At 41.4% G+C, this 105,505-nt stretch overlaps 5 protein-coding genes across 7 annotated transcripts in view; 3 read left to right on the forward strand and 2 right to left on the reverse strand.

Annotated features, from left to right (window-relative positions):
• The first annotated feature begins 3,649 nt into the window (after positions 1–3,649).
• ctxn2 (cortexin 2) lies at positions 3,650–6,592 on the forward strand. Its single transcript, XM_006793920.2, has 2 exons — positions 3,650–3,959; positions 4,848–6,592. The coding sequence occupies exon 2, from the start codon at positions 4,917–4,919 to the stop codon at positions 5,160–5,162; it is 246 nt and encodes an 81-aa protein (XP_006793983.1). The 5' UTR covers positions 3,650–3,959; positions 4,848–4,916; the 3' UTR covers positions 5,163–6,592.
• A 3,982-nt stretch (positions 6,593–10,574) lies between these two features.
• slc12a1 (solute carrier family 12 member 1) lies at positions 10,575–21,755 on the forward strand. Its single transcript, XM_006793919.3, has 26 exons — positions 10,575–11,377; positions 12,041–12,181; positions 12,521–12,596; positions 13,208–13,303; positions 13,508–13,647; positions 13,807–13,917; positions 14,006–14,117; positions 14,226–14,353; positions 14,561–14,645; positions 14,760–14,923; positions 15,013–15,120; positions 15,244–15,367; positions 15,715–15,816; positions 16,080–16,235; positions 16,321–16,420; positions 16,577–16,688; positions 16,986–17,126; positions 17,689–17,795; positions 18,633–18,715; positions 19,079–19,204; positions 20,139–20,267; positions 20,458–20,569; positions 20,761–20,847; positions 21,008–21,143; positions 21,275–21,342; positions 21,437–21,755. The coding sequence occupies exons 1-26, from the start codon at positions 11,129–11,131 to the stop codon at positions 21,570–21,572; spliced, it is 3,129 nt and encodes a 1,042-aa protein (XP_006793982.1). The 5' UTR covers positions 10,575–11,128; the 3' UTR covers positions 21,573–21,755.
• A 2,359-nt stretch (positions 21,756–24,114) lies between these two features.
• dut (deoxyuridine triphosphatase) lies at positions 24,115–26,693 on the forward strand. The gene is made up of 7 exons (XM_006793917.3): positions 24,115–24,304; positions 24,799–24,955; positions 25,112–25,203; positions 25,346–25,390; positions 25,491–25,565; positions 26,054–26,124; positions 26,562–26,693. Exons 1-7 carry the CDS (start codon positions 24,196–24,198, stop codon positions 26,616–26,618), a joined length of 606 nt encoding a protein of 201 aa, XP_006793980.1. The 5' UTR covers positions 24,115–24,195; the 3' UTR covers positions 26,619–26,693.
• On the reverse strand, positions 25,967–88,067 carry fbn1 (fibrillin 1). Its single transcript, XM_006793915.3, has 66 exons — positions 87,780–88,067; positions 87,319–87,594; positions 85,384–85,466; positions 84,502–84,600; positions 83,575–83,670; positions 82,240–82,335; positions 72,408–72,605; positions 71,259–71,384; positions 70,060–70,185; positions 68,888–69,040; positions 68,430–68,630; positions 67,837–67,989; positions 67,639–67,758; positions 67,428–67,553; positions 67,087–67,209; positions 66,077–66,199; positions 63,862–64,014; positions 63,304–63,357; positions 63,083–63,208; positions 62,872–62,997; positions 62,664–62,783; positions 62,165–62,302; positions 62,008–62,058; positions 61,782–61,907; positions 61,466–61,693; positions 61,246–61,371; positions 59,906–60,034; positions 58,753–58,878; positions 58,366–58,491; positions 58,153–58,275; positions 57,469–57,594; positions 56,777–56,902; positions 51,421–51,543; positions 51,079–51,201; positions 50,851–50,976; positions 48,200–48,322; positions 47,873–47,995; positions 47,581–47,748; positions 45,570–45,638; positions 45,332–45,457; positions 44,064–44,186; positions 43,815–43,973; positions 43,649–43,720; positions 43,434–43,559; positions 43,214–43,336; positions 42,319–42,444; positions 42,122–42,238; positions 41,905–42,030; positions 41,691–41,810; positions 41,016–41,141; positions 37,399–37,551; positions 37,214–37,276; positions 37,000–37,119; positions 36,792–36,911; positions 36,587–36,709; positions 35,931–36,062; positions 35,719–35,844; positions 34,870–35,076; positions 32,995–33,120; positions 32,656–32,778; positions 32,051–32,167; positions 30,140–30,268; positions 29,926–30,045; positions 29,236–29,467; positions 28,987–29,158; positions 25,967–28,577 (listed from the first exon to the last, which is right to left on the reverse strand). Exons 2-66 carry the CDS (start codon positions 87,504–87,506, stop codon positions 28,191–28,193), a joined length of 8,664 nt encoding a protein of 2,887 aa, XP_006793978.2. The 5' UTR covers positions 87,507–87,594; positions 87,780–88,067; the 3' UTR covers positions 25,967–28,190.
• Positions 88,068–104,462: 16,395 nt separating this feature from the next.
• Positions 104,463–105,505, reverse strand: part of LOC102778980 (SHC-transforming protein 1-like) — a 13,903-nt gene continuing 12,860 nt past the window's right edge. For all 3 annotated transcript variants that reach the window (XM_087844642.1, XM_087844640.1, XM_087844651.1), the window contains 2 exons: positions 105,317–105,464; positions 104,463–105,230 (listed from right to left, as the gene is read on the reverse strand). In XM_087844642.1, the coding sequence (XP_087700768.1) occupies positions 105,066–105,230; positions 105,317–105,464 (313 nt within the window). In that variant the 3' untranslated portion in view covers positions 104,463–105,065. The remainder of the gene's footprint in view (positions 105,231–105,316; positions 105,465–105,505) is intronic.

The following is a 105,505-nucleotide window of genomic DNA, read 5'->3' on the forward strand; positions in this document are numbered from 1 at the left end:
CTGGTTAGAAAGGCCAGTGCTATAATACATTTGTTTTCCTGTTTCAGAAATTGTAATTCATAAAGCAATACCAGTATTACCTAAAAACTACAATATTCCAGGCAGCACACTCACAGTGTCAGACTAAAATGTCCCATCTTATTGATTATCATGCAGAGCCAAGTCTATTCATCATTCCTGAAACTATTGATTAATGCACTTTTACTCCACTGCAGGAATACTTTCAATTTCGTCACACAATCAGCTTTAACATTTGAAGAGAATCTGCTCAGCGAGCCCTGAGGAGATTCCACCAGTGGAGAAATACTTTGAAAGCTAATTTTTAACATCACACTTTAAAGTTGCTCAGTTGTACAGAACTCTTTGCCCAGCAGGTTTGTAGTCCTATAGAAACAGCAAGGTGCTGTTAATCGAATGCACTTGATTAACTGATCATCAGTAAGTGTGAGCACCTGGGTAAAAGCAAACATTTTCACAGTTTGCTTTTGTGTAACTGTCAGATATGTGACAATCTTCCCAGGAGTGAATGACCCAGTAAATTCACCCCAAAGTCAGACGATGCAATACACAGTAATAGCATCTCAGAGTCTACATGTCTTTTGTCATGTCCAGACAGTGGAGATGTCTGAACATAATGTAGAGCACAATTTTTGGTGAAAACCAAGCGCACCAAATCACCACAGCACTGTGGTGGAGGGGTGGTGATCTGGCCTATTTTGCAGCAACAGAACCTGCACCTCACAGTCATTAAGTTTACCATGAACTCTTCTATAAGCCAAAGTATTTTAGGGTCAAATGTGAGGCTGTCTGTCTGACAGATGAAGCTGAAATTGGGCAATGATTCCAAGCAAAACAGCAAATCTACAAGAGCATGACAAAAAAAGAAAAGAATCACAGTGCTGCAATATATATATGTGTGCAAAATATGCACATATATATATATACACCTCACTGCTTTGGTTTTGGCATACTAAACGCTAACTCAAAAACTGACTTGTAAAAAAAAAAAAAACACTTTCACTTCATTCAGGAAGAGCTACACGTAGGAGTGACAGAGTACAAGTTGCAAACAACCGTATGTCTGGTTGACCTGTAACTGAGCACATAGGTTAAAATTTAACATACAGTGAATTGCATGCATCACTCTGTAAATGAAAAATCAGATCAGTAAACTGATCCTTCATTTCCTTGATGGCATAACATCCATTTCACAAATGATTGGTGTACAATTCATACCATGCCTGCTGAACAATCACTAATCGATAAAGTATCACATTTACTTTTACTATTATTGGAGCAAGACCTACAAATTAAAGCTGGAGTGTGAGTACCGAATGAAAGTAACAACGACGACAAAGTATTTCATGTGTAGTGGTTTACACTAACAAGCAAAAGATCTCTGGTTCAGTTTTGCCAAATCAAACATGTGAAGTGACCCCTTGTGAATAAGGAAGCAGCGAAAAGTCACATCTGCACATCCTAAAATGAAAGACCTTTTACTAGTGTCTCCCTCTAAAATAATTCTATAATAGTATTTCATCCATTTTCTGCTGCTTATCCAGGTTGCAGGAGCAGCAGTCTATGTTCAGACCTCCTTTCTCCCAAGCCATCTCCTGCAGCTCTTCCAGGGAAATACCAAGGCATTCCCAATCCATCTAAGAGACACAGTCTCTCCAGTGTGTCCTGGGTCTGCTCCAGGGCCTCTTCCCGGTAGCAGTGCCCTCCTAGATACACCTAGAAGGCAGCCTAGTCAGATGACCGAACCACCTCAACACAACAAATATATTATTTATAATAATAATGGATTGCATTTTCGAGACCCTCAAAGCGCTTTACAATTCCACTATTCAGTCACTCTCACATTCACACACTGGTGGAGGCAAGCTACAGTCGTAGCCGCAGCTGCCCTGGGGCGCACTGACAGAAGCGAGGCTGCCATATCGCGCCATCGGCCCCTCTGGCTAACACCAGTAGGCAGTCGGTGAAGTGTCTTGCCCAAGGACACAACGACCAGGACTGTCCGAGCCGGGGCTCAAACCGGCAACCTTCCGATTACAAGACGAACTGCCAACTCTTGAGCCACGATCACCCTGTGTATTTGTGCAAAAATGTACCAGACCTCTTTTTTTTAAAATTTTAAATAAAATTTTCAGTGTCATTTTGATTAACTTGCAGCTCCCTGGAGAAATAGTATTTGCAGCAGTTTTGGTTCACGGGAAAGCCAACTGGAGTAATTACAATCCTTGCAAATCAGTCTTTGTACTGAGACTGTGAGACTGTATAACCCCCCAAAAAGACATTCATTAAAGTTTCTCTTAGAACAGTTTAGAATTATTGTTTTACAGTTCTCAGTATCAGCCTTTCCCCTGATCGCTTGTCTGACTGAGATAAACATCCAACAGCCGTTATCCATATGTACAACCAACACTGGATAATATTCTAATATGCTTTATGCAACAAGTTAATGTCTTAGTAGTTCCTCTTTCATCTTGACGCACAGGTAAAGATGCATTTAATGATATGACAAAGGCAAGTAATTGAACTTCTGATAATTTTGACATGAATGGACTTGTGAAATCCTCTCTGCAAATTTGTTATCAATCAATGGATTGATAATAACATGCAGTTTACATGCGTTTCATCACCGATAGCCACACACCACTCCACTGTATCTTCACAATAGCACCTCTTAAGAGACTTTCATTTTAACCTTTGGGCTTTAAGTTGATAAGAACAACGAGGTAAAAAGACTAATGATGAAACTGCCCGTGCAGTGTGGCATCTAAATTGGAAACCCTGTCTGAAATACTGAAACAGGCTGTCTATTTCTACCTGAATACAGCAAAGTATTAACAATAAGTCTAAAAACTAGCTGCTGATCCAAGAAAAGCAATACTAAAATTTACACTGCAGAGGCACGAAACCAATATGAAGAAATTATTCCGATCTAAGGTTGCATCGGTGATGATAATCTCCCTCATGACATGCCTTATCCATGCGAGCCACTGCACCACTGTGACAACAAACAACATTGTTCATCTGAATTTCTACTGAATAACAATGAAACAGATGGCCAGATGCTTCACTGCTGCATTCCTTTATAGTTAATAATCGAGTACTTGCTGTTTGGTCTGTTTTTTGTTGTCTGTGCAATACTGCTTTTCATTCACTACATTAATATCTCTTAAAATGACAGGCTTTTCTCCTTCGCCGTGTCAGGGCAGCTTGCATTCGGATAAGCCTTTAAGGAGAGGGGGCTAATTCGATTTGGCCACAGCCAACTGCACCAATTAAAGACACATCATCAAACTCGGCTTGAAGGATAGTGCTGTGCTGTACCAAAAATACCTTTGCAGCAGCATTTACAGCCCAGAGGCAGTCAGAGGGAGCACTCCCCCTGCCTGCTAAAGCAGGAGATCCCTGTTTGATTTTTGCTGGAGACGTTTTGTTTTTTGGAGAAAGCCCCCAAATAAGCCCCGAGAAGGAACAGTGAAGAGAGAAGAAGCAGATTAGGCAGATTGCTTGTTTATGCTGCTGCATTCATCCTGGTGCTGCTGAGGTTGGGGTGGGAGGGAATGTTGTGAATGACTGAGGCAGCAGAGCAGCTGAGTGAGACTAACAAGTGGTTGCCATGCAGCAGGAGCAAGCGCGCGTGCTTCTGGAGAGAGAGCTAGAGAAACAGAATGATAATGAGCAGCGGGCGGCAAGTAAAGGAGCATGAGGACAGGAGCTCTATCTCTCAGAATAGACATATAATAGCTAGATCCAGCCTTCCGCTTCCCTTCCTCTGTTTTAATCTCTTCACCTCTGGCTTTTTGGTTAGATGAGCAGTTAGCCTAGCACATCCAGAATGCCAGCAATGGATGAATTAATGGATATACATCTGAGGGCTTCAAGAAGGAGGAGTTGTTCGGAAGAGACAGCAGCAACAGGTCTGTAAGGATGGCACGATAATGAGGGTGAGACGCCTGTTTTTTCTCCCTAAGACATCCTCACTAGAGAATCTGTCAATGCAGTCCCTCTCTCTTTTACCTTACCTCACTGCCTCGCTCTCTCTTCTCTCACTCTCTCTCACCATCCACACTTGTGCAGTGTCCTCCTCATCATTCTGCTTCCTTCCTCCTCGTCTGTCTTTCCCTGTCCTCCCTGTTCATTTTCCTATCTGTATGTATCCCCCTTCTCTTTTACCCCCTCACCCCCTTCCTGTCCTCTCACTCTGGCCACCTGCTGCTTGTGTTCATGTGAAAGATTTTGGGGTTGGGAGATTGGGAAAGTGCAGACTTCCACTTGGGTGACCACACCAATTTTTTTGATTATGTTTGGTCATTTACGGTTTCCCTCTCACCGTCTAATGGAATTGCACTGTCGCGCAGGCATCTGCTTACATGCAACAGGTAGAGATTCCATTCCTGTGAGCTGAACATATATAGCGTCACATCTTCGCAAGATGCGATGTAGTCATTCATTCCTCACTGCTTTGCTTATGTGTAACGGCTGGCTATGCACTGCGACACACTGTAATTCTAACCTGACTTAAAGACATGTAGTGATGCCTCGCTTTCAGTGAGTCGAGCCTGTCTCTCTCCTCGGTTCACGTATGCTCTTTGGGTTTTGGGGTTTTTTTTAATTTCTTTGCAAAATTTACAGGGAGGGGGGGGTGATCTGTAGAATGAGAGAGATCAATCTTCGAATGTTCAAAAGAGGCATTTATGTAGATACAGGAAACCTTGAATGAATTTCTCTACAGTCTATGCATTAGCTGTTGCACTTAAACAGGCTGATTGAAATGGATCTGCTCACAAGACATGATGGCCGATAGCTGACACCATCATTTAAACTCTGTCCAGGTAACATGCAGGCTTCTAAACGCCTGACCCTATCAGAGGAGAGATGAGGCACCTAGATGTTGGTTTACCATGAGCAGCGTCCACTACAACCACTCCCTTGCTGCCATGAGCGGAAACGACATGATGGCGCACTCTCTGACTCTGGAGCAGAAGACAGCCTTTGCCTTCGTGGGGATGCTACTGGTGTTTTTGGGGCTGCTAATAGTAAGGTGTTTCAGGATCCTGCTGGACCCCTACAGCAGTATGCCCTCCTCCAACTGGGCTGATGGCATTGAGGGGCTGGAGAAAGGGACGTTTGAGTACGCCCTTACTTAACACAGGGACACACGCATCAGTAGATGTCCTGGCAAACAAGAAGTGTCCATGGAAATCCATATGCATATTCACACACACACTTGCAAACATGAACGCACACAAGCTCCGCACAACCATTGCACGCTGAAACGCCATTAAGACATTACTGTGGCATACCAAACTCCAACAGCAAAGCCGCGTGTGTTGTTTAATGTGTGTGAATTGTTCAGTGTCCGTGTGCGACTACATGTTTGTTGTGTGCGTGCGAGTGTGCGAGGTGGTCATATTGTCCGCCCTTCTGCCAGGGGGTGTGTATTTCAAATCATCGATTTACACAGAACTTGGCTGAAGCTCCCTTTAACCCATACCTGCGAGATGAATGAATGTCTGTAGATAATAAGAGATGGATGTTCATGGAAGTGGGTGGGAGATTAGGATGCAATGGATCTTTTCAGATATAGTTTGAAGACTCAGGGACAAGATTCCTCATGTGAACTTAGAATGGAAGAGAGAGAGTGTTTGAAACTCTGCACAGCTAAATTGTTCTGCACAGGAATGTATACGAGTGGATACAGGGTAATATGTCTAACTAGTGCTTTGTAGACTAATCAAATCCAATCTGTGGATGATCCAAATGGATGCTGCTGCTGCTGCTGTGTGTGTGCCCTTCGGTCCCTTTCTGTGGTGTCTTGTTCTCTGAAGTCATGCAATGAAAGGCAACACGACAAACTGTGATTTACATTATGGTGTTACTGTTTCTAAATGATGCAAAATCAACTCTCAAGAGTTTGTACTGCTGCTTTTTTTTTGAATGATGGTATACTGTATCCTGCCACAATCACGTGTCAGAGTGAAAGGAACAAAAAAATCAACCCCAACTGTTTACTTTGATACATGTGGCAGTGTTGCTCTATTGTCAAGCATTACTTCCATTGTTTAGCTTTCAAGCGAAATGAGGACGAAAATAAATTGGAAGGACTTCCTCATTCTCAGCACTGCTAGTTTTATGACGACAAGGAGAAACTCTCACTGCTCGCCTGCCTGCATAGGAAAAGGTCACATGGAAAACAGGTGTGGGATGTGCGTCCCGCTGCACCTGAACATCTTTTTCCTGTAGTTTCGGTCTCACCTCCAGTCTTTCTTCCAGACAGAGGAAGAGAGAACAGTCCTAAACAGAGATTCTGTAATTCGGCCCACTGCTCAAAGTCTGGAGTGTTCCTTTGCTAATTTCTATGGTCTACGGTTTCTCCTTAGCGCTGTGACTCTGCCTTACTGTGACCTTCAATGGGTTTATGTGCCTTCATCTAGAAAACATTAGAGCACCTGTTTGTGCGTGCGTGCCCGCGTACGCGTGCGTGTGTGTGCTTGAGTGTCATATCATGACGACAGGCCTGTTGCTTGCTCAGCTGGTGGTGGAGGTTTCTCATTGATTTTCGTTGGATCCAATGATGTAAAAATAAATAGAATTTTCTTCACTTTAAAATATTGCTTGCAAAGTCTCTGTGTTTTGTGCCTCTTGCTTCTTATGCGGGGAGATCTGTTTTACATGTGAGCACGCTACAAAATTTCAAGCCTTTTTACATGGCCCGCTTGTAAGCTAGGAGAGCAGTTTTGCAACATTGCTGCAGCAACAGAGGGAAGGGGAGCAAGAGAGCGCCACAGGCTAATATTGGAGATTGTGAGGGACCAAGCAGCCAAAGCAAAGAGGACACAGGCAAAAAAGTATCTTCAAAAAGGGTTTTCTTTATTTTAACCCTCAAAAAGTCCAAAATTAACAAAATTCAAAAACATACTTAGCAGGCCCATAAAAGAGGTCAACTAAATATAACTCTACAAAAAGTAATTTCCAGAAACTTAAATAAAACAAAGTGAGACACAATGTAACTCACAAACTGACCTAATTACAAAGACACGTGAGGGTAGCTTTTATAATGATTTGGCCAAACCATTTACACACAATAGGGGGGAAACAAAAACACACACTAATATTAACTAAGCACAGAATAACCTAAGTAAACCTAAAACACCCCTGCTGCTGGTAAGCCCATGGTTGGTCCTTCTGAGCAGGCATTTTGTTCCCAGAGTCCTCAGCCACGCCCCTGTATGGCTGATGCCATCACAGTGATTTAGAAGATGTTAGACTTTTATGTTTTTTTAAATAAAACATTTACAAATAGGTCCTCATGCAGAAATTGATGATATGCATGTGCATGTATGGTACGGTCTAAAGAGAAATGGGGGCTAATGCAACAGCAGATCTGCAGAACCCACATGCAGTTTACAATGAAAGGCCACCCTGTTCATCCCCTCTGACACGCATCATTTGTCAGGAATGCAATCATTATTGCGCCATTATCTCTGTCACCTACGTGACATCCTTATCTGAAATCTATTCTTAGCAGGAAAAGGCCCAATTTGCCCTCAATCCTACAAGACCACTTAAAAGAAAAATGAACCCGACATTGTAAAAAAGGTTACCCAGGAAGTGTTTCGAAACGTTTCTGCGTCGCACTGTCTTGTAATATGTCACTCTGCTGTCAGCTCGGACGGTGTCCGTTATTCGTTTAAACACCGTAATCGCTATCCCTTCATTGACTGGAATAAAACAAGGAGACAGATCTTTGGATCTTTGGCTCCTGGGTTTGATGGAAATAGGAGATGAGTGATTACAAAATTATTATTGCACAGATCACGTGTTGATGGCATCGCTGAATAACGTACCTTAGCGTTGCTGATTATCGATCATTAGTTTTAGAACTTGCGATCTTCAGACTTCACAGCTATGACCTTGATGTCGCAATAAGGCCAGAAGATCCAAAAGTTACATTTTTGTTTAAACCAAAAGCAATTTAACACAATCTGCTGCTTTTAGTACAAGAGCTTTAGGAAATCATTTTAGTGAGGTGAATACTGTAGCTTAAATACCTTATTTTAACACGGCACTGGTTATTGTCAGTGCACTTGGGGTCAGGTCTAATGCTTTATCTAAGACTATTTAATTTTAGACTCGTGACTTGAGTTACATAATTTGACAAGCCTCCCCATAATTGCATTTGCTTCTGATAAAGAGCAGTGGTGCTAAAATGGCGCGTTGTATAGAAAACTCAAAATCATAAAAGTTTTCAAGGTGTTTATTTATTTTTTCACAGTTCACGCTGGGTTTGCTGGGTTGCTTTTGCATGTATAATCTTGACAGGCTTGAAATAAGCGCTTTGAACAACTGTGGAAGCCTGTATAAATGAACATATCAATGATTACCTACCTCGATATATATCATTGTTTGATAATGGTTATTAATGATTAAAAGGTTCTTTAATAATTTACTTTTAAATGATTAAAAAAAACTGATTCTTGGATACCCCTTTCTTAGTTATTTGCAAATTAATGTTAATGCTAACACTGAAATCAATTCAAACCAGGATGGTTTGAATTGATTTGATTCAATAGGCATACAAGATAATATATATACAGAAAGTTTATTTTACCTGAATATTTATCATTATTATTAATGATAATGAAATGGTATATATTACCTGAGTTTAATATTGCAAGAAAACACTTCTATGTGTAGTAGTTATGTAAAAAAGTGCTACTACTCTCAGATCAAATGCTACATTACAACCATCAAAGCCAGAAGTTGCAAGTTATTTTGCGTTTGACTTTTTCTCCTTTTCATTTTAAGGATCACGTTTGGTCTTTTAGATTATAGAAAAGAGAGACCATTTATCCAGCACTTAAAATTTTCTAGTCTTTTTTTTTTTTTTTTTTTTAAATAGGCCATATTTGAGTCCAGGTCACTTATTTTGTTTCTGAATGCCATAATGCCGTACAATTAGTACAATAGATGAGTGGAGCTAAAAGGTTTGACCACTCTTTCATTTGCAGTCTATTGCTTCCTGTTTAAGATGTAATGCCGAGAATCTTGTCTGCTAATATTTTCACATTGCAGGCTTGATAGATTATGCAAAGGGATTTTCTGCCTTTTTCAAGCGATTTGGATGTTAACGAAAGTGCAGACTCCCTTGTTCTCTGTACAAATTGGTGCATATGCACCTGCTACCACAGGCTCACAGTGTCCGCTCAACAGCTCTCTGAGGAAAGCTGTATACTGTGAATTTACTAAAGCAGATCTGGCAAAAGTCAAGCAGCCTGGATAATAAAAAAGAATCGCAGCAATTTCATGTCCCGGCTGCGGGAGAGTCAGCAAGGCCTGAGGATCACTGACTCTAATAAGAAAGCCGCAGTGTAAAATGAGACAAGGCCTGGGTCTGTTTAACCACAAAAAACACTGTAAACCTGGGAATAAACATGTGTCTCAAAGCTAAAGACTAATATCTGTATTAGTTGGATCGATTACTGCAACTCTCTTCTTTTTGGTCTTAGTCAAAAATCTATCCATAAGCTTCAAAGTGTCCAGGGCTTTCTGCTGCTCTGCCCCCGTCTTTGGAACTCCCTTCCTCCTGAGATAAGAAACCTCACTTCCCTCCCTCTTTTTAACTCCAGACTCAAAACTCACCTGTTCACAATAGCCTAATCCACATAAACTTTTCCATCCTGCTAGTTTATTTTATTTATTTGCTCTACGTTTTATCTTTACTATTTTGTAAGTTATTATGTTTGTTGTTGTTATTGCTTGTGTACAGTGTCCTTGAGTGTTTTGAAAGGCGCTCTCTTAAATAAAATGTATTATTATTATTATTTATTAGGTGTACAAGCCTTTTGGAGTCTGATTAAGAAAAAAAACGAGATGGGGAGGCAGAAGGGAAGAGGAGAGATCTAGTGTGCAGATTTTTACACTCCACATGGAAATTTTTCTCCAGCATGACTCAGTCAGTATCATTCATGTGTTAAACCATAAAAACTTTGAAACACTGATTTGATAGGCAATGAACAATTGATTGTCTCCTTTCAACTTAGATATAGAAACACATGCTGGAGTATCTTTGTCAGCCCGCAATACAGCCAAGGTCAGATCTCAAGTCGTTAGCCACCCTTTCACTGGGTGCATAAATCACTGTGGTGTATCAGTAATAAGGAAGTTTACCTGTTAAAAGGTCTTTTAAAGGCACTTCAGAAGTCATGTGGCTCTGGTGAAAGGCCTCCGGCATGTTCCTGTAATTCATGGTCTTATATTAACTCCCATTTTCCCCATTAATATGGCCATTTCTTCTGAGCTCGCCAATTCACTAACATTCCCCCATAACAATTTGCAGCAAAGAGAATCATTAGAGACATTTATTTAATCCGTTATACAACTCTGGGCCCAGTATACTAGTCACACGTAGATTCTCCCGTTATCACACCGTTCCTCGGGATTATATCTTATTGCAAACATATGTTATGAAATGTATATTTTTCTATTGGCCTACACTAGCCTTATCTTTTTCAGACTCTTTACAATATACACATCATAATGGGTCTGAAACCTGTTTAGTGAGAACTTCCATGTGGATGTTTCCAAATGATTCATCCATAGGTCTGAGGAAATACTATACTTAAACTTCAACCACAGAACAGCATGTGCTGCTACCCTGCTCTTCAGACAATAATATTAGTAATCAATTCTCCAGCACTCAGGCAATGAGCACCTTTATCTCTCGTTTGGTGTTTATGACTTGGTTAATAGTTAAGCAATGTCTTTGTGTCCCTTACGATGGAGCAAGGACATATCTGACACCCCTTGTTCGGATTTCTGAGGGTTGATCCAGTAAGTTAGCCAATAGCTGACAGCCAGTGTATGACCCTGGGATACATGGTATAAAGGTAAGCCATCTGAAAGAAACCAAGCTCATTTGCAAGGAGTTGAGAGTATCAGAAGAGTTCTCTGCAAGTCTGATCATAGCTCATAGCCTAGTCATCAGTAAACAAGGACAACCACACCAAGTTGATCCAGCTCTCTGCGCTTTTGAAACTTTTGGATGTCTGAAGACTAGACTGTTCTTTTATCCTTGACGGTTTAAATCTGAGAGTCTCCTTCAGCATTCTTGATGGAGAGATTCAATTCTAACAAGGGGGGGCACATCAACTCTGCCTATGATTCCAACCTGGATGAACCTCCAGTTTATGAGGAGACCAACGATGACCACAGGACAGTGCGACCCTCCGTGATCAGCGCCTTCGGTCATGACACTCTGGACCGCGTGCCCCACATTGACTTCTACCGCAATGCAGGCAGCATGAGTGGCCACAGAGCTGTGCGACCCTCCCTGCAGGAGCTCCATGATGTGTTTCAGAAGGTGAGTGAATGTAGATGTGTGAGATCTCTCTGTTTTTCCTCTATGGTCGGCACCCAATCTCCTCCTCTGTTAAGCCTGTTTTGTCCACAACCCGCCATTCTGCAGAAAATAGCTTGCACCCATTTTTCTCCAAATTCAAGTCAGTGACGTGTTAACTGCAGGGTTTTTTTTTCCTCCTGTGCTACACACTTCATTAGAAAGTGAAGTGATATATTTTACAGATGTTTATTCTTTCACACAACCGTGCAGTAGCCACCGTCCAATTATTAGAGCCTTATCTTAAAACGTGTGAAACTAAAAAGGACAACAAAAGTTATTCTTACAACTGAATGACAACCAGCACTCTTGACACACTTAAGTTTTATTGTTTTTTAATTATTATAAGGCTACATTGTCAAAGAAATGTGTAGGATTATTTAGGTTTATTGGCTGCATTAGGTTTGCACCACTGGATGGTTTAAAAAAAAAAAGATATTTTAGTACCCTTGCCAGCAGAGAATGGAAAAAAACTACCACCTATTTATTGCCATAAGAAAACAAAAACCACAACTTTTTATAATGCTGCCCCTTTTCTTGCAGCGGATTATGCATATAAACACCAAAAATGCCATCTAGTTACTGTGAAAATGTATGTTTCCCTTTGTGTTTTCATTCTTCCTACAGAACGGGGCGATCTCTGTCCCAGACACATTGGAGGACGATGGCGAGAGGAGCAGTGGAACCCCCTCTGACGATTTAGAGTCTGCTGCTCCCACTGACGATATGAAGGGCATGGTAAAGTTTGGCTGGATAAGAGGAGTCCTGGTAAGTTATTTTAGGTCATGGTAAGCTACTTCTTTTTTATTTAACCATGCTCACTCAACCAAAGATGACGCTCTGTGGGTCTCGATAACACAATGAGGCCCAGTGGCGCTTTCGAGATCAGAATCTGGGAATGATTTGCACTTGCTCAGGACATGATTTTGATCTTGCTTTTGTGTTTCAAGGGCACAAAGGTCAGAAAAGGCCCCCAACATATTTTTATTGGATTGTTTTGTAATTAAAAGCCAAATTATGCTCAGTGACATTTACTCCATAAATTGAAATAACAATAAATCATGAAACACAGTGAGAAAAATAGACTTACACGGCTCTCTTCCACAGGTGAGATGCATGCTCAACATCTGGGGTGTCATGTTGTTCATCCGTCTGTCCTGGGTTTTTGGTCAAGCAGGCTGGGGTGAGTGGGGCAACGATACACACATACGCACACATAAATAGCCACTAAGCCCACAGTAATGGTTTTTTTTGTGTGTGAGCACTTTTGCTGAAAATGAGTCCGCCTGTAACTCCAGCCCTTATCAAACAGTGAACGCAATAAAAAATAATCCATTTACCTGGTGAAAATGTATAATCTGGGGCAAAAACAGACCGATCCCAGAGGTCTGTGTTCTCAAGGCCAGTGCCGATGCTGTTCCGTGTAATTGCAGGGATTGGAGATAATTAAAGGACAATTAATGAGCTCCCTTAATGATCTATACCTGCTCAAGGTCTGTTGGGAGAGGTAGAGGTAGATAATAGTGTTTGTGTGTGTGGATAAGAGAGAAAGTGAGAGAAATAAAAAAAAGGGGTGGGGCTTTGAGTATGACTTCATTAATTTATTCATTGCTTCAGAACCTATAGATCAGCTGGGGTAACCCATGGGGTTCCCATGAGACGTTAAAGTTTAGCACTTTTAAAGCTAACTGTGGGGAGGAAGCTTTCATGTCACACACAGAGTGTTTTACACCTAACTAAGCAGTGCTGTAGCTGGACTTTACAAAAGTGATTATTTGCATATTTGCATTTCAGGTCTGGGAATTGTGATCATCGCGCTCAGCTGTGTGGTCACCACCATCACTGGCATTTCCATGTCTGCTATTTGTACTAATGGTGTGGTGAGAGGAGGTAAGGCAGCGAAATTTCAAGATAAAGATAAAGGCACAAAGTTCCAAACAACACCTGAATATGATCTCCTGAAGTGCTTTTTATTTGTTTTGTTTTTTTTACAGCTGTATTTAACTTATCCTGACATTAAATCAATCAGTCACTAAATTTTCTATTAATCATTCACTACTGTATGTGTCTGTGTGCGTTACATTGCCATTTCAGGAGGTGCCTACTACATGATATCTCGCAGTTTGGGACCAGAGTTCGGTGGTTCTATTGGTCTTATTTTCGCATTTGCCAATGCAGTGGGTGTATCCATGTATGTGGTGGGATTTGCTGAGACAGTGGTCGACTTGCTCAAGGTGAGACATGTTATATTGATTAGGCTGTTGTAGAAGGATATATATATATATATATATATATATATATATATATATACACTATAGATATAGATATTTATATTATATTATAGATATAGATATAGATATATTGTTTTTTGGGGGTTTTTTTGTCGTACACAGGAGAACTCTGCTATCATGGTGGATGAAATGAACGACATCAGGATCATTGGCTGTATTACTATTGTGCTGCTCTTGGGTATATCAGTTGCTGGGATGGAATGGGAGGCAAAGGTTAGAGAAAAAAAACGGTGCTGTTTGTTCACCAGTCTCATTTACTTGTACAAAAGCTTAAACTGTTTGCATTTGTTTCTCACCGCAGGCGCAAATTCTTCTTCTGGTTATCCTGCTGGTGGCCATAGTGAATGTTTTTGTAGGCACAGTCATTCCTGCAACCAACGAAAAGAAAGCCCAAGGGTTTTTCAATTACAGATGTGAGACATCCGCTCCAAACCGATACACATTTTTCATTACAAATAATCCTACTCACTCACAAAGTGCTGCTAACCCCTGCCATTTCTCCTCACTCTCTCTTTTCACAGCCAAAATCTTCTTAGAGAATTTTACTCCAGAATTTAGGGACGGTGAGACATTTTTTTCAGTATTTGCCATCTTTTTCCCCGCGGCAACTGGGATCCTGGCTGGAGCTAACATCTCTGGAGACTTGCGGGTAACTTTTTCATACAGAGAAGAGTAATACATGAGGGTCATTAACTGCTACGTAACATAGGCTTGAATAAAGAGTTTTTAACTGTCTTGATATTTTTTTTTAATTCAAACCTATTTGTTTTACATAAATACATTTCTTTAAAGCCATTGTATTTAACTGTCAAGCACAGATCTGCATAATTTAACACAAATCTTTATTATTTCACAGGATGCCCAAGCTGCACTACCCAAAGGTACCTTGTTAGCCATCCTGATCACTGGTCTCACCTATCTGGCAATGGCTCTTTGTGTCGGTAAGTGACATGTTTGATTAAATGTAGCTCCAGTGAAAGAAATGTGTCCTGAAAGCACAAATTTTATCTAAAAAATGCTTATCAATCCATCTGTTCTTTTCTTCGACTGGTCAGCTGCTACTGTTGTCCGTGATGCCACAGGCAACTCATCCAGCATCATAAATCACACAACACCAGTAATTTGCAACGGTTCAACAGCGGTTGCTTGTGAACTCGGCTACGATTTTTCTTCCTGTGAAGTAGAGAAATGCAAGTTTGGCTTGATGAATAACTTCCAGGTACACAACTTTCTAAATAAAGAAACTTTTAAGAAGAATTCAATTTCTTCATCTGTAATGCTCTCATCTTCTCATCACCTCTGATTCAGGTCATGACCTTGGTGTCTGGGTTTGGTCCTCTCATTATTGCTGGAACATTTTCAGCCACCCTGTCATCAGCCCTGGCTTCCCTTGTCAGTGCGCCTAAAGTCTTCCAGGTCAGTAGATTGCCACAGTTTTTTTGAAATGTACTACAATAAAATGCAAAGTCATAGAGAAGCAAACCTGTTGCTCTTAACCTCTGAAAATATTTTCCTTCACATCATTTCTTTTCTCCTCAGGCGCTGTGTAAAGACAACATCTACAGGGCCCTGCACTTCTTTGCCAAAGGACACGGCAAAAACAACGAGCCAATCCGTGGTTATGTCCTCACATTCATCATTTCTGTTGCTTTCATTCTCATCGGTGAGCCCGCTGCTGCTGTACCATACCACCCGAACAACCTTAAACCAACATTTCATGCTTTGTCTCAAACCACATAGCTAACAAAGTCTTCCAATTTGAATGAATCAGAAAACACGTTCACACATCAACAGATCACTGACATAAACTAAACAAGCCAAACAACTAAAGGAAGATTTCATCTGACAAGTGGCGTCCATGCAAAGTGATACAGTTAAAACTCCTTCTTAGCAATCTGCTTATTGTGTATATTCACAAACCTGTTTCAGATACATATTGGTTCATGTTTAAGTTTGATATTCCCGCTCTGTGAAAGAATTTAATGTGACAGAGATTTTCTGTCTGTGCAGGTGACCTCAACACAATCGCTCCTATCATCTCAAACTTCTTCCTCGCATCTTATGCCCTCATCAATTTCTCCTGCTTCCATGCATCTTATGCCAAATCTCCAGGTGGGTGTCTAAAAAGTAGCTTATAAAGGAAAAATTCTGTTAGTAAAATCAGGTAGTTCTGCTTGTCCCTATCCTCATTTACCGTTTTTTGTTGCTGTTAGTGTTTTAATCCATTACTTTGTATAAGTGACTTCAAATATTTAGAAAATAAAGCACTACCTGACAAACCGAGCTGTTTCAGCAGTGGATTATGTTTAATGGAGTTTGTTATATATTATCTGTTTTCCATCACTTTTCTCATATTGCTCTTTGTTTTAATGCAGGTTGGAGACCGGCATATAAATACTATAACATGTGGCTGTCCCTGATGGGAGCATTGCTCTGTTGCGTTGTTATGTTTGTTATCAACTGGTGGGCTGCTCTGCTCACATATGGCATTGAATTCCTCCTCTACATATATGTCACAGTAAAGAAGCCCGGTGAGCTTATTTGATTGCTTGGAAGGATTTTTGCTGTGCAACAGGAGAAGTAGAGCTAACCTGTCCGGACTGATTTTATCTTCAGATGTGAACTGGGGTTCGTCCACGCAAGCGGTGACGTTTGTGAGTGCAGTCAGCAATGCTCTATCTCTGTCAGGCGTGGAGGATCACGTCAAGAACTTCAGGTAAAATCCTGCACTCAATTCCTGCAAGTACACATGAGAAACATTATTATCATAATTGTTTCAAAGATAATTTACATTAGGTAAAACTTTTCAATCAAGGGGATTTTCAGAAACCTAAAAACAAAAGGAGATAATGTTCTTATTTCCCATCTTCAGGCCTCAGATCTTAGTTCTGACGGGTTCAACACGAAGCAGGCCGGCTCTCCTTGACCTGGCTCACTCCTTCTCTAAGAACTATGGACTATGCATCACCTGCGAAGTGTTTGTGGTATGTAATATTGCAATCTCAGACAGTCTTAAAATCTTGATTTAAAAAAATCAACCTCACATTTATATTAAGATTTGCAAAATCAAGAAAATGTAATTCATCAGAGTGCAGACTTAGCATGCAGTGGGTGTTCAAAAGAATGTGAAGTAGGGATGAGGGAAATGCCAACTGTCTGGGCGCCTGAGACTAAAGTTTAGGGTCAGGTGCACTTTCTGAATATAAAAAAAGATGGACGCGGGACCGCTTTTCCCTTTCACAAAAACACTTACATTTAGCCGTATGGTGTGATCTCCTCAGGGCCCCAGATCAGAGACCGTTGAAGAGATGAACAATGCAATGGAGAAGAACCAGTTGTGGCTTAAGAAGCAAAAACGCAAGGCATTTTACGCTGCCGTGGCCTGTGACAACTTCAGAGAAGGGGCTGAGAGTCTGCTGCAGGTCAGTATGGTCATAATTTATTTAAGAGGTAAATAAAAAAATCTAGTTAACGCACAATAATCCAGTGTATTAATGTGTAACGTGAGTTTTGATGAGAATATGATAGGAGATTCACAGAAGCAGGTTTTATTGGCCCATGTCTTCCAAACAACACCCTACATCTGTTGATCTAGAGCTGTCTTAAAAATCTGGCCAGGACATATGTGCAGTAGAAAAGTTCGGAGGGGAAAAACAGTGGTATGGCTCAGACTATTGCACCGTCGAGATAAGGCCTCTTATGATTGTCTGGATAGCTTACTTCAAACAACACAGCAGATTAAAAGCTATAACTGATTAACACTGCATTTGGATGAGATAAAGTGAGGTCTGCTGAGTGATCTGACAGTAAAACAGCCTTACAGTCTATTTCGCTTGGAAATTTTTAAGCTTTCTAGAAATCATTCCCCCCTCCCTCTCTTAATCAAGGTTTTACACTCGGTTTTATAACCCCAGGGTAACATGGTGTCTGTATTGCTTCACTTAACAGCTCATTGTGATTTGGGATTTTATATCTTCCTCATAGGCTTCTGGTCTTGGCCGTATGAAGCCTAACACATTAATGATAGGCTTCAAGAAAAACTGGAGGACTGCCGGGGCAGAAGCAGTTCAGAGTTACGTGGGAATACTTCAGTAAGTGCCGAATAAACACACACACATACATTTTTATAACAATAACACACTCGGTAATGAGAAGCACATTGAGAGTTATCATTTCATTTATTTTGTTTTCTCTGTGCTTTTTAAACGTACTTTATGAAGTTTGCAGTGCAGTAAAAAACCAGTGCAAAGTGTAGGCTTCTGTTATTTGATCATTTGAAATCTATTTTAAAATGTCATTATAATACATGTGTAGTATTTATTTCACAGTAAATTCCATTTAAATCTTTAGGAACATACAAATAAACATTGTGGATGTATTCACATTGTTATGTACTTAAACATTTATAACCTGTTCCTATAATGTACATTACAAAGCCATAATAATGTGATATTTCAAATGCCCATATATCCCGATATGCTTACACATTGTTAATGCAAATGGCAATTAGAAACTTAGCATTTAATAACTCTATATAGCATTATTCTCACTTTGACCTTCAGATCAATCTAATGACCTTAAAGGGGAGGTCATAGGTCAAATGTGACATATTTTAAATTATGCATTTCACACACACCAACTGTACACACCAAATGTAAGTGTCATAGTTTCTGGGTTATAAGGGTTTTTGTCAATTTTCAGCGAATTAATCATGAAGTTGACCTTGAAGTTCTTAGTGGATGTAAGCCAAAATTTTTATTTTTTTCATTAGAATTAATTCAAAAGTTTTTGAGCTATTGTATTTGTATATGACACACATGTTCACCACAGACTACCGAAAGCACAACCTCCTTAATTAAGCATAAAGGTAATTAAGCATAAACAGGAGATCTGTGTTTGAACTAGCATCCTTATTCTCTTGTTGACAGCGATGCATTTGACTTTGAATATGGGACCGCAATGCTGAGGGTGAACCAGGGACTGGATGTGTCTCACATTGTCGAGGCAGAAGGTCTGTATGATATTGTCTTTAGGCTTTAAATTATTTAACCCGCAAGAGCTCCAGCATCAACATACCCATGGTAGAGAAAATAAACCACCAAGAAATTAAGAAAAACTGTTGTAAGAAACTGCTGTGTCACAACAACCCACAAGAACCCTTTATAATAATAAAAACACTGATAAACCAAGATACTTTGTTCTGTAGATTAGAAGCTTTTAATAAAGGTTTACAACGGTCAGGTAGTTCACAGATAAGATATTAAAAAAAATGCAATTTATAGCTGTGTCTCTGCAGATTTGTTTTCCAATAAGAAAAGGGATCCTACCTTGTTTAACACATATTCACAGCCATGTTTCCCATTCTGTTTTTCAGAGGAGATGTTAAGGGCAGCAAAGGAGCAAGAGGCTCTGGATAATGAGATGATGCCAAATGGAGGGAAGGGAAAAGGACTATTCAGGAAATCCAGGAAGTCATCTCAGCAAGTGCTCACGACCAGAGGTACCCATCTTACGACTGTCTCTAGCTCCTATTTAACCCTTTCATGCACGAATGATCACAACCTCACATTTACATTCATCTTTAGGCATGAAAAGATGAATAAAAATACTTAATTAAAAAAATCCAGATTGAGATTGTCATAATTTGTGCATGACAGAGTTAAATAACAATAATTACAATGAAACACGTCATATATCTACAGTAACGTTAAACGACCAGTGGGTGGCAGGGGATGGAGTGACACATCAGTGTCTAATGTAGTGGTTTATGTGCAAGTAAACCATCAACACTGACACACAAATACAAGAAAACAGCCCTTGAATAGCCTGAAATGCCTGAAAGGGTTAAAGAAAAAGTTGCATCGAAAGATGAATGTGATCTCTTAATATGTGGAAGCACGTTTCTCTTTTTCAGTCTCCTCCACACACAGACTCAAATAGCTTACATTTAGTAAATGAAACCAATGACTCTCTCTTTTTTTCTTTTTTTTTGAGGGGGGGGGGGGGGGGGGTCATGCTCACATTGAGACATAATTGAATCCGCCATTCCCACTAAAGAGGCCCCTGACACTGTAATCCAATAATACACTCCTTTTCGTCCACTTTGAAGAGCATCTTTTAAGAATGTTCCTTTAACCCAGACAGCAGAGGGTGCTTGCAGCCTGTAGCTCAATCTTTCTCTGTTTCACATGCACACGCCAACACACACTCATCCCTGAGCTGCATCTTGGCAAGACAGCGAGACAAGGCAGTCATTAGTATACAAAATGCACACTACTCATTGGAGCATTAAACTTGAGAGACGGCCATTTCTGGTGATGTAGAGTCATCTCTTAATGTTGGTTTGTGATAGTTCTCATATCCGACTTTACAGTCAATCATATTCCCTCCTGCTGTTGCTCTCATATCTTTCTCCCTTTCTTTCTCTCTCCCAGTGTCGGTGTGTGGCTCTCCACCGCCACAGGTTGCCAAAATGAATGAGAAGCTGGTGGAAGCCAGTCTTCAGTTCAAGAAGAAACAGCCCAAAGGCACCATTGATGTGTGGTGGCTGTTTGATGACGGAGGTAATTCTTGGATCATTTTTATGAACACTGCCTGAAGTTCGTAACAGATAGGTGCACACAAATCCATAACATTCTCCTCGATGTCACTGGAGACAAAAATATATGAAACAAGCCAAATCTTTAAAATGTAGAAGTCTCTGAAAGATGCAACACGGAGCAATAAATAAAAAATGTGCTTCTCTTCTCTCAGGTCTTACACTGCTCCTCCCCTACATCCTCACTACCAGGAAGAAGTGGAAAGACTGCAAAATGAGGATCTTCATCGCAGGACAGCCTGGACGCAGTGATCTGGATAAGGAGGAGTGAGTAAACTAATTAATATTTCAATATCAATTACAGTTTAATATGTGGAAGTTAGACTGGATACATTAATTGGCAAGATATGAAAATTCATGTGCTGCTAACGTTACTGGAATGCTATTTAGCATTAACACCAAAATAATGAAGTACATGTATAGGAAAGCTAATCAGTGCGTGGTGATTTGACTTGCAGGATGAAGGGCTTGCTGAAGAAGTTTAGAATCAACTGCAGTGACATTAATGTCTTTGATGACCTACATATCAAGCCCAGGTCTGAAAGGTAACTGCCATTTCTTTTCACATGCACAAGTAACAGCGAACCAGATGCTGAAGTAGTAATAGTAAAATTAAAACACATTGTAATATCAGCATGCTACAAGTTTAGGGGAGAAAAAGAACATTTATAGAGAAAGCTCATGTTCTTATTTGCATTTCTCCAGCTTGAAGGAGTTACAGGAGATGATTGAGCCTTTCCGTCTGCATGAAGGGTCCAAAGACGCTGATCAGATTAGAGCCTTGCAGAAACAGCAGCCCTGGAAGGTCACCGACAAAGAGCTAAGCGAGTTTGAGGAGAAGGTAAAAACCACTGACGCTAAGTAATAACCTTACACAGGCTACAGTGAAGATATCATGTATTATCTTCATATCAATATAAACAAAATAAAAAAATTTATTGTTAAAAAAAAATAACTGTCGCTTGGTTACAGACACACCTCCAGGTACGACTGAATGAGCTCCTCAAGGAACACTCCAGATCAGCCAATTTAATCGTTGTGTAAGTATATATTGTCTGAATAACACTACCAAGCTTAATCCAGTGTTGAAAGAACAATGTCTAACATATTTGTTTCCACTGCTGACCCCTGTAGGAGCATGCCCATAGCTCGGAAAGAAACGATCTCTGATTTCCTCTACATGGCCTGGCTGGACATCCTGACAAAGGACCTTCCACCCACCCTGCTCATTAGAGGCAACCACAAGAGCGTGCTAACTTTCTACTCTTGAGCACTTTCCATGCCTACAATCCGAGTGTGATATAGCTAGAAAGGAAAAGGAATGGTGTTGCCATAATGACAAGCCATGTTTAAATAAAATGTACAAGAATATTTAGTCTTCCAGGCCAGCAGAAAAGTGTAACAGAATCAAGCATTTGTGGATAACTCCAGTTGAAAGCATATATAGAGAGAGATATAAATAGATATATATATATATATATATATATATATATATATATATATATATATATATATATGTGCCCTATAAGAAAGGACACACACACAAGTCTGTATTTCCGAAATTGAATTTGTAAATGTGAAATGTGTCCAAATATGAATGTAGCAGCTTACACGTAGTAGAACACATAGTCAAATCAATTCAAATCAGTTCATAAACAAAGGCAGAGACACAACCACGGCTGTGCAATGGTCAGACTGTAAAATAATTGTATATAGTAGATGTGTGTATTCTAGAAATGATCAACATCTTGTTATTGGCAACTTTATTATCAGTTCTTTTTTAAACACTTGTTATATTCACTGTGTAAAATACACTGCTGCCATTATACAGATGTTTACCTTTCACGTGACATTTTTTCAATATTTTTCATGTTCCTTTCATAGTACACTTTTTAAGGGCAACAGAATAAGGTAAAACATTATAAATCAGATTATTCTGTAAATTTTACCCTTCCTATTTTAGTATCTATTTAAGCACATAATGTTAATCAGCTGAAATAAAGATTAAAAACATTTGTGATGTCTCCTTATCTGAATATATTATATTTATTTATAGTGTCAGATGTTCTTTGAACAGAGAAATGTGTCAGTGGAGGGGGAAATGGGGTATTTGCTGTAGTATATAAATTATATGTCTATTCATTTTAAATGTATAGTATCTTACTTGGTACCTTACAGACATCATTTGGGTATTTTCTCATTTTATGATGATTATTCTATACAGTTTGGCACACTGGGAATAAAAAGTATGCACACTTTGAAAGTAGTCAGCAGAACCTAAGGTTTAATAACAATGATGCTTACCCTTCATCAGACATATTATTCATTGCAAACCATAAAAGATCTTTTGAGTTAAAAGTAAAGCTGCACATGCCACCTACATATCAGCCAAATCAAGATCAGCCTTCGCTATCAGCAAATAAGACGACCTTTACCGTTGGCAGTAGCCATAATCTGCTGTGTCACATCAACGATACAGAGTTCAAACATAATTTAGCACACTTTAAAACTATTATTTTAATTGATGTAGTTGAAATTTTGCAGTTTAAAGAAACAAGAAAAAAAAACAAAAACCCACACCTATACAGTTGACGAATTAAGGTGATCATACCAAATAGTGAATTTCAAGGTTGCTAGAACTGTACAAAACCTGTTTTACAGATATAAATATATATCTATATCGCTCTCTGTCTCTCAGTATATAAATTACTGCATCTGTAAGTCCCATTTTGCAAGTAAAATATAAAGAATGAGGGTTGGCTCGAGACTTTAACACAATTAAGACAGATCTGCACTGTGATGGAGAAAAGAGCTAGCTGCCATGTCATGAAGACCCTGGAAAGACTCATCCTTGACCAACTCTGACCTATTGTCAGGCCACATCAGGATCCCCTTCAGTTTGCTTACCAGCCCCGCCTACAGGAAGGGCCAGAGTTGTCTCTATTTTCTGAGGTGCTGAGGTCATTTAAAATCTGTCAGACAATGCTCAGGATTTTTTACGAGTCTGTTGTGGTCAATACCACCCTGCTATTGTGGTCAGTCGCAGATGCCAATTGACTCAATAAAACTGATCTGCAACGCCAGTAATGTTGTGGGGATGGAGCTGGACTCCCTTAAGGTGGTGTCAGAGAGGCGGATGTTGTCCAAGATAAGGACAATGCTGGATAATACCTCCCACCTTCTCCATGACGTGCTGGCCAGTCACAGGAGAATATTCAGTGAAAAACTGAAATTACCCAAATGCACCAAAGAACGATGCAAGAAATCAATCCTGTACGGTGGCCCCTAGAGACAAAGCATATACAAACTCTCTAGGGGCCACCGTAATCCTACCCATCTAATGCACACTACACAGTGCAATAGTTAGACTCTTTTGCACATGCTCTTTTTACATTATTAAATTTAGTTCAGTTTGTTACTGTTGTCTTACAGCAACTGTAACCACATTATTTCCTTGGCGATTAATAAAATATTTTGATTCTGATTTAAATCGTAATACCAGTACGTTCAGATGCTATGACGGCATGTAGGGGTCATGCTGTGGCATATGGAGTCGGAGATGTTGTCCTGCTATTTGGAGATGACTGCACAGCATTTTGGGTATGATGCAGCAGCGTTTGGGGATAATGCCAAATATCGGTGCTGATGCCACGATTTAAACTAGCCCAGCTGCTGTGACAGCAAATTAAATTTATATTTAAAAACATACCCTATCAACCAGAACTGGGTTGCGAGTCGATACGACGAAGAGTATATCAATCGTGTTTCGTTCCTTGGTTCTAGCCTATAAAATCGTTTGCGTACTTTATACGCTGCTGAAGCTGCTCCGAGACACGGGGGGGAGTGCGGCGTTCGTGAACCCGAGAAACCTGCCAAACGAAATTATTAACAGTATGGCCCGAATACTGCTAAAGGACTTTCAACTATGCTCGCGGGTTTTTAACGCCGCTCCACGTTTCTTGAGGAAAGAACTGCACTTTCAAATGACAACTAAAAATAAAGGCAAGCAAGAAATTACAAGCGATAACACCACCATGACCGACACGCCAGGAAGTGCTTAATGGCATTAGCTTTGCTAGCCTGCCTAGCGTTTTGTAACTGTCCGCTTTGGTTTGGTCATGTTCTTTTCTTTCTTGTTTGTCGTGTTCGAACCACGTAAGCGAAACAGTCCTTCTGCTTTGTTCGGATATATAATGTATAAGGCTTATGTCAACGATTTCCTTTTTGTTTTTGTAGGCTGATATATTTTTCCACCGGAAGTTAGAAATGTTTATATTAGTAACTCTCGCGAGAAAACTCACGTTAACTACTTTGACTGAACGCGGGAATCTCATACAAATGATCTCGCAGACCCGGGAACACACTGAAGCAGATTGTTAGTGGAAGTTTGTAGTGTCGTCCTTTAATTATCAATTACTTAGTTTTTAGTAGGTTTTAATTTTTTATTGTACTGTAGGTTTTTAATTGTGCATACTTTGCCAACATGCCCGTCCTAGAAGTCACAGATGCTTCTGCAGTTTCTCCATCAAAGAGAACAAAGACAGAAAAAAACCCTGCACAGGAAAGACCTGTCCTCAAATTTGCAAAACTTTCTGAGCATGCTACGACCCCGACCAGAGGCTCAGCTAAAGCAGCAGGTTATGACCTCTACAGGTTAGTAACTCTTTAAACTGAAATTGTGTTAGGTTCACTAGATGCCTAATTTGTGACTGTTGATGTGTGTGCATGTATATTTAAGTCTGGTTGTACCTTTGGTTGTATTATTTTAAAAATGCAGATAAGCTTACCTTTACTGTCTTTACTTAACAGTGCGTATGATTACTCCATTTCTCCTATGGATAAGGCCATTGTAAAGACAGACATTCAGATAGCAGTTCCACATGGCTGCTATGGGAGAGTGGGTGAGTGTCTCTCTGCTATTCAATTTTTATTTGAGTTACCTGTCGTGTGAACTCGTGTTAGTCTTTCCTGTTTATGCACCAGTTGTAAAACACCAGGTCATCTGTAACTGTCTTTTTGTGTTTTTTTTTTTCCCCTCCCCAGCACCAAGATCTGGACTGGCAGCAAAACACTTCATTGATGTTGGTGGTGAGCTAGCTAGCTATCTGACCTAATCATTGCAAGTTAACCCCAGTAGTGTACAGACATGACATTTTAATTTGTGTTATGTGTCGCATGTTCTCCTCAGCTGGAGTTGTAGATGAGGACTACAGAGGAAATGTGGGTGTTGTGCTGTTCAACTTTGGCAAAGAGACGTTTGAAGGTGAGTTATGGTGACAATAATGTATATTGTCAGTCTTTCATAACCACAGTAACCAATGAAAGTAATCAGATTAGGGGATGACATCCATGCGCTCCACTTAATATAGATGCAGTATGGTACAAAAGTAGACTTGGATACTTTAAAAGATTGATGCAATTATCAGCTTTTATTTATCAGTAAAATTTGTGATTTAAAAAAAAAAAAAGAATTGGTATTTGTGTGAAAGACTATTTAAGCTATTGGCTTCACTTTGAAGACCAAAAAAAGGTCTAAAAGTGATCTGAGAATGATAAATTGAGCTACACATATATTGCTTATATTTCATTTAAGCCAAAAATAAATAATATATTTACTGTTGACACTTTTCAGCCTATTGGAGCTCATTGGAGCTTAATAATGAAAGTATACACATAAACGCTTGATATGAAGACTTTTATCGATCAGTCAGATTTAAAGGTTATCTCATCTGCTTCCTTTTAATCTTACAGTGAAAAAGGGCGACAGAGTTGCTCAGCTGGTGTGTGAGAGGATCTGCTACCCAGATCTGGTGCAGCAAGAGGTAAATTCAAAGTTGAGTTTATTGGGTAGATCTAATTAAAACCGGTGCAACATAAATGGTCATGAAAAGATGCGAAGCTTCAGCTTTGTGGCTATTAGAAGCTGCCGTTTTTTGTTGCTCTTGAATTATTATAGGCTACTCTACTTAAAGATGTCTAGGCTTATGTCTGTGAAACAAAATGAACTTGAACAGCACTACAAGTGACACAGAAATTGTCATAAAGCTGAATCTCATCCTCTGAGTTTCAGAACCAGAAAATTAGTCTTCTTTAAGGTTGCTTAAAGAAGTCGCTTTGAGTGTTCAGAGTAGGAAAAAGAAAACTATGTAGAAATAATAAAGGTTTAATAATGCATTTGTTTTCTTGTGTATTTCTTCAGATTAGTTTTAGTCTTTAAATCCAAGTGTTTGCCTTTATTTATTTATCTTTTCTGTTTTAGACACTCGATGAAACAGACCGTGGCGCTGGAGGTTTTGGATCAACTGGAACCAACTGAAACCCTCATGTGTTTTTAAAATATGTTAGTCTTAACTTTGATAAAATAAGAAATAAAGTTTTGTTTTATATTTGAGTGTAGAGTTTTGCTGGGACTGAAAACCATGTGTTCCTAGTAAAAGTTCACTAAAGTTATCAATTCTCAACAAAGCTATTCTTCCAGATGGCCACATGGGGGCAGTCATACACAAGAATGTAATCAGCTCAAACTATTTCATCTGCCAGAGACTTGGTAACTTCCCTTTACTTAATACAGACGTGTGCAGAAAGAGGACATATAGGTGCCTGCTCAACTATACTGGTTACAATGGTAATACAATTCAGATAAAGGGGGAAACACAGCAGTGAGTACATGTACTCCAAAAATGTTTTTATTGTGAATTTACATCTAAACCCTCACTGATGTGAACATGGAACACAGACTGGTGTCAGGCTGGTCCATTGCAATGCAGCACTGATTTTGACTTGTGAGAGAATATGTGGCCATGAAGACCTCAGTGCATAATCATGAAGGCCCAGGTTTGGCATCATCAATGTGTTTTGTGTGTGCGTGTGTGTCTGTATGTATACACAGTTTACAAAGGAAGTAGTTGGTCATTATAAGCACCATTACAACCCCTTCCCCTCTATTCCAGGGGCTTCCTCTAGTTTACAAAAGCTTCATAGATTAAAAGTGGCATTGATTATTACAGTATAAACACAATTTACATGTAGTATAGAGGAGAGCAGGCAGGCTATGAAGCTAGCTGTTACTGTTGCAAAGACATGAAACCTTCAGAAAGGCCAATGGGATTGTGCCTTGTTCACTACTGAGTGCATTCAAAAGTCTATGTGGATGTGTTGCTAGCACCAGTAAATATGAATTATTCTAGTCAGTAGGAAAAATGGAAAAGCATAGTTCAAATACGCGGTAGGAGTTGTTCAAGCTCCGACATAGCTACATCTCAATAGTCCACAATGGGTTCCTCTCCTCTCCTAAGCCTTATTTGGGGAAACAAAGAAATGTGTGTATCCAGGTTCGATAGTCATTTACCTGAGGGGAGGAAATGAATTTATTTCAGACTATTGGGACTCGCCTCTTTCTTTTTATCCCCCCGCTACTTAAACTGAGTTCTAAGAAAACAAACAAACTTGGCCCTTAGAGCTTTCTGCAGTCCACAAGCCCTTCAATGTGGCATCCGATTCCACATATCATTATACAAGATTAAACCATACAATTACAAACCCTATCCACTCCCTCAATAGTGCTTTAAACGCAGCTGGAGTGGTGTGTCGGGGTGATATGCTTTTTATTTCGACTGGAATCTTTCCCACCTTCGGTGGATACTTTCCACAGTAATTGTACCTATGATATGCAGAATCATCTTTGGTGATCAAATGACACAGAACAGTCCATCCCCCCACCCCCACCCCCGTCTTGTCTCTTTGGTGGCGAGCCCTTAGAGTGAGTAGACGTTAACGCTTAGCTGCTGAACCAGAGTCAGAAATGTTTGGCCTTTTTCAGGGGGGACTGTGAGCTTGACACTGGATTAGCAGCTGCTGGCAACATCTGCCTCTCTCAGTCTTGTGATGGTTAATGGAGCATGATCTGCACCCTCATCTTCAGTATGTCTCCCAGCTGTCCTGTGAGGTAGTCTTTATCATGTTGGTCTTCCAGCTCAGCCAGCTCCTTCTTCCTGTAGAGGGGCATACTGCTGATCTGAAGGTGGTATGCGCCTGGCACGAGGCCCTTCTTCTTGCTCAAGTGCAGGTAGCTGACACCCTCCCTCTGGTTGATTTTGAAGTAGCCTTCCTCATTCCCGTAGTCGATGCTGTAACGCACATGGTCGCTCAGTGTGCTTAAGGCCGGGGTAAACTCGAGGATGTGGTCGCGGTTACTCAGGTCACTGATGTTCAGGTGGAACTGGAGAGTGTCTTCGATGTCCACACTGGCCAGGCTGACCGCCTCTGTCTCAGTTAGCTGCAAAGAGAAAATGTGGTCTGGCTGAGTTTAGAGGCTAAAGATGTCCAATAGTAAAGTCGAAGTCGAGTGAATCTGTGAATCAGTGTTAATTAAAGTCTGACTAGACGCTGGAGACATTATGAAAAAAAATGACTTGTAATCGGTTGGTAGATCTGTCATTTAATACTGATTTTCACAAAGTTGTTCCTTTTTTTACATGAAGGTTTTGGTCCCATTTCTGTTACAAGGCCTTTCCCTGCTATAGAGGGGAAAACTCTTTGGAAGAAATCAGGGACCTTCATTTATTTATTTTATTAAGACTTAAAGTAGTCAAATATAAACGTAGTGTCTCTTACAGAATCCATCAACTTTTCAAAACCTTCAATTTCTCTTAAAAAATACAGGGGACAGTGTGCTTCATACATACCTGCATGTCTTCCAGAGGATTTTCCTGTGTTGAGTTAATGCTGCGACGTTTGCGTCCCTTCTTGGGATAGCCATTGATTTTACATTCGTAGCAGGCCTCGGGAGAGAGGGAATTATCCTCCATTTCACTTCCCTGTCCAGGACTTGTGAAGCCCAAACCTGTGACGCAGTGTCTGAAAGCAAAAGTAAAGCCATCAGTAACCTATAAACACAGAGGAAACGTTACCACCGCAGTCGCTCACTTACTTACCCTTGTCCTGCACGGAAGTACCCAGGTGGACATCCACATAAGTAGCCTCCATCCGTGTTTGAACAGCCAAACTTGCATGGGTTCTGGCTCGTGGAGCACTCGTTGATGTCCGTGCAGCCTCCGCTTGTCTGCTCGTAGTTAAAGCCGGTGGGGCAAAGGCAACGGAAACTCCCCAGGGTGTTGTGGCACGACGCTCCCCCGCAGATCTGGCTGTTCAGGCACTCGTTCTCATCTGGGTCACAGGAAGTTGACGGGAAGTAAACAAACACGGGGTCATTCCAGTTAAAAGAGACAAACAATACTGGGAAAGCCTGCAATGAATGTCGTAAATATGTGCAGACATTCAAACTAAAATTAGAGATTTAACTAACCACCACTCGTTTATTCGGCGGTGCACACATCAGGACACACACAGTACATATAATTGCTTTCTTGATAACTTAGCTATTCCTACTTATTTTACATACCAAATGCATTTTTGATGTTACCCTACCTTTTATTTGATTTTTTACCTACTTCAACCGTTCATTAGCACTAACACAATAAATTGAGAAGATTTTCTAATAAAATAGACTCTATTGGAGAACTTCAAGGTTATATGATTGATATTTTAGCAACCAATTCATGAGGATGTTCCAAAATGAAAGAATTGTTATATTTGCTGTCAAAGAGGACAGCGGTATAACTTACCAACACACTGATTCCACTGATAGTGCTGCAGGTAGCCTTGGGGACAGCTGCACCTGTATCCACCTACTAAGTTCTGACAGCCATGCTGGCATCTGTGATTGCCGTCACACTCATCCATATCTGTCAAACGCACACACACACAACACAAAATTACTCGGAGTCTTTTCCTGTGATTAATCAGCTGATGCTGGGTTGGAACAAATTGTTTTTAGACCTTCACAGGTTTGTCCGCTAGGATCTAATGAGAATCCCCGCTGGCAATCGCAATTGAAGCTGCCTGGCGTGTTCTGGCAGACGCCACTGGAGCCGCACAGATTGGGGTCTGTTGCGCATTCATTGTTGTCTGCATGGACAAAAAGGGAAGGTTCAGACAAGGGTAAAACTGGAAACATGGCATAAATGCTCATTACCCTGATTTGGACTTGCTGAGTCAATAAAAATTCATTCACAGTTGGCACCGGCCCCTAAAAATAGGTCAGGTTACTGTAAACTCTCGGTACAAACTGTCTTGATGTCTGAAAGGGGTTCAAGAATAAAATCCCTAATCAGCTGAACGAAGATCAGATCAGAAGTGGCAAAAACAAATATTTAAATTTGGATTCCTGACCTTGGGAATAAAAGAAAAGCCAGCGCTCATTAACAAGAGTTTTCGGGGGGAAAAAAATGTAGAAGTGGGTGTTTGAGAAACAGGTTTGATTGTTGTGATTGGAATCTGTGTAAATCTGAACACAATGTTGAAGTTCAGGCTGGGAAACAGAGTAATCTCTAAATCTCAGCCTTTAAATGCGTTGTTATTTTTCACAGTCTGTTGAGATTTAGAAAGACTGCTAACACGCTCGCAGTTTAGCTTTCCATTTGAAGAAACAATCAGTGCGTGGGACATAATGCTAAAGCATAGCAGGATAGTCTACTTTGTCCCCAGGCAACCCAACTATGGGTTTCAAAGCTGATTTAAAGTGGACACGTTATGATTTTCCTTACTGGTGTCAGTGGATGTGACAGTTGTGGATTCATGCTAAACATGGGTAGAGATTCACATAATAAGATCTGTGCATGTACAAGCAAACCGCATGTTAGTAAATGCTCAAACGGTTTTATTTACTCTTGTTTCTGTAAGATGTCAAGGACAGTGGATATTCTTAATTTGGTCAGTGATTATAGCAGACACACCCACCCGCTGTTTATGAGGGGCAGCCAATTACAGGAAAGATGGCTTAAAGGGAAAGGATCAAAATGGCTTGATTGAAAGAGGGGTCATTTAAAACAAAGATTGTGTCGACACGTGAAATGACACAAGCTAGTCTAGCAGAGTTGAAGAACAAAAAAATGATGGACATGCGCAAAATAGATGTGCTGGAGAGAGAAGAAGAGTAGTATCTATAATATGTCTGGAAACGGCCACTACTTTTCCCCACTGAACAGCTTGTTTGATGAGCATGCACCTTAGTGAATCACACATATGACTGAAATAAGGAAAAACAATTTAGGTCAACTTTGAAGCATATTTGGAATCTACAGCCAAATTACACTATCCTCCTATGACTCAGAGGTTCATTTTGTACCACTTTCTCTTAAATATTGGCAAACAGCGATCATAGTATGACTGGAACAACAGTTTTACGTCACAGTCGTGTTTTTCCCAGCTCATTACTCGTAGAGTAACAGCACATCCACACCTGCTGTGTGCCATTTGGGTTACACTCTTAAAAAAGCCAAACCCGAGGATTCCCTGACACTGATTTGATGTGAGGTCTCGGGTGCCGTTTTATGGTCTGGAAAAAAGGCTTGGAGTTGTCATGGCGATCTACTGCAATGTTCCATAACAAGCATTGTTAAGCTGCCATGACTACAAACCAGACCGGCCTAATAAGATCAGTGTGATATCCGCCAGAGTCCATTAACATTTAAAGGGTATATAAAGAAATAGACAAAACAGTGCTTCTCATGTCTATTATGAGCTGGGCAGGATGACACTTTAAAAAATTCTTCTGTGAAAAGACCAACAGTCTGTGTGAAATCCTGTTTGGACTACACAGGCAGTTTGATTAAAGACAATTCAGAATTTAAAGGGAAATAAATCACCGGATGTTGTATACGACTGTATAGACTGTATATGTGTTTTTACCAATGCAGGCAGTGTGATGCTGGGTGAAGCCAGCAGGACATTTGCAGGTGAAGCCACCGATGGTGTTGACGCATAAGAACTGACAGTTGTGCTGTTTGGTCGAACACTCATCCAGATCTGTAAACAAGAACAACATAAAGAATGAATTTCCCAACTGAACCTATTTCATACTTCATAGTTAAGATACAGGGGTCGCAGTCATCTAAGACTACTACTTGCTCTACTGTAAGTGGACTGCTCTTTTTCAAGTAAATTCCAGTCCTTCTACAGTCACTGACCTACAAATGAACTAGACACCGGAAACATAGAGGGGTACTGTAGAGGGGGAAGCTAAAACTATGGTAAATAAAGAACACTATGAGCACTATTTGTTTAGGCGTATAAACACGCCTGATAAACACAGATACAGACTGTGTACCGTGTCAAAGGCAAAGGGCACACTTGCAGTGAGCATTTAAAAGTGAGCATCTTAGGACAGCAAGCAGAACGCAGAATGTAGCAGCTCCAACCTGGAAACTAAATCAAGCATGAAAATCGCTGAACTCAAGTGATGTGACAACCACTGGGCTTAATTGCGGGCTTCTTTTGGTGCTTGTGCAAGTTACCTCTGCAGCTCTTTCCATCCTCCTGAAGGATGTATCCTCGGGGGCAGGAACAGAGGTACCCTCCCTCCGTGTTCTTACAGATAAAGTTACAAGGCTTTGGTGCCTGTATGCACTCATCCACATCTAGAGGCAGAGGCAGAATGATTCAAAATAAAGAAACAGATCCTGTAGCTGAAATTCCATAAACAGAGATCATGAGAAAGACAGACCCGAGCTGCATTTTTCATAGGAGTGGTGTGGGCAGTCCACCCACATAGTTTGGGTTCTTTACTAGACAGCAGGAATGAGAACGAGAGGTTTCAATTCCGTGTAAACACTGGAGGTGAATTTAAGCCTTACCCACACACTGCGTGCCAGTGATGTCAGCAGTGTAGCCAGGTTTGCAGATGCAACTGTAGGAGCCCAGACTGTTGATACACTGACCATTCCTGCACAAGTTCCCCATCACACGGCACTCATCAATATCTGGACAGAAATGAGAAACCCCAGCTTACTTCAAGTTAGTTCAAGATTTGGTTTCCTTCAGATTTTGACAACAATTACATATCAAAAGACCAAATAGTTCCACAAAAGTTGGAGGAAATATCTGTTATGCGTTAATGCTTTGCAAGTGATGTCAACACAGATAACAACAACCATCTTATATTATTTAACCTTCACTACTCATAATTTTCTGGTTTCTGGTTTACATACACGCAATGGCAGTTTTAGAAAAATTAATCACTGGCCCCATTTTTAGGGCCTCAACTCATCGTTTGTGTCCTGTATTGTGTTTTTTGCACTATTTTGCAGCGTTTGAGTGCGTGTGTGTAATTCTTTATGTCTGTAAACACGATAGCTTGAAAAGTTTTGAATGACTTCTGATAAAACTTGTAGGAGTGTAGAATGGGATCATGTTAACAGTCCATTAAAATTTGGCTTACAACCACCAAGGTCGTCAAGGTCAAGTTAACAATTTACTGTTTGAAAATTGACAGAAAGCCTTATAACTTAGAAACAATGATCACTGACCTTGTCATTGTTATCTGTATTGACCAAATACAGACATATAGGGAATGATTAAAATAATGCTGCTTTTGTGCCTTGTAATGTCAAGGGAGTTCAGCGAGGGAGGAACTGCCTGCTGACATATACTCACACCAACAGGGATACTTAATGCAAAAGCAGATAAAAAGATACATAGTATTTCTTTTCATTGATTGATGTTTGATTACTATTTTCTCTGGACTGAAAAACTGAGTCAAAGCGTCAAAAAGTTCCTCTGTTAGACCATTTGAGGCTGCAAAATGGAGTCAGTCCCCATTGTCTCGTGTTAAAATGCCTAAAATTTGAATTGGGGGAAAACACACACACACACACATTTAGCACCTGGTACAAAAAAAGAATCTGTCATAGCTAATTTTCTACTCTGTGCTCACTGAATGGGGTGTGAATTTAGTGATAATCTACTTGGTTAGATTGTATTAAGACTCAAAGTTAAGCCTTATTAAGCCCATGTCTATTGTGACTGATAGGTGGATGCCAACATAAACCGCTGTAAGCGGAAGCTTTCTGCTAGGCTTCACCTCAGCTAATTATAGTCACTTAAGCGCCGAACCATGTTTGTGGTTTTCAATGTGGAAATCACAGAGTAACTATAAACCACAGAGTAATATTTCAAAAAAATCACCAATCTCCTTGGTAACTGAAGGAAAAAATGGCACAATAGTGTGTTTATTCACCACAGTGTGTGTTGTGTAGTTAAAGATCTCTGATTACATTCCCCTGATCTTCTTCACCACAAAAATTGGTTCATTTTCAGCAGGACATCAAATCAGTGTCTTCATATTTTAATAAAAATACAGATATTTGGTGCCAGTAAAGTGATAACTGTATAGCACGAGGAACAGATAGGCTATACAGCTGTGTTGATGTTTTACCTTTTGGATGTTTTTTTTAAAATTCAACTATCTTTCAAATGATGATTGTTTATTGTTTGGCTAACTGCACAAAGTGTCCTAGAAGTTCGTGCTTCAGCTTTGGTGAGTGAAAATCTAGCATTTTAAGCGCTAATTAGAAGGTGTCTGTGTCTGTTTACAGTCGATGAACCTTGCTAGAAAAGCTAGTTAGAACTAGCTAATAACTTCACGGTGTCATCCAAATCTGGTGACTTCCAGCTCAACGCTTCTGAATTGTAGAAAGTAAATGTGGATTACTAAATACTCATTAAGCTACCTCTTCCATCAGTGGTGTACCCAGGTCCCAGAGGACACATCTTCTTGTACTGGGTCGTCCCTGGCAAGGGACAGAGCTCACAGTTGTTACCCCATCCTCTGCCCCCATCACAGCAACACTCTGACTTGGTCACTGGGACCCTGTTAGTAGAAGTCATCTGACACAGAGTGGTCAGAACCTCGGTGAAGCAGACGCCTTCACGGTTATCTGCAGGGTGAGAGAGACACACACACAGAAAGGATCGTGAGAGCGAGACAATAACAGCAAGCGGACCAAACCACCCAGACAGGGCCTGGCCTCACACAGCAGACATAAATAGATAAGCCACACTGCTCTATCACTACTGTCTATAAAGAGGAAGATAGCCATACAGTTACAAAGTCCCACTGGAGGTTTTCTCACCATGCTCAACACATAACAGCTATCCAGAGCTATACTATATATTTAGACTAGGAAGAAAGGCTTTGAGCAGTATTTCCTTGCTTCCTCCTCTGCTGATAGTAACAGACCCTGTTTATTTTAGGAAGATTTGGACACCATCATGGTAAAGTTCAATTCCCATGGAAACATTAAATTCAGCTTCAGCATTTTCTGTTCTTCCAAAACACATACAGTACATTAATGTCTAAATTATTTATATTGATAAACTATTAAGTAGTATGGATGATTTTTAATCAATTACTGTCTCTGTGGCTAGACACTGCAAACACTTGTTTTAATTATGTACTCCTAATCTCATCTATCTGGCAGCAATTTAAAGATGTAAATCTATAAAGAAGATACTAAATAAAGGGGTTCTCTTCTGATAATAACCTTACAGCCTTTTTAAATTGATGACAGTGTACATACCAATACATTCTGTCTGAGTGGGGTTGGGAATGAATCCTTGGTCACATCTGCATCGGTAACTTCCGACAGTGTTCTCGCAACGGCCGTTCTTACAGATACCCGGTTTGGCCGTGCACTCATTCAGATCTAAAGCAGACAGACACACAGTGTAAAGAGGCATACTATATTAAATGTACTCAAGGTAAAACCACCTACGACACCATGATAATTACCCATGCAGCCCTCTCCACTGGGCAGCCGTGTGTATCCAGGTGCACAGATACATATATATGTACCAATCAGGTTCTTGCAGGTCATGCCTCTGCTGTCACAGTCATCTATACCATCTGCACACTCATCTTGGTCTGGAAGACAAACACCATAGTAAGAGTAAGTGGATGCAAAAGCCTCAAGAAGCCCACGTGCATTCATGCCTGTGCAACAGGTGACGTAACACAGACACTCAGACAAAGTACGCCAGAGTTTAATCTAACCACTAAATCCAACACTGAGCTCTGGATTGATAACAGGGTTGTAGTGGGGTAGTTGGTGGTCTGTTTGGAGCTGTAATGTAAACAGTGACGTTATAGACACTGACATGTTCCTCCTGACTCACCGCTTCCCTCCAAATACAACTGTTGCTATGGCGTGCGAGATATATGAGAGATCAGAGGTGTAAACAGAGACTCGGCAGGTTACAGTTGTCAGAGTGATTTAAGTTCATCCCAGACAGAGAACCCTTGAGGATCTCACAGAAATAGTGCGAGAGTGCGTTATGTAACTTTATGGACGGTGCTGGCATGGCTTTTTGTGAGAATTTCTACCAGAGCTTTCCAGTTAATGGACCTGCGAACTCTGACTACGCGGGTGAGTCATTTTACTGTTATACCTTTACACATCCTCCTGTCCTCCCGCAGCACGTAGCCTGTTGGGCATTTACACTCGTACGAACCCACTACATTAACACAGCGGAAGGCACACAGCAGAGGATTCTGGGCGCACTCGTTGATGTCTGGACCGGAAACAGAAAAGCCACAAGTTACACATAAAGACACCCATGACCTAAACGGGGGCTCAGATACAGCTTCGGATACCTTCGCAGGTCATCATTGGCCCAGGCTCAAAGCCGTCATCGCACGCACACTCAAATCCCCCAATAACATTAGTGCATGTGCCGTTTCCACAGGGATTTCCGATGTCGCACTCATTAGTGTCTGTATTGAAGAAAAAAAGAAAAAAGCGACTCAGAATGACTAAAAGAGCAATCAGGAGGATAAGGAAAAAGAAAATGACCTGACTGACCTTCACATGTGACTCCACTAATGTCAAGGCGGTATCCCATGGGACATTCACAGCGGAAAGAGCCGTCTGTGTTAATGCACTGGCCATTAACACAAGGACTATTGATGCATTCATCAATATCTACAATCAGAAATGTCAACACAGATTGAAATTAAATGGCACAACCATAACAGAGATATTAAAAAAAATGCAGATTTATTATCAGCCTATTTACCTTTTGGATGTTCATCTGGTCCACGTTGATATCCCTCGTTAGGGCAGAGATCGCGATACCCCTCTAGAACCGTCAGATGTCAAAAGTCATCAAAGGTTTTGATCATGAGCTTACATGAATATGAGCGGTTTCTCACATCTATGTGTTTTGCGCAGCAGTGTCTGCTTTATGTGTAGAATACACACCCTGTCCTTTGATGGGGCAGATTTCACAGGGGTCTCCCCAGCCTTGACCTGGCATGCCGATGCAACAGCACACTTCCTTGGTAGTGTTTTGGGGTTTTGGAGCCTGACAGCGCCCATTTTCAAACTTGGTATAGCAGTAGTTCACACGGACATCTATGGGATAACACACATAGAGAAGGCAAGAACAGTGAATGGTGATAAACAGATGGATGAAATATCTAGAAGCGCAATGTCGTCAAGATAATCTATATCAAGTCAGGATCCTGTCTGGCTTGTTTTGGCAGAGGACAACTGGTTCTGAAAATCTAAAACCTTTCAGATAACTCGAGAAACTATTTGACAACCGTAAAGATTGTAAGAAAAGTTTGTTGCCTCTGAATAATTCAATAAATCAGTAAATCCATAGCTGGTTGGTTCACTATAGCCTCAGCCTGAAGAAATCCTGCTATATTCCCAGGCACAAAGATTATTTGATTAAGGCAAATATGACAAAACTCTGTTTTTTCAAACAACTCAAATTTTTTCGTGCTTTCTCAAACTGGGGTCTTGAGTCGTTATGGCAAGTTAATCGCTGTGATCACCAACTTCCCGATTGTTTGTTTCTGTTGTTGGTTTCAGTCTCCTTTCATTTTCTGGAAGCTTTGCCACAAACAATTGGCTGTAACAGACAAAAGAGCTTGAGAATCAAAACTCCACATGAATGAATAATGAGCAGGCTTAGTCCGAAAATCATCCGTGACAATTCGGGAAAAGTTTGGAAAACAATCAGTCATGAGGTTCAAAAGTTACGCGCATAAATGGTCTGAGCTTGAGCAATTGGTGGTGCCAGAGTGCTCAAGGGCAAGACATGAAACTAACACAAAAGAATGAAGAAACTATTCCTAATCAGTGTGGCAAAATCCTACGTTTTTACATGAAAAATATGAAGAAGAAAATGAAAAAGAAGGAAGCTTCATTTCGGGCCCCTGAACAACAACCATGTTAAAAGTTCAGAATTAGAAACAGCTGAAGTATTATGTATTCTGCGGCCACAATGTAAAAGCTGTAAAGTCTTATGTAGTGCTTGTACCTGCGACTTGATTATTACATCAGTGTGAGGGGCTATTTCATCAAAACTACAAAACAAGACCTCGATATGAGAAAAAGTGTTCTCGTTTTCAACCATTTTTTAATTGTACAGACTGAAGTTGCATAATTATCTCCACTCACCAATCTGTGTGTGTCTGGTTACTCCAGGACTAAGCAGCCCCTTACTTGTAATAGGAAGCATATGGTTTCGCTCTCCTGCTAACAATGGCCTTCAGTGAACTCAACACAAATAAGCTTTCTGACCACCGTAGATCACTCACACACCTGGCTCAGGAGCAAAGATCACATACATGAACACCTGGTGCTGTGAGGAGAATGTCAAAGAGTGTCACATTACTTTCCTCCATGAAACCGATTTGTCAGCCTCTCTGCGAAAGAGATTGATGGAGCTCTGTGCACAGCCCCTTGCAAGTATATGTACACATATGCACGGGTGCATTGGAATCTCCAAGTGCATATCTCCTTCATATTTTGTATTTTATAAAAGGAAGATTGTGAAATAAAGAATTTTTTAAAATCAACAAGAGAGTCGCCTGATAAAAAATAAATAAATCATCTCTTGGCTAACAACGACAGCAGGGACATCGGTCTGAAGTGTGGTGACAAATATTTAATAGTTATAATTATGTTCATTTGCAAAACCACTGAAGCATTATAATTTAAAACATATCATTAATTGGCGAGCGCTGGTGGCCAAGTGGTTAAGACACATACCAAATACTGCAAATGCAACTCCCCTAATCACTGAAATGGTTCCTTCCAAGGACTAATCATGCGTGTCATCACCCTCCTATTCTCTCTTTCTGTTTTCCTACCAGTATCGATTATTGCAATGCCAGAAAAAACATGAAATTCACAACCTCCTTCTTCACCACATATCTGCATTTTGTGAATGATTCTGTTACCAAAGAATGTTAAACAAACATCCTGCTAATAGAGAAACTACTGATATCCTTCACCCTATCTCGACATTTGTTCTTTCAAGCCACTTTAAACTTGTGAGGTTCATTTCTGGGAATGTTACTAACTGCAGTGCTGAAGCTGAGTTTGTTTTGATGGGTGGCCTCATTTTCTTTCCCTGTTTCCAGGCAATCAATAGACATCAATGGGAATGACATCAAAAGTATCACTGTGGCACCTATGCTGTCACAATATCTGTCACATTACACATACAGATTCAATTTAGAACTGCACAGAGGACAGTGACAGTGATCACTAATAAATCATTGATGTCAAAGAACCTCAGTGACCATCAGCGATGCACAAAATCACAACAACAGTCACCTCGAGTCGCTCTATACTGCAAGATAATCGCTAAAATAATACAGAGAAAACCCAAACAATCAGACGACCCCCTTGGCAACAGTGGGAAAGAGAAACTCCTTTTGACAGGAAGAAACCTCCCGACAGAACCAGGATCAGGGAGGGGCAGCCATCTGCCACGATGGGTTAGGGTGAGGGGAGGGAGCCAGGAAAAAGACACACTGTGGAAGAGAGCTAGAGATTAATAATTATTAAAGTCAAAGTGGAGTTTGAAAACAAATAGTGAGTGAAAAAGAAACACTCGGTGCATCATGGGAAGCCCCCAGCAGCCTAAGCCTACTGCAGCCTATCAAAGGGAGCTAGTTCAGGGTCACCTGACCCTAAAAGCTTTATCAAAAAGGGAAGTTTTTGGATGTGAGTAGAAGGATTTTAAACTTGTTTTTAGATTTAACAGAGAGTCTTTCTTCTCGTTCTTGTCCCCGTCAGTAGTCTCTCTGCTATTGCATACGCAGGCTGCATAACTCTTCTTAACTTGTGCTGCTTTAACTCTACATTGCATAATGCCATAATCCCTTTTGTGGCCGAGAACTCCGTCTTCATTCATTATTGTAGCATTCATGTAAAACACAGATGTCACGGAGGAGAGCGGTTAGCACAAATAAATTTAGGGTTTGCGGTCAAATCTAAATATGTACATCTATTCCAGTCTGCTAAAGAGTATAATCTAAAATAAAACAATGTTATTCCTCAATATGTTAAAGGGCTATTTTAGGTTATGCAACTATAGAAACTATACATGCATTTTGGAAATCTCACCATCATCAGTGTTGTCTCAGTAATACACACAAACCATAAACTAATTTACTGCCAGTGTTACTCACTTTCCACCAAACTCCTCCTGTTTATCCCCTAACCTTCAGTCGAACGCTTCTGGTGATGTCATCACTTCAGTGTTTGGAGAGGGAACTCCCTAGCAGAGCACTCAGCGCACCCCCACCCAATCCAAAATACACACATATACTGTATAAACACACACACAAGTGAGGAAATGGAAAAGTGATCTGTTCAGAGCCACCCTTGGCCTTGTTGAGGCAGCAGCAGCAGAACCAGCTGGAATACAGTGTGCCATCATGAAAGAGCAGGAAAAGCCTGACACCACTGGCTGCTGCTTAGTCTCCACTAGTGCTCACTTTTCACTTTAAAAGCTATAATTTCATAGCTTCTTTTCCCATCCTTCTCACACCCACACGTGCACACACAATTACCTATACATTTCCGTCCAGACGCAGAGAGCTGGAAGCCTTCAGGGCACAAGCAGGTGAAGCTTCCTTGAGTGTTAGAGCAGGTTCCATACTGACAGATCTCAGGTGACTGGGCGCACTCATCGGTGTCTGACATAAAAGAGAGAAACAACATTGTGAACCTCATTAAATGACATTTCCAGTTGTTTAAAACCTGCCCCTATTTTGTACCATTAGAAGCATTCCAGTATGTCACTGCACATCTAAATGTCAGCACGTGAATAATTGCACGAAGGCAGTTGCCTCACTGTTACATGTTCACTTATCACAATAACCAGCTGCTGTGGCTGCTTCTGATGCTGAGAATTCATAGCTGTTCCTCCCTTCTTCTAGGAACTCGGCACAAAGCAGGAATGTATTGAAGTCTCCGGAATATCTCCTCATCAGCCCCACTATACAAACAATCCATGTTTTTTGGCTCAGCCTTATTCTCACATGTGAAAGGAAGAAAAAGGGGGGTCTGACGAAGCTTCCCCTCCTCTGGTGCACTCCAGTAGAGCTGATCTAAGCTAGTCTAAGTTAGATGTTAGCAGAAATTCGCCTCTATGTGCATTTTATTGCTTCATTAATTCTTGTTTTTCACATTTCAGGTTTTTTTTAAACCACAACACAGAATGAACGGGATTTATGACGCTCTACCTTCACAGGTTTCCTCATGAAGGTGGTAGCCAGGTGGGCAGATACACCTGTAAGAACCATCCAAATTCAGGCAAGTTCCTGCACCACATGTGCCTGGATTCACTGCACATTCATTAATATCTGAAGAAAAGGGATGATATAAATGTACATATTATAGAACATATCTATATCATAATTAGATCGATATAAAAAAGGACAAACAGCATTTCCTTACCTCCACACAGTCTGCCGTCTAAAGTGAGCTCATAGCCGTCATTGCACACACAGAGGAATGTGCCCACCGTGTTGACACACTGCCCGTTTCGACACAAGCCCCTCTGCGTCGCACACTCATCGACATCTGCTCGGCACACGGGCAACACAATAGTTAGCACAGATGCTATTGCTCTTCTTCTTTTTCGCTTTTTATTTACTCACGTCCACACACGCACCTATGCAGTCGCTGTTGTGCGAGTTTTGAAAGCCAGGATAGCAGAGACAGTTGTAGGAGCCTACGGTGTTCTTGCAGGTCCCGTTTCCACAGGGCTGTCTCTCACACTCGTCCACGTCTGAAACCAGAGAGCAGCGTCACAGTTTTATCACCTGGCAGAGGAACACCGGTGAACTGATGGGAAGTAGCGCAGCTTACCGACACACATCGACAGGTCCCGAGTTGCTTTGAAGCCATTGGGGCAGACGCAGCGATAGCTCCCCAGTGTGTCAATGCAATGGCCTGGATTGCATATGCCGGGGTTCTCGTCGCACTCGTTACGGTCTGAGAGAAAAGAGAAAAACAAATGTCACACTTTGAATCCATATTCAAATAGTATTTAGATAGTTTTATCCTCAAACAGTTACTAAAATTCATATTTTCTTCATAATACATGAAACTGACCAAAAATTCTTTTGCACTATAACTCAATAATTAGACTGCATGAGACCAGTGTAACATCATCAAGTACAGCCTGAGCGTGTCTGGGTGTTAGGACTTGCATGAAAAGCAGGAAGCAAAACAGGATGCCGGCATAACATTCACTTATCGTTTAGGACTCTCCAGACTGACAGCAACATGATTTAGATATGCTGTAGCACATGTTCAGCAGCTCAACACCTGCTTCACATTCTCTCCTCCTTAATAACAAGCCCACCATGAAGACTTCAGTCTCAGGCTGACTGTAACTGTGCTGCCTCTTTGTGTGCTTTATCGTTGGCAAATAACTGGCAAGAATGTGCACTTCAAAGAGTTTCGCATAACCGCGTTTGATAAAATAGCTGGAAGAAGCGAGACAGCGTCAGCGTGAGGCCACAGAAAGACCCTGTGAAGTTAGCATTTTTCTCAAGGGAATGACAGAGGGATTTCTGGCTGCTCTTTTTTGGCTAATGTTTTCTATAATTCTCGTCCATCTGTCCACTAATTTTGTACTATTTCCATTTTATGCCATTATAGGAGACGGCTAAACTGGAGGCTGATTATACAACTGCAGTGTCATTCGAGTGCCGCTGAAACCTCAAACATTTTTAGCTAATAACCAGCACATCCTTACCAAGACACTGCCCAGTGGGAGTGAAGCGGTACCCAGCTTTACACTCGCATCGGTAGCTTCCTGGCAAGTTCAGACAGTCTGCATTTTGCTGGCACACCGGTCCATTCTGACACTCATCAATATCTGACAACAAGAGGGACAGAGATGTTCATACAGCAGGCATAAATATAAAAAGACCAAAGTAAAACACAGGGATTCTACAGCAGACTGCAAACGTCACCTTCACAAATCAGCAGCTTGTCGTTGTAGATGAAGCCAATGGGGCACTCGCACCTGAAGCTGCCGATCATGTTGATGCACACTCCGTTCTCACAGATTCCCGGAATTTCCCTGCACTCGTCGATGTCTGTCAAATGAACGAGAGACCAACGGCAGCGTGAGAAAAGAGAAGCGTTCCTTCTCATCGCGTAAGCGTTCCAGTGTGAAAATCTTTACCAATAATCTGTCCAGTGGTGATGTCGATGTAATATCCCGGTCTCTCGCTGCCACACAGGATCGCAAACTCATCTGAATGGACAGGAGGCACGAGTTTATGCGAGTTCATCGCCACTTCCACGTGCTGGTATATACTACGTATTTACTCTACTGTTCTAGACCTCACCGCTGCTGGGCACGGGGCACTGTTCGCAGGGTTTATTCCACGCACGGCCGATGTTGTAGGAGCAGCAGCACATCTTTTTGGTCATGTTGAAGGTCAGCTCGCCGTCGCACGTTCCGTTGTCAGAGTAAAAGTTCCTGTAGCAGTAGCTCTTCCTCATGTCTGTGTGTGGTGCGTTTATGAGAAATGCAGAGTTGCAGGTAACCCTAAATACGACAGCGACAATCGTGAAAACCCAGCAAGCCTACCTACCCATGCAGTTGTTCCCTCCGTTGACCTGCATGTAATCCACAGGGCAGATGCAGGTGTAGTTCCCGATGGTGTTGTAGCACTGGCCGGGGCCACAGATGCCTGGCCGTTCACACTCATTGACATCTGTACACAGAGAGAGCAGCACGGGGGAAAAAACATTCCTTCAGTAAAGGTGCCAGCTACTTCTATGAAACATATTTTGGTCCACGCCTTTAAATATATTAAATTCTTTATCAGCATTACTCCTAAAAAGCCATGAACGTGCCTATGAGCCCAGCTCATAGCTGAACAGTTCATTGACCACAATCAAGGAGGACTTGCAGTGTTAGACTTTACAGAGCAGCTGGTTTTGTACTTCTGGCCAACAAAAACACACTAATTAAACAACATAGTGTGACGGCAAAACATGTAATAGACAGGCCGGTCCACCGTGTCCATTTCGCACTTTGCCTATCCAAAACGTGAAAAGGAAACACATGCAGGTAATGCATTACCGGCAGTGAGCAAAAAACATATCAAGTACATTCCAGGGTCCTTAATTGTCAGAATCGATTAAGCTAGGGGGCTAGCATCTATATACACACAAACGTGTTAATAATGTCTGTTTAAACACTTTCCCATGATTATTTTCACGTTGGCTTGAAATAAAACATCCCCCTCTGCTGTTACTGCAACTTACTGCATGCGTGTGCATTTCACGTTTTGGGGGGGGGCAAAGCGTGAAATGTGCACGGTGGACCGGCGTGTCTATTACACGCTTTCGGCTGAGTTAAAATGCCACCAGTCACATGTCACTGTCAACCCCATTAAGCCTCCTGCTCTCCTCCTTTCTCTGTTCCCTTTTCTCTTTTTTAAACACCATTTTATCGCCTTTCATTCCTCTCTCCGTCATCACTGGCGTGCCTACAGGGGACACTGCGTACTTCCCCAAGGAAAGAGTCGACCACATCAGAGCCTCGCTCCTCTGGACACAGTTAGCGCTCTCAGCTGTCTCATCATTCTGGCTGAGCTTTGCTGGGTTAGCAACAAACGGGAACTAGAGCAGACACTTATTGAGCTGCAGTGTTGTCTATGGGACAACAGGGTCCAATATTTTCTTTGCCTTTTTGCTCCCAGTGCTTCTTTCTCTCTCTTTCTCTCTCCATGTGTCACTGAAAGAACATCTCCACGGCTGGACTCAATTTCCTCCCCAGTGAAATGTCCCAGGGCCAGATCTGGAGATGGATGGGTCACCTGTTTGTTCATTTGTTCATGTGTGTGCTTAATACCTTCACAAACTCTGGTGTCCAGGTTGAGGGCAAAGCCTCTTGAACATTCACAGTGGAAACTACCAAACGTGTTGATGCACCGTCCTCCCTGGCATAAGCCGGGCAATTCCTGACACTCATCGATGTCTGTGGGAGAGAGAAAGGGAAAACTCAGCACCACTGCGGGCTGGTGTTTCTGTAAGTATACCCAGGGGCGACCTCAAAAACAAAAAAAGGCATAATAGCATGTTGCTACAACCTTCCAAGATGACAGTGATGGGGTTTGGTCTGAAGCCTTCCCCTCCAGGACACAGAGTCTTGTACTGAGCTGTAACACAAAACACAGAAACGAATTACAAGCCTGCATCAAGGGTGTGCGTTATAGCAGAATTTGCCAGTAATTGCGATGAATCGAGGTGCCTGAAAAAGCCATTTTTAGTCATGCACTTGTTTCCTTTCGTTTTCTGTCGTGCTTTTTCTGATCTCAGCGTTAGCCACAGAGCCCAGAGGACCGGACATGACTGCAGCTACTCAGAATTACAAAGCGAAAAGAAAAAGGTTTTGTTCTTGTCACAGAAGCAAACAGTTCCCTGAGCTGAAAAGGATGAGTCATTCCCTGTAATGTTTTAAAACATCTGTTGGCAATTTCCAAATAAGTTGCACAAAGCTGTCTCATTTTTACCAGCAACAGCAATTACAGTAAACACACTAATCGCATGGCAAGAGAAGCCAGCATGTGAGTCTGCATGTAAGCAGAGCAGCTAGTTTGCACCTTAAGACTCCTGATGTACTCTGGTATATTAATATATTTTGATCTTGGATATGATTTTTCATATTAGTTTACAGATGCCCTTAATTTGAGGAAATTAAGGTTTGGTTTAAGGAAATTAAGGTCTGTTTTGTTTACCCTGCAGCAAATAGATGGATTTGACAGGGTTATTGATTAAACATAAACACCAAATCTTTTTCTTTCCTCTACATTCAAATCTAATTTCTAAACCACAATTCAAAACAGCCAACAGCTAACAAGCCAACCCATCCCACCAACAAGAATACAGGGTGAAAAGTCAAGCCAACAAGGAACTGTCAAAAATTGCATTTCCAGGAGTGACCAGGGTGCAAAAGCTTAAGAGCGTAAGAGCATATATAAAAATGTTTACATCCTGGAGAGGTGGAGGTATGCACAAGAGAGAAGAGGAGTCAGTAGAAGCAAGGTGGAAAGGTGAACATGCAGTAGAGTAGAGGTAGTGAAGGTAGGTGAGTTTAATACCTGGGGTCAGGCATCCAAACAAATGTGTACACAAGAGAGGTGAAGAAGGGAGCGCACGCAGGGTGGAAACCATGTCAGGGATGATTTGTGACAGAAGGATAGCAGCAAGAATGAAAGGGAAACTTTATAAGATGGTAAATCAGAGGGTCCAGCTCAGGTTGAGCAGTTTTCAGACAAAGTCAGTAAGGGATAGTGGAGATACTGGACAAAGGATGCTGAGTATGAAGCTGCAGGGAGGATGAAAAGAGGAAGACCACAGAGATGTTTCATGGATGTAGGGTTGGTATAACAAAGGAGGATGCTAGGGATAGGGTGAGATGGAGGCAGATGAGCTGCTGTAATGACCCCTAAAGGGGGCAGCTGAAAGAAGAAGAAGACATCCTGGTACAAAGAATGGTGTTGCGATCCATAGCTAATCTATCCCTTATGCCTTATCCCATAACTGTAGTTTGACTGTGAGGTGTGTTTCACCTTTGCTCTGCTTATGGATTTGGAGACTCATAGAACACTTTTTAATCCATTTATCTGACAAATGACATGTATTGGTTTATGCACAACTGTAGCCTACTTGATAAATCCTAGCATTCTGTCTGTCTGCAATGATCTTGCTATTAATTAGCAGGTACTATATCTGTGTGATGCACCTATGCAACCCGCTGCATGGTTCCAATTTTATCATGCCATCATTCATCAGATCTTTGTGTTGCCTGCCTACAGCTGAAATGAACAAAAATGTTGAATCGTGGACATTTTTATCAAAGTAAGTAATGCTAGCGATAAATTACCTTCTCATGTACTATCACAAGCCACTGAGTACATCAGCTCCAAAAAGAGACGCTAAGGTTAGCTAACTATGCACTGTATTTGGGCTATAGACGCTGTGGCTTCCTGGAGGTGCGTCACGCACGAGTATTTCTTGCTAGAGTAGACATTCCTCGCAGTTGAACTGAAAACAAAAAGTACATAATGTGTGGTTACAAGGGATGATGTGATGACTCACTTGAGTTTACAGGCGGGCATAATTCACATGGATTTCCCCAGCCCTTGCCCATGGAGCAGCAACAGGACGCTTTGGAGACGCCAACTCCAATCTCATTGGAGCAGTCCAAATTTTCAGATGCGTCTCCTCGCAAACGAACATCTCGAAAGCAACTACCAGAGCGAGTGTCTACACACAAACGCACACGTAAACAGACACAGATTTTCAGCTATGTTGGTTAAGCCTTTTCTTTGCAATTAGTTATAGAACAAGCTAAGAACAGTTTTAAATATGTTTAGTGTTGCAGTCTCACCTACACAGCCCACTCGAGTGGGATTGAGTTCAAAGTCTGGTGGGCAGTTACAATGGTAGCTTCCAGGGATATTAACGCACACTCCATTAATGCAGATGGTCGGGTCTGCACATTCATTGATATCTGAGAAAGAAAAAGTAAATTTTTTATATATAAATGATCGCTTTCAATTTTTTGGCCAATACAAAAGCAACTGGATGGATCACAGAATATGAAAGCTCTTATCTTTACATGTGTGCTGCATTTCTTTTGCACTTGTATATATTTCCCCTGTTTGCTGAGGCCTAAACACAGGAACACCATGGAGGGGAGCTGGACTAGTCTTACCTGTGCAGTTGCCTCCACTTCTGTCCAGTTCATAACCAATGCTACATTTACATCTGAAAAGTCCCGGGATATTCTGGCACTGTCCGTTGACACAGATGTCAGCAAAGGTACATTCGTCTATGTCTGTGAAAAAGAGAGATAAAGAGCGAGCCAGCTGTGAGTGATTAGTGGATCATGAGATCACGGTGGAAAACTGGCAGTGGGCTTTAGGAAGCGAAGGCCACTCACCTCTGCTACAGAATGACAGCTCTAGACATACTCAGACAGACATACGCACACATACACTATCAGAACTGTAGCCAAGGTTATGAAATTGTGCTCTTCCACATCATTACACTCTGCACAAGTCATTACTGTCCAGCTCCGACTGAGCTGATGGAGGGAGGACTGGACAGGTTATTTCAGGATGTTTGACACATCAGTGCAGTCTGGTCTTTCAATTGAATCCTGCAGTGCATTATCACTGCACTCAGCATTTATCTGCAACAAGTTATAAATGTGTTCATACGCAGCTTACAAGAAATCTTAAAAAGAAGTTAATATTTTATTCAGAATTTGAGTAAATAGAATACATCCCAATCAAAACATCCTAAAAAAGAGCCTGCAGTTGAGATTCCCACATATGGCAAATCTGAATCATATGTCAGTATATTATGAAGGTAGGAATCCAGAATTTATACAGTTGTGGTCAGAAGCTGACTTATATTCATCATTGGCATGAGTGTCATCGTAATTTTGGACTTTTAATGATTTCATGGAACTGTTGTTCTTCCAGTATGAAATGACTGTATAGCACACATCTTTAATGTCTTTAAAAAACAATAACTGGTTTCACTGGTTTAAATTGTTTTGGGATTTACTCTAATCCGCAGAGGTGTTTTAAAAAAAATATACATACACTCACTCATATCTTTTAATGAGTGGTGCTGAAGGTTCTACCATGTCTTTTAAATTGGCATATTATCTTCTGTTTAGTGATTGTAATTTATACAACCGGTAGTTTCCGGTAGTTGCCAGCATAAAAAGCATTTGTTTGACACTGCTCATTTAAAACTGAGAAAAATGGGAAAGTGCAAGCAATTCAGTGAAGATGTAAAAGGGAGAACTGCAGATTTACACAAGTTGCGAAGGTCTCTTGAAGCCATTTCTAAACAAGTGCAGACTCTAAGATTATCAGTTCAAACAACTGTATGCAAGTTATTCTGATTTGTCACCACTTCTGTAACTTGTAAATTGGTTAGTATTTCAAGAACAACCTGGGAACTTCCCCGGCTCAAGTGTGTCATGAACTGGAAACTGTTGAAACACCAGTGTCACTGCCTTCTGGAGAAAAATCTTTAAGCTTTTTGGCCGTAATGGTAAGAGGTATGTTTGGAAGAGTAAAGGCTTTCAAACCTAAGAAAACAGCTGTTAAGCATGGTGGTGGTAGCGTAATGCTCATACTCCGGAGATGTTTTGCCAGCAATGGTACTGGTATGCTGCACAAAGTGGTGGAATAATGAAGAAGCTGGACTACAACAGCTAGACCGTTGAAAGTTGGACACAATGGTATCTTTCAACACAACAATGATCTTGAACATAAATCCAAACTGGTTTTGGAATGACTAAAGCAGGCTGACATTAGGCTTCTGGAATGTCTTTCCCAAAGCCCCGACCTCCTCTTTATTGGAAATATATGGACTACACTTAAAAGTCAAGAATGTGCCAACCAATTAAAATGAACTCTTCCAATTTTTGACAAGCATCTGGTCAAGTTGCAACTTGCTAAGAGACATTTAACAAGATATTAGTGGGGGTCTATGTATAAGGTCTTGGGTCTGTATGTATAAGTTTGGTCCTGTGTGTATTAGAAAAACAAAAAAGTAAATTGAAAATTGTGCACCGAATTCTTGCTTGGGTGTTTAAAGGTGTACGCTGTACAATCATTCCACCCTGGCAAAAGAACCGTTCAACAAAATCGTCAAAAGCTCAAAATTACAATTTATGCCTACGATGAGTAAAATTCTGTCCACAGCTGTATGTTGTGTAAGCAACACTCAAGCACTAATTTTAAGAATAAGACTGTTTTTAGAGCAGCCTTTCATTACAACTCTAATATGTAGCCTTTTTATGCTACGAGGAATTACACTGTAAGCAGGAAATAATGTTTGGACCGGTTTTTTCAAAGAATTTCTTCCACCCAGTTCATTTTTTTCTCCATCACAAAGCTTAGATACAACCTTTAACCAAATTGTAGCAGTTGCACAACTGACATTCACTCCTGAGTCGGATAAACATCTCGTAGTTACAAGCTCGCATGCTGTGATGTGTGCTTCAAGTTTCAGAAGCGTGATGTTGAAACACTAAATTATCAAGCAAATGTGAACAGAAAATCAAGGCGAGTTCCACTGCTATTGTCAGTCCTTCAAAATGTTCTCACAGCCTAAATCACATTAATGCTCAGCATATTGTGCTCTTTGATGTCCAAACATCCATATAATTAGTAGGCAGCATCTGTTTAGATCTGCTATTTCCATAAACAGGAAAACAAAACAAACAAATAGCACCGGGCGATTTTTGGGTTTTGTTTTTTGAAGCTGTCAACATAATTTAGGATGCGGGCACCCATTCAAATCCTGGGAACTATGATAGTCTGTGTTGTATTGCCTTACCCTCACAGGCCTTGCCGTCAGAAGTGGTGATGAAGCCCATGTCACATTCACAGCGGAAGCCTCCTGGCAGATTCAGACAGTGGCCGTTTTCACACAGGTTGCCGTTCTCTGCGCACTCATCGCTATCTGCAGTCACACACCCACACAGAGTCAGTAAGCACAAAACACATTCGTGGATCTTTTAAAGGGCTGAAGTGTGGATTAAGAAACTGATTTTGTATGTGTGACCTGAGCAAGAGAATCCATCTCCAGAGAATCCATCCTTGCACACGCATCGATAAGAGCCCATGGTGTTGAGACAGTCAGCATTGTTGCTGCACATATGTGTCCCGTTTGAGCATTCGTCCAGGTCTGAAACACAACAAACGATTACATTCCTGCAAACGTAAACGAATTCATCCAAATATTGAGGATAAGCCTTGCAGTGTTAAATCAATATCAAAGTAAAGACGATAGCCAAAAGCACAGGTTTGCTTTTCGCAATTGCCCATCTCATACACAAGCTCATTCATTTCAGATGGTTCGTGTATTTTTACCATTTACTTGCGCATTCCAGGCCATCAGCCTTACCTGTACATTTGAGACCACTGCCAATCCACCCCGGAGCACAACTACACTTGAAACTGCCGGCCGTGTTGGTACAGGTTGCATGTCTATCGCAATTATGGGCTCCGATTTCACACTCATTGATATCTGACAAAGAGAGAACGAGAAACAACATAAAGAAAAATAGACGCAGGTCTGATGGTCCAATGATTAAGGTCTGCTTTCTCATTCCAGTGGGGTTCTTGGCGCTGTAGAGTGAGTTGATGCTTGGTTTGATTTGTATAAAGATAGCAGCAGGAGAAGAGAGGGCTAAGTCTTTCTGGCTCACTGTCTCTGTATTTCAGAGCACAAGGCAACGAGGCATTCTCATGATCTCTGATACTAATGGCCTTGCTACAAAGGTTTAATGAGCGCAGCAAGTCTCTGGATTTTCGTCATTCAAGTGTGTCCCGAGAGCTGTAAAACGGCTAAGAGGTGGAACGAAGGCCTAACGCTGAGGCCTTGTTCTGTCTGCACCGTCTGAACTAGTCCTCGCAGGTTATTTTAGGCAAAGATACCTCCTTTTACCCACAGACTTTGCACCTCTAATGTGAAGCTTCTGGAACAGCACATTACGACCCCCGCCCCCCCTTTAATGTTCATGTTTGGGTTTCTCACCGCCCCAGATGTCAAGTGTGGAAATTTAATCTTTCCAAAACATAATTCCTTTAAATGTGATGTGGTAAAAGTGTGACGTGCCAACTCTACAAATAAACATTCCTTCACAGCAAAACCATGACAATAATATCTCCCCACCAATGAAATATTCGGGGTACTTAAATCTATTCTCTGAATGTACAGACCTACTGTTTGCCACTCAAGATTCTAATAAATGAGCAATAAAAATTAATGGGAGCAATTAGTGAATATTATTAAAATCTGCCCTGCCCATAAAGTTGATTAAATCCTGTGGGGTGGAACCAATAAGGATCTCTTTGAGTGTGGCTGTAGCCTCACTCAAAGACTGAGGCCTGAGCTAGAGGTGGAGCTTTAATAGCAAGAGCGTGCAAGTTGGTTAGTTCACGTTCCCTTCATGTACTTCAAGGGAAACCATGCTGAGTACTCAAGATTTTACGACCTATCAGGGAATGAGACACACTCCTCTCTGCGTGTGTCTGTCTTTGTGAGGGTAGTAATTCAAGACGCAGTCAATTAGAGATTAGCGCTGCTGGTTTACAGTCTTCCTAAGGACAGGGTATGGCATATTTTCATTACATTTGATTACAAGGTTAATATGAGGGCTTGCGGCGAACGAATCTCCCTGGATTACAGGCAAAACTAATGATCAGCTCCTCCAAGCCTTTGATGAAAGAAAGAACACAAACACACACACACACAATGCAAACAAAGATTGCTGCATGTGAGAAGCGTGTCATTGGTCAAAAAAGAGGGCTGAATTAACTAGGACAGCGGTCCCCAACCTTTTTTGCGCCACGGACCGGTTTATGCCCGACATTATTTTCACGGACCGGCCTTTAAGGTGTCGCGGATAAATACAACAAAATAAAACTAGTACCGGTACCGAAAAAAAGAAGATTTATTCATAACACACGGGAAAAGACCCAGGAAAAAATTTCACGCCTGAGCCTCAACTCTCGCAGCCCGGTACCAAACGACTCACGGACCGGTACCAGTCCGAGGCCCAGGGGTTGGGGACCGCTGAACTAGGACAGTGTTTGACAGATGAAAAAAATGGACACCAAAAGTTGAGAATTACACATTTGCCTATACATGACTGCTTAGCTGGCTGTTAGTGTGTTTGCATGCCTGACTGCCAGTTTATCTGAGTGTCCTCTTGTCTCGTTTTATTCCAACATGTTTTGACCACTGTCAAGCATTTACCATTTATGTATTTGCCATATTAACGTGCCGCATTCTCTTAATACTTAATACTGCATTTGAAGGATCTGCCTGTACTTTATGTACCACCACTAACATGTTTTTGAAGCCTTTTTACTGTTTTAATCACCATGATCTACTAGTCAAATAATCAAAGCAAGAGTATAAGGGAATCATTACAAAGACAAATATTATCATGTTAAAAAATAAGAGTCGTGAAAAACTAAAACTAAACTAAAGCCAGCGTGGAATAATGATGCCAAAACAGAAGTACCAGTGACAAAAGTGCCATCCATCATCGGCTGTTTGAAGCTGCGTCAGACATACACAGTACAAAAGACAGAGCCCATGAAGTCTTTGGGAAAGTGTTTACCCAAGTCAAAGAGCACATGATCGGAGGGGTGTTTTTTCTCATAGATATCTATGCAATCAGAAGCTTTTTTGCAACCAGGAGAGTCTGCCCCTGCTGGTCATTAAAAATAATGCAGCTCTATTCTTATTTTCCCTTTTTTAGACCCCAAACCCATCATTTATACATTCAAAAGCACATAAATCTAAAGAAACCCCAGCGGTAACATTCGTTCTCAAGGTACCACATTCACAAACTTGGGTGTTCATGTTGGCCAGCCGCCCAGCAGGGCGGCGACAACTCCCCATGAGCCTTTTACAGCTGAAGGGTAAAAACCTCCACATCAACACTGGCACAGGAGCAGAAGAAGCCAAAACATAAAGCGAAACCAGAGTTTTCGTCATAGTACAAAACATGGAAATAGTTTCCAGGTTGGAAAATGAAGCCAATGTGGAAGTGCCTTAAACCTGCACTCTATCTGAAGGAGACGGTGATACCTGTGGTTGAGGGGAAAAAAGAAACATTTCCAGTCCTAAAGGGAAAACAATGTTCCAGCTTGACCTCTTTAAAGACTTGAGATTACGGACTCAGTCACTGATTTTGACTTAAAAAATGAATAAAAGATTATTTTCCTAAAATGTAGGATTACCTGTGGAAAGAAACTCCTAATAACTTCTCAATAACTTCCTTTTATTTTTGTTTTTGTTATTACTGCTCACCAAGATAGTGACAGATACTCTCATCTTTTCAAGTTGATACACCTTATTTATTTTATACCCTATTTCTAAATCTATTTGAACCATAAACCATAGAATCTCTGAGCTCCTGGGGTGGCTGTGGTTCAGGAGGTACCAACTGGAAGACTAGTTGCGCCTACTCCAGGCTGTGTGCTGAAGTTTCCTTGAGCAAGTTACTGAATCTCGATTTGCCTCATCCATGAGCATGAGTGTGCGTGAATGTTAAGAGAAGGTGATTATATAGAAAATAGTGTTTGTATGAATATGTGTTATTAATCTCTGGCTCTCTTCCACAGCATCTTTTTTCCTGTCTTCCTTCTCTCAACCCAACTGGTTGAATTAGATGGCCCCGCCCCTCCCTGAGCCTGGTTCTCCCAGAGCTTCCTTCCTGTTAAAAGGGAGTTTTTCCTTCCCACTGTCACCAAAGTGCTTGTTCATAGGAGGCCGTATGATCGTTGGGTTTTTCTCTGTATGTATTATTGTAGGGTCTACCTTACAATATAAAGCTCCTTGAGGCGACTGTTGTTCTGATTTGGCGCTGTATAAATAAAATTGAATTGAATATTGTGTGACTGAGTGAATGAGGCTTGTAGTAAAAAGCATTTTGAGTGTTCAGTTAGATAAGAAAAGCACTAAGTACCAATCTAACCTTTATCACTCAAACTGAAAAAAGCACAAACTGAAATTGTGGCTGCATCCATTTTGCTAGCATGCAGCCCATGTTTAATGACCATAAGCATTAGCCAGCAAAAGCTGCTGGTCATACCATACATGGTTAATAACGCGATTAGATTGGGAATTCAAATATAGCCAATCTGACCTTTCGGCTGCAGTAGTAAAAACTGACCAAGGGTTCACACTGATTCTTTGGAATCTAAGTTCTCACTTTCAAATGACAGATAGTGTAACTTGTTATTGTCAACGTTGCATGGTCTTGCTTCAACACATTGTTAAAGCAAGAATTGTTTCATTGTTTTGTCATTTAGCTGAGAGACGATAAAGACAACAGACCATAAATTCTGATAATGATCACCCCTTTAAGATGCTTCCATGCTTGTAAACTCTACCAATACATCTCCACCCAGGCCCCAACTTTCCAATACACATGTAGAGACGCAAAAGTGCTTGAGCGTACGCTCAAGATACTCACACCCTGCCCCTGAGTTCTCAATGTTGTGGAATAAAAACAGAAATAATTCTTGTGGGAGCCACATAAACAGCTGGATCATATCTGGGCTTTAGAGCACCACTCACTCATTAACACTCGCACACACAGACACACACACACACGCGCAAGAAGGTTTAGTCCCTGCATGCCAACAAGGTCGCATGAGGCAGTTGAACAATAGCAACCAATTTTTTGTGAATTTCATTGTCCAAATTTTTTTATTTGGTGGAGACCTTTTTCCAAAGAAAGAGTAGCAGGTTTTGTTTCTTGTGTATAAGAAGACATCATGCCTGTCCGAGAGGAATTAGCATCTCGATTCCCTGGTCTGGGGCTGAAATTCCAAAGCTGTGAATCAGAACCGGCTGCTTTTGCTACAACCTCGGGGAAAACAAGGAAAATACTGTATGAACATTTAAATGGGATTAGAATGAGCAGGAGTTATGTGTTTGCAAGTGTGCGTGTGGAGAAGGTGGAGGTGTAACAGCTCAGAAAAACCTGTTTATTTGCGTCTGAAGAAAATGCACTGCTGCTGCTGCTGCTGCTGAGTGTGTTAGATTAAAAGAAATCACCGGCCAAAGTCACAACTAGCCTTCGACCGCACACTTTTTAAGTAGCCTCATAAATCAAGACTTAATTTTTTCTAGACGAGAGGCGAGTCCAAACTAGCAAAAGACTCTAGCGGACGGACCGACATTGTATTTATGTGTTCTGGAGACGTTACAGGTGATTACGCGCTGCCGAACTCTTCCAACCATCACGTAATGTTTAACTGACCCTAATGAAAGAGCAACAAAAGAATAAACAAAGGTGCAAAATGATGCATGCATTAGATGGAAGACGGTGACCTCACTGCTCCTGCTGCTGTTAACGATGCTGCATGTTTGTCTGCACACGTGAGTGTGTGTGTGTGTGTGTGAGCGTGTTTCTTATCAACTCAGACAGCAGCTTTCGAATGGTGATGAGTAATGTTAGAGCTGCTTCGGGTTAGACAGGCATTCTCCTTGGGTCTTCTCATTTCTGACCTCTCTTCAACTTGTTTTCACTGCTGCTGTTTAACAACGTCTCTCTCTCTCTCTCACACACACACACACACACACAAACACACACACTCACACTCTTTCCACACTGATTAATTAGTAGCTGGCTCCGACTGACTCACCGTTCTTTCACTTCTGTTCATTTCCCCCACAGTTAGAGCATTTTGGTTTGGTGGGTTTTTGTATGCTTGTGCGTGCTTGTTTCACTCACCTGTGCAGCCCGTGGTTCCCTTGCGTACAGAGTAGCCCAGGTCGCAGTGACAAATGAAGGATCCCTTGGTGTTCTCGCAGTTCCCGCTCAGACAGATGTTCGGGTTTAACTCGCATTCATCCACATCTATGAGGTGAGGTAAGAACAGAGCGATGCCATTTAAAAAAATTAAAATCAAGAACTTGCTTAAAATGAATACAATAAAGGAAAGGTTTATGGCAGTTAATCGAGATGAATTCGCTTTTGTATGTTCAGCCAGACAAAAATATGGTTTTAAATAAGCTATAACATGGGTGTTAGGAAAGCACAAAAAATGACATCATGAGCTACACTGAGGCTTTAAAACATTTACTTTAAATAAATACAGCAATAACAGTCAGCTTGTGCCGATCCATTTAGAAGTCGGTTCTTTGTTTTCTCACTCAGTGGTACCAGACGTCTAAATGTCACACATTCCTCCGGCTAACACAATGTTCAATATTTTATAAATCAACAACAGCACTTGCCCCGTTCTCTCATGCACAGACTCATTGGTCTGAGTCATTTAAGACTTATTCTCATGACTCATATCTTGGATAACCCTGAAGATGCTCATTATGTAGTTTCAGTAAATGCGAGAATCCCCTGGATCTAATAAGCGCAGAGCTACAATTGCAGTGTTTTATTTGGGCTATAAAAAGAACGTCCGTTACCCAGGCAGGTCTTCATATCCTCGGATGACATGAAGCCATCAAAGCACAGACACTGATAAGTCCCTGGTGTGTTTGTACACTGGCCCCCGTCACAGATGTCTGGGCTTTCTTCACACTCATCGATATCTGCAGATTGGAGAAAGCAGAAAGGAAATAGGAATAGAAAAGAGAGGGACAAGAGGGAAAGAAAAAAAAACATATTTTAAAGCTAGGTATGCAAACAATGAGGGAAAAGCACACATCAGCTTCAAAGAGGAAGTCAGGACTGAATTTACTTTGTCTCTCATAAATAAACAAGTTCAATTCAGGACAGCACTTCTGCAAGAAACTGAACAGTTCTCTCCAATTAACCCCTCTATTGCCTGGATCTCTGTCTGTAAATCCATCTCTGTTAATTAAAGGAATAAGCATCACAAGAGTGAGTCAATAAGCAGCGCCTGAAACCTGCACTCATTCTCCAAAAAGAGCTTCTTTGAAGCAAAAGAAATTCTGGCACCATAACCCGGCTCAGTGTGAGCTTTCTTTAAACATGTGCCAGCCAAGTCCCAGCCATGTCTTTGTATTGTACATGCAGGCTTTTTGATGTAAACACAAAAATTAAGGGTATTTTCTTTACATTTTGCATGCAGTGTACAAAAAATGCCAACTGTAAGACAACGACAGACGGGTAACGCAGCTACTCACCAGTACAGCTCCTTAGATCGGGCATCAGGGCGTACCCAGATTGGCAGCTACATTCATAGCTCCCCTCTGAGTTGGTGCAGAAAGTCTCACAGCCACCGTTCTCAATGGTACACTCGTCAATGTCTAAGCGGCAGACAAAACACACATCCTGTTGGCAAAAATCGTAATAAAATCTATTCTTTAAAACACAGTCACGTGACAGTCAGAACATACCGACGCACTCCAGTCTGTTCTCAGTAGATTTGTATCCTGTGTCGCAGGAACACTGGTACCGGCCGATCATATTCACGCACTGACCATGCTTGCACAGCCTGTCGCTCAACTCACATTCATTGATGTCTGTAAAGACAAAAAAACATCATATTAGTTCATTTCTCAACGACTGCAAGAATGTCAGCATATAGGAGAGCACATTGGCCCAGAGTTCACGTCTGCCCGTCTATCTAAGGACACAAACGCTCTCTAATGAGCCCACACACAGCATGATCCAAGTCAATCCAAGAATCCAAAGAAAATACAGTAGAAAGGGCCTAATGTGCAGTGATCAATGAAGGGAGAAAAACAGGAAAGAGGAAGAGACTCTTCTCTCTCAACACTCACCTAAACAGGCCGATCCATCGGGGGCGATCTCGTGTCCCTCCGGACACACGCACTGGAAGCTGCCCTCTGTGTTTATGCACTCACCTCCTCGACACAACAACGGGTTTCTCTCACACTCATCGATGTCTGGGGATGGCAGAACACACAGTAGACACAATGATGCAAGTACAGCCATTCAGCGCTAGCCATCGGCAATCGAGGCAACACTAGTCTGTGCACATGTTTGCTTCACCATAGAAACCCACCGGACTGACAACTTCAGAAGTTCTGTTTCCATTTTAACAAAGACTGTGGGACTGGCAGTCACAAAGTACTTGTTATATCTCTGTCAATATAACGACATGATTACGTTATTTCAGTCAGCCTTCAAACCCATTCAGTGCCACCAGTTTATGATTGTAGTTCTGCCCACATTATTTCCACTTCCAGCTGCTTTTTTGCCACAGCAGTAAATTCTGCTTTGCCAATTTCTGGCTAATTACGGCTCTTCACCGACAAAATTATTGAGTCTCGCCATTTTGTTTGTATGACTTTTCCAAGATATTTAATCAAACGGCATCAAAAGGCTGACCAGAACAGAAATAGACCATTTTTTCACTAGAGTATTAGAACTTGAAGCTTCAAATAAAATTCATTTTGGTTGGGCAGCTGATTGTGTGCGGGTCCTTCGCGTGCAGGTCAAGTATAGCATGTAATAAAGAGCTATTATTTTTACGATTTTATGGACCAGCTTTGTCAAGCAGTTGTGCCCAGACTAGATGCTTTCAACACCCCGCGGGGACAGAAATTAAGTGAACTAAACTTTCATTTCATTTAGATTACATCATCTTCTTCAACAGTGAGGTCCTGGTCTGGCATACAAGCCTAGGCACCTCATCCAGAGATTATGACCCATGGGGGGAACGTGAAGGAGTTGGCAGGCCGTCACTATACTTTTCAACCTGGCTGTGCTGCACTCAGACATTGTCCCTTTAACAGGGTATATGAGAGAGCTGTTAAAGACATCAAATTGCTCAGCTTTGTCCTGACAGATGAAATGATTTCATATGAAAGCATGTCGTCTCTGCATGTTACTGAACCGGATCATATGAAGATGAGGGGGTTTGCATAGTCTGAATCCTCAGGTACTGCTGTGTGGGGATTCAGTGCTCACCCATGCAGTTTTTCATCATCATGAAGCCACTCTCGTATCCTTCAAAGCACTCGCACTCAAAATCTCCAGGCGTGTTCATGCAGGTGCCCGGTCCGCACAGGTCCGGTGAGATGCGGCACTCATCGATGTCTATAAGAAAGGAACAGAACAATGCAGCAAGTTAGATATTATCCATAAAACTGCACTAACATTCACGAGTAAAGAGAGCATATTTAATGTATTTATTTATCGTAATATAAGTAAGCTAAAGGTCTGATCCCTTTTGAGTTGAATCCACATTTCGAAACACTTAACTCAAACCATTTGGGCTGGGATTTCTCTCATATGGGGTTAAAGGGTCCCAGATATCATTTACTCAGTCTGGGCCTATAAATTATTTCAGAATAACGAAATAGAACTTAAAGGCATTTAAACCTAAAGTGATGTGTGCACATTTTTATCAGTGTTGCAATGTAGCTAACCAGACTGCAAGGACCGGCTCCAACAAGTCCCCAAAGCTAGCCAGACTCCCATTAGACTGAATGAGATGAATGGAGGCAATGTCTTTGCAGCACTTTGTTGTAATTAGTGCTGGCAGAGGGATTCAGAGAAAGTGGAACTGATGAAGGATGGTTAGACTTGCAGAGACATAATGGAGCAGCTGACATACTCCAGTCAAAAATAGAATTTTAATTGTAGCTAAAGATTATTTTCATTACAGATTAGCTGTCAAAAATGTTCAGTAGATCATTCTTTCATATATGTGAGAAATACTGAAACAAGCTGATCAGTGTGTGACCAGAGCCCATCAAGTAATCCATTAAGAAACTATCTAAGAGTTTATTTTACAATGAGGAGGAGATGTTGCTCTTAAGTAATGGGTATTGCTTGTGGAAGCCAGCTGAGGGGCAGCCAATCAGAAGAAAGCAGAACACTTAAATAAGCAAATGACCTACAGATGCTCGCTGTTTAAATATAGAGGTTGAATCAGAGGTTGAATATCACATAAATAAGCTGCTTTAATGGACCTAAACTACAGGGTGGGCCATTTATATGGATACACCGTAATAACATGGGAATGGTTGGTGATATTAAAGTCCTGTTTGTGGCACATTAGTATATGTGAGGGGGCAAACTCCTCAAAATGGGTGGTGACCATGGTGGCCATTTAGAAGTCGGCCATCTTGGATACAACTTTTGTTTTTTAAATAGGAAGAGGGCCAAGTGACACATCAGACTTATTGGTAATGTCACAAGGCCCACCCTGTATAAACTACAATAGTAATAAATTAAGAAGCAAAAAATATTTGCTTTCATGCCTTAACCAAATGATATGACCAATCGGCTTCAGTTCTACTCACCAGTACAATTCCTCTCATCAGAGTCCAGCGCATAGCCGTTATCACAGCGACAACGAAAGCTACCAATAGTGTTTCTGCACCTCCCATTGGAGCACAGCGTGCTTATCATCCTGCATTCGTTTATATCTGAGGTGCAGAACAGAGAGATTAAAGACACAGGTGACAGGTAGTTGATGCAACAACCAATAGCAGTCTTTGCTCTTTGTGAACAGTGCCACACCTTTAAGGAAGGGCCTGCCGTTAATGAAGTCACCCCTGTGCGAGAAGCCTCGGCCCCGAGGACAGAGCTGGTTAAATTCCGGAGTGCCTTTTTCCGGGCATTCATCGCATTCAGGGCCCCAGGCCACACCCACTGAGCAGCAGCAGGCATCTACACGGTGCCGCCCCGGGATAGGAGTCCCACAGCGCTCATCCTCATGAGTGAGGTAGCACTGCTCCGTGCGCAGGTCTGGATGTCACAAACACACATTTAACATGTATTTGATATAAGACTACGACGCGCTATAGATTGCACAAGTATAAAGGACAGCTACTACCGATGCACATCCTGCCACTCATGTCAACAGTCATTCCTGGAGGACACTGGCAGAAAAAGGAGCCCGGTGTGTTGACGCATTTGCCATTGATGCACACTCCAGGAAATACCTGACACTCATCCACGTCTGAAGGTAAGCAGAGAAAAAAAGCATCATCAATCTGAACATTACAGGAACAAGAGTGGACGTCTGATTTTCCAGAACCCAGCATCAAAGCAGCACTTACCCTCACAGACGTTTCCTTTGACTCTAGCAAAGCCTCTACTGCAGATTGGATCTAAACAAAGAAGGGCACATAACACGTTCCAAATCAATGAAGTCATCGGTTAAAATAAAAACTATATAACATAAACTCATATCTAAAAAAATCAGCGATTGTCCACCTTTTTCACATTTGGCACAGGGGCTGTTCCAGGCTTCTCCCAGTGTGGCACAGCAGTGGGATTTCAGTGTGGCCCCGTTGATGTTGACCTCACACCGATCATTGATCATCTTCAGCCAGCAAGTGCTCTTAATAGTCTCTGGTTGATCAAACAGACCTCAGAGTTACTAGACAATCAGTTTACATGAAGTAACTTGGATTTGGCTTTACATACAGTATGATACAGTGCATAATATCGTTTACATTCAATTAATCTCCTTTGATCGTTGGAAAAAAAGGAATGTGCTGATTGGCTTGCAAGCGGTGGCGTAGCACTAATTTAGGGGGCGATGCATTGGGTTAAGGTTCAGCAAAAGTGAAGCAAATTTTCATTTTTCATCTATAATGATCTAATTATAATTGGTAGGACTGAATCAATCCATACTACAGTGTACCTTTTTAAAACACACAAAAAAACTTGGCCATAAAATCTATTGGTAATGTATTGGTATAATACTTACCTATGCACTCCAGCCCGGTGCTGTCCAGGGAGCTACCCGCTGAACACAAGCACACAAAGGACCCTTGGCTGTTCACACAATCCCCATTTATACAAGGGCTAGACTCACACTCATTGACATCTGTGGGACACAAAAATGAGACAACAAATCTGAGACACGGCAGATGCAGCTACACTGCGCCGCACAAGGGAATGAAGGGGTCTCTGACCCTCGCAGACGTCTGTCTCGGGATCAAAGCGAAATCCCGTCGAACACTGGCAGGAGAAACTCCCCGGCGTGTTCCGGCACTGACCATTTTCGCAGAGCAGCCGGTTCATCAGACACTCATCGATATCTGAAATCACAGACAGGGACGCGTGACGACACTGGCTTTTGAGATCGAGGCTGTAAACAAGGATATTACAGAACAGTCCACCCACCAACGCAGCTTTTCCCTGTCAGGTCTACTTCAAAACCTTCATTGCAGGTGCATTTATACGTCCTCAGCATGTTCTCACATACTCCGTTCTGACAGATGTCAGGGTCGAGGGCACACTCATTAATATCTGCAAAAACAATAAACCGCTGAACATATCTGCAGGAACAAAAACCAACAACTTGGTTTCAAGGTTGTCAGGTTTGAGCTTATGTATTACATTACCTCGTCCATCACCGGTCGTTCCGATGCCAGTGGGGCACAGAGCCAGGAACTCGGCTACAAACACACACACCACAGTTTGCTTGAAAAAAGCAGCAACAACAGCAACAGAAGTAATATCACATTTGCCAAAAGCCATTTAATACCATGTCATTATCCATTTACACGCTTTCTCATTTAGCCTAGATGTGTACAAAACAGGCTCTTACTGTGGTGCAGCTCTGGCATCTTTTGATACCGAAACCTTAATTGGCACAACTAATGAGAAGTGACTGGATTATGTGTGTGTGTGTGTGTGTGTGGTTGTGGACACGGGTTTGTGTGTGTGTGTTTGGTGGCTGTCAGTGTTTCCAAACTGCGGGAATCACCGTCAAACAACTTAACTTCATATTTTTGTGAAATCTAAGCTGGCATGCGGAGGAGATGCAGTGTTTCGTTTGGTCATCCTCACATGGTGTGTTTTGAATTATGCGCAAACTGTGTCTGTCTGCGTTTGCATCTGTCAAGCAGCAGGAGGTGGTTCTATATGTGTAAAGGTTGGGGCAATTTGAATAGCCGTACCAGAGCTTTGTGGTGGGCACGGTTGGCAGGGCTCTCCGTAGGCGTATTCTGTGCTGGCACAGCAGCACTCCGACTTGGTCACAGCCCCAAAGAGAGGCTTAACACACTGCCCTCGCTTGTAGCCGCCGTAACACGTACTGCGCATGTGCGTGTCTGTTTGAAACAAAAACAAGACAGACAGCGTGTGTGTGAGAAACCGAGATGAGGAAAGAGATCTCGAAAGAGACCGAAGACCAAGCAAAAGAGAGAGAGCGAGAGAAAGGGAGGAAAGAGGCCGCAGCTCCGTAAACAACAACACTGGCAAAACAAATGGTCGTTCTCTTTTCACAATAGCCAGGGATTTGAGGAATTCTCTTGCACTGATATCATTCTGACAAATGTTCACATAGACCAAACAACAGCGTTTTGACATTTCTCACACAAAGAGATATCATTTATGAAAATGCAAAACAAATCTTTCAAAGGGCTCCTCCGTGGGACCGGAGCAGAAGGAGGGACAGAAAGTTCTTTGAGTGCTGATCAACATGTGCTCAATAACTGCAGCAGCACAGGTTGATGGTAAAGGTTAATATGACGTGAATACTCTCTGCTTTATCACGTTCATCTTTGCTGAATTTTAGCACAGAATGGGAAAAAATATGTACGCTTGCTGGTAAACATCTGTAGACAGTTGTGGGATGAACCCATCTTACAAGTATGTTCAGTCTGTGCTTTCAGGTGCTTCGAAAAGTGGAACAAACGCTTTCATCGCCGGCTTGTCCTTTGTTGGTTAAAACGGTCACATGTACTGAAGTCTTCGCCAAAGCACTTTAAGTTCTTTTACTTATTTCCTTCTTAATGTGCTGGTTGTTCCTATTAAATATGAACAAATTTTCAAATATTGACATCATGGTATGTACAAGTAATCAAAAGCAAATTTTCAGTCTGCTCTAAACAGTTTCAGACAATGTTTTCTGTTCTTGGACTTGTGCAGTACAAAGTCTGGAGCCAACCATCATTTTTCATATTTTTCTTACAAAGAGCCAGATTTCTTGTGTTTTTTTCAAGTCTTCTTGAGCAGTAGTTGTCCAGTCTTAATGGAGGTCTTACAGAGATTTCTTTGAACATTGGCTTCTTTTTCACTCTACACTCCTGTTTATGTGTTGTTTTCTTTTGTTTGGTTTGGAGATAAAGTATCTGAATTTCAGGAGCGGGACCTCCAAACACGCTCCTTCCAATTCTTATCTATATATGATCCCCCAGTTCGACAAGGTTTTCGTGCCCCAGCCTCCCTCCCCTTTTCGATTCTTTCACTTCTTCACCTCTATGTAGTACATGGGGATCTGCCAGGCCCGGGAGCCGCCGCCAGTCCCCCTTCGAAAAACCGAAACCGCAGCTCCAGGACGTGGGCCCAGCGAGTGAAAAGGCACATACGAAATAAAAAATGCACCTCAAGGGTTGAACCAGCGTTGTGTCTACACATAACAGACAACTTAGCAAAGAGACAATTTTAAAGTGTATCTTTATGCACCTTGTTACTAGCAGTCTATCAAATATACAATCTACAAAAAATGTGAAAGATAGTAAAGTTTAATGGGTATAAAACTGTTATTCTTCACCAACAAGGTGATTTCCATATATAGCCAAGCACTTTTCATATCTTGGTATGCTGTGCAGATGTTCTTAGAAACCTGAGGAAGTGTATGAACTTTCCTCAGAAACAACTTCAGTGAAAAGGTGGCTTTCAAGAAGTCATTATTGAGGAATGGGTACAGGTATGCCAAATTACACAAGAACTGGACCAAAAATCTGTAGCAACGGGTATTTGGGAGTGATGAGTACAAATTTGAAACTTTAGGTTTTTTGGTTCATCGGTAAGTACAAACGTCAAGAGGTACAACAGTCATGGATTGGCCTCCCAAGTGCCCGGACCTCAACGCTGTTGAAACAGTGTGGGATCATCTTGACAGAGTACAGTCCAAAAGGTAGAAGAACTTTGAAAGAAGAGCTTTGAATGTCCTTCAAGAAGCCCAGAGAACTATTCCTGGAGATTACTCAAAGAGATTACAAGAAAGCTAAATAAGAGAGTTCAGGCTGTGTTGAAGAATAAAGACGGTCACACCAAATATTGACTTATTAGAATTGTACAAACTCGAGTTTTTGCTTTATTTTTAAAAAAAGGTGGGATTATTCTTGAGTCTTGATCACGCAATTCACTCTAGTTCCATGTACTCACCAACGCAGACCCGTCCATCCAGGCCCACTGCCATCCCAGCCATACACTCACAGCGGAAGGATCCCTCAGTGTTGACACAGTGGCCGTTCATGCACATGCCCGGAGTCTCACATTCATCGATGTCTACAAATAGAGACAAGAAAAAACAATATCTATATCAAACTATATACCTTTCTCTTCACAATATTAAGAAGTAAGAAGATAAAACAGATGGAAATAAATAACTGATTAAAAAATTGCAGCCACAACTCCTAAAATTTCAACTTTGACTCCAGCTAAGAAAACGTTCTCTGTTCTCTTTGTTTTCTCACTGTGTTACAATAATTACGATAACGAGCATACACCGTGATAAAGCATGCATGCTGAAGTCTGTGTTTATGTACGTATGTGTATGATGTGTATGTGTGTGTTCTGTTTGGGTGTCTTGGAGGACAGACAGACTGCGGAGAGAGACAATGAGATCCCAGGGCCCCTTCAGACTACACATTTCATTAATGGCTGCATACATCAGCACATTTCAGCCGCACTCTACTCTCCTGTTTATTTATTCTGTAATGACTTAACCAGGTCAGTGTCTCTGAAATCAAACGTCTGTGTCTGAGACCATGAAACTCTAGTTGCCATCTAAGGTTCGATATAGCTTCTGATGTTGGCATATACAATAGTTGTTGGCTATTACAGCATATTAAAGCACGTAACAAGAAAAAGCCAAATCGTTTTTTCTTCTTTGCACTCAACAAGTTTAGGGCGGCCTGTCTGCTGAAATCTCAAAACAGGCGGGTCCCAACTATCCAACTATGTCCAACTGGCGTGCAAGGAAGCAAAGGGATTTTTCCAAGGCTTTTTAGGGGGATTTTTTTGCCCTGTGTGTTAAGAGTCATATAACAGAGCTATTAACATGCCAGAGAGGTAGTCATCCTCCAAGCTAGGCGAAAATGCAGTCAAGAGAATATCTTACTCAAAATGCATTCTGCTGATGCTTCACTTTGTGGGCTTTTGGACAAACGTACCTACACACATGCGTCCGCTGGTGTCGAGATAGAACCCAGGTTTACAGATGCATCTGAAGCTCCCATCTTCATTGATGCACAGTCCATTGAGGCACATGTTCCTGATCAGACACTCATCCAGGTCTGTGGACAAAGAGAAACTAAATGATTTACCCTAGTTTACTCTAGTAACACTAGAGGTTTACTCTAGTAATAATTATTTTCAGTGATTGTGCATGATTTCACCCATTATGGTTCATGCTTCCACCACCTCTAACATATCCATGGTCCATTTGTCATAAATACTAAAGGAATCTCTACTCCATAGAGTAGTAAGTGACCAACATGAGAAGTTAACAGACCTTGACAGTTTTTGCCATCTTGAGAAATTTCAAATCCAGCATTGCAGACACAGTGGAAGCTGCCTTCAGTGTTCACACAGCGGCCATTGTTGCAAATACGACCATTGGCCACACACTCGTCCAGATCTGGCAGGGAAAAAAGAAACAGGTAGCACAATAAACATACACACTCTTAAAGTGCGCATATGTTGCATGTATGTAAATGTGTAACCTCGGCACTCGGTTCTGGTTGAGGTCGACTGGAATCCAGCAGGACACTGACAGATGTAAGATCCGTCTGTGTTCACGCATTCTCCGTGCGCGCATGGGTTCTTCTCGCATTCGTTATCATCTGGAAAGCAAGCATGAAATTTAACAGCCAAACGCATGCACCTTGAGTTTCGTGTTAAGAAAACTCGTCAGAACTCACCGATGCACTCTCCCCTTCTGTCCAGCCTGAAGCCCATGTTGCACTCGCAGCGATATCCAACGCCTGGCGTGGGGATACATCTGCCATTCAGGCAGAGGTTACGAAAGGCCTGGCACATGTTGGTGATATTCTGGGTTTGGATAATTACGGGACCTGATAGAACAAAATCACGCGAGCGTTTCGTCAATAAAACGTGAGGTAATATAACGAAAAATCTTATTTTTGTTTTGTTCGACATCTTAATTTACAGGAAGTGTAGCCAACACACCTGTTTCTGCCATATTGCACATGTAGTTTTACATTGCCAGATAAATCTGAACACTACATTAGCACAGTATAATAGTTGTGCAAAACAGTTGTGTTGGAATTTTTAAAGCCAAAGATTTTGGACATGTTTAATAGAACTCTAAATACTACTATGCAGTTGTGTAAGGATGGTTTCTTTGAGAAAGGACACTCACTGCCATTAATTTTTTAGTTCAACGGTACCGGTTGTTTGTATATCAAAAGTTGGACGTTGATGGCAACCCAAGATCAATTGCAGGTTGAACATGCAAACATGAAGCAATCACGGGCAGAAAGCTGGGACATACCTGGCCTAGGTATAGGTATAGGCTCTACAGGTGGTCTAGGATAATCAGGCTGCACAGGTTGGACAGGGACCTTGATTGGAATTTGAGGAATGTCAGGTCCAGGATATGGAACTGGGTAGATGCTGGGTATGTCAGGGCTCCCTGGGACACGATCAGGTATCGGTGCACTGGGTATCTGAATGCACAGTTTCTGGTGCTCTTCTATAACAAGCATATTTGAAAAACAGATAGAGGTTAGCGCTGAATTGTCTAGTGTGTGTGCGAATATGTGTGTACAAGTGAGTTTGTATGTTAACTTGCATTTTATTCTTTGTAAAGTTTGTTTTTGTTGTTTTCATTGTAAATCTCCATAGATTCTTACACATTTATTACATTTTTATTAAGAGCACTGATTTTGAGTATAATTAAATAACAATGCCACAAAGATCACAATACTTAAGCCATGTGAATGACTGCACCTGTTCCACGGATGGGGCACATTTCAGGGATGGACCCATCAGACCAGCAGCGTCCACTATCACAGCAACACTGCATTTTGGTCAACAGCTGTGAATTTTGGTTGGCGCAGCGCCCGTTCAGCAGGCTGGCGTAGCAATACCCACCACGAGCATCTGTGGGAAACGACACAGCAGGAAGTCGGTTAAACTAACCGCGCCGCATGGAATATGGCATGTGCTGTCTGCGTGTTGAGCAAATTGGCAAGAGTACAATCAGAAAAAAATTGTTGTTTTTGCTTCAGATTTTCCATCATTTGGAAGGTGGAAGCCACTTCCAATAGTCCTCATTTCCTATTTATATGAACCCTTCCTTCATCCTGCAGTTTTTGGCACTGTGTGCCAGCATGACTCACACTCAAGTTGCGCATTAACATAAATATATCATGTTTTGTTTCACACCCAGACCATCCGGGGCCGATTTCATGTGGAGAAAATGACAGCCTAAACTACAGATCGCTTGCTCCAGTTCGACAAGATGTCAGGCACAGAACTGCTCGCAAGCAACCGCGAGGTCTTAAGGGGGTCGGGCGAGAAGTGTGACTGCATGAGAAACAGACGAAAATGTTTCGGGCAAAAGTTTTCTGGAAACGAAACACACAGACATTCCTTCCTCAGGAACACGCTCTCCTGGGGGGGGAGTAATGTGACTGCATGGTTGCATATGTTTGTGCGTGTGTGCTGTATGCACGTGTATGTGTAAGAGGCTGCTCTGACCTAATTTTTTTCCTGCTCTGGTTTTAGGGCGAAAGTGAGCTTAACTAGGAAGCATACAGGAGTTTTCTTTACGAAGACGCACATACAGCGTTTTCCAGCTGTGTAGAAAGTCACCTGGAAATAAGACTTCATTTTACTTCTCTCATCACGTGCTCGCCACAGCTTGAAGAGAGTTTAACTCAACAAGCGACTATTGACCTAAATTCTACCAGCTGGAACTTTGGAGAGTTTCCTTTCTCTGCTTTCAGTGCCAAGAAGAACCAAAATAGAGTGGAAAAAGGAAAGAGAATGAAGCAGCATCTTTTGCTTTGTCTCCTATTTTGTCATGCCTAATAATGACCGCAACTATGAACCAAAGCAAATCACACACAATGAAACTTGCAGCTCATTGGAGTGGGAAAGGGGACAGGGGGACTCACCTATACACCTGGATCCATCCACTGAGGTATAAAAGCCCTGAGGACATTTGCAGAAGTAGCTGCCGACAGTATTAGAGCATTCACCCACACCACAAATACCTGGAATGTTTGAGCACTCGTCCAGATCTGCGAAAGAGGAGAGGAGAGGAAAGTGAAAACTATCTTGAAACGTGAATTTCTCCAAAACTAGAGCGTGCGTTGGCAGGAACAATGGAAATGAGGCATTGTCACAGGATATCAAATCCAGGGACCTCCGTACCTCTTCTGTTAGCACCATTAAACACCAAGCGCACACCACGGAGCACAAAAGTCTGCAGGAATAGCGCTGTGACTTCGACACATTTGAAATATTTCTTACAAAGTGCAGATGTTTTCCAGTAATTGTTTTTGGGCATTAAAATAGCACACATAAAGTAAAGAAGTGCCCGATTACCTTTCTCTGAGCTTAGGCCTTGAAATTTTTATATACGCGTCTAACAGACAATACATTTCACAGGATCGGTTTAGGCCTATATTTGTGGACGAGTAGCAAATATTTTCTAGAAAAAGCATTAAAATCAATGTGAGTCCCACAGCAGAGGGAGAAAAACGTGTTTTTATCAAATAATCCTGAAACTGAGTCTAATTAGGATTCATGGTGCAGATCAACCATGTTGATTACAACTGACAGCAATAATTAATGCTAATAATGAATCTTAATAAGGTGAAACATTCAAAGCAATAAAACAGAAGTACTGTAAAGAAGAGACGTAAGTTAAAGATGAGTATTTCAATAAAACTAACACAATATTAGCCTCCCAAATCTAATGTTCATACCAGACTGAGTTAGTCTGGAGCAGCAACTTACATAGTCTAGCTTTAACATTTGTATAGAAGGGGAAAAATTATTTTCAAAATTCATCAGCATTTCTTTCAAACATCAAAATTGAGTGTTACATGGGGTTACTGAGAGAAACCAGAGCGCTGCTTTGCTTTAATTAGGCTTTTTTCAAGGGAAGGGCAAAAATGTGGCTTATGTGTGGTCTTTCCTTACAAAGTAATAATCAGACTACCACGACTGAGGTGAAGTTAACCACATCTTGGCGGATGTGGCTTTTAACTGTCTCAACTTTTACGGATTTAAAAAATATCCGAAAGTCTACTCTGTCATTCAAGCTGACACCGAAAACCAGACAGTTCATGGCTTCACTGTTGCTTACCTTCACATTTCTGCGAGATCTCGTTGAACTTGTGCCCAGCGGGGCATTTACATTCAAACGATCCAACAGTGTTGATACAATTTCCGCCTTGACAGATGCCAGGGATGGCCTGGCACTCATCCACATCTGTACATGCACATCACAGAATGAATACTCTAACGGTGAAACAGCAAACGGACACAGACGTTATTGTGGTAAAATAAACTTAGAAGAGGAGCAGGAAGTGAATACACATGCTGACTGAGTTTAACGCACAAATGTGAACAGCCTTGGATGTACATGGGTCTGTTTTTACAGTCTGTCTCTGACTTTCCTGAGATCAACAGCATGACAAACGAAAAGAAACAGGGGGAGAGGAATTTCTCCAGCAGAATGAACAAAAACTGCAACCAAACTGGTAAAAAAAACAGGAATGAAGTGAATATAGAAAAAAAGGCTGACAGTAAAGCATCAAGTTCGATACATTTATGATCACACGCACATGAAGACTAATGTACATAAAGATATTGCTTGAAAGGAGGGCCATGATGACGCCATTTGTGAGGTGACCCGGACCATCAGGTTTGTGCAGCTTTCTAATCTGTTACTTTGTCAGTGATGCTGATGATTAAATGAAATTCATTTAATGAATGTGACAGACTAAAACGAAGGTCTCAGGCTGGAAACCTACAGGAGGCTGTGACCTGATGCTGTCTCAGAGTACTCCATGTTCCACTGGGTCCTGGCTCAGGTCCGCCTCCCCTGCAGAGGTTCTGATGTTGTTGGGTCTGGAGCAGGCAGACACAGGGCCGTCTTACCAGAAATGAGCTCTCCCACGTGGCACCGCCACTGACCCGTGTTACTGACTCTGACAGTCCCGCCGCAGCGGGCGTCTGCGGGCATTCCATACACATGTGGGAGGCACTGCCACCCACCCCAATTTAACCCAATTAGAGCTAATCCTCTGGAAAAGGGATGGTGGGCAGAGCTCAGGGGGTGACAGAGGGAGGGGGGTGAAGGCAGACAAGGAGGGAGAAGGAGTTAAAGGAAAAGATGGCAGCAGCAGCAGCACACTACTCAAAGAAAGCAGAGGGTAGAGGGAGAGTAACAGAGAAAAAGAAAGATAGGAAAACAGACTGGGAGGCAGAGACACAGAGGAATAGACTTTACCTTGGCATGCCCCGGTGCGGTGGTTTGGTATGAACCCTCTTCGACAGGGGTGAGGCTGGGCTGGGCACATCTCACAGGGGTGACCCCACGCCCGTCCCACTGTGGCGCAGCACAGAGTCTTTGTGCACACAATGCCCGTGAGCTGTCCTTGACACATCTGGTTATTTACTGAGGCAAAGCACGGCCCGGTGCGATAGTCTGCAGAGGTAAAAGGGTGATTTTTTTTAAACCCAAAGCAAAAAGACAGGTTGTAAGATTAGGCCAAAAAAAAAGGTTGAAGCTGGAGCTTAAAATCACAGAATATGAACATTATCCTGAGTGAGTGAGCGAATGGCTGTCTGGCATACACAAACGCTCAAACTCAATGTAATCTCACATGACATCTACAACACACTTAGATTATAAGTGATAAAGGGCCTGCAGAGCAGACGCTAACGCACTCCATAAAGCATGCATTGTATTTTCCTGGCATTTTAATTGGTCTGGCTCTCAGGTGCACTGTTCGTGAGTGTGTGTATGTGTGCGTGTCTCTGTGAGTGTGTGTATGTGCGCGTGTCTCTGTGAGTGTGCGTGTGTGTGCGCGTGTCTGTGTGTATGTGAGTGAGTGAGTGAGTGAGTGAGTGAAAGAAAAAAACAAGAGATAGGGAAGAGGTCTGGAAAACCTTTTAAAGTTGTGTGGGCGGCTATGGAGAGCAACAGACACAAGCAAGGACAAGAAAAATCAGTCTGTTGCTTCTATTATATGATCACCGGCTCATTAGTTACCTTTGCTACTGCTATTCTGTAAAATGTCACATTTACCATCAGCAGTTTGCTACCTTTTGCTTATTTTCTTAATAATCCACAATCTAGGGTATAGATCATCATCCCTAAAGCCACCGGAGGCTGGCTGGCAAGGGTGTGTCTGTGGAACACAGTAGGTGATTTCCACACTAGCTACTATAGCCTAGAATTAAAACTAAAAGGCTAATAATAAATAACAGAGTGTAAAGAAAGTCCCTCCATCAAGACTATTCATCTCTCCTTTCCTTCAAATCAGATTCCCTAGAGCCGACTGCTTGCTTTATCTAACCCCTCTTTTTTCCACTCTCTCCTTACAAGTCCCCAAGGAGTTTACACAATCATTTACTCTTATCAGGTGAAGGCCTGGAAGATGAAGATGGAACAGAGATAGGGGCACAGAAAAAAAGGGTAGGAGGGGGATACATCTTTCCCAAAAGAATCTGGACATGAGCCAAAGACAAAAATCATTTCCACATTTCACAGCAGACAACAGACAGTAAGAGGAAAAAGGGAGACCAGTTCCAACAGCGCAGTCGTTTAAAACAAACGAGACATTGTGAGTTTCCCATGTGGACCGGGGCCCAGCCCAGTCCCGTCACGTGCACCCCAGCCTCCACCGTCTCTCTGCCTCTGGCACCAGTACTGTGTGAAACAGAACTGGGTCATCTCTCTTTCTCACTCCCCTCCTGCTCAGGCTCAATTGGAGACCGAATGCTTTTGATTCTTTGTCTACTTCTCCCTCCAACAAGCAGCTGAAAGTAGCGCAGTGCATTTACTCGAGTCCAGTTTGAAGATACTTGTACTTTACTTGAGTATTTCTATTTTGGAAAACCTCCATGAGACACTCCAGGATAATGTCTCTTTCTTGAACAATAATAACCTGAAAGTTACCAAAAAGTCAACATTCAGACTGCAGGCTAAACACGTCCCAGTGCGACACTCCCATGTTTTGCCACTTTTGTGTTAATTCCCAGTTTAATGAATTTAAATTTGTGCTGAATGTTGCTCCCTGATTGCTCATAGGATATGAGAGGCTGGGCTGCAGCCCACACCTTAGATGCAATCTGAAAGGCAAACGAGGGCTCTACCTCGTCATTGGTTTAATTTTTCATGCTGTAGTACATTCATGGGACCCTTAGCAAAACAAATCCAAGCACACATTGTAACACGACTTCACCTTTTTGCAAAAAATACTATATAATGAAAAAGAAATAACTTACATATGTTGTACAGCAGGGGCGATTCTAGGTTCAAAAGTTTAGGGGGGCTCAGCTCCCAATCATAATGTCAGCAGTTCCTAGTAATTATTATTAATGGAATATGCTGTTTACAAATGTAATCAACCCTTTTCACATTTACAAACCTAAATTTACTTAGACACACATTACAGTGTTACCTTCAAATGCAAACTATTTTAGGGTGGAGCCTTTAGTTAAAGAAGATAAGGAACCATTTGTGCCAAAGGAGACAAGATAAGAAACATGCACAAAACATGCAGTGTTTTAATCACATAGAAGCAGCCCACCAAATCATCAGCCTCATAAAGTAGCAATATTCAGTACAGACACTGGATAATCACCCCAGACCTGCACATGAAGCAAATTGGTAACAAAGTTCTTTTACCAATTCACACAAACCCTTCATTTATTATGCAGAATCAGCACAGGAGAATAGTGTTACAGTCTGTCACATCAGTGTAGTGGCAACCATCCTGTTCATGCCATGTTTACAGTGGTATGAGTCCTGTAAAATGCTACCATTCATATCAATACGCTCTGTTTACAATGTCCAGTGGCGTTTTTTTAAGTGTCCTACTGCAAAACATGCAAAGCATCCATGAAGTACATGAAAAACTACTTTGTGAAAAATAACCTTTTTTTTCAGCTAACTTCCCGATTTGCTCCCTCATTCTTCCTGTCCATCCTCTTCACTCAACTAGAAACTAGAAAATAACAAAAATATAAATCTTATAGTAATTATTACAAGAGCAAATGGTGGATCCAATACACTGCTTAGTTCTGTTAAATCATCATCAATGAATGTGGGCAAACAGAAGCTACAGCTTTATAATTTTGGGTGGATTTGTCTACATTTACACTTGTTTCTTTTAGCTCTCTCTCTTTGCTGTTTTCATTTTGCTCTGTCACTTTTTTCCCTCTCTATACTCCTCTGTCACTCTTTGTACTATCACCCAAAAACTAAACATTACAGTGAATAAAAGACATAAACGGATCGGTATCAGTTTATAGCAATATTAAAACTGAATACAGGCTTTTGCTGGACATAGACAGGTAACATCATTTTAACTTGCTGTCACCTGGATCTGGAGTTGTACTGTAAACAAACACTGAAGCCCAATTCGATCAGAACAGGAATGAACATTTTTTAGCAAACAAAAGTAATAAAGTATATCAGCTCCTTGGATGGCAACTCCAAATATGTTTTACTCTGCGTTAGCTAATATTAACACTATTTAGAGAACAATTTAAACAAAACAGGCACTTTATATGCACAGCAATGCAATTATGAGAAGAGTTTGAACTTTTGCTATATTCCAGTTAAAGTGTGTTTTAAATCTGCATCATTGATTTGTGTCATTAGATTACCTCTTTGTCTTCTTTCTGCCGCAGCAATGAAAGTCTTATTAAGCGATTAATGACAAGCCAGGCTGTTGAAGCAGCAACACCTCTGTGTGAGCGCACTGTAACATCATGACATCAACAATACTGGACATAAAACCTGTTTTCATCCTATCCTGTACTGTCATCAATAGAAAAGTTAGGGGGGAAAAGTTATTAATACTATTAATATTTTTTTAGGAGTGCTCTGATAAAAAACGGGCGATTGTGGCTCAAAGAGTTGGCAGTTCGTCATGTAACCAGACGGTTGCCGGTTCGAGCCCCGGCTCGGACAGTCTCGGTCGTTGTGTCCTTGGGCAAGACACTTCACCTACCGCCTACTGGTGGTGGCCAGAGGGGCCGATGGCGCGATATGGCAGCCTCGCTTCTGTCAGTCTGCCCCAGGGCAGCTGTGGCTACAACTGTAGCTTACCTCCACCAGTGTGTGAATGTGAGAGTGAATGAATAGTGGAATTGTAAAGCGCTTTGAGGGCCCCGAAAAGCGCTATATAAATGCAATCCATTATTATTATTATTATTATAAACTCACCTATGTGAGTAGTAAATTAAAGCACTTCCAGCAGTTGATTGGCTAGCCACAGCAGAAATAACGAAATATCGAAATAACTAGGTAGCAGAAAAGCTTGTCAGTATTAAAGCCTAGATAAATAATTCTGATATCAATTCATCTATAATATTTAGCCCTTCTAACATAATTCATGTTTTACAAGTTATCCTCTAATAATGAAGCTGCCGGTCAAGCGATCACATCTGATTTGAATAAATGTCTCTTCATAACATTTTTATTGAAAAAAGCAGCTAGACTGCAGATAGATAGCAGTGACACCAGCAACCTAACAAGACACTTGCAAATATGAGATTCTGTAAATGCGAAGCTGTGCAGCTTGCGTGCTTGCTCTAGCAGAGCTCGCCAGTTCTAATGTGGGTCGGATTTGTGAAACTAAAAAATTTCATCATTTGCAGTCATTGTTAAAATATGTTGGAGGAGGAAAATGGTTGAGCAGACTGTAACTTCTGAAGAGTGGAGACGTGTACATAACCTTTTTTTATTGCACAGAAGGACAAGAATGTGATGGTAAAGTAGAAAAGTCCAGGACAAAAACAACTCCACTGCTGCTAACTCAACATCAGCTCTTTGCAAGCATCTGCAAAGACAGCATGCTAACACAAAGCTAGCAAAGAACCCAGAGTGATGGTAGAGCTAAAGGTATGCAGACTTCAGCCCGGCAGCCAGAGCTTGAACTTCAATAAGTAACAAAGGCAGTAATAATTAATCAGGCTTCACTTCTAAAGCTTTAGCTTAGTCAAGACCAACCTGTCCATAACTGGTAAACAATACCAAGCAGGAAAAAACACAACTAGTCAAGTTAGATTCTTTTGCATTGTGAAAGTATTGTATAGTCAGGAGCCAAAAGCTAACAACAACTGTGAATTGCTATAAAATGGACACGTGATAATCATGGTAACAATGTAGAATCAGTTGAATAAGGCCCCGGTCACACTGGTCTAGAGACCAGTCTGCAACGACCTGGCAATCAATGGTCGTGAGGGGAAAATTAGTATTTCTGCACCAGTTGGCAAAAAGCTCTTTTTCGTTACTTTGGTTGCTAGTATACTGCTGCTGTTGTAGCTTTATCAGAATTGACGGATATGTCTACAAACACAAATTGTACATTGCGCCACGCAAGAAACCTCAATATCTGCTTGACATTAGCTTGCTAACTCATCAAGAGTGAGAACATGATAACCTCGATGAAGACCACTAGCCGAAGTGTGCTCGTCAAGCAATAAAGTTGTTTATCAAACTTCAAAAATTGCTGACGCTTCAATGTCTTCAAATGTTATCATCTTCTCTAGTCACCTAGAAAGTTGGCAAAGTTGTGCTTAACTCAGTTTTATCAAGAGTTACAAAACCAGCCATATGATGTTATTAAAATCACAGCTATGTTGCCTATGTTGCATGTTATCAATACAAGTATTCATATGTATCAGTATCGATAGGTGCCAATGCTTTAAAAACAAAAGAAGAAATCATAAAACCAATTTTTATACTTCACTGGTAGCCAGTGACGAGAGCCCAGTACAGGGGTGATATGGTCTCCAAACGGCAGGAGAGATAAGGCTTGACTACACAAAAAGAACTGCAATAATCGAGGTGAGAGGGGAAAAAGCATGAACTATGAAATCTCCAACAGAAGGAAATGGTTATAATTTTGCAAGTGATCAAAGAGCCAGTGCTGACAGGAGTGGAATGATTTTTTTTTTTTTTTTATCAAAATCTAGACTAGAAAGCCAAAGATTGCTTTAAAAAAAAGATATATTCAGGGGGGAATTTTCTCCAGTGTTTCCTGCTTTCACTCTATTTTCTTAACACAGAAATTTGGATTATTGTACTTTTACTTAAGGGATCTACTAATCAAGAATGTTCTGTTTTAACTAACTGTGAGCCTTATTTTGTATCTAACACTGTGTGCCTCATCTAAAATAACAAAGCGAAAATCTCTATGTAGGCAAAGCAGTTTGAGGAGCTATGGAAAGTTTTCCCATGGAGCCCAGGCTGAGTGAGTGCAACAGGCTGTATAAAGAGAACTCAGGTTTCTCTTTTCATCAAAAGAGAAAAAAAGTAGTTATGTCTTATTCACAATGCTCTAAGTACACAATCTAACTTGATATCTGCTTATTACAGCTCTTAGCTGAGGAGAGTGAGTGAGTGTTAAGGCGAAAGATCTGAGCACAAGATAAAATAGATCCAAGCACTGCACTTAAACAGTCAGCTGAGGTAAACAGGGAGAGGCAGACAGCTGTAGGGTGAAAATGGTGTCATTTCATCCGTCATCTTACTGTCTCTCTGTGAACTGCATACAGCTGGGGGATCCACCCATGTCCTGTACATCTGGGAGTAATCGCACGTGCTCACACACAAACACGCTCACGCACACATGCACACACTTAAAAATTCTGCCCATGTCCCAACTTCTCATCCCCACTCCAGCCAGCGATGATCTCAAAAACACAGCAAAACTTGCAAAATGTAACTCTTGTTTTTGCCCTAGTTTGGAAAAACGTGGTGAGTAGCTGCTTTAGCTCCTTCAGCAAAAAAGTATCATAGATTCAAGACTTTGCGTCGACTCTGATTCGTTAGCTCTTTAGTGTTTGTTTTGAGGTTTGGTTACTTTTAGAACACAATAGAAATGCTCCCTCAGTGCCCGGCGAGTTTATGCACAATAACAGCATCATCGAGAAAAGAAACGAGGGAAAGCACGACGGGAAGTGGGTAAAAGAGTTTCCTGGATTAACTCCAGGAACACATACACAAAGATATCTGCACACCTTCTCCATATCCACCCTTCCTAAGTTTTTCCCTTGCAGATGGTGTTCATTACATACACCTTACATGCTTTTATGTGTGTGTAATTTGCATATGTTTGTGAGATTTGTGCATGTGTGTGTGTTTCATTGCACGTGTTATGGGTCTTAATATTTGGGTGGGGCCTTCCCTAATGGCATGTCAGCAGATTTCTTCATCCTCCCCGGACTAACAAATTGAACTCAAACACACACAGACATACACACTTGGGGGTGTCAGTGAGATGCTAAGAGAGCCCCTCAGCTGATTGACCGACTTCCCTGTTGTGCTCTGGCTGCTGACTTGTTGACTGTGTAACTCACGTGTAGCACCGTTTCAGGCCAGTATTTCCCCACCGTCTCAATGGTGTCATACTGAAAGCTCGACTTTATTGCTCCACAGTTAAATGACTCTACAGCCGGAGCACGGAGCCCTGCATGCAATCACCAATTCCACATTCCAACCTTAATCATATTTGCAACGAACAAAGAACACGTTCATGTACCAGACTGCATTTCCACTGCAGTCATCTGTGCCTGGTGGTGGGACGACTGGTCAGCAGATCGCCAGCCAGTTTAGCACACACAGCTCAGTATGTTCATGCTGAGCCATGACAACGACGTGATAACGCCGTGAAAACCTCGAACTCCTGAATTTCGTGACTTCTGGTCACATGACGTGTGTGGAAAGCTTGTGTTCTTGCTAATGCGATAAGATAGAGCCATAATGGGACGCAGTTCTGTAAACTACATTAAGAAAACCCTGTGGGGTGTATGTACACATGTACTTTATGCATCTGTTTGTATTTATGTGAGAGCACAATGTCTTTCTCTTGGGAGGTAATGGATTATAGCCAAGGAAATTCCAGGGAAAGTAGCTTAACCAAAAATGCCACTGAATGCGTCAGCCAACTTTCTCTGCTTCACTTAATTATGACCTAATCTCTATAAATATACATTCACTGGCCACTTCATTAGGTACACCTTGCTAGTATTGGACAGGAGCCTCGTTTGCCTTCATAACTACCTGGATTTTTAGTGCAAAGTTTTAAACAATGATACCTGGTGTGGCCGTCTGCTACTGTAGTCCATTTGCTTCAAGGTTCAACATGTTGTGCATTCAAAAATGCTCTTCTGCACACCCATACTGTTGCCCTCCTGACAGCTCAAAGCAGTCTGGTCATTCTCCTTTGACCTCTGATATCAACAAGACATTTTACCCAGAGAACTGCCAGTCCCTGGACCTTTTTTCTTTTTTGGACCATTCTCTGTAAACACTAGAGATGGTTTTGCAGGAAAATCGCAGTAGATCAGTAGTTTCTGATGCATGCCACATGATAAAGCCACTTAAATCACATTTTTTCCCCATTCTGATGCTCAGTTTGAACTTCAGCAGGTCATCTTGACCATGTCTACATGCTTAAATACACTAAGTTCCTGCCATGTGATTGGCAGACTAGATAGCATAATTGTGCAGCTGAATAGGTGTACCAAACAAAGTAGCTAGTGAGTGTAAAAAAGTTACATGAAGAAGGTTTTGGGTCAGATATCTGCCTGGCTAGACCACAAGCCCAGAAATACTATTTAAGGCTCTATCATCAGATGATAGCCAAACAGTTCCCAGACTGGGCCCAACAAAATACCAGAAGAATAGCCAAAAAGCAAATTTATGGATTTCTATTTATTTTCTATCCACTATTTCTCACTAAAAAGTCAATCAAATGGAGGAAAATCCCACATCCCACATTACCCTTAAAAGTTGAAAATACATTTTAATTCAGTGAAATACAGTCAGCTAGCATGTAATGCTGAGCTGTTTCATTCATATCCTAAACGGACATCTTCAAAGTGCTGACAAAAGTTGAAGCTAACAATAACACACAGAAAAAGATGCATATTATCAAAGAAAATGTAGAGATGAATTATTTTTTATTTTTCCACTATTTATACTCATCACTGCAAAATCATCACTTTTATTGATTTGTTCTGGCTTTCGTCATCTTAGGTTTCGGCTAAACATGAACTGGCAATGGCATCAATGGATAACTCCATACAGTATATTACACTATGTTAAGAACCTGACTGAAATTGGAAGGTGGTCTCTAAGTAGCTGCCTGAAATACGCAAGTATACCTGTTTCATTCATTTAAAAATGTATCATCTCCTTGAATTCTCATCACCTTACATAGCGAATCAAACAGTTAAAAAAAGTTATGGCCCCCTTCCCTCCCAGTGCATAATTATTTTGTCAGAAATAATTAAATAAGACAAAACACATTTTTTCTTGTGCTTTTTTGTGTTTCTTGAAAAATATGACTATTGACTATTGACAAAATCTCACAAACACTCCAAAGACTCCGCAGCAAAGAGTAGAAACCCCCCAGACAAGTGTTGAGCAGCCAGATAAGTTGTTATTAGATACAGGCTAATGAACATACTAAAGTAAACCAATAGGCACATCTTCAGTTGGACTTAATTGACAGGCCTCCCAAGCATAATTAGGATCTCAGCTTCTAATCCAAATATTAGTTTTAGTAGGTCACCATTTTGACCTCTAAAGGTCGTCAGCACAAGCACAAAACACGTACACTGAAAAAATGCTCACATTTTTCTTCAAACACATTGCAGGCTGCCCTTGGTTTGCGTGTGCTTGTATACTTTGGAGACTTTGCTCACATGTGCCAGAGAGCAACCACAGGAGGTTGGGAGGTCTTCAGTTAACAAACAGCTCACATTTAGAAAGACATTACATTCCCCAAAGCGTTGTTTCAGAGCAGATGTGGAAAATAATGGTAATTTCTGAGCTTGAGCTTAAAATGCAAATGTTCCACAACAAACCACATTCCTGGAGCCGATGGCATGACTAAGCAGGAATTGCCTTCAGTCAAAAAAAAAAACAAAAAAACATAACCACTACTCAACATCAAGTCACGTTTTTAAAGAAGCAGCACGTGCGCCTTTAAAAACTACTTCAGCAGCAGTGAGAAGTGAATGTAGAGCACAGGAAGAGTTTCATGTAAAGTGAAGGAGGAAAATTCAGAGTAATGCGGTGTGGCGCTCATTACCTCGCTCGCACTGAGCTCCGGTGAAGCCGTACGTGCATACACATCTGTTGGGAGCCACGCACCTTCCTCCATTGAGACAGCCATTTTCACATACCGCTGGAGAAGAGAGAGAAATCGACAATGTCACAACAGGAGGACACCGCTGTGTAGACGGGGCCAGGATTTTGTTTTTGTAGGGTGTCACCAAATATAACTGATGCAAAGTGAAGGAATTCAGTAACACAATGATGTCACTAGTTGTGGTTAGGTGGAGCAAGAAATGAGCATCAAAAGTTTAGGCACACACTCTTAGCTTTAAAACCATGGGAAAAAGACACCCAACCTACGCACGGTGACCCTTTTCTATAGTGAAATTTAGTGAAAAAGAAAAAGAATATTTTCACAGGACTCATAACTCATGATTTAATACCAAATAAGCTGTATGATGTTATTAGTTTCTCACATTGTTGTGTAGAATTTCTGACCCCCTCTTCTTGTGTTTGCTTCAGTTCATTGAGGTTTGCAGGCATCTGATTATACTTTGCTCTCTTGAGGTCCTGCAGCAATATTTTAAGGAGGCTGATATCTAGACCAGCGGTCCCCAACCCCACGGGCCACTGACCGGTACTAGTCTATGAGTCGTTTGGTACCGAGCCACGAGAGTTGAGGCTCGGCTGTGAAATTCATGGTTTTTCAGGGTTTTTATCATTTTAAAATCATTACTTTTTTATCGTTTTGATTGTTAACTCGGTTTCCCTGGGTCTTTTCCCATGTGTTATGAATAAATCTTCTTTTTTTTTTGGTACCGGTACTGGTTTATTTTGTTGTATTTATCTGCGAAACCTTCAAGGCCAGTCCGTGAAAACATTGCCGGACATAAACCAGATTCAATGCTGTATACTGTCAGAATAATGATGCTTTAGCTGTCAGAGAGATGGCCTCTCATTTGACTCTAGAATACTTAGAATACTGATATACAGAGTTCATGGTCAGCTTAATGGCTGCAAGGCACCCAGGTCACAACACAAGCCCAAATCATCACCTCTCCTCTACCATGCTTCACAGTTGGTGTTAAGTGTTTGGTTTTCACCAAATGTGGTGCTGTAAATTACGGCCAAACCTCTCCATTCTGGTCTCATTTGCACAAAAGACATTATTCCAGAATTCCTTTGATTTGTTAAGATGCAAATTTTCAACCTTAATCTGTGCTGTGCTTCAATGTTATTGATGCTAAGTTTTACTAAATAGTTCTATTACAAGCTTGAGGGTAAAACAGAAACTCTAAGAAATAGAATTAAAAAGGAGGCAGATAATGATGAAGTTATTCAGAGTAATGTGTTTTATTATGAGCCTTACGTTGTCCACAGTGGTTTCCCACATAGCCCTTCTGACACAAGCACTGGTCTTCTGCACATGATCCCCCATTCATACACCGAATGTTACAGTGCTGGACTGTGGGAAGAACAAGACAAAGATACACACACATGAACACAGAGCAGCGTTAGGGTTCAGTTCAGTGTATCCAAACACATGCTGCAGATTATATTTACGACATCAACAAAACTGACACTGAACCATGTTTCTTAAGCGTTATGCTTCTAGATATTTCTTAAAAAATTTATGGTGTGTAAACAGATGAGCACACCAGGTTGAAGTGCGGTGAGCTGCAAGGGAGCGACATAGAGAAGATGTTGATGGTGGACATCTTCCAAAGCATACACACTCCCAGTCGACACTTACACACACCCGTTCACAAAACCCACAGGACCGGCCGCTAAAATCGAGGATGTGATTGCAACATATATCAGTTGCTTCAGTCTTAGGCAGTTAAAAGGGATGCGTTCAGGTTCTTTGCCCTGCTATCTCATATGCTAGTACACGTAAGCTGGTGCCCATTACTCACGATAAGGAGAGAAAAACAACTGTGATTTTTTTAAGTGCCAAAAAATCTATTTGATTGCAATTTCTGTAATAAAAGAAAATTTATATAAGATGGCATATTTTCTGTCATCCATCAGCCATCACGACTTGTCATGTGGTGAAATGTTTTTCTTCAGATAACAGACACTTTTTAAAAAAAAATATGCAAAGATAGCGGTGTAGTCAGAGCTATAATTTTAGGAAAAAAAATATACTCCTATTTGCATAAATCATAATTATCTTTGTCTATTGCCCCCCCACCCCTTCCCATCCAGCCACCCACATTATATATTACAAAACTAATAACACTTCAATGGAGCTGATTCAGAAGAAAGTATATGAAAATGGAGGTGAATGAATGACCTGACTTGGATCCACAGGATGGTGCGATCTGACCATTGGGGCAGGTGCACATATTGGGTCTGGAGCAGAAACCATCTCCACATGAACTCCGGCAGATAGCTGCAAATGAGAAAATGATACTCGGTCAAAGAAAATACAAGGCCAAATAACAAAGCAACGCTCACGTCACGGCGCCGGGGCTTGACTTTATTTTGCGTTCGAGAAATTCTGATGTTGTGGGTCTGCTGCTTGTCAGCCTGTCCGCTGCCGGTTTCAGGTTAGAATTTCAGTTGTTGCAGCTAAAGCGCTGATCTTAACCTCATGCTAAACTCTCTTCTGTAATATTTCAAAAACAGACCACAGTCCAAAGAAGGCCAAATCTTTCTTTTTGCCCTGATCGTGCTTTACTTATATTAGCTGACTTGGCAACGTTGCTGAGCTATTTTCTTCTGTGAGTTTTGGAACCATAAATGTTATGTGTTTTCAGTTGGTGTCGTCTGTGTAGCTCTGTTGTTCTCTTTCCCGCAGACTTTTGTTGGCATGGTCCACTTCCCCCCCAGCTCCCATCAGGTAGAGTCCAGCCACTGAACCCTACTCCATGAACCCCACTGCTAAACAATGTCATTAGAGCTGCGACCGGCATCCAGCCAGCCAGCCGTGCTGCAATCACACAGCTTCTCAGACTCTCTTATCTACTAAGTGAGTGAAGGCGGGTGAAGTTTGACAGAGCAAAATGCGGAGTCAATACAATTAATGACAAAATATACCTGAAAAAGTAACCACAGCCAGAGAAATAGACCAAATAAATTTTGGATAAAATAAATAAAAACTGAAATTTATGGCAAAAATTGATTTAAAATTGACAATGAGAAGTGCAAGTAGAGTAATAGAGGTGATACTCACGAACAATGCACTGATTTCCTCCAGTCAGAGTCTTCCAACCTGGGCAGCAGTAGGCGTTGTTTCTTGAGCCGCACACATTTGGGCTGCAGACGATCAAAAAGTGATGATCCATGTCAAAAAAACTCAAGTATTTTCAAGACAAGTCCTTTAATTAAGATATATATCGAAGATTTGTCCAAGTGGGCTTGAAATTTGCCACACCAAACACTAATTACTCTATATTACTAACTTGTCTACATATTATTGAAACTGATGGTCTGTTTCTTGAAGCTTTTAAAACAGGTGGCAGGAATAATTAAAGTGTCCATGAGCAGTGTGCTCATGGACACTTTAATAGAATAGTAGTTGGAATCTGTCTGTGTTGTCCAAGCACAGCATCCATATTTTCTTAAATACACAAACACTGAGACCCTCCCAAAAATACTAACAATCAGGCATAGTGATAGATCAGGTGAGCCACAAAGTAAAGATAACCTGTAATCCCTGCTGATCACCTGATGAGCTGATCTGAAACCAAGTCCACTGCACCTGTACACAAGGCTCAACATACTTTGTAGAACTTCACTTGGTAAAAACCACACAGAGTGGACTATTTATGCTTCTTTAGCCCAGAAACAGTAGCTGCACATCTGCGAGCTGCAAGCTGCTTTGCAACCCACCTTCATCTCGACTTCTCATAGTCACCCCGTTTCTCACTTAATACCAAATTTTTTGTCACCATGTGCCAGTAATAAGCCATGTATTACTGCAGAAGTAAATGGCAATCTTAATCACAATCTTTTGTATGTACAAAGGAACTGCCTGAATCATATCCTAACAGTCCTCAAAAAAAACCACAAGCTGTCCATTGCTTTTACTTAGAAAGTTCTTGCGTGTGCCTGTGGTTCCCAAGCTTTTTTCACATGGATCTGATATTCCCTTGCACAAATGACACAACTAATTTTTTCATTTCTTAACTTTTTAAGTATCGAATAAAGCTGTCTGGTGTTCGAGTGTAAAACAATGTAGGGAACCACTGGAATATGCTATGATGTGAGCACAGCCACTATAAGAAATTTACTGCACCTGTACACAAAAATGTTTTATCTGACATGAAAGTGAACACCTAGTCCGTCCTCCCACCTACAGATGTTGAGCAGGTCGACATATGTGAACTTATAATCACTTGGCATACATTGACCCAGGGGTCAGTATATACATAATGTACACTGTAACTCAACCCAGAAAAATGAAGCCATTTGGATGTTGGAAACAGTGGTAAGTCTGCATGACACAGTATGCAGCCTGTGTGCACTTCCTGCACTGAACCCAGATGTTCAGATAGATTAACTTAAAGCATGTCAAATAAAAATGCCTGTGGAGAATGCTCATTGAGTTGTGTGACCTTCATCAGCTGTTTGCTGTCATCACTGAACACAAACGTTCTTTCTTTTCTGTATTGGTTTCCTCCTGTCTGTCTTTCCTTTCTGTCGCTCTCTCTTTCTCACACACACACACACACACACACACACACAAAACCTCTCCAGCAGTGACCCACTGTGTACAGCTGCAGATGTGATTTATCCACAACTGGGGTGTGGTGTTTTTGGCTAGAAAGAGGATTAGGCTGTTACTCTCTTTCTCTCTCTCTCTCTCTCTCTCTCTCTCTGCCACAGCCACACGACCAATGGCCTCCTTTGTTTGGATGTAATTTATTATTGCAGTCAGCAGGAATGTGATATTCTTGCCAGTATTTAATTACTAAACCTTTTCTCCAAACTTCCCATCACAGACAATGTCACTCATGGGTCCCAGTCTGCCTTTTAAAAAATACACAAAATCACACACACACCAATTAACATGTGAGGACAGACACCTGCTCCAAGTTTAAAAGAAAAGAAAAGAAAAGAAAAGATTTCCAAAACTGACTTTGCCGGATTATTAGAACCACATTACCCTCTGAGGACGTCCGTCCCTCCCCTTCTCTTGGCCCTACTGGCTCTGGTGTCGGTCTGCTTCGTCGCCAACTCAGTGATTTCGGTATCTGCCACCTCTGCTGCGTCTTTAGCCTCGGCACAGAGCGACAGTAAAGCCAGAGTCACGGTCAACTGCAGCAGCCGTCCTCCACGCTTAATTTCTGTCATTTCCACTCTCAAGTGTACGACTTCAGTGAAGAAAAATCACCTTATGTAGTTTCCCAGCCCCGTCGACCTCTCCTGTCTGGAGTCAAAGCTGCACAACAATAAATGCAGGAGGGGAAAAAACATTTTGAAAGGAGACAGTGGAGACTGCAAGAAATGGTGGGCAAAAAACCAAATAAAAAACACTCTGTTGCTGTTGTCACTGGGTTGGTGGTGATAGGTTTGCAAAAGCATGCAAAAAAAAAAGAAAAAAATCATCACCAGCCAATTCCTTACCTTGTCTCCCGAATAGGAGATTCGCTTGGGACTCGACAGAGGACTGTCTGCACTTTGACTTGCAGGTAAAAACAAAACAAAACAAAAACAATCAAAAAAACAAAAAAAACGTGTAGGAGCAAACTGTGGAAAAGAAGAAAAGCCACTGAAAACCGTCGCTCAGGCTCCTAGGCTATAAATAGATGCAACTTTTGAAGTCTGCCCGAGCGCATCCAATTGTGCGTGAATTGTGCACAGATAAGTTAGCTGATGCATTCCAGAGGATGAGAATGGTAAAACTCACTGCGTCTCTCCTTTCCAGCTGAGGTCTTTCCTCATCCCTGCTCAGCTCAACTTTCCCCAAACTCCCCCCTTCCGTGCCCTGCTCTCGCGATACAATAAAAATCTTGAGTTTAAAAATGCACTTTAAGCCGCGGACCTTCAGCATGCCGCGACACTATAACGACAGAGTCAGCCCAGAAAAAACCGGGAGGATGAAGACGTTTATATGTTTGTTTAAAGTCTGAATAATATAAATAACATAATATCTTTTTTTTTTCATCTTTGAAACCAGTACACCTGCTCCTCCTTTGTTTAAACGTGGTGACACAGAACAGTTCCAAACGATAATCAGACGAACCATTCTCTCTAGTAGTTATAAATATTACAGAAATTTAATTTCTTTCGCTCATCCCCTCAAAAAATAAAAAATTAAGTCACTGTTATTCCTCTTGATATATGTCCGGTGGATATTTACACTGTCCATATTTGAGGAATTTTGTCCAGTCCGGTGATAGTTTTCACACGCATTGCTTCATGTCTGCAGCCACACCCAGCAAATATAGAGTCAAACTGGCTCCTCGCTCCAGTCTGCTATCCTCTAAAACCAGGTTTTTGAGACTGTATAGGTTATGTGTTCCATTGCATTGGTTTTCATCACTGTCTTTTTTTTCCTTCTATTATGCGCATTCTCCTTTCACACGAGTCTGAGCACAGCCCAGTCTTACACATTAGTTTTGCATTTTAGATTTTATAGCTTGAACGAAGCCTCATGAAATCACCACAGAAAGTTGCCGTTGCCAGGTTGAGACAACACACTAAATTCTCCGTGTTTTATGTAACCCTTTGTCCATTTTCACCTCCCTCTGTAAAGACGTTGATGACATTGCTTCAGCTGCTCCAACAGGTGTCCCACCTTATGTGGAGTTGATCTGCATTACAGTTTATATCAGCTTCCACAGCTATTCTTTTCTTTGACACTCAGGTTGAGGCACACATCTCCATTAGGTCTGCTGACATCTCCAGTTGGATGTCTGCCCACCAACTCAAGCTTAGTCTCAACAATGCTGTGCTGCTTTTTCTTTACTCTGGAAAGTCCTGCCCTCTGCAAGGCCTCTTCATCACTGCCTACAAGACCACGTTTGCTTCTGAGCAGACTGCCAAGAATCTGCGTCTGCCTCAAGACGACCAACTGTGAGCAGGTTTGATCTTAAATAGATTCATCCAGTCCAACTTTTTCTAATCAGTGTCTTTGAAAAGCATCTTAAAAGGCATCTGCTTTCACTGTCCAATTTGGGCTATTGCAGCTCGCTCTATAAATACTGTGAACCTCAAAGCAGATCACCAAAATATTGCAGGCGGATCTATCTTAAGTGTAACTTTCACTATTTAAATTCATATGGAAACTCACATTTTCCACCAGCCAGTGCTCTCTTTTGTATACAGGTTTTGAAAAATGTGCTTCACAAATTCATAGCCCAAATTTGATTCCTTTGGCTTTGATTGCAGATTTGTAACATTTTTTTTTTAATTCTTGACACAGGATTACGTTAATAATATGTTAATAATACCCAAATGCAAATTGTTAGTTATTGATATAAGACTCCTTCCTTTAAAAAAGCTTAAAACAAACATATGTTTAATATTTCATGAATTTGATCGTAGGACTGGGGCAACAAAAGGCAGGGAAACTAAGTGGTACCGAAAGAAACAGTTAATTGGCAGTAAGTCAATAACATAACTGGGTATAAAAAACACTTTTTTTTGTCATAGTACATAATATCATGAAAAGATTCAGAGGATTTGGAGAAAACTCTGTGCGCATAGGACAAGAACAAAAATAAATAAATTCTTTTTATTTTTTCAGTAACATTTGTCTCCACAGCATGCAAATGCCTACGACTTCTCTTTTCCTTCACCTTTGGTGTACTCCATATGTGGTCGGTCTCTAGACAAACACATAAAAAGGGAATAGGCAGAACAGTTCATCTAAGCCACTGTTTTCAAGGTGGCGACCAACATGGGAACTTCCACAAACCGAGAAAACATAATTACACACTGACCGAGGTATATTTGAGTACAGCATTTCTTTTCTTTTAAATAAACTCAAAAAACAGCTGACTGTACCTTTAACATTTACATTTTCTCAGTATGAACATATGTTTCTATGTTTTACTGTGGAGAAAATATGGGTAGATAAAATATACAAATGATATACAAAGTTAATTAGGGATTTATGTGAAAACCAAACCAAAAACAAACTAACAGGTGCCAAAAATTACAGTTCCTTGAGTGGCCACTTGAGGCTCCTCCACATACACATGTTGTAATTTTACAGCACACGTACTAAATTGGATTATAAAACTGTATATAATTGGATAAAAGTTCATTGAGGTGTCTGTGGCTGTTAGCTATCTGCCAGGCTTCAACTTCACTCATTTCGGTTGCTGATTTGCACCCTGCTCCTTGTCAGTGTTTATAGCATTTTATTTGTGTGGTATTTAGCACTAATTAGCAGGTATCTGTGTCTATGCATTCATACAGTCAGCTAAATGAGGTCGCTGGTGTGAGCTGACACCTGACAACTTTTATAAAAACGTTGAAACTGTACATTTAACAACTTTTCCCTTCAGTCATTACACATATTTGTGGGCAATCATCTTTTAAGCTTTAAATCAGTCTCTTCTATCATGTAGTCATGCCGTCATGAGCCACTTCTTACAAAGGTAGTAACAGAACTTATTGAAGTTTTAGGCAGGCTTATTTTAATGGTATTCAAACATAAATAACTGTATCAACCATATCATTCCCCCAACTTTTCACTCAACATTTCTCCTCTCTGAGGTTTTCCCTGAGTTCTCTGAAAAAAAAATCCATGTGAGCTTTTCTGTTCTCAAACATTATCTTTGCACTTAAATATTATTTGGACCCACATTTATGTGCTCCATTACAATAGGAATAATACTGGAAGTACTGTTGAGTATGCTTGGTAAAAGTGAACGACATCTAAAGCTGAACTTCATATTGCACCAAGATAACAGACTGGTTACTGGCAAACAGGGCTGGAGTGGTTTACAGTAAAACTGCTTCTCCCTGGTTATCTTGGACCCTTAACTCTCTTGCTGAATCTAACTGTGATTACCCTCTGCAAGAGAAGTGTGACCTGGATAGAAGCTGAGATGAGGGTGAAATTCTGAGTACTAGATTTTGAATTCTAAGTATTTGATTCCAAGTGGTTTGGGGGTGAGTTAAAGGGAGTCAGAGGCAGCTCACTGGCTTCAACACCAAAAAACTCTTGGCATTAGCCATCACCAGGCTTCTGCTGCAGCCATCTGTCAGTTGTGGTGAGTAAAAGTAGGCCTACCTTCACTCAAGTATTGCGCGCAAAGTGGTTGTTTCTCATTTTGAAATTCAAGAAATTCAATATGCTGCTGTTAGATAAATGAGATTAAACCACCATTGTCCATGTATAATGCTGCAATGACCACCAGATATAGAGGGTGAGAATAACGAGGGTATAAGACTGCAGTAATACAAAACATAGCCTCAAGAGCTATCATACCAGTTATTCTGATTCTGGTGATACGGTTGGCAAAAAGAACAAAGGGAGAATGTTAGTAAACAGCAAACCATATAAGTAAGATACATTTCACAGTAAAACAGAAAGTAACTAAAAGTGAGACAACTCCACACATAAAGCCCCGGTCAGATGGAGGAATTAAACTCAGGACCTTCTTGCTGTGAGGCAACAATACTCCATCGCATTCAAACAACTGCGGGGATGCTAGGGCCTATCCCAGCTATCATAGGGCGAGATATCAGGGTCCTGGGTTTTTGACTGAGTGTTTTGAGTTTCCTGTGTTTTTTGTCACTTTGTGTTGTGAATTATGTTCTCATTGTTGGTCTTTAGTTACTTCCTTGAGTCTAGTTTCTAGTGCCTAGGGTACGCTCCACCCACTTGCACAGGATTTTATCCTAAACAAGCTCCACCTTCATCCCCCAGCTGCTACTGCTCACCTGCCCGACTCGCCGGATGTGGAGCTGCCCACCCCATCAGTGCTGTCATAAAAATAGAAGCAGCGCCGCCGCCCATCGCCACAGCCGGACCCCGAGACTTCTGAGTTGCTGGCTGTGGTGAGTGAAAGAGACAATAATCAAGAGTTTTCTGACTTAGGGACTGTTTATTCCGAGGCCGTGTTTTTTGAGTCAACTGCCCAGCTTGAAGCTCAGTCATTTTCCCCGCCACTGCCTCAGTCTCCAGTGTTTCCCGCTAGCTCAGTCTCCAGTGTTTCCCGCTAGCTCAGTCTCCAGTGTTTCTCGCTAGCTCAGTCTCCAGTGTTTCCCCCTAGCTCAGTCTCCAGTGTTTCCCGCTAGCTCAGTCTCCAGTGTTTCTCGCTAGCTCAGTCTCCAGTGTTTCTCGCTAGCTCAGTCTCCAGTGTTTCCCGCAGCTCAGTCATCTACTCCGCCACTAGCTCTATTTTCACTTCAGCCATTAACTCAGCCTGCTATTCAGCCTCCTATGTTGCCATTAGCCCAGTCTGCTAATCAGTGTTCAGCTCAACCTTTAGTTCGGCCACTTGTGCAATCCATAGCTCAATTACCTGTTCAGTCCGTTGCTCATTTGCCTATTCAGTCCATAGCTCACCTACCGGTTCAGTCCATTGCTCATTTGCCTGTTCAATTCTGAGCTCAGTCTCCTACGCCGCCACTAGTTCAGTTCCCCTGCAGCTCAGCAGCCACTAGTTCAGTCCCCCGTAGCAGCTCGGTCTCCCTCTAGTTCAGTCCCCCATAGCAACTCGGTCTCCCTCTAGTTCAGTCCCCCGTAGCAGCTCAGCAGCCACTAGTTCAGTTCCCCTGCAGCTCAGCAGCCACTAGTTCAGTCCCCCGTAGCAGCTCGGTCTCTCTCTAGTTCAGTCCCCCGTAGCAGCTCGGTCTCCCTCTAGTTCAGTTCCCCGTAGCAGCTCAGCAGCCACTAGTTCAGTTCCCCGTAGCAGCTCGGTCTCCCTCTAGTTCAGTCCCCCTGTAGCTGGCTTCCATGCCATCGCCTGCAGCGCCTGCTTCGCCTGGTCCTGCGGTTGCTACGCCGCTGTCCAAGCTTCATCCAGCGCCTCAACATCGCCTGCCACTTTCCAGGCCACTGGCTGGGTGTCATAACCGTCATGGGTGACCTCCAGACCTGCTCTGTTGCCGCCGCTGCCTTCCGCGCGGCCAGCCTCTGGATCTCCTTCACCTGTGTCGCCGCCCGATCTCCTTCACCTGCGTCTCCGCCGCTGCCTTCCGCACGGCCGGACTCCTGAACTGAACTGTTTCGACTCCTGTGTTGCCGTCCTCCGGGTCGGCCCCCTGAATCATTGATGAACTGCTCCCTGTGCGCCAGTGTGTTTTGTGCACGTTTTGTTTTTGGACTCTTTGTGCTCCTGTTTTTTGTTTTTTGTTTGGTTCCGGTCATTTTGGGTCCAACTCCTGCCTGCAAAACAGCGATTCTTGACACGAGAAGCGGGGTTCACCCTGGAGAGGTAACCATTGCAGGGCCAATGCATAAATTTCCACTGCTATACTCAGGTATACGTATTACAGATTACTTGGTTAAACTCTTAAAGACAGAAAGACCTGGATAATCTGTACTTTTCTAGTCCGAAAACAAAACTCAAGTTCTTGTTTTTGGTTCTAAAAGTTTCAGAAACATGGTTTTAATCAAATATTGCCTTGGTTTCCATTGCTACCACGTGGAACTCTTTGATAATTTTTATCACTATATATCCTTTAAAGTTTACTCACATGCACGGCTGTCTTTTTTATATTTGCAACATTGCTAAAACTGGCAACATGACATTTCAGATTGATGGTGAAATATTACATCATGCTTTTGTTACTTTGAGGCTGGACTGTTGCAGTTCATTACTATCAGGCTCAAAAAAACCTAATTGGATCCAAAAGAAAAAAAGAGTGCTAACGTGCAATAGAGAGATCAGACAGATATACATCCCATATTAACTTCTCTACCTTGCCTCCTGGACAAATGAATAATTTAATCCTTCTCCTCATATAAAAAGTCTTGAATTATCAGCCACCTTCATATCTTAGACCTCATAGTACATCCTAGTAAAACTGTACTTTCAGAGTACAGGCTTACTTTGGGTTCCTAGACTTTTCTCCCACGGACAAATTAAGCTTATTCAAGTCATGCCACTTCAGTAAATGCATTCTGAGTTAGTCAAGATAATCTAAAAATGTGTTCACCAGATGAGCAACATTCCCCAGACTTTTGCTCTGACCAGCATGTTTAAAACTCCTGGATTTCCCCCTTTGAAGCTAAGAAAGTAATTTGAATATAACAATGCAGACATGTGTATAGGACGAGCACGCATGAATAGATGGGCTCATGCTGTATTCCCAGACTCACAGACTGATGTCAGAGTCTACAGCAGGACTGTTTCTTCGTGTCATGGTTCCCATCACAGGGTCGCCCTCTGCTCTTCCTCAACACAGAGTGGGTGTCATTTACAGTAAGACACCACCTCCTCACCCCACCCTACTTTCCTCCTCTCCACCACCCACCTCTGTGTATCACCCCATCCTTCTTTCAGTCTCTCAGCTAATCTCCTGACTTTTAGAAACTGAGCGTGGGTTTCATTTTAGGGAATGTTTACTCCTCTGTCCTGAAATGGCTGAACCAAAAAAAGCCTGAAATAGTAAGACTGAAACAGAGATTAGATAAACACTGTAGACGTAGAAGTTCTGCCTTATTGTTTGTGTGGAGAACTTCACAACCCCTCAATTCCCCCCCCCCCCCCCCCCCCTCAGAATACCAACTTACTGTCATTTAGTATTAACACAACCTGCGTTTTATATTTCACTTGTTTTGCTGTATGGGACGCGAGCCGATCTCCTGCAACAACCCAAATATCATTTCACCAGCTCATCTCCCTGCCCTTGTGTTTCACATATCCCCTGGCAGTTTTTAATAGCTTAGATTGAGATTGCTTCTCACTGTGCTGTGAGCAGCAACCGCACCAAGACTTTCTCACACTGTATGTTGTCTTTGGCTCCGACACGCACGGTTCATTTCCTTTTGTCTTCTGCAGCACAACTGCTGCCAATATTCATATGAAATATTTCAAGAAAATGAGCTGCAGCAGAAACGAACCCCCCACCTCCCTTCTCTCTCACTCTTTCTTTCTGCATGGGTGTGTATGCATGTAACACGTGAGTTTGGCTGCCCGGTGCTCTGTATTTGTATTTTCTATGAGGATAATGTACTGGTGCAATTCAGATGTTTGGGCTCAGTCACTTTGTCATCACAAATCGTCCCCTTCACTGCCACATAGCACACTACAGACTGCGCACTGGTGCAGCACAAACTCAAACATGGCCACAAAATAACTCAGAGGAATCCCTTTTCGTCTCCAAATGGATCATTTTCATTATGTGTACCTAGGCACTGTGTGAACTCATTTCCCTTAAATTTTGTTTCCACGGAAGAAGAAAAATTTAATTTCTGGGCTAATGAAATGTTGTAGTTGGTCTATTTCACGGTGAGGATGCCTCTTTCAAGGAAAAAGGCCCATGTGTAGGAGGAGAGGAGAAATGCGGGGATGACAGCATGAGTCATCCCTAAGAGTCCTGGGAGCTGAGTTTTAATAGCTGGTTTACGTAAACCAAATGTTTTTCAGCAATACTCAGTTGTGTGACCCTTGATTGAGAAAAGAGGATGTTATATCAGAAAAACCCGCTACCCTAGTGTAATCAATATAAAAGAACTTGTATTAATGGAACCGTTAAAACCCCAATCAAGAAAGTTTCACGCAAGCATGCACCCCATAGACCTGTTTCACTGCACCCATTTGGGTTTGTAGTAAAGTGGAAACACAGGTGTTACTAATCACCTTAATCAATGTTCTGTCCCTAAACACAACAGACCCTTAATTAAGGTGATTAGTAACACCTGTGTTTTTCAACTATTACTTGTCAAAATGGCAACTGTGAAAAAATGCTTCGTACCAATACAGAGTTAGCTGAGAGAAACATCTTAACATCTCTTTGGTGAATAAAAAGGAATTCTTTCTTTGTGCTGTAACTAAATTAGCCGCCATCATCTCTTCATATCACTAAGTAACACAGTATACAGGAAATGTCTGTTGTTTAATCCATACTCTTGCTAAATTAGGGGGGAAAAGGACAAGTTGTTTTTATTGGGTGTGTGTGCCTGACTTTTCATTGACCCAGGTCAATGGTTTCCTGGAGGCTTCACTGATTGCTTAGCAACTTAAATGTGAGGAGCTGAAAATTGATTAAACAGACATATGAGTAAATACAAAAGTAAAAGCTAAATACAGGACTGTGCAAAATCTGATTTCTTTACATTTGGCAGACTTTTTTGTTTCCATACTGAATCCAAATCCCATTTCTTTAGATGAGCCTATGAAAATTGCCAAAGATAACGCAAACATACAATAGGCATGAAATTGTATTTTTGCACCAAAATGGTGATTCCCAAAGAGCTATTAGGTTGGCAGTAACTTGGCAAATCTCAGCATGGTGTGCAGTGTGTTCTTAAAAAAGTTGAGGAAACTGGACAAGTGGAAGACAAAAGAAGTGGCACACCCAATGAACAGTATCTGGCAATGCTTTCCTTAAGAAATAAGAATAAATCAGCCAAAGACTTGACACAGGACCTGAGTGATACACCTGAAATTTCATTTGATCCAGTAACCGTTCACTGAAGCCTCATAAGAAGATAAGTTAAGAATGTCTTTCAAAGAAGCCATTCTTAAAGAAGTAAACAGGGATAAATTAGACAAAAACTAGAATGAAAATCAGAGGCAACAGGTTTGATAGAGTGATAGATACAAATGTAAAATATTTGTTTCAAATCATTGTCAGTATGTACAGATGAAGTCAGGAGAGAGGTACAACACTGAGTGTCAGCGTGGACACTGTGGATGCACGGTCATGGTTTGGGGTTGCATTTCAGCCACTGGTGTTGGGGATCTTGAAAAAACTGAATTTTAATTATGATTGCAAAAAGCTTCTGTCAAATTTTGATCCACCATGAAATACCACCTGGATCGAATTGGCAGCTGCTTTATTTTTCACCATGACAATGACCCCAAACACACTGCACTGCAGTAAAACTGTACCTCAATAGAAAATCAGACAGTGCAACACTATCAGTCGTGGATTGGCTTCCCCAGAGCCCAAACCTCAATGTTACTGAAACAGTATCGACTTGACAGAGAACAGAAGAAAAGGCAGCCAGTGTCCTTCAAGAAGCCCGGAGAACTATTCCTGAAAACTTATTGAAAGAAATGATGTGAAGAATATTGAAGAGTAAACGTGGTCATACCAAATACTAACTGTTTGTTAGAATTGTACAAACTCTGTTCTTCCCTTATAAATTCTATTTCCATCCATTTTTATGAAGATTTCAATAAATCGATGCAGCTATTTGCCATTTTCTGAGCAAAATATTAAGTGTCTTGGGAATTCTCGCACCATTTTTGTTCACACAAGGATCCTGCTACCGAAACTAGTGCTCCTCCTTTCATATCACCTCTTCTACACTGGATTTGCTCAAAAATCCTCACATGTGTTTATGTTCCTTTTTCTTGTAACTACTGAGACTGCTGCCATGCAAATGGGATGTTTTTGTTCATGCATTAACCACAGACGTCTAGCTCAAGCGAGCTAAAGGTTTTTAGTGGAGGCGACCTTGTTGAAAGTGTGTTTACGAGGAACAGTTTCCTGATGACTGCTAACTGCAAGGTCCCTAGTACAATTCTGGCTCAAGCTTTTGTTGAATGCCATATTGTTTCAAGTTTGCATCACCTTTCAATGAATTTCAAATGACAAACCCCAAAGTGTGAATTTTTCCTTCGTCCTTACTTTTAGGACAACGGCAGTATCCAAGCCTTCCACTCACAGCTCTTACAATGGCCATAAATGCTGTAGACAAAGCACAAATATAACCTTAGCTGCAGAGGCACTAGTTTTATTGCCTTTAAAAATATCCTCATCTAAACTATTCTTTTGGCTGCAATGCAATGTTTTCTCAAAATGCTGAAGAGCCGTATTAAATAAAGCAAACCTGTGAGTTTATAAAGCTACTCAACATTAAATAATTACCTTTTGGCATTTGTATTTGCATACATTTATTTTTTAGGTTGTAGTTTGTGGTGCCAGGTGTTCACATGTTGAATACTCAGAGATTTATTCAGGGTCTGCGGGGTACACTCAATAATAGCAATCCAAGCTGTTCTAGTTTGCCTACTTATCTCCCCTCCACGTGCGATTTATGCAGAGTCGGTGTCCCCCCACAAGAATCTGACCATCTTAGGGATGGAAAACATTCCCTGTTTCCCGCTGGCGGTTCACTGCCATCTGTAAGAGACACACACTTGCAGAGAGAACCATAAACACACCCCGTGCAAAAAGACAGACAAATACACTTTACTCCAGTTTTAATGTTATAACTTTATTTTAGGGCATCAAGTATGAATGCATTCTTTGTTTGCAAAAGGAAGAACAGAGAGGAGGTGAGGAGGATGCCTGAGAAGGGGATTGTTACCGCTGATGAAGAAAGAGCAGTGACAGAAAAGAAAACAAAGAGCTGTGGCTTTAAGGCTTTTTTACCTTGTTGTGGCCTTGTTTCCTTGTTACCAAGCATAAATCTCACTACTAAAAACTGTAATAATTTATCACTATGCTACCAACTGCAGGAGGCTTCATTTAAGTACTGTGCATTTAAAACATTGGAATAACAAACACAGTGACTGAGCCTGATGGGATTGTCAAATTTATGATTAAGTTGGGTACAACCTGAAAACAAGGAGCTGGAGTGGAGGTGGGTTACAAAGCTGCTTGCATATGTAATGCAAGATAATGGTCCATGTGAGGTTTACTCACTGGATGTCTAGAAGAGTATCTGCTTAGCTATCAGCTGATGCGGACTAAACATTGAGAGCAGCTGATTTGCAGCTGAGCCTCCTAATGCAATTACAAACAATAAAACTGCAAGAACATATCCTAATCCAGACTTTTGGGAGATTTGTGAATTGTACTGTAAATTACACGAATAAAGTCAGCACCAGTCACAAATGGATGAAAGACGGATTTCAGTTTATATAGTAAACTTTTACAAGAAGGTCCCCCTGAAACTTTGAGACCTCGGTTCAAAATCTGTAGCAGGAGTTCTCTTAAAAAGTGGGGGGAAAGATGTGAATTAGGGTGTACTATTAATTATGCCTTTTGAGGTCCTATAGAGACCACAGGTCCTCCGGAGCAAAGACAGAAAGTTAAGCATGATAAAGATTTACTGAAACATCCGTCCTGCTGTTTGCTCAATTCCAAGCCTCTGCTTGAAAGACAGGGGAGAAGCGTGAGCTGCTGGCCAAAGCATGAGGGAATGACAGAGGAATGGAAAGCAAAAGACCAACACTGGAGAAGTCGCCTTTTGAAGTTGGCCAACAAAACAGTTTTGATTCAAGTCTCCCACATCTGTCTGCTGCCTCGTGCAAAAATCCTGGAATCCCCCACCCCCTCATCATCACCGTGTCACACACACACACACACTCACTCACACAGAGACACACACGCATGCGCACAGACTCATTTCCAATGCACCGGCACAGATCATGAAAACAAACATTTTCAAGGAAGTTCTTGAGCCAAGTGGCAGATAAGCATGGCTGCTAACTGAACATGATCATGCACACCCTTGTGAGTCCATCTACACATGCACAGTTAGAGCACACACACACACACACACACACACATGCACAGTTGGAGCAGAAGCTAATGACATGAACTGACATTGACCTAGTTTCCAATAGGGCAATGATAAAGAGAGAGTGGAAAGATGAAGATTTGAAAGAGGTTAAGAAACTCCAGGGCATTTTGTGTTCGAGGACAAAGTGTGTTGCGCATGTGTGCATGTGTGTGTGTGCACATGTGTGCGATTCCACTCAGTAAGGCCTGCCAAGCTGCCATGCTAAGCCAGGGTAAAGAGCCTGTGAGCACAGGGAGGTAAAATCTCAGATTGAGGGCTGCTGAGGAGCGAGGCAGTCGCTGTGGGGGTTACGCACACACTCATCTATTCTACACAGACCCGAGCCAACAGCAACTCACTGTATACTCATTTAACAGAGACTCGTGGCTCTCTCTCTCTTTCTTTCACAGCACACCCTCACTGGTCCCTGACTTGTGGAAACAGGAAATAGAAACAGGCACAAAAACCCGTCGGTCTCTGTTTTTTTTTTGTGCATTTTGTTTGCAAATCTCACATGACTCACGTGTCTCCACCTCTGGGCTGCCTCTGGGGGAACATACATGTAGATTTTGGCATGGCAATAAGTACTGCAACATGGCCCAGTCAGTGGGCCAAGTCTTGCTTTGCTTCCTTCCAGATCTGAACTCTGTGTGACTCTGATAACATTGAAACGAGGAACAATTTCATGCTCTCGTATTCTGGGCGCTTTTTATGACTTTAATTGTTCCATTAAGGCGCTTCAGGGTCTGGGAATGCTTTGTCATTTGAGCAATCTGTATGTGTGTATGTGTGTGTGTGTGCAAAGTTAATGCCCTCAGGCTCATCAGCACTCAGGTTTATTCTGCAAAAGGACTTCAAGTTCAGGCTTTTATGGATCTGAACTAAATCCACAGAACTTGAAGATTTTTTTACAAAAAGTTTATCATTTCCTTTTTCTGAGGAAACGTCTCGATATCGCTTCAAAGAACACACTCACACAGACATATGCACTAACAAAGGAAAGCTCAACATGTGCTTACACCATTTAAGGTAAAGTCCCCTTTGTTGGTCGAGCTGAATATTTAAATTACTCTAACAGTAAATTTTTCTGCAAGCGAAAACTCAAGGCCTCATGGGCTCGTGTTGCAAGGTGAAGGGAGAGCTCATGTCCAAGGGTGTCTGCATCTATTACTGGGGGTCATGTTCTTAATCAGATGATTGAATAATGAATTACAGCTTGACACAGTGGAGATTTTGTGAAACGTACTGGACATTATTCAATTATTTTAATTATTGGGTTCGAGGGCTGTAAAAGTTATGTGGTGGACCACAACCCTGATTTTTTTATTATTAATTATTCAACCGATGGTTTCCTGGATTAGTTTAATAATGGGGTCTTTCTGTGTGGAGTTTGCATGTTCTCCATGTTGCGTTTGCATGTTGCGTGGGTCCAGCTTCCTCCCACAGTCCAAAGACAATGCAGTTAGTGGGGTTAGGTTAATTGGAAACTCTAAATTGCCCATAGGTGTGAATGTGAGTCCGAATGATTGCCTTTCTCTGTGTGTTAGCCCTGTGACAGACTGGCGACCTGTCCAGGGTGTAGCCTGCCTCTCGCCCTAAGACAGCTGGGATAGGCTCCCACGAACCTGAAGCGAATGGATGTTTGGAAGGCTGGGACCAAAAATGTCTCAGCATTACCATTTAAAACCTCCTGATCATATATCTAGTAAAATGTTGAATGTCCAACCTTCTTTTTTTCTAGCTGAAATATCATCGGTGTCTTTGAAGTCACTTAAAATTACTGCCTTTCACTGAAAGTGCCAAATTTCTTTTTATATCAGAGTAAAAATATGCTTTTATCCTGCTCCAAGAGTCGAGGGTTATCTATAGACAAACATTTCCTTTGTTCAAATTATCAACACCAGTCTGATAAATTGACTGTCTTGTACAGTTACACTCCACAGCTTTGCAAGCTAGGGGCCAGAGGTCAAATGGTGACCTCGCAGGTTTGACAACATGTGACCCTCACCAGGCCTCACAAGTCTGAAAGAATGGCATCACACACTAGGTCATTGTTGTTTTTGGTGAGTTGTTCTGGGTGAGGTCCGTGTGACTCACAGAGAATCCACATGGGCATGAGTGAAGCAGGAAAACCGCATTTCTTGGTTGTAAAATTATTTAATTTCACCCTTGTGACAGCATTCATATTAAAAGATGATATCTGATTTTTTTGTTTGTTTGTTTGGACAGAGATGCATTCAGTCCCTGACTGTTTACTGACTGTATCAAATGACGCAGATTATCATTATTACATTTACCTTCTGCATAAAGTGTTCAGGAAAACACGGGGACAATATTTCAAGTGTGTTCATTTCCTGTTCTTTACCAAGAATTGTGGGAAGTTAAATGGCATGTAGGTTCTGTGATAACATCCAAAAGAGTTATCCGAACAAAAGGCTTCGAGTGTTGCTTTTCTTTAGATATCCTATCAGTGTTTGTCGCTTTTCTCTCGGTTATTGGCAGAGCAGTTTATTTACCCATCAACCGCCAGTTGTTCCTCAGGCTCAGCCTGGCAAACAGTGCTGAAGGTGATTAGTGTGGGTGAGACCCTCCAAGTCTCTCTGAGAGGGCAGCACAGCCCCAAACAGTCCACTGCATACTTCGAGCATACAGTCATTTTCTTTTTACTACACCGAAATCTACAAGTGACAGGGTGCTGAAATCTGAGGGAGCAGCGCTGCAGTTGTTGTTATAGGCTGTTTATTACCAGCTATTTTCACTGATTTTTCAGACACATCTGTATCATGTATCATTAAAACAGACACTGAAATGCAAAAAGGTTTCACTCTTTGTATTTAGCTCTTGTGAATTTGCTTTATATTGCATATAAGATTAAATGGAGATACAGTTTTAGAAAACTATCCAGATCTATTTGACCAATCAGGGGAAAATGTGCTGGTATAGTATAGGATGAAGAGCTCTTGTAAAGACTGATAGCGCCACCTTGTGGTGTGAACTATCCAGTGAAACATGGATGCAGTGAAACATCCTTTTTTTTCCCCTTTCAGTAAAGAAGAAATAATTAGATATTATATGCAAAATTTAAAATAAAATGAAAAATCATAATGACTTTTAAAAACATTGTGTAAAAATGTTGATTTCTTTATATTTTCCAAGTGGAAAGTAAGTTAATGGATTTATTGAAAGATCTGCAAATATACATGGAAATATAGTACATAAGGTAAAAACTTAGCCTTTTTGTCGTTTCTTTAACCAGTCTTCAGGAATAGTTTTCCAGGCTTCTAGAAAGGCATTCAAAGCTCTTCTCTGAATATGTAATAATGTGTTAAATAAATACGCTACAGTGTTTTTGATAATGTGATTAATGGTTTGATATTCACACCTTTTGACTAGGATTTGATGTTCTGGGGTTTTCTTTAAAGTTGGGCTCAATTCTGTCCAATTTAGTCCAAATCATTATTTGAAATGCAAGGGAATATATTTTTTCCATGTTTCTTTTTTATCTATCACAATCAAAAAGCTGGTAGTGTTTAAATTTAGTAAACTAATGAAAGTGGAGTGATTCATTTGACCCAAAAAACAGGGCTGGTGATTTTTTACCTTTATGGGATTTTCTGGGAGAACTGATTTCCAGATTCCTGCTTTAAAATTGTTGCACAAAGTTGCAATTACCATGCTGATCCTACACATGGAGTTTACGAAATAATAATAATACATTTTATTGGCTCTTGCTTTCAAGCTTCACCATGTGAGCTCAGCCCATGAAGTACAGAAGATGAACCATCCATAAAATCAACTTTTCTTCTTCTTCTTTTACCTTCAGAACTGCTTTAATTCTTCATGGAACAGATTCAATAAGGTGCTGGAAACATTCCTCAGGGAGTTTGATCCATATTGACCTGATAGGATGGCATGCCAATATGATTCAAAATCACTATATGTACATGTGGATGTGACGATTTGTCAGCTGCATATCCACAATGTGAATCTCCCAATCCACTACATCTCAATGGTGTTCTATTGGATCCACATCTGGTTCCTGTTGAGGCCATTTGAGTAGCGTGAACTCACTGTCATGTTCAAGAAACCAGTTTGAGATGATTTGAGTTTTGTGACATGGCGCATCTGGCCATTCTCCTCTGACCTCTGACATGAGAACTAGAATCTCGGTGAGTCAGCAGTTTCTGAAATAATAAGACCAGCCCATCTGACAAAAATAACCACACCACATTCAAAGTTACTTAAATCATCTGATCCTCAATTTAAACATCATTGTCATCCTGGCAATGTCTACATGCATGACGAAGGGGTTGGTGAGTGTATGTGTATAACAACTCACAATTATGCAGGGTATCTAAGGTTTTCGTAGTAATTGCAGGGGAAAAGAAAATTTCCATACAACCAAGTTGTTCAGTTAAAAGTTATCATGAATACAATGACATCTGAATGCTTATAGCTTTTCTAAATTGAATAATAATGTGGGCAATGTTGTGAGGAACTGTTTATTTTGTGGTACAATCCCTAGTCACTCGAAGCTAATTCCATTAGTTTGATACCTTTTTGTTGTGGCGTGAATTGACTGGAACCCTTGGATGGACTGCAACACGATTTCAAAACAAAGTTCTGTTATTCTGGATAGAGGTTTAACGTCAAATAAATCACCAACAAAATCCGATTTAATCACTTCTGTAAAAGACCCAAAATGTGTTCAACATAAACACCTAAATGGGGTATCTAGATACAAAGACCGCTGTAGTTTCATGTTCAGTATGCAACAAACAAGTGGGATGAAAAGTTATTTTTCTCAAGTTAAGCATGGAAAGTGGGAACAAAAACAAAAGAAAATCAAAACTAATGAGCACGAGACAAATATAGCATATAGAAAAGGATTTGGAAAGCCTGCCAACATTCTGGTTATTTCCTGCCAACGCCAGAGACTGTGTTGAGACACTGAGTAAATAATAGCAAACTGCCTGAGAGCGAGACAGGATGTTCTGCAGGCCAAAGGCTGTTCTCAATACAGGCACAAGCTGTGACTTGAGAGTTTACTCGAACAAAAAACAAAACACACAGTAAATAATATAATGGGCAAATAATGCAAAATTGTCCCAACAGTTTGGAAAAATGATCACAGCTCCCTGGAAATTATGTCCAGGGGTGCTCTTCTCTTGAGGCAGCTGAAAGTGTTTAAAGGTTTAAAAGTTCTTCTTCTTCTTTTTGTTGTTGCTAGGCCTCTCTGTGTTTCATCTCAAAAACCACTGCTAATTCAAGACCATGCATCTGGCAGTCTGTGAATGTTTGTGTGTTTGCAGGATCGGCTGTTTCAGGCACAGCTCGCTGCTTCCAGAAACAATGGGCATCTGATTCTCCATGTGGAATCGCACCAGGTGGCCAACACTCAGAAACACCTGATCACGGGTCCGCACCTGGTCAATAAATGGAAAATATGCTTGAAAGGTTGCTTTCTTTCTCTTCTTTAAACAATATTTGAATTCCACCAGCAGAGCTGTACCTGTCCATGTGGATCAACCAGCAGTAGGTGTCGCACAGTAGCTCCCTCCATACCGCTGAGTACATACTGACCAGCGGCAGAGCTGCTCTCTCTGACCAGGAAATCTCCGCTACAGGTGAGAAGCGACTCCGCCTGCTCTCTTCCTAACCTGGGAGGAAACAAACAAAATTCCATGGGAGAGAATGACCT

Source organism: Neolamprologus brichardi, chromosome 1, assembly GCF_056152115.1.
Source record: "Neolamprologus brichardi isolate AB-2024 chromosome 1, ASM5615211v1, whole genome shotgun sequence".
NCBI lineage: Eukaryota > Metazoa > Chordata > Actinopteri > Cichliformes > Cichlidae > Neolamprologus > Neolamprologus brichardi.

Excerpts from the sequence above, each read along its gene's own strand:
- ctxn2 (XM_006793920.2), top strand. The coding sequence starts at position 4,917 with ATGAGCAGCGTCCACTACAACCACTCCCTTGCTGCCATGAGCGGAAAC.
- slc12a1 (XM_006793919.3), top strand. The coding sequence starts at position 11,129 with ATGGAGAGATTCAATTCTAACAAGGGGGGGCACATCAACTCTGCCTAT. Across the intron at positions 20,848-21,007 it reads ATCAAGCCCAGGTCTGAAAG|CTTGAAGGAGTTACAGGAGA; the intron begins GTAACTGCCATT and ends GCATTTCTCCAG. Across the intron at positions 21,144-21,274 it reads TAAGCGAGTTTGAGGAGAAG|ACACACCTCCAGGTACGACT; the intron begins GTAAAAACCACT and ends GCTTGGTTACAG.
- dut (XM_006793917.3), top strand. The coding sequence starts at position 24,196 with ATGGCCCGAATACTGCTAAAGGACTTTCAACTATGCTCGCGGGTTTTT. Across the intron at positions 24,305-24,798 it reads AATGACAACTAAAAATAAAG|AAGTCACAGATGCTTCTGCA; the intron begins GCAAGCAAGAAA and ends TGCCCGTCCTAG. Across the intron at positions 25,204-25,345 it reads TGGCTGCTATGGGAGAGTGG|CACCAAGATCTGGACTGGCA; the intron begins GTGAGTGTCTCT and ends TCCCCTCCCCAG.
- fbn1 (XM_006793915.3), bottom strand. The coding sequence starts at position 87,506 with ATGACAGAAATTAAGCGTGGAGGACGGCTGCTGCAGTTGACCGTGACT. Across the intron at positions 42,031-42,121 it reads GCACAACAGCGACTGCATAG|ATGTCGATGAGTGTGCGACG; the intron begins GTGCGTGTGTGG and ends TGTGCCGAGCAG. Across the intron at positions 36,710-36,791 it reads GCCAATGATGACCTGCGAAG|ACATCAACGAGTGCGCCCAG; the intron begins GTATCCGAAGCT and ends TTTCCGGTCCAG.